General features: G+C 38.5%; 1 protein-coding gene and 1 pseudogene across 1 annotated transcript in view; both read right to left on the bottom strand.

Moving 5' to 3' along the window:
* LOC143410716 (oligoribonuclease, mitochondrial-like) overlaps nucleotides 1–7,450 on the bottom strand; it is an 18,508-nt gene extending 11,058 nt beyond the window's left edge. Inside the window, exons 1-2 of the mRNA XM_076871485.1 lie at nucleotides 7,142–7,450; nucleotides 6,432–6,543 (exon numbers count right to left, since the gene is read on the bottom strand). Coding sequence (XP_076727600.1) covers nucleotides 6,432–6,543; nucleotides 7,142–7,450 — 421 coding nt within the window. The remainder of the gene's footprint in view (nucleotides 1–6,431; nucleotides 6,544–7,141) is intronic.
* Nucleotides 7,451–27,371: 19,921 nt separating this feature from the next.
* LOC143410715 (E3 ubiquitin-protein ligase RNF213-like) lies at nucleotides 27,372–99,671 on the bottom strand (annotated as a pseudogene).
* Between the last annotated feature and the right edge of the window lie 44,508 nt (nucleotides 99,672–144,179).

Here is a 144,179-nt window from a genome sequence, read left to right as displayed (position 1 = left end):
GTCTTCTTCATGAAATCTTTAACCAGAAAATAAAAGCATTTAGAGAGCACACTATATGTAATTATTGATAAAACATTTCCATTTTTAATTAAGAATATTCATATAAGATATATGAAACTATGAACATGGGCAATACTTTTTTTTGTACCAGGATTGAAGCCAAGGGAGGTTAAACACTAGCTGAATCTCCAGCCTTTTTTATTTTCTATTTTAAGACAGGGTCTTGCTGATTTACTCAGGGCCTTAAACTTCTGATCCTCCTGCTTTCCTATGAGCTAAGATTAGAGGCATATTCCACCATACCTTAATAGTGCAATATTTTAAAATTAATTTTTGAATACATCTTTTATTAAATTATATTGTGAATGCTTTAAAAGTTATTTTATCAGGATGGGGCTAATACCAACTTTTATATTCCTATTATGACTTAGAAGCATATGTGGTATAACAAAAAAAATTTGATTATTTGATTGAGTGTATATTAGATATATATATATATATATATATATATATATATATATATATATATATATATAAAGAGTACACATAGGTGTGTGTGTGTGCATATAAATTTGAATTTTCAAAAGACCTCAATAACTTCACACATGTAAATTACTAATTTTTTTGCTCATGTGTAAAGCACATTTTTTTTAACCAGTGGAATTAGTATCAATCTGATTTTCAGATCATAAGCTTCAGAGGAAATGGGAAATTGGGGTAGACATATTAGGATCAAAATTGAAGAGTGGGAAGTTTAGATGTAGGTGATTTATCCAAGGAAGATAGAACTTGATTAAACATTATAATGTGAGACTGAGGAAAACTTGTGGTGTTTCTTGAGGGAAAGGATAAGAATAGCATGTAAGTGTTAAGTTAGAACTAAAATAGGGAATAGTAGGAGGATCAAAAAAGTATTTTATTTTGTCATAGTTTTGCTTAAGGCTTCCTGAATATCACAAATCTGTTAAGAAAATGTTCACTGCACAACAAGAAATAACAGCGTGTATGGGAGTGTTCCAAGAGAATGTACTGTTACTTATTCCTCAAAAGCAACTTTTTGAGGCTGGGCTTTTGTTATTCCCATTTTACACTTGAAAAAATACCTACATTTTTTTTTAAAGATCACGTACATGTTAAGGAATTCAAAAATTGTAAAATCAGAAATGCCCACTGTCCACTTACTTTTTAAAAAAATTCTTTCTTTAGTACCAGAAATTGAACCCAGGACCTTGAAAATACTAGGGAAACTATTGGGAACTGAATTAGAGCAAACTATATTTTATGCTTGTATAACTATGTCAAAATGAGAATCAATAATGTACTAAAAAAAGAATAGATGAAATCTTTAAGGGGTATACTGTTTATAAGGTCTCTGCCCTCATAAATGGACTAATACCATTATTTCAGGAGTGGGTTCACCCCTCTTGTTCTCTCCTTCTGTTATGTGATATCTCCCATGTTATCACCCAGAAAGAAGGCTCTCACAAGACGCTGGTGTCTTGCTATTGAACTTTTTGCCCTCCCAAACTGTGGGCCAATAAATTTCATTCATTATAAGTTACCCAGTCTCAGGTATTCTGTTAGAGCAGTTCTTAAAGTAACTAAGACACAAAGGAAATGGCTTATTGAATCTGAGCAATGGGTGATTGGGTAGATCAATGTTCAAAAACCTGATGTGTAGGAGCCTAAGTCAGGAATGCAAAATATGTGAAGTGGGCTAAGCGGAATAAAATAGAGTCAAGTGATCCATGGTCAGTTGTCCCAGCACCATTCTTTAAAGATTTTTTTTTTGATCCTCACTTAATTACCTTCAAATAAATTCACTAAAAATATGAGAGTTTCTGGACTAACAATTCTGTTCCATCAGTCTATATGTCTATATTTATATCAATACCACAATGTCTTGATTAGTATTATTTCTGAATTTTGTTTGTTTTGATTTCAGGAGATATTACTATGCTGCTCAGGCTGGGCTTAAACCCCTAGCCTCAGGTGATCCCTTAGACTCAGTTTCCCAATTAACTGGGACTATAGACATGCACCACCACATCTAGCTCATAATAGATTCTGAAATCAGTAAAAAAAAGTTATATGAAGTAAAATAATAAAAATCCTCTGATATTTAAGGCAAAGTTATTTTTTATTATAAGTGTTCTTGAGAACCTTTTATTTTCAAATAATTTCTTCTCAAAATTTTCTGCAGTGACTTCTATAAATGTATTTTTTATTCCTGCTTTTTGTTTTGCTTCTAGGAATATATTCAAATATAATGTATTTAATTTCTTAACTTCACTCATGCAATCCTTTGTTATTAGACCCAGAGGCCAATTAATACAGAACAAGGTGTTTTTGAGTAATGAAAAGATGGACCTCCTTCACATATCACTTACTAGAGATGTCCTGTTTGTTCAGACAGCTATAACAGAATACTATGGACTAGGAGGCTTAGAAACAACAATAATTTATTTTTCACAGTTCTGGAACCTGAGTTCTAGATTCAGTCCCATTTCTGTAGTTGAGACCAGTTTAACTGGTAAGTTGAAATCTGTAAAGCAGTTAATGTCTGTGTATGCCAAAAAGTTGAGAATCATGACAATTACTTTATAGAAAAGAAGAGTTCACAGCATTTCGGCAACAAAGAGAGAAAGAACAAAATTAATGAGCATTTTATAGTGATAAATGTAAAGTCCTGTGTCCTAATCCAAAATATCAACCATTCAAAAGAATGGATCACTTAGTTATTAGTAAAATAGATGGCAGATTTGGCTTGCCAGTGAGATCAGTAGGAATCAATCATAAGATGTCACTCCACCAGAGCTAATGGGAACTTGTGTTTTATAAACAAAACTATAGAAACCAACTGAGGAAGTGAGAACCACACTTAGAAATCTTATTGGTTCTGGCTACCATACATTGTTATGCTTAGTCAACTTAAAATAAATTCAGAGAATGACAATTCTATGGTGAAAATAATTCTTGAAGGCCTACTGTGTACCTAAGACTTCACAACTGCTTTATGTAAATTGCTTCCTTTCTCTAAAAACTAATAAAGTTTGATAGGTGATAATAATGAAATGTTTGTGAGTGTCCTCAGAAGGCATCTGATTGTCACCCAAGAGACCACTCTTAAAAAATCATGCTGATGATCAGCTTTTGCTTCCTAACCTCATACTGGGTCAGAGGGTAGATGTGATCAGCACAACAAAACTGTTCATATCTCTCACAGCTGATTTAAGTTCACCAAGTTCATCAAGACAGAATTTGCCCAAATCATCTGTTTAATAATTCTGAGGGGAAAAAAAAACTACAACAAAATCTGCATTTCAGTTTTCTGCTGACATATTTTGCCAAGAATCAACATCATATACAGAAAGACAGTTTTTTTTAAAGATAGAGAGGGGAGAAAGAAAGAGAGAGAGAATTTTAATACTTTATTTTTTAGTTATCGGCGGACACAACATCTTTTGTTTGTATGTGGTGCTGAGGATCGAACCCGGGCCGCACGCATGCAGGCGAGCGCGCTACCACTTGAGCCATATCCCCAGCCCCAGTAAGACAGATTTTAATCAAAAGACAGCTCAATTAATCTTTATCTTAATGGTACTACATTTGTCATAAAAAATTTCAGTTAAAGCCCAGGTTTTCGATATCCTCTCCAGTGATGATGCTCAGCAGGGTAACACCATTGTTAATGCAAGAAAAAATGAAGAAATATCTTCAGCTAACTCTGATTTGAAAATATACCTCAAATTTAGAAATGTTACAAATTTGAACAAAATGATGAGTCTTGGAATTGATGAGACACATTTCATAATCCTGCCAGCCTCAAAATATCTGATCAAGGGAATCTGCATAACTGTGTTTTAAAACACTAAAAATGGGTTGGGCATTCAGGCAGCATTGTTCTTTGGCAGAAGGTGACTGACTCTTGGTCATGCCCCAAATGGTACCTAATAGCATTGCTCTTTTTGTTTTATACCTGCAAAAACTTAAATTTGATTTTTTTTACAGTTATATCCCAATAAAACTTTATTTCCACACAATGAAATCTGAAATTTATAAAATTTTCATGTTTTACAGAATATAAGTATTTTGATATTTTCTCCAACAATTTTAAAAAGGAAAGGTGGTCAGGGAGGATTGGCCTATGGCTATAATTCCAGATAATCAGGAGACTGAGGCAGGATGATTGCAAGTTTGAGGCCAGCCTAAGCAAGTTAGTCTCAAATTAAAATTTAAAAAAATGGGGATATAGTGCAGTGGTAAAGCATTTGCTTAGCATGCTAGAGGCCAGGGTTGGATTTTCAGTACTGAAAAATAAAAAAACAAACAAAAAAATAAAATCATTGTTCACCAGCCATTTAAAAATTGGGGTGGGAGAATCTGGCCCCAAAACTTTATTTACTGATTCCTATTCTAATTAAAGATTCAATGGAAATCAGTAGGCATACTCTTTATCTATTTTTTTTAAATGTGGTGCTGAGGGTCAAACCCAGTGCCTCATGTGTGCTGAGCAAGTGCTCTACCACTGAGCTATAACCCCAGCCACAGGAGGCACACTCTTAAATGTTTTTTGAGAAGTGAGGCTCTTCTCAAAAAACTTAAATTTGAATACAGAATGTTTCCTTTGGGGACAGGACTGCAATCAATTTCTCTTCTGACACTAGAGCTTCTGCTCTTATATTACCCTATCCTACTTTAGACTAGCAGACAAGTATGAGAGCCAAATGGAATTTTAATTTGAAGTTGGGAAGACAAGATTTAAGGAGAGTTGTGATTGCCGTGCAATTGATATAAATACTATCCCCAAAATAAATGTGTGAGGGAATTCACTTTTTTACGTATTTTTTGACAAATTTAGGCCTAGAAACACCATAACATTAGATCAAAGTTAATCTTGGGCATTATGAGGATCCTCTTCTTTATAGGGTCATGAAAGAATCTGGGCCAATTGTGATAGCTAACAAAGATTGGAAGATCCTTTATATTTAGTCTTTCATGGTTACCATAAATATCCTTTCAGTTGAAAGTTATTTGATCTCTAAGGTAAGTAATAATTGCTTTCATACTGAGCAATGCACACTGGGTCTGTGGCTAACTTTTCAATTGGTCCCATAATCCTTGCCTCTGGGTAAAAAGATGTGGTCTCTAACATTTGCTGGCAAAATTTATGTGATCAGAAAATACAACACATATCTATGTTTAGGTAAATTTTCTCTGGTTTTGAAAACTTTCCTACCATAAAAATCTGGGTAATGTTGTGAAATAGGGTGTGTGGGGAATGAGGCCAAAGGTATAGTGCAGAGAAATCATAAATTGCTATCTCTACAACATTTACTCAAGAGAGTTTTCTTCAAATATTTAAACTTTGCAAGCAAAAGAGGGATTCATTTTTATTACACACATCTCCAATATAAAACTAAAGGATAGATTTTCTCTAAAGGCCAATCATAGTTTTTATTTATTTTTTTATTTTTTTTCATGTAAATAAATAAGCCTTTATTTACATTCCAATTTTTATAACAAATCACATCCACATTTATGTTTCCACACAGTAATTTATATTTAAAACACTAAATTTAAATAAGAATTTTAAAATAGGTATCAACTACATTGGCTGAAGAACTTTTACACAATGTAATTCTAAGACTTAATGCCAAAACTTTCCTTGTGAATGATCCAGAAAAGTGTCAGTTACCACATCAATGGACATATGCAAATGCAAATACACCTCCACAGAACATTATCACCCCTCTTACAAAGTTGCTGCTTTAAAAATCCTGGTAGAACTGACCTGGTCTCTTTTAAATCAATGTCACAAGGGAAAAAAAATAGAGACAGGTGGACAGTTCTGGGTTAACAGACTAAAGATACATAATAACCAAAATGAAACGCATGAGCCTTGACTGAATCCTGGTTCAAAAACAATTAGACATTTTAGGGAACTCTGAATGTAGACTAGACATCACGTGATACTATTAAATGGTTCTAATTCTTTTCAATGCAATAATGATACTGTGTTACATAACAAAATATCCTTATTCTTAGGAGATGCTCCATGAAGTTTTTAGAAATGAATTGTCATAACACCTACACTTTATTTTCAAATATAAAAAAAAATAGGTACAACCAACAGGCACACATTTAACAATTACTCAGTCCAACTTTTCTATGTCAAAAATTCTTTCATCATAAAAATATGGAGAAATTTTTACTGAGTTTATTTCTAACTTCTCATGTCTTATTTCAGCGCATTTTCCTAATATTCATGTTGTGAACTATACAAGGAAACTTGAACACAAAAGATAAATAATCCAAATCAGAGTAAATAGAAGATATAGATAGGCTTGGCTGGTATTTCTGGAATTGCAGTCTCTTGAATCACTACAATGGAAGACTATCTACAAGATATTCATAGGATTGGATTTTACCTGCAAGTGGACAGAGCCCCGGAGGAGTCTGCTGTCGTACAAAGGACAGAAATTCATACTCTGCCTGCTGCAATGTAATTGTACTCTCCTTCACTGCCTTGGTAAGACCAGACTGCAAGAGAGAATTCCCAGCCCCCAGCAGAAACACATGAAGTCAGTTTTCAAAGGTATCCAGAAATGAAACTTTACTTCAAAAATGGGCAAGTATCACCACAGATGGACCATTATTAGAACTCAAGTTCAAATTGAAACTGCCATCTTTTCACCAATTTTTTCTTAATCCAAGCCAATAAGTTATGTTCCTGATTGTTAATAGCATTTCCACACAGTCTAAAAAAGATGGTGCTCAAAGTCCAAGGATATAACCTCTGGGAAGAAACAACTATTAAGAGGACAGCAGCATTCCCCCTTCTCTGAGAGTTGATGTCTAACCTCATCCAAAAGACTGACTTGAGTAATACTTGACAATCCACAATGCGTTCGCCACAGACTGAATATAGGAGAGAAAAAAGAGGACATTCAGGAGAAGATGATCTCGAGAGGTCCAAAAGATGAAAAGTAAAAAGCAAGCAGTTTCCCAGGCTTGCCAAGCAATCTTCCTCTAACCCTCTTTTTAAATAACATCCAACAATGGTCTAGGATTCAGATGTGAGCGCAATAAGCTTGTTACTGTTCCCCAAAGCAGCAATCTTGTTATTTGGTAATGTTACCTTCCCATGGTGCTCCTTACACCAATCTGACATGCTGTCCAGCAACTCATCTGGCTGTTTTATAATCAGGTTAGGACCTTCAGCCAAAATGTTAAGATCAGAGTCTGTTATCAGACAGGCCATCTCAATAATCTGGTCCTTTTCAATGTCCAATCCTGTCATCTCCAGGTCCACCCAGACCATTCGCTGTGCCATGCTCTCCCCTGCCACCATGGCTGCGCCACCTCCGCGGACACCTCGCGACCCGAACTGCCGGCGACTCCCACCCACACCCCGCAACAGCCTGGAGCCCACGGAGCCGCCTAGCATCACCCGGCACCAGCCGCCACGGCCCCAGCCTAGCCGCCGGCGCGCGCGCAGGCGCAATGGTCGCTAACGTCGCAAACCCGCGGGGAGGCGCTGAGCGAGAAATCATAGTTTTAATAAGGAGGAAATTTTTTAATTAAAATTCTGGTTATGCGTCGACCTTCCACAGTGAAGAGATCCCTATCTTTTGAAACTGGTTATGATCTATTTTATTAAAAAAAATAACCATAAGAGTCTTCTTTCAACAAATACGCACTGTCACTCAATACATACTGTAGGCACAGTGACTCCTGTATTAAAAGCACTATAGGATGAGAGTTACATGGATCATTTTGCTAGGTTATTATTCCAACTTGTAAGGAATTTTATGAGCAGAAGTCTTTCAATTGATTTGTTCATAAGCTAGCAGACAGAATGCACTTGAAAAGCCATTATTTGTATTGGCTTTTTTCATATTTGTTAAGAAGATGGGATTTATTTTTAACTCATCACTTTCTCTGTTATTTTCTTTGTTACTGATATCACTTGAAGTAGTCACTGAACTAAACAATCACTTTGCAACAGTTTCATCATCATTCACATATAATTTCTTTTAGAAAATGTACCTTTTACAACAAAGCCAGGCTGTTGCCTATGTCTGTTAAGTACTGTTACAAGTTTAGGAGCTGCTCTTGTATCAACTAACACTAATTTTTAAGTTATTTTTGTTTCTGTATGTTAATGAAAAGGATAAGAATTCCTAAATTCTTGATTATCTTACTAAGATTTTATTCCATTACACATAAATCCACTAAGTTAAAAATAAAGACTATTTATCTTATATCTCTTCTTACTAATAAATATAGAACTATTGTAGCTATATTATTATTGGCAAAATGAACTCACTTCGAGGTTCATATTTCATATTGAACCAATCAAACATCCTTGCTAAATTTAAAAAAAGAAATCTCCTTTCAGTTTTAAAATTTCTGCAATTGAGAGTTTATTGTCCAACAAAACTAGCCTGTTGTAAATCAGAGACATAAAATCACAAAGCCTATGAAAAGTTGTGTCAAGCATGAAATTAATAGTTTGGAGACACTTTTATGAGAAATATATTAAATTCAATAAGTTCTTTTGTTTCAGAACCTTGCAGAGTTTAGTGAAATAACTGTAAATTTGTCTCTTTTAACCTAAAAGAAATAATCATATTAACATTTGTATGCTGATAATAAGTTTTATTACACATTACTGCTACATTTTAAAACTCTGAACATGATTAATTTGTGTTTACAAAGTTTGTATTCCTTGGTGTACAATTAAATAATATCTCAAATTAAGATTGTATTATATAACTTTAATTCTACAATTGTAAAAATTTTGTTTTTCTGTGCTGAACTGAGTATAATAAGTGATATGCCACTAGAGTAATAATCTAGCTTGGCCCCTTAAATATAATATCAAATTATAAGTACAATTATCCAAAGTTTAGGGTTTCTCTTTTCTTTCATTCTTTCCTAACTTTCTCCCTTTTTACACATTATTTTTTAATTGTTTTAATATTGTCTTGTCTAAATTTCTATAACTCACATATTGCAAAGAAAGTGTCTAAACTTACAAATTATATTCCTATTTTAGGTCTACTTCCCCAAAATTCAAATTAAACTATAACAATATTATATTTATGTAACCTACATTTATTAATTACCTGACAAGCACATTGTCAATCTCCCAATTGATTATTTTCTTCTAATTAGAAGATTATTCTCTTCTAATTTCTAATTTCTATTTGAATTTTGAAATGGTATATGCTTGAGTTTATATTTGAATCCACATAAGGAGACATTGTCAAGTTAGAAACCTGAACTCTAAGTATACTGTCTGGATTAAAATTCCAGTTCTGATTGAGGGTGCTCATACTCTTCTGTAGTATGGAAATTAAAATTATCTTATTCAAACAATAAGGAAAATAAATATACGCATGATTTACACTATATATTGTATATAATTAAATAATTATGCATAGTTTTATATATATTTATATATGCACAGCTGTGTGTTTACATTAAAAACAGATACTCTATATAACAATATATAATTATTTTATATATTTATATGCATATTTTTATACTTACATTTATGTACATATGACAAATTTTGAATTGTTTATGGCATATAATGAATACTCAGTGCATTTTAGTTAAAATAATGAATTTTTGTTCTCTTTGACTTTACCTTTTTTCTCTTCCCATTTCTTTCCCCATCTCACCCCTCCCGTTCTAAACACCTGGATAACCTTTTAGCAAATAAGATCATATAAACCTGTCTTTCTGCTACAAAATAAAATAATTAGTGTAAAATAACACATACAATAAATTACTGAAACTTTTATGACAAATTATAGTGGCTTAGAAGCTAACAATATCCTTAAGGAATAAACAGTCTTGAAGTCTTTTATATAAATACCAACACAGGTTGACACTTACTTGCAGATAATCTTTTTAAAATGAAAATGGACAGTTATAGAGTAACTAGAATATACAAAGCACATGACCATGTGTTTGGGTAGCATTTTGTAACTGGTGTAGCTTCGTCTTGTTTTCCTTATATCTTTGTGATCCTGGAATGTAGATCATAATAAGTTGGCCCTCAGAGACCTGTATTTGCTGCTGTTGATGCCGTGGGTGACACCCATCCCATGGGTATGACTGAAATTCTTCATCTCTACTAAATGCACTATAGCAAAAGCATTGGTGTGTAATTTCTGCAATTAAGTTACAAAGCATACATTGGCTTATATCTTTTTGCCTTCCTTTTTTTCTGCCTGCTGAGGGAAGCCAGCAATCAAATTATGGGTATAGGTATGATTCCATGGGAAATAATTTCCCCAGACAACAGTCAGTAAATATATGTTAACAACCATTATGAATGCATTTGTGAACTAATAGTTCAGATGAAAATCAAAATGTCTGTAGCCAGATGTAATGCCTTGATCTCAGCCTATCGGGGGTTCCTGAGAGAGAAGCACCCTTAGAAATGATATAATAAGAAATATTTATTGTTATAGTGAATAAATTTTATAATAATTTGTTATGTTGCCCCAGATAACCATTACCAAAAATACCACTACTATATGTGGTATTTTTGGTAATGATTACCACTAAAATCCTTTTAAAGTACTTTCTGTGTGCTTTTCTGCAGATGATAGGAAACTGTATAAGGCAGAGAAGTTAAAGCAACAGTTCAGTAGGTACCTGGAACAGTGTCACATTAATGCAAACTGTATTTGAATTGTGTGAAACAAACATCTTCAAATTTATATGCAATGGAGGATAGTGAATTAAACTGGAATTAGAGTAGAATGTTACAGAACTAAATGAAATAAAATGCAAGAAAATAAAATAATAGATAATATAGTACAAACTATCTACTTGTTTTTGCAATTATTAGCTGTGTGTGTATGTGTGGGAGTGTGTGTGTGTGTTTTGTGAGGGTGTGTCCTAAGAGCATGTACATACTCAGTGATCTGCTTAGTACCTGCCATAGTTGTACTCACAGCTGTAACCTATTAATGCAATAAGCTGAGTTTCAAGGGACCCAGGAAGAAACATCTTATGTTCTGCTCCAACCTTTCCCTAATACTTATACACACATGGGCACACAGTGTCCTCCACCTGCAACCTACACTATGTGTGCAATCGTTGTACCCAGGAAAGCCTACTTGAGACTCAGAGTCCAAGGTTATATTGGGGGTTGGTCATATAAGAGTAACAAGTAGCTACACTTTTGAAATTCCATATTTTAAGAAGTAGAGCAGGTATTCAGCATCCAGGTTAGGAGAAAAGACATGTTCCATGATACCAGCTAAGGGCCAGTTCCAAATGGGTTATTTTGAAAATAGAAACATGAGGCTACTGTGTTAACTCTTCGGTATAGCATGTGTATTATTTGTGTGATGCAAAATGGAAGATTTTCTCTTCAGGTAAAGCCTGAAAGACCTTATAATAAATTTCAATCTTTCAGGAACAATACGTATAACTTCTGAACTTTTTCATAATTTTTTCTTCTAAACTTCTATAGGATAGTACTTGAGCCTTGCAACTAGTGCAATCATGAAGACATTTTGTTGATAAAGATACATTCATCTGCCACAATAACCTAGTCCTCTGGGAGAATAGGCATTATACATTGTCATATCTTCCTAATGACCCTTGAAAATGCACAAGTAATCATACTTTCTTTCCCTGCTGAGTTGTTATTAACAAACTGTGATTTGTGGACTAAATTGAAAATATGGGTTACTTTTGAAATGAAGAATACATAAAACACAAACACAAATATTTGTTTATGTACTACCCAAAACTGTTTTCACAAGACAATCACATGGAGTTGAATAGTTACAGAAGAGATTTCATAGCACACACAGCCAAAAATATTTACCATCTGGTCTTTTATAGAAAAACATGGCTAACATTCTGTATTATTAAAAAAATGGAATTCTTTTCACAAATGTTGAGTAAATTATTCAATACCGTCAGAAAATAAAATACAGTTGACTATATATATATATATATATATATATATATATATATATATATATGTAAATCTCATGCATTTTTCTCAATTAAAATTTTTTATATATGCATAACATATATTAAGCAATTATTTTATTATAAGACTCTTGTTTTGCTCAAAGCTACCTCAGAAATATTAATGACTGTTTTTCATGGTATGGTTTAAACCTTCTCCAAATATAATATCCTGTTATCAACAAAATGTATACTCTTATCAAGAGAAAATAAGTAATAATATATTGAGAATATTTTCTCTGAGATTTTGTTAATCAAAAATGTTAGAAAAATATTTCTTCCTTTGACCAGAAATGGTAGAAAATAGTAGACTTTACAGAGTGAATTTCAATAGTAGTGGTCTAAATGAGAATCAAGAATGTGCATAACCTGTCATCAACATCTCCTATAAATACAAAATTCAAAAGATGAATTGAACTCCTTTGAATTATGACAACCACGGACTGACTCTTGAGAATTAAATGATTTTCCAAAGAGATAGAAAATAAAGTTAAGAAGAATGAGCCATCCTGAAGCAATAATGAGAAACTCCTCCATCAAGTGTTCTTAGAGTGGGTAAACATGAGAAAGATAAAAGGAGCAGAATCAGTGTGCCTGTCTGGGCATACGTGTGTGGAAGGGATGCAGAAGTGAGAAGGGGCATGGAAACCCATTTATTTTATTTGTCAGTGGAAGTGCAGAAAAGACAAATATCAAAATTAATTTCTATTGTACAACAATAGGAAATTTTTCTAATATGTCAGTTTTTCACATAATGTACACTAATCTTTATTTACTTAAACCACTTTAAAATTTACTTTAAGAAAAACCTTTAGAACTAACTTTAGAACAATACTGTGAATATAAACTGAATATGTTTTAACATATAAAAAATGTCGTACTTCCAATAAACACATTGGAATTTTATTTTAAATTTTAAATTGGGTATTGCTGCCTGCCAAGATTCTGAAACTGAAAATGTGCTTTTTGGTATAGCACCAACATACAATAATATAATTTATCTGGGACTAGTTTATATTAGATCTAGTAAGGAGAGTAGATAGAGTGAAATAGGAAAGAATAATACCTTGGTAAGTTTTCCATTGTGGTAAGTGATACTAATCTTCATTACAATAGTCACTAGCATCAGTTGATGAACAATTTAATCGGGGAGGTTTGGTGAGCAGGACAGAAGAGTGGTTGTATAAATGATTCTCCAAGGCAGAGAAAGTTAAGAAGAAAGAGAAAAGGTGTAAACTATATAGTAGTAAAATATAGCAGGAAACCAGGAATTCCAGTTTTGGAGTTAAGAAAGAGGCTTGCCTATCAAGAAAAATACTGAACTTGAAAGAAACACATAGGTTGTAATTAAATAAAATATGTGAATCTACTACTTGTATAACATTATTTGTGCAGGAACATGTTAAAACAAATGTATATAAATCTTTAAATAATGTTTAAAAATTATATGTCATATCTTGTGGAAGAAATAAGTAATACCTCATTATGATTCTGTTTTAAATTTCCCTAATGATTAGTGATACTGGGTACTTTTTGTATACTATTAGTCATTTATTAGTTATTTTATTAGTTCCTGGGGGAAACTTTAGAATATTCCAAGTGTGGAAAGCAGGATGTCTGTTACCAGGAGTTTGCTCACCAGAGAAACACTGTCTGAACATTTCCCCAGCCAGAATTCTTACAGTCATTTGCAAGTCTTCTTTGGATAAATGTCTATTCAGATCTTTGCCCATTTAAAATTGAATTATTTTATCTTCTGCTGCTGAATTCTATGAGTTTCTTACATATTCTGTATATTAATCCCTTGTTTGATGGTTAGTTAACAAATATTTTCTCTTACTCTATACATTATAGTTTCTTCACACTATTGCTTGTTGCCTTTTCTCTTTACTTTGATATAATCCTATTTGTCTGATTTCCCCTTGTTTCCTGTGCATTTACCCAAAACAAAAAGATTTTTGTATATAACAATTTCATGAAGTGTTTCCCCCCATTTTCTTCTAGTGATTTTTAAAGTTGTGGGTTTTATATATCTGTCTTAGATTAAGTCTGATTTGATATTTGTAAATAGTGGGAGATACAGGTCAGTTTGTTATTCTGTATAAAAATATCCAGTCTACCCAGAAATCTCACTAGTACTGTTTATGTGTTCAAAGGAAAGGACATCAACATATTGAAGAAATAGATGTCTGTAGTCTCATGTTTATTGCAGAACTATTCACAATAGCCAAGTGTCCATCAATATATGAACAGAAAAAAAAATGTGACTATGTATGCAACAGAATTTTAAGCAGTCATAAAACAAATAGAATCACATAATTTTTGGAAACATAGATGAGCCTTAAATACATTATATTAAGTGAAAAAGCCAAAAATAAGCACATAAAGATTACTACCAAATGTTCTCATCCATTTGTGAAAGCTAAATAAATTGATCTTCTACAAGTACAAAGCACTCAGTAGAATAGTGATTACCAGAGAGGTGGAAGGGTGTTAGGAAAAGGGAGATAAAAGTTGTTGAATGAATATACAAATACACTTTAATACAGAACAATAGAGTGACTATAGTTATATTGATGAGTGTGACTATATCCACATATGTGTATATAATGTTCCTGTATATGAAGTTTTTTTTTTTTGGGGGGGGGGTGGGTATTAGGATCAAAGCCAGATCATTCTCTCTCTGACCTATACCCCTAACCCATTTATTTTTCCATATAGGGTCTGCCTAAGTTGTCCAGGTGGCCCTCTAATTTATGTTCCTCCTCCCTCAGCTTCCTGAGCAGCTGTGATTACAGGCATGCACCATAATGCCTGGCAAGAATATTTTATCATATATTCTGAAATAAATTGAAAAAATTAATTTTCAATGTTCCCAAACAGATTATTAATGTTTGCCTTAAATTGATCATTAAATATTTTATGTACCTCTATTAAAATGTCATACTGTATTCCAAAAATATGTACATATACTGTCAACCAAAATAATTGTAAATAAAACAAATGGTAAGTTGAATATATTTAGATGAGTGGAACTAAATGAAAATATAACTTTAGTAAATATAAAATATGTTTTTATTCATTTCAAAATATGTCTAATTTTGAACTTAGAATCTTAAAAAACTAGCCCCTAGCCATTTTTTAAATGACATTGAAATTACCAATATTTAATTTAATTTTTGGACTATATTACACATTAGCCAAATGTGTGTGTATGTGTATATATATTTCTGAGGCACAATAAAATGGTATTTATATCTACAGCAATTTGTTTTTCTTTCATTTCTGAAAATTGAAACGATTTACTTACATATCCTTTTTAAGATAAGTTAATATTGGAGATAAACACACAGAATTAGTGACTAGAAGCTAGTACTAAATTTTTTGAACTATTATTCCAAAATTGACTTTTTTACTTCACTGTGAAAACTTAAAATGTGACCTCTAATATTTAATTGACACACAATGCTCCATCAAATCCTATTTATGATTTTCACATTTATGTAATTGAGTATAGGGTACAAGGAGACAAACAAGGACAATTTCTAAATTTTTAATTTCATTGGAGGCTGTCATCCAGTAATATTCAAAATTTATGTCCTCAGTGAATAAGTCAACTAGATCATGTATAAGAATATCAAGTTCCAAAAACCCCAACATTTTTAAAATACAATCTTTTAAAGAAGCCATCCTCATTTCCCCCAATGTCTGCTCTTCAAGACTATTCTTAGAAGCCAGACACTCTTGCCTCACCAGTCTTCCCCAGAAAATGCATTCTGGTCTAAGTGGGAAAATTAATAGGTTCAATTACTCTGACCTAAAGAGTGCAGAGTCTATTAGTGGGCAATTGCAGTCACTTATTTCCAAAGGAAACCTGCCCATTGCTGCTGAGAATAATAGCTAACAAAGCTTTTCAATTATGGGTTGGAGTTTAAAATGAAGGAAAATAGGTCAGTACAAGGGATGAAATGAGAAAGGGAGAGTCCAGTGGTAGTAGGAAACTTGGGGAGTGTCGAGTTGGTAACAGCAGAGCCAAAGAGGGAAAGAGAGACCAGAAAGAGAAAGAAGATGCATTGAAAAACCTCATTATATAAATTACACTAACTCTGTGCCTTACTCATTTTGCAGCCTCAATTCCTGCTGCTGAAACAGAAAATTTGTATTGATTCCAGGCCATGTAAATATAGTTAATCTTTAGAATGATTAATGAGATTGAAACCCACCATGCTTCCGATTACAGTTCTAAGCAACAAAGATTTGCTAAGAAAAATCAAGATTTTCATGTTCTCTTTTTCTTTTCTTTTTTTTTTTTTTGAGAAATACTTTGTATAATATTATTCAGAATTGGAATACATACTTTATATTATAGAGACCCCAAAATAAAATTTTAAAATGTAATAAATCATGGATTTGAAAAATCAGCTGACTGATCCTGATCATGCATAGTTTATACAAATACTCATTCTTTTCATATTTTGTTACATTTATAGTGAAGAAAGACGATTTGGGGGAATAAAGAAATTTACACTGTTTGCTTTTGCCCACAAAGTCCTATTGTGTCAATAGTGATTGTGTTTAAGTTCCCAGTAAGCTATTCCCATTACTGTTCTAATTATGACTTACAAATTATGAAAACAAATATTCCTACCAAAATTAAACAGGATGTCTTTTTATAAAAATTATAAGCATGCATTTCTCCACAGATCACACATTGTAAAAGCTAATAAACAGTATTAGCAATAAGAAGATTGACTCATTTAATAAATTTGAAAAACAGAGAGCAACAACTGTTGATAACATGTCACATAGCAGATGAATTTTCGGTATTTAAGTATAATAATTTATTGAAAATGTATTAATTATTTACTAGAAACAAGGACCCAAATTCTGTATGAATCATGGAAGTTATAAAGATGAAAAGATTGCCATCTTCAATTATAGGATTAATCATTATATTAAGCTTTAATAATGTTTTTTAATGTTTAATTTATTTGTCTTATCAAATGAGTGACTCAGAATTTTTAAAATTATTATTTTGCATATTTTCTCTTAGTTTATGCAACAAGATACACATGAGTTAAATTTCCACTTAAGTACTTGTCAAACATAAGAAATATCCCTTGTGAAAAGTACTTGTTTATAGTGAAAATATTTTCTCCCATATGTCTGAAACATATTTAAATATAAATAGTTAGGAGACAGCCATTTCTGAATTTCTACTTAGTGTTTCTGAAGTATAAGTCTTTGAAAAACATCAAAGTGGTGTTCCAGAAAGAGCAACTACATTTAGATCCCAAGGTAGAGAGAAATTTAGTTGGATAAACTTCCTTCAGGATTGAAGCAAACAGAAATAATTGAAAAACATAAATCCCCACTGGATGTGGTGACACATGCCTATAATCCCAGCAAATAAGGAGACTGATGCATGAGGATTGTAAATTCAAGGCCAGCCACAAAAATTAGCATGACTATTACAAAATGGAAAAAAAAAGCTCTGGGAATGGCTATCAATGGTAAAACTCCTGGGGTTGAATTTCCAGTACAAAAAAAAAAAAAAAGGAAAGGAAAAATCAGAAACAACAAGACAAAACTCAAAATTCCATAACAGGGTTTTAGCATCCACACAATAAGTTTTCTATATTATTTTAATGATGGAAAAGCTGCTATGGCATCCTGACTCAGTTTATAAACACATTCTTGTTTCACAATATATTGTTGGTTCTAATAAAAATTGTATTTTAATGACCACTCTTAACGTTTTAAAGATATATTATTAATTAAGAAAATTTTATAAAAAAATAGAACAGTATAAAGGTATCTTCTGAAGTACTTTATTTTTACACTTTAATTTTCTTGGGAAGATGACATCCAACTAAATTATTTAAATTCAGCAAAATCTGATGAAATGTAAGGTCTCTAGAGAATGATTAAAATCATTTAATCTTTGAAATTGAATTAGTGGTAGAGATTGTTGTTTACATGATGATTAAAAGTAGCCTAACTTCACCAATAAAAATAGAAATAGAGACATTTGAAGGAGATAAATATTGCCTCTTAGAAATATATTTCCCTTGATCGGTGATAAACACATTATGTTTATATAATTTAATTCACTTATTGCTCCCATAATCTGTTAAATTGTTGGAGAAGGTATGCTGGTCAATTATTTCATGGAGCTGAAATAATTCAAAGGTAAAGTAGAATGACTTGAGAAGCGAGAGGACTGAGGAGTGACAGCTCTTTTTTCATTTCCTTTTAGAGATGCATGTACTTATAATGACTGCAAATTCTCTCTTCCTTACTGGAAGGGCAGGTTCCCGTGGGAAAGGCCTCCATAGTATGGAATCTAACTCTATATTACTGTAAAAATGTTGAGGTAACAGCAAGCTTGAAAATGTTGCAAGCCCTAAGCAACATTAATAATCATAGCCAACAAAATCAAAAACAGAAAACTAAATAAAATGCACATTTGTCTTTAAATGTTGGAGTTGTGACTTGTTTTCTAAATATGTAATGAGACTCATAAAAGAACATAGTTAATATATCATTGCAAATCAACATAAACACGGGGAAAACAACTAGTTGAGAAAATATCTGTGAAGCTCATAAAAATAATGGTTTCTTTAAATTCAAGAATTTCTTCAAAATTGAGAAAGAAAAACACCTTTTTTCTTGAATTTCTAGTACTGGGGAAAGGGCAAAAATCAAATAAACAGGCATTTCACAGAAAAAACTCATACATAGGCACTCACAGAGAGACAACAAATAAATGTTCTATCATAGTCATTGGAAAATTAAAATAAGTCATTCAAATAATATAAATAAAGTTAAGATCAACTAACTCTCATATCTAACTCTTCATTACAATTTACTTGTCCCTCAAATCCTGATCCTAAATGAGAAGTACCAAAATAAAATAACATCTCAACAATTCTAATGAAAAAAATGACAATCAAAAAAATCTAAACTGGTGCCACAGAAAATAGGTTAAGTGAACAACACTTTATAAATAAACATATATTATATATTGGTATAACACAAGGGAGGTGTTACATCTTTTCTCCTTCTCTTAAGGAGAAAAATGTCTAGGCAGTAGTTGGTAAGAGAGAGTGGAGGAGAATCATTCTTCAGAAGATTTTTGCTCTTTTGCACTATTTCTTCACCATTCTTTTCTTCTTCTTTTTTTTTTTTTTTTTTTTTTTGGATAATGGGATGTACCAAGTCTAATGAGTTGAGCACTGAGAATTACCCTAAATGAAAACTGCATTAAACTCCTTTGAAACTAGTAAACTTGGAAATGTGGAAATCAAGTATTGACATGGTTGACTAAGTACAGTAGAAGCTGCCACCTCTTCAGTCTCCTCTCTTGGTGAACACACTCACAGTAAAGTATTTAGGATTATTTGAACAGAGTGGTACACAATTCACGTTTTTATGTGACATTTTTAACTAGAAACTCTTAATTTGTAGCTATACCTTTTTCTGAACCCATGGTGTCCAAATATCACTATTTCTTATTTGGTGTATTTTGCGTACAAATATTGGAAATAAGAAAAAAAAAACCATTCTTGCAGAAACATATGAACTCTAAGTTTATTATTTATATTCATAAATATATATATATATATATATATATATATATATATATATACACTTATATATATATTTACATATATATACACACACAGAATGGTCACAAATTACTTACCTAATTTTAAATCTGCTTGTCTTTTTCACAGCTCTAAAATTCTCAAAACTCCCATAGAATTCCTACTTTTTTTTCCTAGAAAAATTCTGTTAATCCAACCAAATTTAGAATGTACTCTCTGAACATCCTTCCTCATCTCTGAAGGAGGTGAGAATTGATTCCCATATTTTCCTAGAATACTCCTGCTCCTCTAAGTAAATTTAGAATAGATTTCTCTCCTAAAATCTTTTCCATCTAAGAATGTGGCTAGATAAATTTCCTTCTGTCCCTACAGAGTCATATATATGAAATTATTTTAGACATTAACGTATTGTAGTCTTATTGTCCAGCCCTAGCCTTCCTCAATCCACACATGTATGCATGCATGCCTGTGCACAAAGTCTCTGAGCTCCTTGAGGGATGGATATGGCACATTTATGTATTACTGTGCTGCTTATAGGTTCTAAAGCAGAAGATGCTAAAGATTGATTAGTCTGAAGCAATTATCAAATGATAAAAAGGTATAATAATGGAAGTGGTAGAGCAGCCAGAGGTTTTTCATCATCATCATCATTATTATTATTACTATATATATTCTTTTGTGGTGTGTGTACTGATTTATTGGTTAGTTTTGTTGTTGTTTTCATATAGTCCAACATCTCAATAAATTTTCCAGCTCTTCTATGTACTTGCTGAATACCCATTAACTTACTAAGCCTATCTAATGATAATAAACACTCAGGTAATTAGAATAATTTAAAAATAAAAGAAAGTATATATATAGAATAAATAAATATTTATACTTATTTGTATGTTTACAAATATATAAAAGAAATATATATGTATACATATGTGTAGATAGATATATAGTATATGTAAAATATTCTACTTACATCTTATTTCACCCTCACTTCCTTTTTCACATTTACCAAACCTCATGAAGTTATCTTACACCATGTGTTTTAATCCACCAAAAAGAAAACATTTCAGTATATACTACAGTATAAATATTCTCTGGTTTCTAATGCACAATTAAATTTTCCTTATTATATAATTACTCCTCTAAATCTTTTGATATTCTGAATCTCCAAAGAAAAGCAAAATTAAAATATTTACTGTAGTAGGTAAAAGACACTTTTCAACTTGAGTCAGTGTACACAACAGATTTCATTCCATGAATAAGAATTTTAAGTATGGCACTGTGAATCACCTTGACCCAAGGTAATGTTATGGACTATGATTTTTGGGTCAATGATATACTGATTTCAGAAATGACACAAGTCTAGTTTTATTACAACATCTTTTAACCTGTACCTTGTATGTAACAATGACACATTTTAAGTTTAAGGTGTACCTCCTGCTGTCAAGGCTGATCTTTCCAACAATAGCAAGTGAGGATTTCTCCTACCTTGGGGGGAAAAATGTGCTTTTTCAATTCACTGTATTGAAGAAAAATTTTTTCCCATGGATTTTCTCTCAATGTAGGTATACACACAGACACACACACACACATACATATATTCATATAATAGAGACATGTATGTTCAGATGTTATATATTTATGGATGGAATACATGATTGAAATAATATAATGAGTCATAATTAGTTTTTAGCATTTTTATTATCTACAGATTTTTAAGACTAAGTTTCTATTTTGATTTCAAAACAACATTTTAAATGTAGTTAGGATTTTTGGAGTACCAGCATTTTCAGTTTCCATTACACATCATTCTTTATACCACATGAGGTATTTTCAGATTTAGCTAGGTAGTATGTCTGAATAAAAAAAAATGTGTAGATAACACTGACTGCAGACTCTGTGCATTAATCAGGCATGGTTTCTTCCCACCTTACACAGTACATTTTGTCACATACTTTTCCCTCTCAGTAAAGCTAAAATTCAGGTTACATGGAAATATTTGCAATTTGTTCAAGACCTAGAACTTTGAGACAGAAGCAGAAATCCCTTTCATTTTTCCTCTTCAGCCATCTTGAATGTTGATTCTTGTACTCTTGAGTTCACCTCTCCACTTCTGTGCTTATCTATTTAACTGGTTGATCGATCATTGAGAAAAGGATAAGTATCAGAGTTTCCAGCTCTTGTTCCTTTCACAGAACTGTGGGACAAGAACTGACATCTAATTTTACCTTCTGCATGGATTATTGCCAACAGCCACATTCTTAAGATGGGGTATGTTATTATAAATCCCTTGGCTGCTTTCCTCTCTGAACCTATTTTCTCAATTTTATGTAGTATCTTCTTGTTAATTCACAGTGGCCCTTTGCCATTCCTCAATATACCTTACAAGGGACTTTCTATTTTTATTTCTCTGACCTGAAAATGCTCTCTCCAAACCTCCTATGAATCTCACCATCAAATACATTCACAAGATGCTAATTAAAAACAAACAAACAAAAATCAACTATAAACATCAGAAAGATAACAAGAGTAGAGGGAAGGAACAGGGGAGGGAGAAGGAAAGGAAAGCAGACTACTGGGGACTAAATTAGAGCAAACCATATTCAATGCTTTTTACAATTATGTCAAAATAAATTCTAACATTATGCATGACTAAAATAAACCAAGTAAAATGAATAAAAAAACTTTCCATGACTAACTCCATTATGTATTTCAGATCTTTACAAAAACAGCACATCTTCAAGTTGACTTTTTCTAATTGTCCTCTTCTTGTAGCACTCCTACCATAACATAGAATACAACCCCTAAACCAGAAGGTGGGATATGTAGGGAAGATTTAATGCTGCAGATTGAATCTAAAGGTCTTTAAAAAAGAGACTAATCTTTGGTAAGTTCATAAATACATTGTGTAAGGGACAATTCTATTCTGAGAAATTAAAAAAAAATATAAGTTAAAATTTTTCATGAAAAATTTATTTTACTATCATTAAATTGAAGTTCTTTCAGTCATAATCACTGATATTATGTTACGTTTGTTGTGACAGCAGAATTTTTATTACAATAAATAGAATTATAATTAAGAGAAAATACTTTATATTCCAATTTTAATATTAATAATATCTGTACAACAATCATGTCATTTATCCCTCTCCTTTATCAGTTGTCGCATCTATTAATTGATTAGGTTAACTAGATTATTTAACATATTTCTTGAAGATCTAACATTAATGAGCTCTTTTATAAGCATAAAATTCTCTCTTAAATTTGCTTTCCTTTTTCTATAAAATGTGAATATGAATTATTGTCAATGTCCATCAACCAAAGACCACCAGAAATACATTTAGCACAGTTAAACTTATTACTTCTTATAAGACTGCAATCTCAGGAAACCTTCAGTTTCTTCAAAAATAGGAACTTTTAGGGTACACTATTTATATGGTCAAAGCAAAGAACTGTATTAACAGAATAAATATGGAGAATTGAAACAGTAATTTATCATTAAATCTAATGAGTTTATTTGGTATTACTTTTAGATTCTTGTCTAAAAGTAAGTGAACTCATGAATTAAATTATGCTATCGGTTTGTGTGTTATGTATAGAGTAAGATACTCTTGGATATAATTCTATCAGTAGGATATGTTCTTTGTGCCTTACAGCTATAATGCAGATCTATTTGAAGTTTCCCTTTATAAAATCTCTACCATAAAAGACGCTTATTAATTTGTTTTTGTAAAACTTTATCTAGATTTGTATGAAATACTTAATGATAAAATAAGAGTTTGGCATATGGTCCAAATACAGCATCTGACCCACGGTGGCTACATCATAAATATCCATAAGAAACATAGGTATTAATAATTATGTAAAACATTGTCATAGAAACAAAATAGGATCACAGAGCTAAACTGGATTGTGATACTAAAATAGAATGGAAGATGTATTCTAAAACATAAAAAACTACTGGTACAGTATTATGAATTACAAAACTCTTATGTATGTTTTAGAGGTCCTTTTTCCATCTTTACATGAAAACATATAATAAATGTGGAGAGACATTCATGAAATTCCAGGGACTTGGAAAGCTGAAGAGGAAGAATCACAAGTTTGAGCCCAGCCTGGAAAAGTTAATGAGATACTCTCTCAAAATAGAAAGAAAAGAAAAGAAAGAAAGAAAAGAAAAAAAAAGAAAGAAAGAAAGAAGGAAATAATGAAAGAAGAAAAGAAAAGAAAAGAAAGAAAGAAAGAAAGAAAGAAAGAAAGAAAGAAAGAAAGAAAGGAGGGAGGGAGGGAGGGAGGGAGGAAGGAAGACTGAGAATGTAGCATTTTATGTATCTACTATAGAACATGAGAGGGTTTAAAACCCAGTACTGGAAAAAGAGAAAAAAATGAATAAATAACAACATGTAATTTGAAGAAACAAACATGATTTTTATTATTTAATTTTGTATAATGATATATTAGAATTAACATCATCAATATTGTATACCAATGTATATATTACTCTGCTTTATTCATTGATTTGAGTATGTATATGATTGCAAAGGACAAAAAATCAGTTTTAACCAGCACTAACCTAAAATCAATATATAGAGCCCAAATATGCAAAATCTGCTAGTTCCTGAGGGAATCAAAGGAAAGTTTAATTAAATGGGGGATCTGAGAGTTCAGGAGTCTTCTTTCTTAATATGCCAACTCTGTTTTTGTTCCTATTTACCCATTATTCTGTTATAGGCCTCAAGGATATAAGCCTATGAGAAAAAGATGTTTTAGGATTGATTTCTCTTGAGGATCGGCCTGTGATAGACATACTGAAACTATTTCTCATTTCCCCATTACAAATATACTTAGCTATCTTTGAATTGGACATCTCTGTCTTCCTTTTACAAGATTATTTGCTAATTATAAACATAATACAAATTTATTGTATTGAAAAATTCATGAAATAATTCACATTTAAATTATTATCCCTAACTTTTAGGGATAATAATTTAAATGTTATTAGAATATTTGCCTATATTATTTATTTTTATGTAAATAAAGATATGTTTATAAAAAAAAACTGTTTTCTCTCTTTCACATTACTGAAATGTTGGTGTTTACATTTCAACCAACTTTCAATTCTCATACAATAAAACTTCTCTTACTCTAGAAATAAGATAATCAATTAATAACTACCTTATGGAAAATATTATAGAATTCATATCCATTTACATTACAAATGCTTTAAGGATGTTTTCATCTTTTCAAAATTGGGTCCCTGTATCTTGGCTCCATTCCTGGAATATAAGAAAAGCTTGATCACTGAATGCTTTTTAATGCATTATTTTAATTCAAAGTTATATTTATTTTAGAATACAGCATAATACATATTCAACTACCATATGATAGAAATATATAACTTCATTTTGTTCAGAATCAAATTCCTTACTTTTTGTGGTCTTGACTAAAGATTATTTTTAAAAAATAAACCTTGTGAATCTTGTAGTTTATGAGAACAACAGGCAAATATTAAGCAGTAATAATGAGTATAAAACAAGTTTATTTATTTTCTAGAAATACTAAGCATAGTTTGATAGTAATTTCAAATACTACAATCAAGTATTCCTTAATTATTTCATTGACTTTATAACTATAATACCTGATAATGATGTTAAATTATATGTGATCATCCTATAAAAATAATTTCCTCTTTTTAATCATAGACCATAGCCAAAATGCTCATTATATATGAAGATGAAAATGTGAGATCACAGATAAATTCTTTCTCAAAAATGACAATGCTCTTTAGCCCCCAAGTAAAACATCATTTTTACATAAAACTTAATATAAGGCAAAATATGATTTTGTTTAACTACAGTAAATTATAACTCTACATCCTTCAAAAATATATTTTTAAAGTGCATGTATAATTTTATTTAATGATACATATTGCAGGTGTTGCATATAATTAGGGTTATTAATTTTGGTTAACAGCTCCTTGCAATAAACAGGATAGTTACATTAAAAATCCATAGATAAATATTCTACAGTGGCTCTAATCCCCATTTATGGAGGTGATTATAACATAATAAGATGTTCCTTCTTTAAAAATACCCAATATTAATTGAATGAATTGGTTTAAATCTATGGTAATGCTCAATAAATTTAACAATCTCTTGACAATTGAATCTTGTTTGAATTAATTTTATTAAATTTACTTGAAATTTTAGTTTAGATCTGCAGTAGAGATTACTTAAGGGTCCAAATTAATAAGGTCTTCATAATCTGTATACACATAACTTCAGTGTTATTGATGGCCTATAGTTTTAATTGTTAAAGATATTATTAATTTCATCTATTATGTAAATGGTTTCCAGGGAAATGCTCTTAGTTCAAAAAATAATATATCTGTATTGAAATATTCAAGAATGATGCATACTTGAAGGCCATAAAATATATTATGTTTAACTAATTTTAAAAGATTTGAAAATTTACTTTTATATAGTAGGTGTTTCTACATTGAAGTTTATATGTTTTCTCTGATAGGTGGAAGCTAACCCACAATTAGGGGGTAGTAAAGGAAGAATAGGAGTGCAGTAGATTAGACAATGGGGAATTTTGTTATGGGAAGGGGAATAAGAGAAGTAAAGACATTGGAATTAATCTGACATAGGTTTCCACGTACATATATGAAAACAACACAGTGAATTTCACCACCAAATACCTAATAATGGAACTCTAATTAGACTATGATATACTCCATGCTTGTATAATTGTATCAAAATGGATTCTGCTGTCATATACAAGTGAAAAGAAACAATAAAAAATAAACCATAAAATTGGGAAGTTCTTTACTTACCATTTTATTAAAGAGGGTAACTTAAAAACATTTTCACTTATACCCCATGCCAACTGTGTCTCCTAGAATGGTGGGATTTAAGTAAGTATGCCTACCATCTAACACAGTTTGATATGTATCTTGGGTCTATGACTTGATATCAGAATTTCACAAGTGTTTTAAACAATCCTGTAATATGATCCCAACCTTTATCAGTCTGACCTTATCTCCCCATACTCCAGTATAAATCCAGACCTAAGTCAGCCCAACTTCCCAGAAGTCAGCTTTTTTCTCCTGTCCAAACTTTGGATTCATTCTCTTTATCTTGCACTTTTTCTCCAGCAATCCACTACCATCAAGGTATAATTAATCCTTTATCTCTTTTGTGAAATATCATTTAAATGCATTGCTCTCTTCTGCCTCTACATTCCTTATCTGGGTATTTTCTAGATCATTCATTGTGCCACTTTTGTGCATGTGTCCATTATTTTCCCTCTTTTAGAATGTCAGAAGTTTAAGAAAAAAAATGCATTACCTATGATTGATTTACATGATGATACTAAGTAGATGTTGAAATTAACTGAATTTTTTCATTGTTATGCACAAGCAGATAAGTGCATGATATTTGAAGTATATCAATTTTCTAATATTACTGTTTTACTCTCCCTTATGTTTTCATACCCTATTCATGATCTTAAAGTCTACTCATAAGTTTAATAAAATATCTAGTAATAGAGTGTTCCATGAAAAATAAATGGAACTGTCTTGAAAATTTTTAAAAATTGAAGTCACTGGTAAGTATTCACATATCAGGAGGCTGAGCAATGACCCTCTCATAGTAATCAGAGTTCCTTACTAGTGGTTACCACACTCTGGCATGCCACACTACATTCCCAGGGCAGGGGCCAAGGGTAATGGGCAGGTATGACACCTCACCAAACTTCCTTGAGGAATGAGTACTCAGTGTCAAACTGCTGCAGTGACAAGATCACAAGTTTCAGGGCCAAGCCCTTCACTTCTACCCATAGGGCCTAGCAGTCATGGCTCATCAGCAGTCTGGAGAAGGCCAGCCCAGGAGGTGTCTTTTAAAGAGAACCAACTATGATCCATGCCCCCACCTGGCTGCGCAGCTTTCACCTATGACACTAAGGGCATCTGAACATGGGCATGAAACATGGGAACACAAGTCATCAGCTGGAATTCAAGTAAGGGCACAGAGCACCAGGTCAGAACCAAGGGCCAGTGGGCACTCAGACAGGAAGAAGCCCAACCCAGAGCAGTTTTTATATACAAGGAGTGGCTGAGGCAAGCAGGACCTCCAGGGCTAATAGATGGCAGAAAGAAGACTTGCCCTGACTAAAAGAAGCCTTTATCTCCTTCTGAGATTCCAATGTCTCTCTTCCAGCTTTGGACCCTACCTGAGAGCCTTTTGACCCTTTAGGGCCCAGAACAATGCCATTACATCTTGTAATCTGACTTCATGCTATCAAATGGAGTTAGCCACTGACAACTCTCTTTCCCCTCAGTAGTTTTCCATTCTCTGCCATGGACCATATCCCATGGTGAAAACCCAGACATTCCCAGGCACATAGGATCTCAGCTATCCAGACCCCATTTTTTTGGTACCAGGGAACAATGCAGGGGTTAAACCACTGAGCAATAACCCAGCCCTTCCTTTTAATTTTTATTTTGAGACAGGGTCTTGCTAAGTTACTTAGGGCCTCCATAAGTTGTGAGGATGGATTTGAACTCTCAATCCTCTTGCATCAACCTCCTAATCCACTGGGATTACAGGTATGTGCCACTCTGCCTGGCTCCAGACCCCTTCTCTGGACCTGGCCTTACTGACAAGCTTGTCATTCCTACATCCAACCACACAGCAGACATCCAAACCTATCCAAAACAGATGTTACCACTGGCTCCCAAACACATTGCCACTTCTTGGGGTCTCCATGATGATTGCACAAAGCTGCAATGAGCTCAGGAAGGCTGTCCTCCACCTCCTGCCACCCCTCCATGGAATTGATGATTAGCCCAGCCACACTGCCTGCTAACCATTTGCAGTTTGCACCATGCCAGAAGCTTCCTGACAGATCCCTCCTCTCAATGTCACTCTCTTACACCACTGTCTTTTCATCACCCAGCCATTAGGGCATGTCTACATACACTTTCCTTTATAGCTCCTCTCTGTGCAGTCAAGATCAAGCTCAAGGCTGTCCACAAGCCCCTCCACATGTCTCTCCACCTGTCCCATCTAAACAACCCGGCACTCACAGCCTGAATTTCAAGCTCTGTCAGCGGTCCCTTCCTAGACTCCTGCACAGATGCAGATTCAGACTCAACACCTGTGCATCAAGGAGGCCTCTGCCTCTGACATCTACCCAGCCAGCCCTCATGGCAAGCCCAGGAGATGTCTTTTAAGGAGAACCAACTATGATTTATTCCCCCACATGGCTGCACAGCTTTCACCTATGAGACTAAGGGCATCTGAATGGGAGGCATCCTCATCCTTTACTCTTAGGCTGTCCAAGGATGAGAAGCAGGCCAATCACTTATATCCCAGGTGGGCCCAGTATTCTGGGAACTGAACGTTGTGCTCTGTACTGCTCTCAGAATAGAGCTCTGCTCACAAACATGTGAGAGAGGCCAAAATGGACTTATCCTTATTGTGCCTAACATGGAGGGACATACGGGTTTCCCAAACTGAATAGTGCCTTAAACAGAGTTGAGACCTTCTGGCACTGGAGATAGAGGGTTCATGGGTGAAAGAGAAAAAGAAAAGGCTGTGGGGGTAGTCACCTCTGTGAAGATGGCATGGTTCTCCAGGTCCACATTGTGAAGATGGGCCTGGAGGAAATCTGCAAAAGAGTGGTGCTCTGCTTGTTCCAGTATTTGTGTTACAGCGCCTGCACCACAAATGAGCCCAGAGTGGAGATGCTAAGCTGCACCACAGCATCTGGTGTGGCACAATACAGTAGAATCAGCTTGGTCTCCTCAGACACCCTGTGGTACATCTCCTCCATCAGGTCCCCAGGGCCCTGCCTCTTCACAGCCTGCAGTACCATGGAGGCATAGGTGTCGGAATGGAAGCTGGTAAAAACATCAGCAGGGCTGTACTTGTGCCCAGCAAGGAATTGATGGGCCTTCACATCAGCAAACTGCTCTGCCTACTGCATGAGCTCCTGCATGATGTTCTTTTGCCACCCCCTGCAGCACTGAGCTGAGGTCCAGGTAGTGCCGGTTCATGAGGGGCATGGGGAACTGATCGTACACCATATTTTTCTCCTCAATGACAAGCAGGTGGAAGTCAGGGTGGACCCGACACTTGACATGATGAGTGGCAAGCCCAAGGTCCACATACTTCTGATCCCCGAGGTAGATGTAGTACTGGTTGAGTGCATTGTACAGGCTCTCATAGAGGTGTTGCAGGTTCAGCAGCACCACCATCTTTCCTGTCTTCATGCAGATCTTCACCTGGTTGATGTTTCTTCAGATCTGGGTGTACTCCTGATCCCAGGAAAAACTGGAACCAAAGATGATCTCAGGCTACTGGTCCTCACTGAAGAATGACTGCTGCAGGATCTGCAGGGTCATGTAGTTTTGGGTCAGTATGAGCAAGTAGCGGGATTCAGCTTCTTCCAGTTCCCCAACTCTGCTTGATGAGTTCCAGGGTGCTGACTGACCTCTCCCACGCACACGGCCGCAGGTAAATTGGCCATGAAGATGTCCAAAGCAGAGATGTCACCTTTGCCCCTGAAGTTCTGAAGGACTGCCTGTGCTATATCCTGTGGAGAAGGCTTCTTGTTAGATGCTCTGGCAGTGGAAAAGACCATCTTGATGAGGCTATAATAGTTGTGAAGCCTAAAAAAATTCCTTGTTATGCCTGCTGCACACTGCTTCATAGGCTTTGGCAAAAGGAGCAAAGTACCCTTGGACCCTGTCCTGCACCAGACTGTCTGAAGAGCAGATCCTTCTGGCACTCTCTATGAGCTCCTTCTCACTGGGGCTGCCGTGGGACACAAATTACCCTGGTTCATCTTGGCAGGGTCAAGGGCCCAGTTGGAAATACCTATGAAGCCAACTTTTTGGTGGGGGTTAGGGTCACCTTCAGTGCACCCACCTTCCAGCAATGGGTGCACAGCCTTCAGGGGCATTTTCGGGGAATCTTCTGCCAAGCCAACCTCATTCAACACCACCACAGACACATACTGCTGCAGGTCCTTCCCCTGCTGAAAGTGAGCACACTGCTTGAAGGTGTTCATGATGCCCTGTGGGGTGCAGTGGAGGGTACACTGGAATGACACCAGGTGGATCTGCTTCAGGCTGTGGAATAGAGTGGAGTGTGAGGCCTGGGCCTGTATGGTATCTGCCATGATGGTCTTGGCAAGAGATTTGGAGGTGCCAGGCTTTCCCACCAGGAAGAGGGGTATCTTTAGCTCAGTGCAGATGATAATCATGAAGAAGTTCTCCTTCAGAGCCAGGTTCCTGGCTATGGTTTTTCTCAGAGGCATCTCACTCAGGAAAAGACCCTGTACATGCCTGATCTCATCCAGGATGACCCTTCTGTCATCATATGGTTGTGGAAAATACCTGCAAATGGCTCTGCAGTAGGATTCCTTCTCCTTTATGGATTCATGGTAACAGACCCCCACATCCAGCACCAGAGAACAGAAGATGGGGTCTCTCCTGAAGTTATTTTTGCTGACACTGATCTCACAGATAAAGGTGTTCAGCTTCACCAATAGCATTTTGCTGCAGCCATGAAACCAAGTGAACACCTTCAAATAGCACTCCACATCCCAGAGGCTGACAAAACTGCACTTACTTTCAGTGTTGCTCATGAACCTCTGAGAGGCAGAGAGCACTTCTGTGATCACATGAGTCTCATCCTCACTGATCCTGATGTAGTCCAACAGTCTCTGCACCATCTGCTGGATGTAGAGCTTTTCAGCAGTGCTATTTAGCTGCCCAAAATTTCACACTAGAGGAATCAGCCTCAGGGGCAGGGTGTGAACATGGTACACCAGCTGTTTGAGGGGAATTGAGCACAGCCTGTCTGCTGTCTTCTCTGAACTGACCCTGTATCCCAAACCACCTGACTCCAAATGGCAGATGGTCTATTGGGAGTGCTTCCTGTAAGAATTGCAGGCAGCTATGATGTATGTGCAAGCCTGAGTCCTCCTCCAGGGACTGGCCATCCACAGTATAGTCACACAAGACTTCCTTAATACAGCTTATGGCTTCTGTTGTGTTGGCTTTGTCAAAAAACAAGATGGTGTCTAACTGCTGTTGGTTCTTATTGGATAAGGAAGTTTTCTCAGCCTCTAAGTCTTTGGAGTGAATCAAAGCTGCAGTTGTTCCTCCATGGACCTTGACCGGTTTTATGGTCTTAGCCCAGGCATCAGCATGCTGCAGATCATTAAGGAGTTTAATGAGCCTGGTTTTCCCACAGCCGGTTTCTCCCATGATGATAACTGGGATCCCACACCAGAACCACATTTAAATGGCCAGAATCTTGAGCATGTTGTCCATTGTAAGATCATATGCTTCATCAGGGATAAGGGTCTGAGGAATTCCTAGTAGCTGGCAGGAGTCTCAAGAGTTTCTCATGTCTGAGTAGGTTATCAAAGTCAACATTGAAGGAAACCCCCTGAAGTAACAACCCCCTGTACAGTTCTTCTGTCATGGCATCTTTCCTGATTATCTCCCCATTGAGATGGTTGATGGCATCAATGTTGCCATTCTCATTTGCCCAGAGATGGTGCCTATGAATGTCATGGTCTCGTGGTCACCATTGAAGAACACCTATGGGTGAGGCTCTGACTCCCACCTCCTCCAGAGAGTGAATGGGGCAAGTTCTTCTTCATCAACCCCATCCATGGTGACTGTGTGCTTCCCTTGGCTTTGGTCAGAAGTATGAAGTGTTGGTGTAGCAAAGTCTCTTGCCATGACAATCATAAAGGTAACCACAAAGTTCTTGAAGCCTTGTAGTATATCTCCAGTAAAGTCTGCATTGCAGAACACAGAGGCCTCACAGTCCTTGAGCTGAGAGTTGAGGAACCAAACAAAGTTCTGGAGCTCAGACCACGAGGGGTTTATGACCCCACAATATATTAGAAGGTGCTGGATGCACTCCACTGAGTCTTCTTGATATTGAAATGTGTCTAGGTTTTGTTTTGATGGAATCTTTTTAAATATTGGAAAGGTCTTTGGGAAGTAGCACTGCAGAACTCTCTCTCATCTATTCCAGGCTCTATGAAGCTCCTCTCAGGGCTCAGCTCCATAGCTGTCACTTCTTTGGAGGTTTGCAGGTGACTCTGGGGAAGATGTCAAAAAAACTGAACTGAGGGACATGTGGATTCTGCAAAGAAGAGACATAAATAGAAGTTAGAATTTGTTTTCCTGAAAGACGCCGATATGTGTTAACCCTCCATGTGGTCTCCTGTGGATAGGCCTTTATGAAAACAGTCACTTGAATACACGTGGCTTTCTGCAGCCTCTTGTTCACAGAGGCTGGCATCTGCATGTTAGAGCATTACAGAACCTCAACTATGGCAGCTGCATTATGAACCAGAAAGCTATTTCCCATCCTGTGGCTTCATCTCTCCACCATGCATGAACACATGTGCAACAAAAGGCACATTTTCACAGTTGAGCTATTTTTTTCAAGTTTTCATGCAGTCTCAGCTAACAGATTTCCATAAATGAAGTCTCAATGCCATCTTCACTAGCAGTAAGGGAGACAGTGGCCATCAACAGAGGAATTTCCCACACTCAGAATGCCTGGGATTCAACCCAGACATAGGACCAATCTGACATATCCAGACAAATCCAAGATGCTATCAATCAACACGAGAGTATCATCATTATAGATATCATTAAGATTTAAGTCCAAGCATGCATTTTCCCTTACATGTACTCATAGCTCCCCTAAAGTGAAAGTGGAAAACAATCAAGATGTGTCAACCCAGGCTACAGGCCACAGAATCAAATGCCTTGTGTAAATACCAGCTTTGTAGACCATTTTGGCAGTACTGAGTTTCCTTCTGGAATTTCAATGATATATAAATGGAATAGGTTCTGAAGCCACATTTTCCCACTTATATCCATTAGGTATTGCAAAATGAGGATTTTGAAAAGAAAGACCCAAGTTCCAGTCTGTTCCTAAAGACATAGAAGCACGGGTTTGAAAATACACAATTGCCAACCATTCTTCCCAAACCCCAGCACCCTCCTGTCTTCTTCTTTGAGAGAAGGGTACTTACTACAGGCAAGTGAAGAAGGAAAGGACTCTTCATACAAAGAGAAGCAGATGGGGCCCTGGGAATGTGAGACTTCTGATGTAGCCATTCAGTTGCAATGTGGACACTTACCAAAGCAGTCACATCAAAGTGGAATATCATGGGTGTTTTCCAATACTGAGCATCCCACAAAGAAAGCAGGGAGCCCAGGACCTGGCCCTCATCCACCTGAGAGTCAGTCACTGAACAATCTTTAAAGGCACCTTTTCACTGATGAATTTCTTTTTCAGTTTTTCATGCAGTCTCTTCACATAGAGAGATTTCCGTGTAATGTTAAAACAAGGAAATTAGATCCTAAGCCTCTGGATCCAAGAAGAAGAGATTCAGATATATTAGAAGTTACTTCTCTGCCAAGAGCAGTGGCACATGCGTATAATCCCAGGAGCTTGGGATGCCAAGATAGGATCATTATAAGTTCAAGGCCAGCCTCAGTAACCTAGTAAGGCCCCAAACAACTTAGTGAGACCATATCTCAAAATATAAAATAAAAAAGGCTGGGGTAGGGCACCTCTGGGGTTAATCCCCAGTTAAAAAATTTTTTAAAAGTTACTTCTCTGTATAAAATTTAAAACTGATACAACAGAACATCATATTAGAGAACAACTCCACCATGAAGCCAGAGTCCCGAGCTGTCACCCACCCAGCATCCTCACATTCTCCATGATGACAGTGATGGAAGTGTAATAAAGTAAAAGCATAGGCATGTTCCTTGGGGGAGGAGAGATCAGGTTGTGTCTGGAAAGGGCTCAGTGATGCTCACAGGTTGAAGTCAACAGAATGGAAGTCACCACCTCTTTCCAAGGAAACATAACAGTGACTAAAGGGAAGGTACAAAGGCACTCTTCTCCTGGAGCCAGAGCAGCTGTGCCTCTTCTGCTCACATCAACACTGTTATGCTCGAATTCAGGACCCCCAAAAAACCACCAGAGACCAAGATCGATATAAACAGCAAAGAGGTGTTTATTGCGAGCTAGCTCGGTCCTCTGCATGTACACAGCAACTGGTGACACTGAAAGGCCCCAAGCCCAGGGTTTGCAGCAGTTTTATACATTCTTTGGAGAAGGCAGGAACCCCCACATACATCATAGCATCTCTTAGCAAATCATCACACACCGCGGGAAAATCAAATAACAACTCTAAAACATGATTAGCACATTCACTGGCGGAAACAAATTGGGTAGGGGTGATTGGTAACTACAAAAGGGGGATTCATTTGAACTGATTGGTTTAAGCCAAGAGGGGTGTTCATGCTGAATTTCATGGTTTCCCAACACCATAAACTACTGGGAGGGTCATCTGGCACCCCAGGTATTTCCCTGTTTCATGCTGATTGGTGGCTGCTAGGAGGTTACTATGGGTCTCCACCTGGAGGTTACTATGGGTCTCAGCCTGACTGACTCAGGGAAACCTGGCACAGAAGATCTCTCCTGTTATTTGTGGATAAACCACTTAGCAGGGTGGGAATGTGCCTAGGAGCGCTCAGTGGGTCTTTCCAAGGACAAAGGTCATGTCCCTTCCTTGGACAGGCTTTGCTCTGAGATAGAGGCTGGTTTTTCAACACAACCTGGAAAAGATCAAAGGAGGTTATGCAGGAAAAAAGTGTAGAGAAGTCCACACAAGGAGAGGAGCAGGGCTCCCAGGAATTGCAACCTGGGTGGAGAAAAAATCTAGGGGATGCACTGATTGCAGGGAGTCAGACCCTCCTGAGACTCACTTTCCCACCTGCAGAGGGGTGTTATCTGAGGTGCCCACTACTACAGAAGCAGGGGTCACTTGGAAGCCCTGAGAAACTGCCTGCCCACCCCAGGGCTCTCATTATTCCTTCTCTCTCCAAGGCCACAATCCCCACACACATCTGGTCTCTGAACACAGCTGCCACTAACAAAGTCTGTACTGGGACCTGGTAGTGATGTGCCAAGTAGGCCTGGATGGCACAGAAGGGTGCTTGGGGGATGAGGTGGACTTTGTGCTGGCTGAAAGCTGAGGGCAGGGAACAGCATTCCTGTGATGTCACATATCATCACCAGCTGGTAGTCCTCTAAGGGACACTGTGTGCACAGGCTATGGAATAGGGCCTTTGCCTGGCAGGCCACCTTGTAGCTCAACTAGTCTGTGAATAACAGGCTGCAGACCTTTTGCCCTCAGGAAACTGGAGCCAGGCCATGGTGCAAGAGCAGGGCCACCTACTCAAACATGGTCCCTGGGGTACAGAGTAGTACCTCATTGAAGGTGGGGCAGGTAATGGACTGAGGCCTGCATGTAGATGGCCAGGGCAGCCAACAGCACCTCAGAGGGGCCACACATGACCAGGTTGGGCTGGCCAGCCTGAAGGCCCTCATGGAGAGACCGCTCCATGGGTCACCCATCCTGGCCAGGTGAGCCAGACAATAGCCCAGGGCCTCCAGGTCCAGATAGCCAGGCAGAAAGACTCTCATGCTTTCCAGGAACTGTTCCATGATAGCCCTCAGCTTGGTCACCAGACTGATCTTAGAGGATTGCAATGGTGGTAATTCTTCCATCACTGTCCTTACACAGTGTCTGGTGGCCACCTTGAACCCCTCAATGGCCCTTATGATGTCAGCTGGGGTGCAGTTGTCTTTGATGAAGGACAGAATCATGAGGGCAGCTTTGCTGGGACTCTGCTTCCTGAGCTCCGTGCTCAGGTGGACCAGGCGCTCAGCCATGTAGAAGTTGAGGTAGAATTGCTCCCTGTAATTCCTACTCACCATCTCCTTCCAGTCATCCAGGAAGTGCTCCATCTGCCTACAGAGGGCTTCCAGCAGCTGGGTGACATCCCCACTCTCTGTCAGCTGGCTTACCAACTCCAAGTGGAAGTCCATGCAGATGGAGATGCCATTCCTGGGGCAACAGTAGACTTCGGCAGTCCAGATTAGGAACAGCAAGTTTCTCACAGAATATAGGTTCAGGAAGGCTTGCACAAGCCACTGCACATGGCAGAATAACTGGGGGAAACAGAGGCATGAGGCAGATGTCACAGTGAGCTACTGCAGGGGGACATACCAATCTAGACACACAGGAGTTCTACTTCAAGCGGCTTGGGTTCACTCCTCCCATAGGGTCACTGGGAAACATGATGAGCCTAGGGAGAGGGCAGCCACCTTCAGGAAGAGATCAGGTAGCAGATAAGAATGTAGACTGTGGGCTGGGCTATGCTCAGTGGTAGAGCACTTGCTTAGTATGTGCTAGGCCCTGGCTTTCTATCCAGCACTGGGGAAAAAAATGTCAATTGTAAAGTGCAAATAAACTGTAAGAAAAGAACCTTTACATGAGATAGAGACTATTATATAAATCAATAACCTGTGTCAACATTTACTTCAGTTTTTTTTTGTACTGGAGATTGAATGGAAACATACCACTGAGCTATGTTTCCAGCCCTTTTTATTTTGAGATAAGATCTCACTAAGTTGCTGAGTCTGGCCTTTAACTTGCAATCCTCATGTGTCAACCTCCTGAGTTGCTGGAGTTACAGGAATGTGCCATCACACCTGGCTTGGTTACTTTAGTTTTGATGAAGAGTGCCCATTAGAATCTTGAGATGTTTGATTTTACAAATTTACAGAGTAAATGAAGCCATTCATACTTCTTCTTAAGGAGTATCTACCTGATCACGTCCTGTTAAATGCAGTGGATTGACCAACAGTAGTGAGATCTTTCTGATGCTGTTAAGGAGTAGCTGATGCCTCCAGGGTCTGTCCCACCTCAGATGTGGCTCCAGGCAAGGTGCACCCTGCAGACCCATGAGCTACACTCTCTGGAGCCACCCTGTCCACCAGAGGCCAACCCCTGCCTGTTTCCTTTTGCAGGCAGTGGGGCAGTGAGCATGCCCAGCCTGAGGAAACAGGGGCACCTGCTTACCTCAGAAAACCTCTTCACTTCCATTCTCTTGTGGTCTTTCTTGCCAGACATCAGCATCAGCTTATTTAAAAAATCCTTCAGGTCTTCCAATGTATAGGAGTGATCTGGCTCCAGGCCACTGTGACCCCCAGGGAGGATCAGGTGCAGGATGGCATCTGGGGAGATCTAGGATGCAGAACATGTTTAGAAGCAATTTTCTGGTGGCTGAAACCCAGACTCTGCAACAGGCCAGTGCACGCCACCAACACCATACTTAGAATCTGGGAGGGCTCACCTTCTGGTTGCCTGTGGATGCCCTGATCTCATTGATGCCTCTTCTGTTGATTGCTGTGGCCAGGGACAGGGAAGAGAGCTTGATGGACCCATGGCTTTCCTTCACTGTCTTCAGCCAATCCAAGTTTCTGGCAGAATCTCACTGTTGGGACAAATGCAGAGAACATGGACCAAAGTTTGAATGACTGTCTTCCTTCCTGTCCTCCTCATGCCTCTGCTCTTGCTGGGCAAACTCCAGCCACCCTCTTCCAGGGCTCTAGGCATAACTTCTTGCCCATTTCCTGAGGTTGCCTCAGGTACCCCTTTCTGGTACCCCAGGACACTGACCACTCATTGTGGCTGCAATGTTGCCAGGTTCCTAGCTGACACTGGAGTGCACATGGCCTGTACTTATGGATGATTGGTTAGATGACTACAGGCTGTGCCCTCTGGTGACAGGCCACCATCCTCCTGGGTTCCCAGAACAAAGACCCTCTGAGGAGAAATGCCTGACTGAACAGGATCCCTAAGTTCTTAATGTCCTGCCATGGTCCCTGAGTATGACCAAAAAAACTTAGAAAAATTTTAAGAGAATATGAGCTTCTAGCAGGCAAACTGCAAACTGCTCTCTCTGTCCATCTCCCTACCCTTCAACCACATGCAGGACCAGCTGTCTCAAGGCCAGTGCAGGTCTCTGGGCATCTTTGCTCATTGGGTGAGTTACGTAGTGAAGGTTAACTCAGACTCTGGTGTAGACAATTTACTTAAATGTTCATATTTTTCTGATAAAAAATTAGTCAATATCAATTGTTAAAAATACCCAAAAGTAATAAAATAAAAGACAATTACTACCATTCAGAGAACCACTGTAACCCTCTTTTAAACTTCCTATTGTGCTGTTTTCACACTTGTATTGTAGGGTGGAGACTGCTCTTGATATGCAGTTCCATAACTCTCTTCCAACCCAAGGCAAAGAAAGCATTTCCATTCATGAAGAAAAGCTGGTTTTCAACATCAGTTTAAATGGCTGCCTGTGTGGCCTCAAAGCACAGAAGTTCCCCAGGGTTGCAAGATCACCATGTCTTGGAACAAGGAACAAGACTCACCAGCTTACTGGGAAGGTGAGGATCATTTTGAAGAGCCTTCCAGAGTTCTTTCAGCAGTTTCATGAACTCACCGAAGCTTGCCTTCTTGTCCAGCTTATACAGCAGGAACGCATAGCCCTGCACAGCATCATGAAAGCAGACCACCCAGTCCACATCAATGTCATTTTCTTCAGCCAAGATGAAGGCAAGGTCCACAAACACCTGGAGCTCAATGATGCCTGGGACAGAAAGGGGACTTGCAGAGGACCACTCCAGGATGTTGCACAACTCATACCTGGGGCATGATCCTTAGTGAGGCAAGGCCATCAATAGACACTAAGTAAACATCTAGGGCCTACTCCCACTTCCTTCCTTCAGTTAGGACTCCAGGATACCTTGTCATTTGCAGGATATGATGACACCACTGATCAACATCTAACCTCTACCAAATAATTCCCAGGCACTGTACTAGGCTTGTGTGCACCTTATTTCCTTTAATTCACAAACATCATCACTTAAACAAAAACAGATTCAGTTGGTAAATAATATGTGTATAATTAGTTATTTTTTAGAAATTGAGATAATTCTTCTGAGTTAATTACCAAAGATTATACATCAAAGCAGACTCAGGAGTACAAGCAGCACAGATCTGGATGAGAGCTGGAGCCAGCAGAGCCTCAGTGCTAGCAGGAGGTATCCTGCCAGGCCTCTGTGGTGCATCAGTGCTGCTCCTGCTCCATCTGTTTGGCCTTTCTTACCTCCCCTCCACCACCCTCTATCTAATCTACACAACCACATAGGCTGTCCAGCCCTGGACTGGGAGAGAAATGCACAGATTCTGCAAGCTTGCTGCAGCAACATTCCCCTGTGTGCAAGAGCTTGCCTTGTCCTCTAGCAGAATGAGTTGGAAGGCAGAAAAGGAGTCAAGATACTGAAGAAAATGATGCCAGCATCCAAAGATGGAGAGAGCAGCAAAGAAAAGAGTTTTAATCAGAACTCTGAAAAGCTGTCCTGAGGCAATCTACTGGAAGCAGACACTGCACTCCAACTAACACACACATGTGATTGAGGGGGGATGTCCTCAAGTTCAGGAGCAAAACTTGGCAAACACCTGAAGATTAGCTACCCCTGTACCTCCCAGAATCTCATGCAGTCAGCTGACCAGCTCCTTCTGCAGGGCCAGCTTCTCCAGACACTGGCAGTGGGGCTCACTGATGTCTTGTAGCAGCTTCTTGGCCTAGATGAGCTGCAAGCTGATCTGATCCAGTCTCTAATGGCAGGTGGCCTCAAAGTCATCAGTCTGCAAGATGAAGCTCTGCTGAGGGCTATTGTAGAGATTACCCATGCCTGCCTTCCCACAAGCCTGGACAAGAAGATGCTACAGCAAGAGTGTGACACACTCTTGCACCAAAAATAGTATGACCTCCATGGCCCTCTTTGATATGCTACGGAAGCTACTGTCCACAGTACCTAAGTGCCATGATGAAGCCTTCAAGGACTTTGAAACCTGTTCTGCACAGCAGCCCTGCCAGATTCGGGTTTCTCTGTTTATGAGAGTTACAGACTTGCTGAAAGTTTCAAGATTAGGTATGGACTATTCCACACTCTGCTAAATTTTAAGCACTATCGTGCCTGTCTCTACTAAACATAGGCCACACACATCTTAAAAATGTGAGGCTAAGAAACAGGAGGGAGAAACTCAGGCCTGACCTATGAAGGGAGCAATGTACCATTTGGTACTTCCGGTTGGAACTAGGAAAGGTACCTGGACAATTGACAAAATATTTCCTTCTGTGCTTTTATGACCTAGTGAAATAAGATTCCTCTGGAAAGAGGATGGTTTCTCTCTCCTGAATTTTTGGTTCTCATATCGACCCAAGAAAACTCACTAGTTAAGGAACAGTCACACTATCTCAAACAAAGGTAAAAATGCAGGCCATGGAATGTTCTAGCCTCAGTGCAGCCCAAACAGAGCCTTTCAAGGGGTTGCCACACTGCCGATCCCAGAATCCCTGGGGCTTCCAAGGAGTCTGAGGTTGGCCCCCACCTCAGAGGAGTCCCCAGCAAATAACTAAAAAAGCTTATTAAAGTGTAAAGAACACTGAAATCACCAGTCAAACTAAAATTCTTTTTGACCTTGCAGATAACCTTGGCGGAGCTGATTGCCTGGTGAATGCTATGGTACTCCTTGATCTGCTCAACATGCTCTGATATCTAGCCCCTCGGGGCCTGAGGGTGTACTTCACACATGATCTGGCGATCCAAAGTCAGGTCGTTGTATTTATTTACAAAGTCTTTGAAGATGACATCAATTTCTGCCAAGGTGACATCTCTTAACTTCAGATCCTGATATAGTTTTATGAACCTTTGATAACAAGGTGAGTATAAGTACTCATAGGCCTCTGTAAGTGCAAGAGGTCACCTTTCACATTCCCTTTTGGGATCATTCAATGACTCTGCAGCTTCTTCCCAGAAGATCTGGAAGATGTGGCTGTCTGTCAGTGAGTCTATCCTTTCAGCCATTTCCTGGACCTCAGGGCCTAGGTTGTAATGTGTCATCTGTTTACAGGATGAGGACTCCAGCTGGCTCACACTCATGGTTTCATTTAGTCTTTTGCAATTCAGGTCTTCTAGGTGTCTTGCTTTAATCTCTGCAAAATCCACTTTGGAAACCACAAGGAAGCATGGAAGTTAAACTGCTAGTCATGATAGCTTCTTATTTTACTTTATAAGTACTTCTAATCACTGCCTTAAGAAAACTAAGTGAACACCATTGCTGGGATTTTTGTCACAGGAAGAATTTATTCCTTCTCCCCTCTACCCTGCTGTGGGCTCATTCATCAGTTTTCATGATAAATAACAGACTGTAAGCTCTTTTGTGAAAAGGACAGTTGGAAACACATATCCATCTCCTTTCCTCCCAAACACAACTCCAGTGACAGATTAGAAATTGCTTTTTAAAAGATCATAACCAGCAGGAATGAGGAGAGTAGAAAAGGAGCCCAATAGGAACACACACTGGGAAGTGGAAAGATGACCACGCCAGTGGCAAGTGATACTCCAGGGGCCTAAAAACACAGACCCTGAGGCCACAGTACACATAAGCTCAGCCAGGCCAAGCACAAGCACCTGGTAATAAAGGACACTAGTTTCTAAGGTCACCCTAGACTGAGGGAGGCAGAAAGTGAACAGGAAGTGTGTTCAAAGTCTGTTAAAGAAGCAGTTGGTGAGAGTTCACTCCACCATGGAGGCTGCCCTCTGCCTTTCAAGGGACAGGAAGGACCACCTGAAGGGCTCTCAGGCCTGGAGGCCACTTCTAGACATATACCTGTCTTGGGTAGTTACAAAGGACAGGGTGTATTCAATTTAAGGATGAAGAGGACCACACAGCCACCAGGGCAGGAAACTGGAGTAGAGGAGCTCACCCTCCTACTCACCCTCTTAGATCCAGAAACCTGGCAGCAGGCAGGGGGCTGCAAAAGTGACCAGCCTTAAAGAGAAGCCCTCGAGAGCCAGATCAATTCAAGGGTAGCCACAGAGCCTCAGGGGCCAGGGACCAGAAGCCCTTAGCCTATCAATCCATTTGTGGTGACTGTCTTTATACACACAAACAAAAATCTCCAACCAGAATAGAAAAAGCTTTAGCATGGGGAACATACCAAAAACCCAAAATAGGGCTTATGTAGCTCAGTGGTAGAATGTTTGCCTACCATGTGTGAGTCATGGGGTTTGATGCTCAGTGCATCATAAAACAGGAAAAGCCTAGATTTCATCCTCAGTGTGCAGTAAAGAAAAGAAAGGAGGAAAAGCCAATGGAAAGAAGCAAATTGGATGAAGTGGAAAACTATGCAAGGAAAAGAAAAATCTTTAAAAATACCAATAATCCTCAAAATATAAGATACTTCAGACATGATCCATGACAACAACATAGTATATAAATGGATCTTTAAAGCAAAATGGGAGGGGATGCAGTTGTGGCTCAGTGGTAGAAAGCTCATCTAGCAAGTGAGGCACTTGATTTGAAGCTCAGAAATACATAAAGATAAATAAATAAAGGTATTGTGTTCATTTACAACTAAAAAAATAGAAAAAAGGTGCTGGTGTGGTGGCATATGCCTGTAATTCCAGTAGCTTGAGAGGCTGAGGCAGGAGAATCACAAGTATAAACTCAGCTTCAACAAAAGCGAGATGCTAAGCAACTCAGTGAGACTCTGTCTCTAAATAAAATACAAGGAGCAGATGACAGTGACTTCAGCCTTCCTGCCACACAGAAGGAGGTGGAGCAGACAATAGCGATTCCAGCCCACTCCACAGTAGGAAGAGAGTGACCATGCTATGGCCCCATCTACTGATGCATGGGGTGGCTTTCCCCTGGCTTCCATTTAGTGACAACAGGCAGGACCAACAAGACCATCTTCCAGGTTCCTACAAGCAAGGTATTGGTAATATGCAGGGTCACTACATGATTATAAGTTGGAAACTATAATACCTCAAATCCACACTGCCAGAGAGGAAGACACATGGATGACATGAAGAAACAAGGGAGGAAAGTGCTTGAAACACACCAAGCTGATACAATAATAGATTCCATTGACATTCCATTCCAAACGTACATAATTAAAATGATCTGCAGAACAAAGAATAAATTAAAAGAGCAAATACAGGCAACAATTGACTGTTCAACCAAAGAGATATGAGAGGAAATACAGGTAACAAAAGGTTACTTCAAGAAAAACATAGAGACTGTGAAAAAAAAAAACAAAACAGAAATCCTTAAAATGAAGGAAACAATAAACCAAATACAAAAATTAATAGAAATCACCAACAGTAGACTAGATACTTGGAAAACAGAACCTTAGGCAATAAAGACAAAATACATAATCTTGAAAATAAAGTTGACCACACAGTGAAGAGGGTGAGAAACTATAAACAGAACCTTCACGAATTATGGGAAAACATGAAAAGACCAAATATAAGAATTACTTGAATAGGGGAACACACTGAGATACAAACCAAATGAATGCACAATCTCTTCAAGGAAGTAATAATAGGAAATCTCCCAAGCATGAAGAATGAATTGGAAAATTAAAAACAAAAGGCTTTTAGAAAAGCAAATATACAAAATTACAACAAATCCACAACAAAGCACATTATAATGAAAATGCCTAGCATATAGAAAAAGGATAGAATTTTTAAAACCACAAGATTAAATTTTCAGATTACATATAGGGATAGACCAATTTGGATCTTAGTAGATGTCTCAGCTGAGACCTTCAAAGCTAAGAGATCCTGGAACAACATATATCAAGCTCTGAAAGAAAATGGATGCCAACCAAGAATCTTGTACCCATCAAAATTAAGCCTCAGATTTGATGACAGAATAAAAATCTTCCATGATAAAAATTAAAAGAATTTACAATGAAAAAAATCTGCACCACAGAATATTCTTGACAAAATGTTACATGAGGAGGAAATAAAAATAACAATGAAAATCAGTAAAAGGAGGAACTACACTAAAGGAAAATCCACTCAAAGGAGAAACCAAGTCAAGTTAAAAACCAAAAATAAACCAAAATGACTGGGAATACAAACAATGTCTCAATAATAATCCTGAGTGTGAATGGTCTAAACTCATTATTCAAAAGATATAGATTTACAGATTGGATTTTTAAAAAATCCCCAAATATGCTGCTTTCAAGAGACTCATCTCATAGCAAGACATTCACATAGTGAAGGTGAAAGTGAAAGGATGGAGGAACAAACATACCACTCACATAGGCCATGTAAACAAGCAGGAGTTTCCATCTACTAATGGATAAAATGGACATCAAACCAAAGTTAGTAAGAAGACGTAAAGAAGGACATTTGATACAACTTAAGGGAACCATACATCAACAAAACATAACAATCATAAAATATGTATGCCCCAAACATTGGAGGTTCTATGTATATCAAAAAAACCCTTCTCAATTTCAAGAAGAAATTGATCACAACACAATCATACTGCATGACTTTAGCACACCTGTCTCACCAACAAAAACTAAACAAAGAAACTACAGAACTCATTAATATAATTAATGATTTATACGTAACAGACATATATCAAGTATTTCACCTATCATCGAGTAAATACATCTTCATTTCAGGAATACATGGATCCTTCTCTAAAATAGACGATATATTAGGCCACAAAGCAACTATCAGCAAATTCAAAAAATAGAGATACTACCCTGTATTCTATCATAGCATAAGGAAATGAAAGTAGAAATCAATGATAAAATAAAAAATAAAAGCTTCTCCAATACCTGGAGACTAAATAATATGATATTAAAAGAGAAATGAGTAGCAGAAGACATCAAGGAGCATTTAAAAGAATTCTTAGAGGTAAATGAGAATATCAACACATCATATCAAAATCTCTGGGACACTATAAAGGCATTGCTAAGAGGAAAGTTGATTGCAGTAAGCTCATTCATTAAAAGAATAAAAAGTCAAATAAATGACCTCATATTACATCACAAGCCATTAAAAAGAAGAACAAATCAACACCAAAAGTAGTAGAAGACATGAAATAATTAAAATCAGATCAGAAAACAATAAAATTAAAACAAAAGAGACAATTCAGAAAGTTGACAAAATAAAATGTTGTTTTTTTGAAAATATAAATAAAATTTATAAACCATTAGCCAGGCTAACAAAAAGAAGGAGTGAGAAAATTCAAATTACTAAAATTCATGATGAAAAAGGAAATATCATGATGGATATTACTAAAATACAGAAGATTATTAGAAACTGTTTTGAAATTTATACTCCAATAAAATAGAAGATCTCGATGACATCAACAAATTTCTAGAAACATATGATCTATTCTATCTGAATTAGGAGGAGTTACACAATTTAAATCAATTTCAATCAAGGAAATAGAAGACATCATCAACAGCCTACCAACAAAGAAAAGCCCAGGACCAGATGAATTTTCAGTTGAGCTCTACAATACTTTCTAAGAAGAACTAATACTAGTACTCTTCAAATTATTCAGAAAGGGAGGAATCCCTTCCAAACTCATTCTAGGAGGCTATCATCACCCTAATACCAAAACCAGACAAAGACACATTAAGGAAAGAAAACTTCAGACCAATATCTCTAATGAACAGACACAAAAATTCTCAATAAAATCCTGGCCAATCACATACAAAAACATATTAAAAAGAGTACACCATGATCAAATGGGGTTCACCCCAGGGATGTAAGGTTGTTTCAACATTATGGAATCAGTAAATGTAATACATCACATCAATAGACTTAAAGACAAGAAACATATGATCATCTCAATAGATGCAGAAAAATCATTTGACAAAATAGAGCACACCTTCATGTTCAAAACACTAGAAAAACTGGGAATATTAGGATCAGACCTCAACATTGTAAAAGCTATGTATGTTAATCTCAAGGCCAGCATCATTTTAAATGAAAAAAAATTCAAAGCATTACCTCTAAAAACTGGAACAGGACAGGGATGCCCTCTTTTACCACATCTATTCAACATAGTCCTCAAAATTCTAGCCAGAACAATCAGAAAAACAGGAAATTAAAGGGATATGCACAAGAAAAGAAGAACGTAAACTATCACTATTTGCTGACAACATGATTCTATATATAGAAGATACAAAAATTCCACCAGAAAACTTCTAGAGCTAATAAATTAATTCAGCAAAGTTTCAGAATATTAAATCAATACCCATAAATCAAATGCATTTCTATACATAAGTGATTAATCCACTTAAAAAGAAATTAGAAAAACTACCCCATTCAAAATAGCCTCAAAAATATAAAATACTTGGGAATTGACCTAACAAAAGAGGTGAAAGACCTGAAAACTACAGAACAATAAAGAAGGAAATTGTAAAAGACCTTAGAAGATGGATAGATCTCCCATGCTCTTGGATAGGTAGAGTTAATATAATCAAAAGGGCATACTACTCAAATTGTTACACAGTTTTAATGAACTTTCTATTAAAATCCCAATAAAATTCTTCATAGAACTAAAAAAATAATCATAAAATTCATTTGAAAAAATAAGAGACCCAGAATAGCCAAAGCAATCCTTAGCAAGAAAAGTGAAACAGGGGGCATCACTATACCAGACCTTAAACTATACTGCAGAACAATAATAACAAAACGGTTTAGTATTGGCACCAAAATAGATATGTACACCAATGGTACAGAATAGAAGATACAGAGACCAACCCACACAAATACAGGTTTTTCATACTAGACAAAGGTGCCAAACACATACACTGGAGAAAGGATAGCCTCTTCAACAAATGGTGCTGGGAATGCTGGAAATCCTCTGTAGCAAATGAAATTAAACTTCTATTTCTTACCATGCACAAAACTCAACTCATAGTGGATAAAGGACCTAGAAATTATACCAGAGACACTGTACCTAACAGAATAAAAATTAGGTCCAAATCTTCATCATGTCAGATTAGGCCCTGAATTTCTTAACAAGACCCTTAAGGTATGAGAAATGAAATCAAGAATCAATAAATGAAATGGATTCAAACTCAAAATCTTGTTCTCAGCAAAAGAAACAATCAGTGAGGTATGGGAGCAAAATTTTCCCACACATGTCAGATAAAGTGCTAATTTTCAGGATATAGAAAGAATTAAAAAAACCTCAATACCAAAAAAAGAAAAAAAAACTAAACAACCCAGTCAATAAATGGGATAAGGAACTGAACAGACACTTCTCAGAAGAAGATATACAATAAATCAACAAATATATATATATATATACTGTTCAACATCTTTAGTAATTAGAAAAATGCAAATCAAATCTACTCTAAGATTTCATCTTACCCCAATCAGAATGACAGTTATCAAGAATACAAGCAATAATGAGTATTGGTGAGGAGGTGGGGAAAAAGGTACACTCATACATTGCTGGTGGGACTGCAAATTGGTGTGTCAACTTTGGAAAGCAGTAAGGAGATTTCTTTGAAAATTTGGAATGTAACCACCATTTGACCCAGCTATTCTATTCCTCAATCTATACCAAAGGACTTAGAATCAGCATAGTATAGTGACGTAGCCACACAGATGTTTACAGCAGCTGAAGTCACAATAGCTAAACTGTGGAACCAACCTAGAGGTCCATCAAAAGATGAGTGAATAAAGAAGCTGTGGTTACATGTATACACAAACACACACATACAAACACACACATACACACACACACAATGAAATATTACTCAGCATTAAAAGAGAGTAAAATTGTAACATTTGTAGGTAAATGGATGGAGTTTAAGAATATAATGCTAAGCAAAGTAAGCCAATCCCAAAAAACTAAAGGTGGAATGTTTTCTCCCTTTAGGGGATTCTGATCTATGATGGGGGGAGGATGGGAAGAATGAAAGATCTTTGGATTGGGCAAGGGGAGGTTGGGTAGGGGTTATGAGGGTAGAAAAGATGGTGGAATGAGATGGACATCATTACCCTAGGTACATACATGATTGCACAAATGATGCGTCTCTACACAATGTACAACCAGAGAATTGAAATGTTGTGTTCCAGTTGTGTATGATAAATTGAAATAAATTCTGCTATCATGTACAACTAAGTACAATAAATAAAAAATAAATATAATAATAAAAAAGAAATTACTCAGTCCACCAAAAAAAGATATAATCCATGCTTATACAATTACATCAAAGTGAATTCTACTGCCATTTGTAACTAAAAAGAACCAACAAAATGCAATCTCAAAAAATTCAGCATACTACAGTGATTCAACCACATCAATGTTTATAGCAGCTCAATTCACAATAGATAAGCAATGGAGCCAACCTCAGTGCCCTTGGACAAAGGAATAAAGAAAATGTGGTAATTGTACAGAATGGACTGTTACAATTACTTTGTTATTATGAAAAATTATTTTATGGTTGTTTTTTTTTGGTTAATGGATGGAAATGGAGATTATCATAAGTTAAATAAGCCACAGCCCAAAAGTTAAAGGTTGAATATTATGTCTGACATGTGGATACTAATTCAAAATAAGGGGGGGGCGGCATTAAAAATAATCAAAGTAAGATCAGAAGAGTAGATGAAAGTGAATGAATATAAGGGGGGGAGGAAAGGGATAGGAAAAGTCAGTGTAATGAATGCAACTTAACTTTCCTATATACCTGTGTGAATATACCATGAATGTACACACTGAATCTCATCATCCTGTATATCCACACAATACTAATTTTAAAAGACTCTTAAGTAAATAGCAAAATGATCAGTAGAGGGAAAGGAACAGGGAGTGGAAGGAAATTAAGGTAAAGAAAAATACTGGGGACTGAATTAGAACAAATTATTTTCCATGCTTTTATAATTATGCCAGCATATTCTATTTCTATGTATAACTAAAAAGAACCAATAAAAAAGAAATATTTTATTACTTTTATTTTTTTATTTCTTTATTTCTAAATAAATAAAATATAAAATAGGCCTGGGGATGTGGCTCGGTGTTTCAGTGCACTTGAGTTCAGAGTTCAGAGGGTTTTGGTATCAATACTTGTTACAAAAAAGGAGAAGGAGAAGGAAAAGAAAAAAAAAAGAAAAAAGGAGTGCCTTCAAATTAACTATATGTGAGAGCTGATATGAAGAGTTCAATACCCAGGCTGCACAAGAAATTTGAGGAGAAGGCTCAGAAAGCATAGCCTAAACAGGAGAAATGTTATGAGAATCAGACAACCATTTCAGGAGGCCCAGCAGATGCTGATGTGAACCCAGCAAGAAGGAAACCACAATAAACCAATTCATGAGAACTCCCTAGAGCTCAAAGACTAGACCTCCATCTGACAGAGATCTGCCATGCCCAGTCCTGGAGATGGAAAACAGATCAACAGTCAAGTACAGTTGAGAAGAATGGACCCATGAGCAGAGACCTTCCAGAGAACCCTGAGCCAGGGTGCCATGCAAACTTCTGGCACCTCTTCCTCAGGGATGTGGCCTGAAGGCCAGCCAGTCCTCTTCCCTTGGCAACTCTGTGCAGACAGCCACGTTCTCTACTCCTCTCCTCCACCACCACACAAACGAACCACCCCCTTTGGGGGCTCAAGGCCTCTGACCCTCCCTCAGCCACTCTTTGTACTCCAGAGGTATCTGCCAGGGACCACATGTAACACCAGTTCAGGCTCCTCTTTAGAGAGGCCTCTCCTGAGCTCCTGAGGGCTGCATAACTTGTGATTTTACAGAACCCACAAAACCTGGGTCTGTCAATTCCTGCCCCCCTTGAGGCTCACAGAACCACCCTGGGGCCTCCATATGGGCAAACTGATGAGGTGACCAAGCAGATGCCATTCCTGCAGTAAGGAACCAACCAGAGTGGAAGACCCATTCAGACAGCAGAAAGAGCATGGTCATCAGCCACAGTAAGCGTCAAGATGAAGAAACACAAGGAGCTGGGGAGACATACCAACAACAAGGCTCCAGGCAGGGTAACTAGAACACAGGGCACAGGGGAGAGCAGGGCAGTAGAGCACTGAGGGGTCTCAAGAGAAACTGAAACAAAGGCCCTTGCACAATTTCATTGAACAGCACAGCACCTTTCAGGACAATCTGGATGCCTCAGCGGGGCATGCATTTCCCTTGTGCTAGGCCTCAGGCATTCCACCAACTCCAAAAGTGGCCCTAGTCCCATACTGACCCATCCTGGTGTCATCCAGGGCTGTACAGAGGTGGTCAATAAATGAACTGCAGGAACAACCCTGAGGCTGAATAAGCAGCAGGGCCCTGAACTGTGCTCTGATTCTCATGGCAGCCGCCCAGATGACCACCTGACCTGACAAGAGGCTCCCACATGCCCTAGCATATTTCTGTTTTGGTCAATTTTAGTACTGCAAATTTTGTTTTTATAGCCCAAGGAGAGAATTTGAGACCACAGATCTGGGACCCAAAACAACAAATGAGGACATTTCCTTCTGCAGAAAAGTAAATCCTAAATAATTGACAAACTTCCAAAGAACCATCTATTGGAAACTGGCACCAACCTGGGATGGATAAAATAGTACCACCTGAAGAAAGCAGACACCTTATCAACAATCATTCTTAGTGCCTATAATCCCAGTCACTCAGAAGTCCAAGGCAGGAGGATCCTAAGTTCAAAGCCAGCCTCAGAAACTTAGTATGGCTCTAAGCAACTCAGTAAGACCTTGTCTCTAAATCAAATAAAAAAATGGCTGGGAATGTGGCCAATGGTTAAGCACCCCAGGGTTCAACCCTGGCATAAAAAAATAGAGTTTATGGGTGGTATTTTAAATAATAAAGGCTGAAAGGAATAAGGTGAAAACATAGACTTAACCATCTCTATTCCTATGTCACAGTTCTGAAGTGGAAAAATTTTAAAAAGAGAGTCACCCCAAGATGTCACTCTGCATCACCCAGAGCAGAAACTCAGTACCCACAGTGGAGAAGCTCCAGAGCAACATGGAGCTCTCCACTCAGCAGCAGGAATGCTGCCCTAGACACAGCTGAGAGAAATGAGTGTGAAGGCCAAGGGGAATGCATCTTCAGAGGCAGAAATCAAGTCAGGTTCCCTCTGGGGCACGAGGGCGAGGATGACTGCAGGCTGAGGGGCACAGGGACCTGAGCAGTGCAGCAGGACTCGGGCTCCGCTGCCATGTTGTGTTGCGACATGAAGAGAAAGGTTCTGGTGGGGAAGATGAGGCATAGATATGTGCTTTTTTAGGGGGAAACAGGCCCTAGTTTTCTGTGAACAATAGAATTAAGGACAAGGAATGGGTCATGCTTTTCATGAGGCTAAGAGTGAAGTGTGTAGTCTGCACAAAACAGAACCCAGCATCTAGGAGGTGCCAAATAAATACATGACAGCTGACTTGACCACTCTGTCTCATCCAGGCTTCCCCAAATACCCCAAGTTCCCTTCCAAATCAGGCTGCGTGGAATCTCAGACCTCTCCTGGGTATAACATTTGGTCCATAAATCCCACTCACCACTGGAGGTCTAAGTCCAACGATTCTGCAAATGAACTCAGAAGATGAGGCAGGGATCTCATAAAACCTCAGGTGTTTTGTGATCCTGCAGACAGCTTCATGGAACTTCAAGCCCACAGTCAAGAGGATTCTCATGAGGTCTTCTGAAGAATATTACCACCACCAGGAGTCCAGAGAGATCATTGAAGTCATTGGGAAATGAGAAAACAATACCAATTATCAATTACCAGTCCCTTCTCCTTTTTGAGATGTACAAGTATACCTGTACTCACAGCTCCTCAGGAGGCTGAGGCAGGAGAATGGCCCAATTCAAGTTTAGCCTCAGCAAATTAGAAAGACCTTATCTCAAAATAGGAAACAAAAAGGGCTGGAGTGTGGCTCAGTGGTGAGAGCCTCTGGTTCAATCCCCAGTACTGCAAATAAATTAATTATTTAAAATAAAGTAAATGAGCACAAGTAAGGCATTTACTTGATCTTCTCCAGGCTACCATTACAATGAGCCTTAAAGCTGTGACTGTGATAATAAGGGAACACAGTCATTTTGACTTAACTTAGCAGTTGAAACTCTATAAAAACCAAGTTAAAATATTTTCAAATACATTCCCTTCTTCGAAAAAATAGCAAAGAGTGACTCTTTCTAATAATTTAAACATAACTTAAGAAAAAAATCAGAGAGATATAGGAGAGAGGGAGGGAGGGTGCTAGAAGAAGAGTGTGCACTGTGTATGGAATTTTTTCCACCTGGTGTGAACGGGTATTACATTTACTAACTGACAGCCTGGTGATACAAGAAATAACCCTGCAAAGTCCCAAAGACTTGTCATGCAGGGAGACCCTGTGCTGTTCCCCACGTCCAGACATCCCAGGGGCTCAGAGGAGGGAAACCAGCAGTGCTGAGGAGACTCCATAAACACCTGGGCCCCTGGTGAACATTCCTGTTCTGTGTTTCCTGTGCTGTTTCTCCAGGTGGCAAAGGTCATGCACAGGTGCGGGAGTAAATGATTCTGCAAGGCAACCTTTGATTTTTGTTTTAAACTCATGCAACTTACAAAAACCATAGAAGCAAACATTTTTAAAAAATGCAGGACACATACATTTTCATTCTGAAAATGATCATTTAAAAATAAAGAAAACACAAAGGCCAAAATGTTGGATGGGAATTAAGCAAAATCTCAGCACCCAAGAGCTATGATTGGCTTTTTTGTTTGTTTGTTTTTAGTCCTGGAGACTGCACCCAGGCCTTTCACATGCTAGGCAAGCGCTCAACCCCTGAGCTGCATCCAAAGCCCAATTCATTTTCTTTAAGAAAAAGAAGAAATTAAAACCTGGATGGCTGGATTCACAACTGCAGAGTACACTAGGGCACTTGCTGGTGTGCCACCTTCCCCCTTTGACAGGAGGTGGCTCACACAACATAGGAGCCTTGCAGCAATTGGCTGATCTACTTACATGACATTATAGATGTTCATGAGGTAAATGAGCATTTTGAAAACCTACCCAACATGCTAAGGCAAGAAAGAGAAAAGGAAATATGAAACTATCAACCAGAAAACTGGTGTTCATGCTTAGAAGAGAGTAGGGCATGGGGACTTGTCTTGTTCTCCCTGCACATTAAACTTCAAGGGCTCAAGAGCCAATCTTCATTTTCCACTGGTAAAATTTGTACCATTTTCATTTTTTTGGTTGGTGTTCTTTTTATTGTCTTTTGTTTGGGGGGGGGGCTGGAGATCAATCCCAGGGCTTTGCCACTGAGCTGCATCCCAGCCCTTATACCATTTTCTTTACCCCAAAAAACATCAAGGGAAAAACAGCAACTATGACACATGTGATGTTCACAGAGCCTTCTAAGACTCATAATTAACAGGTGGCTATGTTCTTTTGTGCTCTGTATACTAGACCAGAATCAACTCTGGGAAGTCAATCTTTAACCCTAAGAAATAATGACTTCTTATTTCAGCAATTCTTAGCACTTCCCCCAATCTGCACTTCAGGACAGAAGACCCACAAGCATTCAATGTTCAGTGTGTTACCTGCTTTTGCTAAGCAAAGACCTGACAATCTACTTCCAACCACAAACCTCCAAGACATCTTCTGAATCTTAGAGATCTTCTGAAGCCATTGCAGCCTGTTGTGAGGCCCTAGAAAACAGTCCAGGACCCAAGCAGGCATAAGACTCAAGTATTATGTCTAGTTTTCCATATATGGAACGAGGCTTCCCAGAGATAGCAGACTTAACCAGGATCGAAAGACATACTCATCCACACACAGCAACTGCTTCCTGCTCTCTGTGAAGTCAAGAAACTGGTTCTTGAAGGAAGAAACTGGGACAGAGACCAGGGCAGCAGTGAGAGCACTGAACAGACTCAAGACAAGGAAAAGCAAGGCTGGGAAGGTCCAGAATTCTAAGATTTTAAAGTAGATATCAATGCATCATGGAAACAAACATATGGAGTGAATCAAATGAAAACTGAACAAAATAGCCAAATGCATGGCACACCTGTGATCCCAGCAACTCAGAAGGCTGAGACAGGGGGATCAAAAGTTCAAGGCCGCCCTCAGCAATTTAGTGAGGCCCTGTCTCAAAAAAAAAAAAAAAGACATTAAAAATGGACTAAGGATGTGGCTCCATGTTTGAGCACCCCTGGTTTCAATCCCTGACACTAAAAAAATGAATTTAAAAAAAAAACATTTCCATTTTGAAACCTTCATTTCAAAAGGTTCCAAAACTAGATGAGAGATGGGAACAATTGAGCTCACTACCTTTATCCCTAATGATGGCACTGAATCCCAGTGGATGGAGTGGGCAAGGGGACAGGTTATTCCACACATGAAAATTATCTGTGTGTGAATACAGTGATGTTTTCATGTTTAATTCAGGGTTATTTTAAGTTTTATACTTAAATTGAATTTTAAAAAGTTTTTTTATGGTGTTGGGGAGACAACCCAGGGCCTTGCCCATGCTAGGCAGACCTTTGTCACTGAGCACAGCCCAGCTCCCTTTGATTTTGTTTTTATGTAGTTGTCCTTTCCAAGTCTTCTCTGAAGAATCTTTCCTCACTCTAAGATGACCTTATTTAGAAGCATGCTGTTAACACATCAAGGCATGTAAGGATTTTTCAGAGAGCCTTCTGCTCAGCTGTGGTTAGGGACATGCACTCTTGAACAGCAGCACCTTCAGGGTACTGAGAGTGGTTCAGCTCAGAATGCAGCCTGTCTTGTTGCATGTGCTCACGGGAATACCTGAGAAGGGTATGTGTCCTGGCATGCAGGGTGCCAGAGCCCCTGGGTGCCATCTTGGCCTCCAGCTTTCTCCCCAACATCTGTACCATATTCATTCTCCTGCCAATTGTTTTACAGTCACTGAAGAGGAGGCACAGAGCTCCACAGAGCTATAGATCTGGATCTGCTGGCTCCTTCTCTCAGGCTCCTGTGTGGGATTGGATTGAATTCTCTACCCTGAGGTTTAGTCCTACTTGGTCCCTTTGTTCTCTAGTCCTCTGTGACTCTTGCTCTGACTTTTATCTTTTTGGTGGTGCTGGGGATGGAACCCATTGCCTCGGCCAAGCTAGATAAGTGCTCTGTCACTAAGCCCCAGCCCCAGCCCTGGCCTTATTCTGGCTTTTTAAATTGGTGGAATGCATATTGCTTAGTATTTAGTTTGGAGTTTTGCATCTGGGAGTCCCATTTCTCCTGCTGAAGCACAGTTCTCAGTGGGGGCAGTGGTGTTCAAGCCCACCTTCCATCCCACCCAGGGGTGCCTAGCAATACCTGGATACACTTGTGCCTTTAAGACCTGAGGTGGGGGCAAGACATTGTCTCTGTACCCTTGCCCACCCAAGACATCCATTCCAGGAGGCCTGAGCTTCCCACCCATGGGCCACTGCAATGCCTTCACAATCAGAGAGTAGAGAGTGTTGAAGTCCTCTGCTTTTTTCTGGCCAGTTCTATGGCCTGAGCTTTATGGCTAGCAGAAGGAGAAGCTTGCTCCAGTCCTACCAAATGCACTCATCACCCACCACTTCAGCTAAAAGGCAATGTCAGAGATCAGAAACTGTGATTTGTGATACTCAGGGCTTAGTCTTGGGATATACAGAGTTGCTAAGTGTCTGTCACACAAATGAGTAAACACACATTAATATAGTCATAAGAGGAAGACTGCATAGCACTTTGGCCATGCCAGTGATCCCAGTTGTTTCAGAGACAGGAAGATCATGAGTTAAGCCCAGACCAGGCAACTTAGCAAGACCCATCTCAAAAATTAAATATTTTTTTCTTGGTGGGGAGTGGTTCTGGGGATTGAACTCAGGGACACTCATCTACTGAGCCACATTCCCAGCCCTATTTTTTATTATATTATAGACAGGGTCTCACTGAGTTGCCTAGTGCCTTGTTTTTGCTGAGGCTGGCTTTGAACTCTGGCCTCAACCTCTGAGTACCTGGGATTACAGGCATGTGCAAACATGCCCAGCTTCAAAAATTTAAAATTTAAAGAACTGGTGATGTAGCTTCATGACAAAGTGCTGACATATCATTCCAATATGCATTTACATTAATGCAGCTTTACAACTTACTCATTTAGCAATTCTTCCTGAAACTGAGAGAAGGAGGTTCCCTTGAGGACAGCTTAGACGTTCTCAGACTGGCTCACAGAGTCTTTTCTTGGAGGGACCAGCTGCATATAGTAATTCAGGGAGGATGCCAAGCCAGCCAAATACCCTTGCAACAATCCATCTGGAAGGGAACCAAGACCTACTGTGAGCTGTGGATTTCTATGTCCAAACTGCCTTGTGGTCTGATGTCCCAGGAGGGAAGGGACAGCCACTTGCACCCAGCAGAGGGAGCATAATACACACCTGGACTGAGTACCAGACCAGGAGGCACAATGTGGCAATGGGGACAAGTTCCTGGCCCCCAACCCAGTGCACCAGGATACCACAAATGCCAACAGACACCCACTAGAGTCATTTCTACCCACACCATACAGCTGAGGTATTGAGGTGCTTGGTTTCTGACTAAGGAATTCACATAGGGCCTAGGGTTTGAGCCAGGCAGTCTGACAATGGTGGACCTAAACACAAAACAAATGTTTTTGTTTTTAAACTGGAATTAAACCCAGAAACCTTCTACCACTAAGCTATATCTCCAACCTTTTTTTATTTTGAGATAGGGCCTCCCTAAGTTGCTGAAGCTCAAACTTATAATCTTTCTGCCTCAGTCTCCTGAGTCGCTGGAATTACAGGCATGTGTCACCATGCCCAGCTACAAAGTCACTTTTTAAAAGGAATGGCACATGATGTGTGTTCCATGGACACAGAAATTGATGCTTCTTCCTTCTCTCACACCCATACACAGCTGTTGGTAGATATCCTTACCACTGTCTCTCTTTCATACAGGGCACAGCAACTGCCTGGGTCTTTAAAGCTTAGGAAACCCACAGGTGCTAAGAGTTCAGGAGAGACCACCTGATGTTACCCAAGCTCAAACCAAACAGAAGCAGATCCTCCAAGCACAGCAGCTCAGAAGAGGATTCCCCTACCACATAAAAGGCCATGGCTGACACAGCAGGGGCAGTGTGCTTCCACCAGCACAGGTGGGCCAGCAAGAACAGCATCCATGTGGGTTCTGCAGCTGACCTAGGTGACACCTGCAGGCAGGCCTGGGCCCCAGTGCTAAGGCATGCTGAGTGTGAAGAGGAAGTTCCTCCCAGGAGCACTTTTATCATGTACTTTATATTATTCATTTATTTTTTCCAGATGGGGTTCCACTAAGTTGCCCAGGCTGGCCTTAAGCTCTTGGGCTCAAGCAACTCTCCTGCCTCAGCCTCCCAAGTAGCTGGGATGACAGTGCTGCCATGGTGCCTGGTCCTGTGAAGCTTTTTGAAGTCAGGGTATTCAGGAGAACACAGAATTTAACAACACTAGCAATGACATACATGCCAGCAAAGTGACAGGAGCAAGTGGTGACATGACTGTGGTTTTATTTTTCCCCAGTGTGGACTCAGCCTTTCTCTATCACTTATCTCTATAATCAGATAGAAATCATGATAAATGTCTACAAAATCTCTGACAAAAAAAAAAAAAAAACATGGGATACCTCTCAGATGTTACCAGGATGTGGTGGAGGTCACCGTGCAGGGCATCTGGTGAGCAGGGACTGTGGCAGAGAATGGAGCACTGTGAGGTCAGGTCACACTCCGGTAAGCAGAGTTTGGTATCTTCCCCAAGGAAGAGACTGATCAGTCCCATTCTCAGTCTGCTTCACACAGGGCAGGCTTCATGCAGGACATCCCCACTTTTTTCTTCTAGAAATGATCTTATCTGCTTTTTAAAATACTCCCACAAGTGTTTCTTCATCTGACGCAGGGAGAAAAGAAGAGGCATGACCATGGAGTGCATGCCCTGGAGGCTGGAAGGCCCCTTGGGCAGGGGATCAATGTCCTGAGGACAGAGAGCTCTAGGGAAGGCCCCATCTGCCCTACCTCCCCACCTTCTCAGCATATTAGCTTTTGAAGCAGCAGGAGCACGTCGATGCTCAGTCCCAAACCGTGTAGTGAGGGGGTCTGGGAGGCCCCAAGATGCTCATGATAGCTCAATGTCAAACTGAGAGAGAGTGCCAGCTCTGTCTCCAAGTCACAGTGTGGCTGAAGGGGAAAGGATGGGCTCCACCTTTTCTTTCAACTCTGCTTAAGCCCAGAAAGAATGCAAGATTGGTGCTGGGAATGAGGCTCATGGGTGCAATCAGGGAGAGATAAGGAGAGAATTTCCAAGATGTGGTGCAGAAATGAAGGGATGGAAAGGCCCTCCTGATCCCTCTACACCTTCCCTACTTAGCCACAGGGTCTCTATATGCCTCTAATAGGTCAGGGGACCCTGACCACCCACACCAGAGCTACTGATGATTGGGGGAAAACTGATACCTCTTTCTCTCTGAGGCCCAGGCTATGCCAGGGCTGAGATTTCCCTTCATAAATCATAGGCACCTGAAACTGGGCAAAGAAGTTCCTCAGGTTGATGAAGTTCCAGGTCTGGGGATGTTGAAGATGTGGCTCAGCATGATGTTGGCTGCCATCTTCTTCCCCTTCACCACCTCCTTCTTTATCTTATTAGTGAAGAGGTTGTGGAATTTTTCCAGTGTTCCAGGTGGCCTCATGCAAATTATGTCATCATATTGATGCCAGTCTATGGGTGATAGCAAGAAAAATGTCACACTTAAGATTAGGCCTCTGAAGAAGGCTGATTCAGATACTAAAATAAAATACTGTTCCAAGTGTGGCAGCTTAGTGTGCATTTGCAAACACTCCCTAAAATGTCATTATGTTGTAGTAGGATTTAAAATATTGAACCATGCAGTGATCTTTCCTTAGAAGGAAGAGGTTTAACCCTGAAGCAAAATTATTGAGAGTTGCCTATATCAATTTAGAGCTTTTTGTACTCCAGCAAATGTAGAATTATTTTTTTTTCAGATTATGTGGCTCCTAAATTAATGACATCAGGGTAATTTAAAATTGCACATTCTTTCTCCATATTATATTGGTTCAGTCTGGATTTCTGCTTCTGTGTCTTCCTTTCGCACAGAGCCATTCAAGGCTCAGTACCCCCAATACAATTCTGTGGCAAGGCTTTGAGCTCAGTGAAGCTAGGTACAGAGTACTCAGAACAAATGGACAAGCAAATTAATATTTAAAAGACAGTAAGCTCATCTAACTGCAGGCTCCCTGTTGACTTACAAGTTGATCAGCAAGTCCCAGAAATTAGAGGCTAACTGAGCTCATGCAGAAAGGCTGTGATTCTTTGCTTTTCCAAGCCTGTGCACAGAGCTGAGATTCAGATGTGGCTGGAGTGAAAACAAATTCAAATTTCCAAAAGGAGAAAGAGAATTAAAAACAGCAACAACAGAAGCTCCTCAAACAATGACCTTGGTGGTGACAGCAACTCTGCCTTAGCAGCCTGGAGTGCTTAATATATTTAAATGGTTCATCTTCCTGCAGTGGATTTTTAATAACTCTGCCAAGTGAGAAGCTGTGCTTCATATTTATTCATGTTCTTGTTCCACATCAATGTATCTACACATCCTGATGTGCTTGTCTGGTAAACTTTATGGCCTCGGTGCATGCAGCATCAAGAGCCTTGTTATTATCTTCATCAATAACCTGGTGCTCCTGCTCCCGCTAATCCCTCATGCCTTCCTGTGCCCTGCAACAGCTAATAAGTGCTTTTCCATGATCACTGATTCATACACATGGGCACCTGTTCCATTCAATCAATTTGCCCTGCTAAAGTAACATGACAAAGAGACAAATATGATTTTGACTGGATCTTGTCAAGTAACAAGGAAACCAATCTGGAAAATTCCCCTTAGGGGCCACTTTATACAGACAACCAATTTTTACAACTGGGATTAATCTCTTTTTTCTTCCTTCCTTAGCCATAATACTTGGAAATAAATACAAATCATATTGAGTATTATGTTAACACATTATTGCTTTAAAATGGTCTAATATTCATGCAAATACCTATAATTCGAGTGAGTTGTGAGAAACTGCCAGTATTATATATTTCCAAAAGTTTAAAAATACACATTTATCCCCAATACTAACTTTTATTGCCTAAGTTTGATTATGCAACATTAACCTTTTATATTAGGATAATATATATTTTAATTCTGCAATTATTTTAATACTTAGATTTCAAATGTAATTATGTCATTGGTGTCATTGGGTGCACCAACATATGTACAAGTAGCCTGCCTGTCCCAGTACTTAGACCTGAAGGACTGAAGGACTCTGTTCTCCTAGGTACAGGCATTGCGTGAGCCCATTAGAAACCCTTCAGTCCAAATCTTAACACTGAAAGCATGCTATTTTTAAAGGAAATGCCGTAGTGTAATATATTAGCATTTCTTCATAAAATCATTACATGAAACATACACAAAGTGGGATGTCAGAATCAAACTTAATAACTTAATGACTGTAGCAGTTTTAGGTTGGGAGTGTATTTCAAAATTCATGAAAAACCTCAAGCAATGCTACTTCAGTACCATGGTCCCATTCTCCTGTGTTTGGGGCTGTGTGTGCCCATGCAATACAGAGATACCTAGGTACCACCCTGCCACTGGCATTGTGAAAGTTTGCCCACATTCCAATGTTGAAATAATATTTGTAACTGTTGCAATACAAAATAAATTAATCAAAATGCAGGATATATAATCTAGATATGACAACATTCCTGGTTATAACTTTTAAAATTATGTACTAAATATTTATTATTCCTCCCAACAAATTACAGCCATCTTTGCAGAATGCATAGAAAGTAATACTTTTCTAAACTAAGTATTTGTTCTATTAGTTTCCTTTTTTTGATGGAGTTTTTAGTAGCACATGGCATTTCCGGCTTTAATGAGGATTCAGCATATTTAAAATAAAATTTTATTTTTAACTATTTTACAAAACTCTCTTTCCAGATCACATAGTGTTTGAAGTTTCAAGCATATCCAAATATCTATCATATATAATTTAGGCTGGTAGCTGTGCTTATTATACATGAACTCTGTCTCCAGACTTTGCATTAACTGTACTCCCTGCCTCAAATACTTTTTTGGTTTCTGAGACTTTCTTATCTCCTCTCCTCAAGAAACTGGGTTAAATATCCTTTATGAGAATTACACTGCTCTGTGACTATATTTCAGGCTTGCTTTTTCACTATATCTAGTCTCTTTGAGGACAAGACATTAGTATGTTCATGATTATTATCTTTGCTACTTAGCGTGAAGCTTGGCACATCATAGGTATTAAATAAGTATTTGTGGAAGAAATGGATAAAATTACCAGAAAAAAAATGTTACTTAGTTTCATATTTCTTCCAAATTTAAAAGCCATTATAAATCCAATATGTACAAATATCCACTTGTTATCTTGATGAATGCTATACTTCTCTATATAAGTGAAAAGTTTCTATTATTTGGTTATATTTTGAATTTGTGACTAGCAAAATTGGTTCTTTAGTGAGAGATCTCTAGTTTCCCTTGAAGAAAATAATGGTAGATCATCTATTCAAACAACATGTAATTAGTATCCCATGTTACTCATTAATATAAATTCCTGAAATAGCTGAACTTAGTTTTTTAATGATTTAGAGTTTTGTGTACACTAGTTGTAGAGCTTTGAACATGAGTGGGAAGTATGGTCCTGTGCTCCCTGCCCATGTAAGTAAACATACAATGTAAAGATTACATTAGTTAAATGTTTCTTCTGTTGTACTGCAATTTACCACCTACCACAAACTCTGGTTATTTTGGAACCCAATAATTATATGTTCAATAAATTCCTGGGAGAAGCAATACTAGAGTGCAGATCCTTAATCAGCATGTGCCCTGTGAGTGAGTGGTTAAACACATTCACAAACAATTTAATAGATGGAAGTTACTGTCTACATGTCATATGCTTTCTGAAAATTAGTAAAAATGTCCTAATGGGGGTTAGTTTTACATAATGTGTCAATCTTTTAGTTAAAGATATGTCTAAGATTAATCCATATACATTCATTAAATTTTTCAAATTTAATCTAGCAAAAGGAATTGAGAAAGATAGTGTTTGTGTGGCCTCTAAGAAGATCTTGATTCTAGAAGACATAAGGTAAAACCTCTAAAGGTCAATAATCATGAGGCTTAGTTCAGAGAATTATATTTTAGAATTTTACAGAAGTTCCTCTCCTGCCAGACTCCAGCCCAAAACTGGGAGAATAACCTCTTTTGTTCTCTCCACAGTTCCTTCTTTTAATGCCTCTAGTCAAAACATTTCCTACTAACACAAAAATATTTTCCTCCTTTAGCAAGGAGCTAAACCAAGGAACCATGTCATCCACTACTGCCACTAAATTGACTGAGCATTAGATGGTGAGTGCAGTATTCACCTGGCACCTGAGCTCCAGGTGGCCTTTGCGCACTGGTCCTCCGTGCTTCTCCAATATCCTGAGATCATGTGGTCCATCATCTCTTGGTTGTGTTCAGGTAGCCACTGTCCTTAGGTTCTCCAGTCCCTCTGTTCATGGCCCATCTTTAAAAGCCATTATAAATCCCATATGTGAAAATATCCAATTGTTATCTTGATGAATGCTATACTTCTTTATATAAGTGAAAAGTTTCTATTATTTGGTTATATTTTGAATTTGGGACTAGCAAAATTGGTTCTTTAGTGAGAGATCTCTAGTTTCCCAAGCCACACCTCTGTTTATGGTCCATCTTCCCAGGAACGCTGCTACCACCTTTGCAAACCAATGAAGAACTCAGGATCCAGGTTGGTACCAACTTGCCCCTAGGTGCACACTCCCACCTCCCAGAGTTCTCTGACAACAGGCTCCTGTGGCCCCATGTCATATGCTGCCTCTGGGCAGTGGCTGCAGAACCTGCCCAAATGGAAGCACTCAGGGCTGGGAAGAGCCACTTCCTATGCCCCTGATTTCCCTGCATGCTCTGGTCATTTCTGCTCACACCTTTACCCCACACTCTGCCCTCTGCCTTTTTTTCCATTTCTCTATTCTGTGTCCTTTATTTTGTATTCCCATTTTCTTGGGCTGCCAAATCCCAAGATGCAAACATAGCTGCAACAAGGTGCCAGGCTGAGTGGCGGGGTGCAACAAGGGAAGGGTAATACACACACATACCTCACACCACACAGGCACACAATCAGCCTTACTCTTTCCCACAAACTTATGAATCACACAAATACAGACTCACAAAAACAGTTCATGCACACAGATACGAATACACACAATACCTAGGTATACAGTTGGACATCTCCAAAGAGATGCAAATTCATTCTCTTATATGCATACTCCAGACACATGTCCTCATGCACACACAGCCATATTTGTTTACCCACACTCACAGTCCAGACATGCAAATTCTATCCTTAGTCTCCACAACTGTAAACATTCCCAACCTCTACAGGGACTTGGCTAGCTATGAATCCAGAGGCAGGCTAAGCTCCAGTCTGGCCCAAGGGAGAGTGAAAAGGCAGTGGGACAACAGAAACCTGTTATCTTCCTGTCATAGGAAGCAAGGTGTGAGGAGAACCTACATGCCAAAGAAGCAGTCCACACACTCTGACCTGGAACCCTCAGTGAGGGGCCTCCTGGCTCTTAGAGTTGTCCCCCAGGAGTAAGAATTTTGGGGTATGGAAGGAAGTCTTTATGGTCCCAAACTTAACCTCTCCCCTTTGTTGAAGTCAAGTCTCCCAGTCAGCTTAAGACCTTGTCTGCCTTCGATGTTCACTCACTATTTTTACTGAGCACCTACAGTGTGGGTTCTGCTCCAGGTGCTGGGGCTACTGTGAGATGCTACAAGCCAATCTTCATCCTGGCCCTGCACCCAGCCCCACCCATCTCTTCCAGAGCCCGACACCTAACAATCCCAGGATTTGGAGTGTTTCCTACTCATAAAGGCACTGAGCTAGGAACACCACCTCTGGTCAACAGCTGTGGTTTATAGATGAGGCCTCCAGTTACCAGGGAAGGCCGGTGCTACCCAAGGTCACACAGCCAGCCAATAATTCACAAGCTGATCCTAAGGCTTCCCAATCTTTGGGGAGGGGGGAACTTCTGGAAGGTCCCTGAGCCAGCCCCATCTGGGCTCTGGCAGGAGGGCAAATAAAAGCAACATATTAACAAGGTTACAATGGCTGGGGCAAATTGAGGACACAGTGCTGGGGATCTAAACAAGCAAGGAGCAATCTGAGAGTGCTCCCAGGAGGTGGTGAGGTGCCTGAAGTCTCATGCTGGCTTAAATCCCTTTGTCCTTCAGCCTCCTCAACCCCACCCTCTTTCTGGATGGGCCCCTCACCCAGCTTCAGCCTTGGCCTGACATTTCCCATGACGTTTGCTGCAGAGAAATGGAGTCATAAATCCAAAGATTAAATTTGTACATTGCCTTTCACTGCTAGGCAACATCATGGTCCCTCCACCCATCAGGAACCCCACGGGTATAGATTTGTGTGGGATTTCCCACTTATCTCAGGGCCTCTGCTTGCTGAGGGCCTGAGGGTTTTCCCCTCCACTTCTCTAAAGCACCCAGTCACCAGGTTCCCAAATGGGTTCCTGGGCACACCAGGCCCTGAAGTTTGGCACATAGGGATTCTATGAGAGAGAATATTACCTACCCCACTCTAAAACCAAGGCCCTGAGATGACCTGCAGTCAAGAAGAAAAGAAAGAATTTCAGTACCATTTAACCCAAATGACCCCAAATTTGACCTTAAACCCTTGTTTGACATCTACCAACTGTGGAGATTCAATTCTATGGACTGTGATTCATGAGGGCCAGTTAAGAGTGCTGAGGTATTGACTGGAGGGCCAGAGAGCACCCCTGGGAATGAGATAGGCTATATGAATGAGAATAAATCAGCTCTTAACACCCCTATGTCCCAGATCAGCCCAGGTCCATGTATCAGAGTGCTGAATGGGGCTCACTGTGTTCCAGGCCCAACTAGGCTGACCTGGGAACTCTGGTTTCTGTCCACTCAGCAGCTCCCCAAGGCTACTTAGGAAGGTCTACCAATAGACCTGACTCCGGTCCCCACTACTTGGGTCTGGCTACCATAAGGAGGGTCATCAGGGGCCATGGGCAGCCTCCATCAGAACAAGGCACCAGACTGCCATCAAACAAGGCAGGTCAGTGCCACCATAATTTCAGTCTCTATCCTCCCACACCAGGGCAAGGATATGGACTCTACCCAGAGATAGGGAAGACTATTAGACTTAGCCTGTAAGGCTGGAAGCTATGTGAAGAGGGTAGGCAAGGAGAGGCGCTGAAACAACCTCTGCAGAGATGGCCATCCTTAGATCTGAGAACTTGCTGGGGTATGTGTATGAGAGGAGAGCTGCATCTCTAGAGTCCAGCTACCTGGCTATGGCCAGTATAAGAGGCCAATGCAGGTTTGAATAAATAAATTACAGTATATTTTCTGGAAGGGATTCCATGCACACTAGTAAAGAATGATGAACAAGAATAGTTTCAGATGTGCAAAATGTTTAAAATATAGTGACAAAAGAAGAAACTTCAGCACAAAACACACAGTGTGGTGAGATCCAGCCAGAGCCACATACTCCAGAGATGGTGTAGAGAGACACAGATCTTGAAATATGGCTAGGCCAATACCTTGAAGTTTTTGAGAATCCCATGACCAGAATTCCCTGGAGAACCTTTAGATCTCCTGTTGCTCATCATGACTGAACCAGCGAGTGCCGTTTTAGACTGAATGGAATTCAGGACCATGGTGAAGAACAGAGATGCCAGTGAGTAGGATCCAGCAGGGAACTGGGCCTGGAGCAATGCAGTACAGGTGTGTGATCCAACATCTGTGGTGGGCCCCTGTAGTTCTGTCATTGGCTTCCAAATGATATGTGACTGACAAAGTGCAGCCAGCAGACCATAAAATGTAAAGGCATGTTGTTGTGGGGAGAGAATTAGGTGTGATGCTCAGTATCAAGTTGCTATGCTCCAGTGGGAAAGATATATGGGATAGCAGCCCAGTTTGTGTTTTTTCCTTCAGACCCTGACTCACCCCACATGACAGAGATCCCTCCAGCACTGTGTCTCTGTTGACTTTTTGTATTTCAAAAACAAACACCAATTTTCCAGGGAAGCTGCAAGAAATGCCATTAAAACTTGAGGGTGACCCAAAGGCTTCACAATTCCACCAGGGAGACATTCACACCCCAATGGCCACAGTTACCTACAAAGAGAAGATTTAGATCTGCAGCCTCCTGTTCATATTGGAAAATATGAACCCATGTTCTACTGTTCACATAGATTCAGACCATGCTTTGATGTTCTCACTACAAAGGAAGCTAAAGCACAAAGCTATATGTCTAGTGCACAAATGTTAGAGGCAGATAGTCAAGAAGTCATAAGGCCAGCAAAGCTCCCATGTTTGTGGAATGTTTACCCTGTCCCCTACTTTTGGGATCTCTTGTGCCACACCCAGGTTTGTGAGCTGCTCAGAATTTCCAATTCCAGATATGTATTCACAGATTTTTTTCCTCTTCTCCTCTTATTGTGTCTTATTTGGGGTGATAGTAATGTCAAGGCATTGTGGTGGATGACAGTGGAAGATTTTTGTGTGCCACATGCTCGCATGTATATTAGACTCATTTTCCATTTTGCCATTTGAAATATTGAATCTCTGACACTAACCCATTACCTCCTAGACTCTACTACTTATCCTAACATCAATAAAAATAATCCTAAAAGAATAGAAGTAGAGGCTTTGATAAGAGGCATGGTGTGTACTTGGACTTGCCTTTTGCTTCATCAGAGATACATATTATAAAAACTGTCACACATTTTTCTCGTTTTACTTCTCCATGAATTATCAAAATTAACAAATATGTAACTTCCTGACACCCTGTCTCTGTCACCTGGGTCACAATGTACAATTTTATGTACATATATATAATCCTACCGCCATCACAGGTATATTCTTGAGAGTACTCTCACTTTGGAAAATACGAATTTCATGAAGAAATCACTGCCCCCCAATACACTGAGGTAACTGAATATTCAAGCTGTGGTGAGCTTTATACTTCAACAAGTTTATACATGAAAAAATGTATAGGAAAACAAATATTTTGGGTATATGTGTGAAGGATATATATCCCTTTATGAATTTCAATTGGCATACGTACTATTACACTTTAATGTATTAAATATGTGTGTATATATATATATATATAGATAGATTGGATTTGCAAACATGAATATGTGTGTCATATACTTATACTACCTTGATTCTTCCATGTCTTTCTGCGTGGATTTATAATCAACTTTTCACAAGGTATTTCTCAGAAATATTCATTTTCTTGACATACATATTCATTTCTGAACACTCAAAATGAACTTCAGGGAATATTGAGTACTAAGCCTAATATTTCTACAGTAAGTGACCCAGTTTAACATCAATGAAAGTATATTTATATGGAACATAATGTGTATTTTGAAGTAAATTTTCAATCAAAATTGTTATATTCCTATTTATTCTGTATATATACATCATAGGATGTATCATTTCATCCACAATGTACAAATTGATATGCATGTGATTCACTTTCATTCACTCCCTGTATCAGAACCCATATATTTCTCCATGTTGCTTTACTTGCTTTTTCAAGAGATTTCTTTTACAACACATTACTTTTGAATTCCATCATCATTTTTGAAGCAAAACTCAAACCCAGTTTGTTATAATTAGTAACCCTAATATTACCACTACATGTATAACTACTTGGATTGAGTGTTTGTATGTGAAGAACAGATTTTATGTATTTTTTAAAATATCAATTCAATCCATTATTTAAAATAGTAACCTTTTATATTTTTTATTCACCGTATGGTCTACTCATGCATCATCTCTATATAGGTAGACCCAGGGTACACCTATTTTTATCCCCAAACTCTAAATGATACTGTTTCAAAACATGCTCCCAAAAATGGTGGAAGAAATACGCATGTCACCTACTCCATGTATTCCATTCCTCATATTATCTTCTGGACACAAAATGCAAAACTCACACTTATCTTATTCTTCTACCAAAGACTAATTTTAATGAGAGCATGGATTACTAAAATCATCTACATCTGCGTTGCCTATTGTTTTCAAATTTCAATCCTATGGTGATTATACACATTTTTCTTCCTAGGATAGTGTATTCAACCACCCCCCTGTTGAAAATATCCCTGATCTTATCACTCATTTTGTACTTTGCCAGATCAACTAACATCCGTATTGATATTTCCCCAAGTGCCTTGTTGTGACTGACTCTTCATGTGTGGTGACATTCCCATTTACACTCTAATAGAAATTCATTCGATGTCAAAAAGGGTCTATGATCCAAACCCTAACCTCACTCTTCTTCTTTACCCGACACTGAAATCCTGCCTACTATCTCTATTTCACTGGAAGTTCTCTTCTACATTCAGTAGTCCCAGGTACATGATCTTATGCCATTGTCTATGGATTTAGAGGATTCATCTCTGCAGAACATAATTCAAAACTATATATCCAAACCAAGGGCCCAACACTTTTGTGTGCTTGAGATCTTACCTAGTTTTCTATTTTCCTACTTACATTTCACCTTACATTCTTATAAATATCCCAGTTGCCCAATTCCTGTATTCATTCAGCAGAATGACTCTTAATCCAAATCGAACATGATATGACCCTTAACCATACTCTGTTCCCTCAATCTATTTTCAAATAACAGCAGGTCCTGAGTTGATCTTGCCATACAGGTATGTAGGGAATCCTACAGCTGCTGAGAAGCTCAAAGGTAGATGCAGAAATAATCCCTGGAGCAAATGTAGGCAGCTAGGTAGGACATGTGAGGTCTAAAGTAATCTTCCATGGCCAACAACCCAGTCAGGATGAAGGGATGTGGCAGAATCAGCCTCTCTCTTCTCACTGCAGGGAAGATTGACTCAATTAGGCCTGTGTGGATTGAGATCCCGGGCTCCTAGGGTATATAGACATTTCTGTCTTGTGAAAATGTCCCAGGAAGGTGGGGCAGCCTCCATCTCATGGGACCCTTGGAAACAACTGTTAGGACAAAATGGTTGCCAAGGCAGTGACCTCATTCACTTCCCTGAAGGAAGTGACCTCACCTCAATTCCTTGGTGATGGAACTCTCTGAACTTGGGATCCAGGAGGCGAGGCACCCAGAGGCAGTTGCAGTCCCAGTGGGCTCACTTGTTTGTCTGTACCAAGGCCAGAGTCATTCTTTAATGGCACCTAGTGATGTGTGGATAGCCAAATGCCTTGAATAGTCTGAACAGGGGCCTTTCCTGAGATAGAAGTGTTGGCTCATTGCAGGTTCCTGACAGCTACAAAGAGATGGCCAAGGAGACCAGTGCTGAGACAGGACAGGCCACTGCTGGGGAACATATTTTCACCCACCAGTCAGAGGACAGAGTGGATAGATGCAGACCAAATACAGGGGTGGTTTGTGTGCCTTAGTGGGTGTGTGTTTCAATTTGTCATTTTTGTCTCCTGTTCTGAGAACATGAAGGCAAATCATTGTTTTTTGTTGTTGTTGTTGGTGGTGGTGGTGGTTTGAAATGGACTGTTAACTAGTGAGTCTTTTTATGTCAGTGGACCCCACTGGGTTTGTGCTTAAAAGAGTAGAGAGAAGAATGCAGCCATGAATGTGTCCTGTCTGATGGAAATCTTTGCTGGAATCCTCATGGCCAATTTTGAATGAACTTCTGCTTGCCTTGCAGATGGGCAACACCTGCCAAGATCCTTGGTTCCTGCATTCTTCCTGAATTTTGTCCACTCTCTGAAGGGGTTCCTGGCTTTGTGTCCAAGATGTGTACCACCTTCAAGCTCTGTGACATGGTCATGGACTGCATTGCTGAAGGGAATGCCAAGCATCTCAAAAAACTCAAAAATTAGCATGACTGGTAAGGATCTCTCTGGAGAATCCCTGCTTGGATAGATAGCAACCCAAGTTGCATGATTAGGAGCCATCAGTGCCACAGTGTTCAATTAAAAGAAAAGCTTTTCTCCAGGCTTCTTTCTTACCTATTGTTCTTTTCCACTGAATGTCAGGAAGGTGTTTGCCTTGGGGCACTCCTTTGGGAATCCTCAAGAAAACAGTTTCAAATGGAAATGATGAGGCCTAATCTGTGCCTTTTTAGGTAAAGTGCTTTGTAAAAGCTGTGTCTGAATCAGACTCTTGGCCCTGGGTGTGGCTGTGAATTACATTCTCAGCACCCCAAGAAACACAAGAAAAATCCTATGTGTCCATTCAAATCTAAAAGGATGAAAAAGAAGTGTAATATTGGATGAAGTCTCTTGCCTTCCTCTGGTCAGGCTCCTGACCCCTATGAAGTAAGAACAGGTATCCTCTGGGTCAAATGAGTTGTTGCAAGCCCTCCGGTAACTAGCACACAGGTATTTGGGTTTTTTCATGAGTCCAGTGCACATAAAGAATCTACCCCTGGCAGGCAGGAGGCCTCTAATAGGAGAAGCAGAGTAGTATTAACTACAGAACTATTTTATCTATCCTGTTTCTCAGGAAGGGTGTCCAGGCCACCATGACATTTGGCATATGATGGGCATGAGAGCTTACTTTACACACCATCTTAGACTGCTCCCCCTATGGAAATCCCCAGCCAGAATGTTATGATGAGTGTCTGTATCGAAGAAGATGAGGGCCATGTGGGAGTGTTTTTGTTAGAATAGTGGTCTTTTGTGTGGTGGTTGGAAAAGATGACTGGGTCCAGCTCAGCTTGAACTCTGGTGTGATGCCATTAGAGACTGAGTTCTGGAACTGATCTCAGAGAACTATTGCCATGAATTGTGTTGGGATTTTACAAGGCCAGGCATTTGAGGAGCCTTTGGAAACTGAGATCTAGGCCAAGGGGGGCTTTCTCCAGAGCACTGGGAATCTCAGCCAGGAGTTTACATGATTTTGCTGTTAAAGCCTTTTGAGGTATAGTTGAGAGCCAAAACTCACATGAACCTCACATTTTAGACCCCAATGGGCCTGGATTCCTGGGACCTTTTGCCACTCCTTGAAAAGCCTTGCCTGCATGGGATCTTAAGAGTTTTTACTGAAAGGAGATTCCTCAACACTTAATGGCTCCTGAATGAATCAAAACCCACAGTGCCAACTTCTTCATTCTTGAAATATTGCTAGGCCAATACCTTGAAGTTTTTGAGAATCCCATTACCAGAATTTCCTGGAGAACCTTTAGATCTCCTGTTGCTCATCATGACTGAACCAGCGAGTGCCGTTTCTGACTGAGTGGAATTCATGACCATGGTGAAGAACAGAGATGTCAGTGAGTAGGATCCAGCAGGGAACTGGGCCTGGAGCAATGGAGTGCAGGTGTGTGATCCAACATCTGTGGTGGGCCCCTGTGGTTCTGTCATTGGCTTCCAAATGACATGTGACTGACAAGGTGCAGCCAGCACACCCTAAAATGTAAAGGCATGTTGTTGTGGGGAGAGGATTAGGCGTGATGCTCAGTATCAAGTTGCTATGCTCCAGTGGGAAAGATATATGGGATAGCAGCCCAGTTTGTGTTTTTTCCTTCAGACCCTGACTCACCCCACGTGACAGAGATGCCTCCAGAACTGTGTCTCTGTTGACTTTTTGTATTTCAAAAACAAACACCAATTTTCCAGGGAAGCTGCAAGAAATGCCATTTAAAATTGAGAGTGACCCAAAGGCTTCACAATGCAGCCAAGAGACATTCATACCCCAATGGCCACAGTTACCAACAAAGAGAAGATTCAGGTCTGCTGCCTCCTGTTCGTATTGAAAAATATGAACCCATGTTCTCCTGTTCACATAGATTCAGACCAATCTTTGATGGTCTCACTACAAAGGAAGCTAAAGCACAAAGCTATATGTATAGTGCACAAATGTCAGAGGCAGATAGTCAAGAAGTCATAAGGCCAGCAAAGCTCCCATGTTTGTGGAATGTTTACCCTGTCCCCTACTTTTGGGATCTCTTGTGCCACACCCAAGTTTGTGAGCTGCTCAGAATTTCCAATTCCAGATATGTATTCACAGATTTTTTCCTCTTCTCCTCTTATTGTGTCTTATTTGGGGTGATAGTAATGTCAAGGCATTGTGGTGGATGACAGTGGAAGATTTTTGTGTGCCACATGCTCGCATGTATATTAGACTCATTTTCCATTTTGCCATTTGAAATATTGAATCTCTGACACTAACCCATTACCTCCTAGACTCTACTACTTATCCTAACAGATAAAAATAATCCTAAAGGGATAGATGTAGAGGCATTTGAAAGGAGGCATGGTGTGTACTTGGACTTGCCTTTTGCTTCATCAGAGATACATATTATAAAACCTTTCACATATTTTTCTCATTTTCCTTCTCCATGAATTATCAAAATTAACAAATATATAACTTCCTGACACCCAGTCTCTGCCGCCTGGGTCACAATGTACAATTTTATGTACATATATATAATCCTACTGCTATCACAGGTATATTCTTGAGAGTACTCTCACTTTGGAAAATACGAATTTCATGAAGAAATCACTGCCCCCCAATACACTGAGGTAACTGAATATTCAAGCTGTGGTGAGCTTTATACTTAAACAAGTTTATACATGACAAAATGTATAGGAAAACGAATGTTTTGGGTATATGTGTGAAGGATATATATCCCTTTATGAATTTCAATTGGCATACGTACTATTACACTTTAATGTATTAAATATGTATATATATTTTGGATTTACAAACATGAATATATGTGTCATATACTTATACTACCTTGATTCTTCCATGTCTTTCTGTGTGGATTTATAATCAACTTTTCACAAGGTATTTCTCAGAAATATTCATTTTCTTGACATACATATTCATTTCTGAACACTCAAAATGAACTTCAGGGAGTATTGAGTACTAAGCCTAATATTTCAGCAGTGACTCAGTTTAACATCAATGAAAGTACATTCATATGGAACATGATGTGTATTTTGAAGTAAATTTTCAATCAAAATTATTATATTCTTATTTATTCTGTATATATACATCTTAGGATGTATCATTTCATCCACAATTCACCAATTGATATGCATATGATTTACCTTCATTTACTCCCTGTATCAGAACCCATGTATTTTTCCATGTTGATTTACTTGCTTTTTCAAGAGATTTCTTTTATAACACATTACTCTTGATTTCCATCATCATTTTTGAAGCAAAACTCAAACACAGTTTGTTATAATTAGTAACCCTAATATTACCACTACATGTATAACTACTTGGATTGAGTGTTTGTATGTGAAAAACAGATTTCATGTATTTTTTAAAATATCAATTCAATCCATTATTTAAAATAGTAACCTTTTATATTTTTTATTCACCGTATGGTCTACTCATGCATCATCTCTATATACGTAGACCCAGGGTACACCTATTTTTATCCCCAAACTCTAAATGATACTGTTTCAAAACATGCTCCCAGAAATGGTGGAAGAAATACGCATGTCACCTGCTCCATGTATTCCTTTCATCACATTATCTTCTGGACACAAAATGCAAAACTCACACTTATCTTATTCTTCTACCAAAGACTAATTTTAATGAGAGCATGGATTACTAAAATCATCTACATCTGCGTTGCCTATTGTTTTCAAATTTCAATCCTATGGTGATTATACACATTTTTCTTCCTAGGATAGTGTATTCAACCACCCCCCTGTTGAAAATATCCCTGATCTTATCACTCATTTTGTACTTTGCCAGATCAACTAACATCCGTATTGATATTTCCCCAAGTGCCTTGTTGTGACTGACTCTTCATGTGTGCTGACATTCCCATTTACACTCTGATGGAAATTTATTCGAAGGCAAAGAGGGCCTCTGGTCCAAATCCTAAACTCACCCTTCTTCTTTACCCTACACTGGAATCCTGCCTACTATCTCTATTTCACTGGAAGTTCTCTTCTACATTCAGTAGTCCCAGGTACATGATCTTATGCCATTGTCTATGGATTTAGAGGATTCATCTCTCCAGAACATAATTCAAAACTATGTATCCAAACCAAGGGCCCAACACTTTTGTGTGCTTGAGATCTTACCTAGTTTTCTATTTTCCTACTTACATTTCACCTTACATTCTTATAAATATCCCAGTTGCCCAATTCCTGTATTCATTCAGCAGAATGACTCCTAATCCAAATCGAACATGATATGACCCTTAACCATACTCTGTTCCCACTATCTATTTTCACATAACAGCATGTCCTGAGTTGATCTTGCCATACAGGTATGTAGGGAATCCTACAGCTGCTGAGAAGCTCAAAGGTAGATGCAGAAATGATCCCTGGAGCAAATGTAGGCAGCTAGGTAGGACCTGTGAGTTCTAAAGTCAACTTCCATGGCCAACAACCCAGTCAGGATGAAGGGATGTGGCAGAATCAGCCTCTCTCTTCTCAATGCAGGGAATATGGACACAATGAGGCCTCTGTGGATTGCTGATCCTTGGCTCCTAGGGTATATAGACCTTTCTGTCTTGTGAAAATGTCCTAGGAAGTTGGGGCAGCCTCCCTCTCATGGGACCCTTGGAAACAACTGTTAGGACAAAATGGTTGCCAAGGCAGTGACCTCATTCACTTCCCTGAAGGAAGTGACCTCACCTCACTTTCTTGGTGATGGAAATCTCTGAACTTGGGATCCAGGAGGCGAGGCACCCAGAGGCAGTTGCAGTCCCAGTGGGCTCACTTGTTTGTCTGTACCAAGGCCAGAGTCATTCTTTAATGGCACCTAGTGATGTGTGGATAGCCAAATGCCTTGAATAGTCTGAACAGGGGCCTTTCCTGAGATAGAAGTGTTGGCTCATTGCAGGCTCCTGACAACTACACAGAGATGGCCAAGGAGACCAGAGCTGAGACAGGACAGGCCACTGCTGGGGAACATATTTTCACCCACCAGTCAGAGGACAGAGTGGATAGATGCAGACCAAATACAGGGGTGGTTTGTGTGCCTTAGTGGGTGTGTGTTTCAATTTGTCATTTTGTCTCATGTTCTGAGAACATGAAGGCAAATCGTTTTTTTGTTTTGTTTTGGTTTTTTTTGTTTTGTTGTTGTTGTTGGTTTGTAATGGACTGTTAACTAGTGAGTCTTTCTATGTCTGTGGATCCCACTAGGTTTTTGGTTAAAGAGAGTAGAGAAAAGAATGCAGCCGTGAATGTGTCCTGTTTAGCGGAAATCTTTGCAGGTCTCCTCATGGCCAATTTTGAATGGACTTCTGCTTGCCTTGCAGATGGGCAATACCTGCCAACATCCTTGGTTCCTGCATTCTTCCTGAATTTTGTCCACTCTGTGAAGGTTTCCTGGCTTTGTGTCCAAGATGTGTACCACCTTCAAGCTCTGTGACATGGCCATGGACTGCATTGCTGAAGGGAATGCCAAGCATCTCAAAAAACTCAAAAATTAGCATGACTGGTAAGGATCTCTCCGGAGAATCCCTGCTTGGATAGATAGCAACCCAAGTTGCATGATTAGGAGTTGTCAGTGCCACAGTGTTCAATTAAAGAAAAGTTTTTCTCCAGGCTTTTTTCTTACCTATTGTTCTGTTCCACTGAATGTCAGGAAGGTGTTTGCCTTGGGGAACTCCTTTGGGAATCCTCAAGAAAACAGTTTCAAATGGAAATAATGAGGCCTAATTTGTGCCTTTTTAGGTAAAGTGCTTTGTAAAAGCTGTGTCTGAATCAGACTCTTGGCCCTGGGTGTGGCTGTGAATTACATTCACAGCACTCCAGAAATCACAAGAAAAATCCCATGTGTCCATCCAACTCTAAAAGGATGAAAAAGAAGTGTAATATTGGATGAAGTCTCTTGCCTTCCTCTGGTCAGGCTCCTGACCCCTATGAAGTAAGAACAGGTATCCTCTGGGTCAAATGAGTTGTTGCAAGCCCTCCGGTAACTAGCACACAGGTATTTGGGTTTTTTCATGAGTCCAGTGCACATAAAGAATCTACCCCTGGCAGGCAGGAGGCCTCTAATAGGAGAAGCAGAGTAGTATTAACTACAGAACTATTTTATCTATCCTGTTTCTCAGGAAGGGTGTCCAGGCCACCATGACATTTGGCATATGATGGGCATGAGAGCTTACTTTACACACCATCTTAGACTGCTCCCCCTATGGAAATCCCCAGCCAGAATGTTATGATGAGTGTCTGTATCGAAGAAGATGAGGGCCATGTGGGAGTGTTTTTGTTAGAATAGTGGTCTTTTGTGTGGTGGTTGGAAAAGATGACTGGGTCCAGCTCAGCTTGAACTCTGGTGTGATGCCATTAGAGACTGAGTTCTGGAACTGATCTCAGAGAACTATTGCCATGAATTGTGTTGGGATTTTACAAGGCCAGGCATTTGAGGAGCCTTTGGAAACTGAGATCTAGGCCAAGGGAGGATTTCTCCAGAGCACTGGGAATCTCAGCCAGGAGTTTACATGATTTTGCTGTTAAAGCCTTTTGAGGTATAGTTGAGAGCCAAAACTCACATGAACCTCACATTTTAGACCCCAATGGGCCTGGATTCCTGGGACCTTTTGCCACTCCTTGAAAAGCCTTGCCTGCATGGGATCTTCAGAGCTTTTACTGAAAGGAGATTCCTCAACACTTAATGGCTCCTGAATGAATCAAAACCCACAGTGCCAACTTCTTCATTCTTGAAATATTGCTAGGCCAATACCTTGAAGTTTTTGAGAATCCCATGACCAGAATTTCCTGGAGAACCTTTAGATCTCCTGTTGCTCATCATGACTGAACCAGCAAGTGCCATTTTTGACTGAGTGGAATTCATGACCATGGTGAAGAACAGAGATGTCAGTGAGTGGGATCCAGCAGGGAACTGGGCCTGGAGCAATGGAGTGCAGGTGTGTGATCCAACATCTGTGGTGGGCCCCTGTGGTTCTGACATTGTCTTCCAAATGACATGTGATTGACAAGGAGCAGCCAGCAGACGCTAGAATGAAATAAATTCAGCTCCAGACATTAGAATTTATAAGTTTCCACTGAGATTTATAGAGAATTGTTATTTGGTCAGAAGGAGCCAGAATTTATGAGGCACATGTACGGTTTTTAGAGAGGATTGTTATCTGGTAAGGAATAGCCAGGCATAGGTGAATTCAAAACACAGGTAGAGATTGCAAGCAAGTTCAAAACATCAAAATATTGTCAGCCAAAGAGAAATTTTAGTTTTATTACACAAAACAGAAATAAACTTTTTACCTCTAAAAGCTCTAAGAGAAGATTTTATTTATTTTTATTTTCTCTTATCTAATGGCTTCTGGCATTCCTTTGTTTGTGACCATAAATGCTTCTCTTCTGTGTTTATGGGGTTTCCAAAACAATATATATATATATATATATATATATATATATATATATATATATATATATATATATATAGATAGATAGATAAGCCCTTTTTATAGGGAAGATTTTTCAAACATAGCAAGTAACTACCCTTTAACCTACAGGTTCTGACAACCATATTATAGGATAGGAAAGACGCTCCAATATAGTTGTTCTTCGAACCATTGTTTGCAATGATTGACAAAAGTCAATTCATTGCACAGAATGAGTGAGGTGAGACTCTGCTCTGCAGTACAGAACAGGAGGTAAAAGAGCCCCCAAAGTGAGTTTAAGACAGGGCTTTACATGACATAGCTGACAAAATCCTAAAAACAAAAGAAAACATTAATTCAGAGAGAACCATACCCACATAATCTCATTTGACAGAATCTTATTCATAAGAGGAACAGAGGACAGATGTAAATCTAAGGGATTTAACTATATTTTCTTTTTCTAAATTGCTATTAATGTCTCCCAGGATTACAGAGTTCTGGATATCCTCAGTTACTACTTTATCATTACCTTCAACCTACAATGCATAAGGCACACTGAATTTACCCTCATACTCATATACTTATTACTTATTTTTTTCTATAGAAATGCATATGTATATGAATATATTTTTCCACATTTCCAAGATTCTACCCTGAAAATTTCTGTGATATCACTTCCCTGAAATGCATTTTCATTATTTCATGTCAGTTCTTCTAAGTATTTCATATCATGTGTTGGAAAAGTTGAGACAACACTAAGGCCATTCTTATTTGACTATTTATAAACTATAATTAAAGGTCAACCTCAATACTTCCACAGAACTTAAGTCTCATTAACCTTTCTCATTCATAGTGCTTTATTTTTTAAGTAGGTAGCAGAAATTTTATTTTGAAGAAGAGTAAGTGATTTAAAGCCATTCAGTGTACTTTAGAGGATCCCAAAAACCTATGGTTGTGGTTCTTAAACAACCTTACCACTGAAAGATCTGGATTACACTCCAGGTTGGACACTGATAATATGCTTCCATGGGGAATGGTTTCTTGCTTGTGAATATTGTCTTTCCCTTTCCACTATAGTCTTGGAAATGTGTGGATTGTGTGGAGTTTTAGAATCACTATTTTCAACACAGTTAGCATGGACCCATTTGATAATAGAAGAAATCTATATTCTGGAAAAAAAAGACCCTTCACCAAGGCCTAAAGAAGTGATAAAATAGTCTCTGGAAAAATAACAGTCATCCATTAGATTATTTTTTTAAAAATACTAAGAATAAGTTTAGTTAGTAATACATTACTGTACTAGGAAAAGTGATATAAATGCAATTTTAATTTTTAAAGTTGTTTCTGATTACTACAAAGAGACTATAAAAAGCTGGGTTCATGGGCTGGAGTTGTGTCTCAGTTGTAGACTACTTTGCTAGAAAATGTAAAGCACTGAGTTTGATTCTCAGCAATACATATAAAGATTTTTTGTTGTTTTATTTTTTAAATACATGACAGTGGAATGCATCACAACTCTTATTACACATATAAAAAAACTTTTCATACCACTGTTTGTATATAAAGTATGTTCACATCAATTCCTGTCTTCATCTATGTACTTTATTTTTTAAGAGAGAGAGAGAGAGAGAGAGAGAGAGAGAGAGAGAGAGAGAGAATTTTATTATTTTTTATTTTTTAGTGTTTGGCAGACACAACATCTTTGTTTTTATGTGGTGCTGAGGATAGAACCCCAGCCGCACGCATGCCAGGCAAGTGCACTACCACTTGAGCCACATCCCCAGCCCCATATATGTACTTTAGATAATAATGTCTTTCACATTCCACAATCCTTGCTAATCTTTACACAACTCTCCTACACTGGCTACTTGACATAAACTTGCCTCAGGGATTTAACGCATTAATCAAATAGATTTTATTCAGCCTATGCAGTGCTGTTGGAATGGCTATTATAAAAATCTAAAATTGTCATGTGTGGTGGCATATGCCTGAAATTCTAGAAGCTATGGAAAATGCCACAGGAGAATTGTTAGTACAAAGATAGCCTCAGTAACATCACAAGGCTGCAATCAACTTAATGAGAGCCTGTCTCAAATATAACATAAAAAAGAATGTGGATGTATCTCAGTGGTATGCACCTCTGGGTTCAATGCCCAGCACCAAACCATACAAAACCAAGCAAATTTCTAATAATTTATAGGGATTCAAGGGTACACAGATATGTAAAAATGTTGGTGACAATATAAATTTAATAAATATATTTTTATAAAAGTGTTAAGGTTCTTTAAAAGACCAAAATAAAAATACCACATAACCACTAGTAATAATTTGGGGTAGAAGTGCAAAATCGTACGTGCCTGTACTCTCAGTGGCTTAGGAAAATAAGAGGTAGAAAACTAGGGATTTATTAAGTTAAAGACCAGACTCAAGAACTTGGCAAGGTCCTAACAAACTCAGTAAAAACCCTCCCTCAAAAATAAATAAATAAATAAAAGTGTTGGAGACTGGGTATGTAGCACACTGGTAAAGTCCCCTGGGGTTAATCTCCAGTATTTAAATAAATTAAAAAATTTATAAATAATATTTCTTGGTAAAAAAATGCCATACAATCCAGTAATAATAACTTTGTGTATATATGTAAAAAATTTGGAATCCTTTTGCTAAATATATTGCCACATATCTATTTTTTATTTTACCATTATTCACAGTATCTAATAAAAGGAAACAAATAAAGTACCTTTTAGATAGAAAGTATATCAGAAAATTCCTTCCAGGAGCAAAAAATCCAATTAATCCATCCCTTCAGAAGCTACACACTTAAAATTCAAACTGGTCCCTAGAAGACAAGACTCAGAGAGTGGTGTTTTCTAAATACTCCAAAAAATTTGGAATCTCTGGGAACCTTGTTTCAGATATTCTAAAACTCAGAACTAGGTCATATGGGAGGTCAGAATGAGAACACAAGACATAGTAAATTCTTTAATGGGAAATCTTAACTCAGACACTGACATAACCAAAAGCAGAGTTGCAGATAAAAAATAGATTCTGTTTCACTGTTTTCTGGGTTATGGATTCAAATCAAATATATATTAGAAAAAAAGTTAAGGCTACTGGTTAAAATCTACATAAAACAGGTATTAAAAATGTACCAGGGTCTGGGTGTTATAGTGCAAGCCTGTAATCCAAGTTGCTGAAAATTCTGAGGAAGAATTATCAAAATTTCAAAGCCAGCATTAGCAGAAGCGAGGTGCTAAGAAACAGAGTGAGATCCTGTCTCTAAATAAAGTAAAAAGAAATCCTGGTGATTTGTCTTAGTAGTCAAGTGTTCGTGAGTTCAATCTCCAATATCCCCCATAAAAAATTCTAGGTGCTGGGGCTCAGTGGAGCTCACTTATGTCTGGCACATATGAGGCACTGGAATATAAGGTCTATCAACAACTTTATATATATAGTACCAAGATATTGACATGGACTTTGATCTAATTTGCGAGTACTTTAGCCCTTAAGATTGAAGTTGGTTGGGGCTGGGGATGTCACTCAAGCGCTGGCAGGCTCACCTGGCATGCAGGCTCACCTGGCATGCGTGCAGCCCCGGTTCAATCCTCAGCACCACATACAAACAAAAATGTTGTGTCTGCCCAAAACTGAAAAATAAATATTAAAAGAAAATTCTCTCTCTCTCCCTATCTCTCTCTCTCTCTCTCACATACTGTCTTTAAAAAGAAAAGATTGAAGTTGTCCAGGCATGGTGGTGCATGCCTGTAATATCAGCTGTTTATAAGACTGATACATAAGGATCATGAATTCAAAACCAGTCTCATCAATGGTGAGGCACTAAGCAACTTAGTGAAATCCTGTCTCTAAGTAAAATACAAAATAGGGGTAGGGATGTGGCTCAGTGGTAGAGTGCCCCTGACTTCAATCCCTGGTCTCCCACCCACAAAAATGGGGCTGAGTAAATAGCTCAGCTTGTAGAGTGCTTGCCTTCTGAGCATGAGGCCCTGGGGTCAATCCCCAGTACAGAGAGAGAGAGAGAGAGAGAGAGAGAGAGAGAGAGAGAGAGAGATTGAAATTGCATGTAATTAAAATTCAAGTTAGTTCCACTTTTTTTTTTCTGCCACACCAGAATAAAACAGTTTTCTGAAATATTTGGAATGTTTCTGTGGGTTATTTATTTATTTATTTTTATTTACTTATTTTTATGTGGTGCTGAGGATCGAACCCAGGACCTTGCATGTGCTAGGTGAGTGCTCTATCACTGAGCCACAACCCCAGATTGTCTGATCATAAATAAATAAACAAACAAACAAATTAATAAATAAATAAACCCTCAATTGATGACTCATTAAAGTTTTTAAATATCCTTAATTGGTACACATAAAACCTCATTTAGGAGAGATTCGTTCTTTTTAATGTCATCTAATTTTATTCTGCTTTCTTTTCATGTGAAAATCTCAAAATGATAAATTAAAATCTCTTAAAAATGCCCTCCAGTTCTTGAAGAAAAACATTATAAATGATGCATACATTTGAAATAAAACATGGGAGAATGATTAATAATTTTGAAAGTGGAGTTTTGAGATGAACCAAAATTTCTCAGTATGCAAACTGAATCTGGGTGCTTGTCACATAAATTTTGAAGGAAAAAAAAAATCTATTTAAGCAAGAAGAAATAGAACGCCCACCATGTGGTATGAGGAATGATACCAGAAAAAAAACAAACTCATTTTTGTGTGCCAACTTAGAAGTTTAATGATGGTTTTGGGCAGAACACAAAGCATAATGCATTTAGAATAGGCTTTGGAAAAGCATCCTGACTACCATAAGGGTTCACTTTCATTCTTTCTATGACCCATCCTTTTCTCTTCAAATTCAATCAGGAATCACCCCTGGGGCAAAGGACTTTGTTGAAGGTGTTGCCACAAGTGGGCTTCAAGGTCTTTTACATTTGAAATAAGCCTTAATGTTGCTCATTAACATCTTTCAGTTAGCCACCAGTTGTGTTTGAGTGAGGCCCATTATCCCCATTACATGGTCATTATACTATCTATTCTATTTTATATGTATTCTCTGTGAACAGAGAACCCTAGTTTTGCATATGTGAACAGAGAGCTAGAAAACTAGGGGTTTATTCTAAGACCTTTGGAGAGCTAAACTGAAGTTCTGGATTTCAGATTTTTGTTTTGGATTTGAGATACTGCTTCTGCTACATTTAAAAATCTCAGGACTCATGAAGAGAATGAGTTAAAAGCCAGCATCATCAAACTTGTGAGGCCCTAAGAAATTCAAAGGGACCCTGTCTCTAAATAAAAATATTAAAAAAGGTGTGGGAATGTGAATCTGTGGATGAACACCTCTGGGTTGAATTTCTGGTACCAAAAAGAAAACAACATACAAACAAAAATAATAATAATAATAATCAACAAACAAACAAACAAACAAGAAACCCTCATGAGTATCAAGCCTGAAAATTAACAGCCTCTCTCATACATGAATACAATAAATGGATTTGTAGTTCTCGCCTGTTAATTATCTCAGTCTTCACTATGAAATCTGGAGCTAAGCTGGACTCATGGCACATGGAAGCCCAAAAAGGGCTTTAGAAAGAGGCTGAAAACACCAAACAATTATGGAAAAAAATGCCCAGGTTTTCAACTGCTGATCTAAGCTACAGAGAGACCCTCTGGCCACAAGACTCTGGAGAGGACCACGAGGAGTCCCTAGCCAGGACTGCCAGTTTCCAAAATTACCACTCCTGTCAGCTTTAAGCCACCTTCCTACACAGTCTCAATATAACAAGGCACACTTACCATTTCCTGGCTCTTAGGGTTCTCAGCGTTCTCCATGTGGTTTGTTTTCAGATTCTGCATAGGACAGAGAGTTGGGCTCCAGATCCAGGACAGAAGCCTACAAAAAGATTGAAAAAATGGCGGGTTCCAGACACCAAGGGAACAGAAGATTATGGAAGCCCTCCCCCTCATCACTGGCTGCATGAGCATTGGACAGTTCTCACTTAAGAGAGTGATTGGTCAAGGCTTCAGGCACTGCCTCCAACCTGAGCCAAGTGGGCACAGAATCAAAGTCTGAATGACAGGCTGCTCCATTGTCATTGTTAACCGACTACAGATCAGGGCTGAGAATATAGCTTAATCAGTAGAGTGCTTGTTTTGCTGATATAAGGCCATGGATTCAATCCCTGCACTACATGCACACGTTCTCCCTCCCCTAAAAAAAGGATTAAGTAAAGGACTTTGGGGACTAGGGTTATGTATCAGTGTTAGAGAACTTCCCTAGCATGCATGAGGTACTGGGTTGAACACCCAGCACCGCATTAAACAGCCACCCAAGAGGGGATGTGGCTCAAGCGGTAGCACACTCACCTGGCATGCGGGTGGCCCAGGTTCAATCCTCAGGACCACATACAAACAAAGATTTGTGTCCGCCAAAAACTAAAAATAAATATTAAAAAAATCCAACAAACAAACTACTAATGATACTGTGTCCATCTACAACAAAAAAAAATATTCAAGAAAAAAAGACTTTGTATTGGACTTATGCACCCTCACTACAGAATTCATAAACACTTTTTATAAATAATATATACATATATGTCTTCAGACAATGTATTAAATTCTCCTGTGATGTCTTTTCAAGTAACTTATATTACAGGTATGCTTCACAACCTGAAATCCTCCCCACCACAATTATTATTATTATTATTATTATTATTATTATTATTATTATTATAGGCCTGTTAATTGCATTAAATGCCTCTGTATGGGGTTATTTTAAGGTAAAGTTTTCTTCCAATAATAGGACCTAGCCCAGAGAGAAATGTATTGACACTTATAACTGTTTATAAGGTTAAAGCAATTTGTGAATAAATATGTATATATATTTTTATGAAAATAATATCAATTAATTTAATATATTTTTAAATTTTTCTATTCTTTGTCTCATAAAAAAAAGTTTGAACTTTAAACTCATTAGCAATGTCCTTATATACCTCCCCCTAAAAAAGTGACCCATAAGAATAATTCAAATTATTGAGACTCATAAATTTTTGATCCTTTATTTTAACTAGTGAAGTCTAAAGATTTTCTTTTTATTTTCACCTTTAAATGAAGCCCACTTTTTATAGCTTTCTTGTTGTGTAACTGACCTTTAATATTCTACAATTTTTACCCCCATTCTGATCACTTTGGACTATTGATGTTTTCATGGAGGGGATCTCAAAGTGGTCATGCACAAGGTACGAAATGGATATAGTAAGATATAAGACTGGTGATTGCTGAGTATGTAGATTTTGCTATACAAAATAAGTCTTGGTGGATGATATGGGGGTAAGGTGAAAAAGAACAATGAAAAAAAGAAGAAAAACTTGAACAGTAGAGGGGTTCACATGCTACAAGTCTACAATGATAGTGTGAATATAGAGGGAAGTGTTCTTGGAAGCAGCAATAAAATTTGAGGGTAAGAAAAAGGTAATTTTTTGCACAGTTCCCAAGTGAGAGATCCAGGTGAATGAGTTCTGTGTTCAACTCTTCCAACCTAGAAGCGGAATTTGTAGTTCATATGGTATATCTCAGTAAGTAGTAAAACACCATTTCTATGTATCTTTACACTTTTTCATGGCTACAAGCTGACTTTGACAATTCCAGTCACATTACATCTCTGCACTTGTTAGCTATCCGTTAATTCATTCATTCATTACATTATTTATTTATTTTTTATTAATTCACTTTTACTTTCATTGTCATTGTTTTTACATTACTGGTGATTACATAATTGCATAAATATTCTGAATGTTGACTTTTGGTTAAATATTGTTTTATGTGTTTATTCATACATTTACTTTTCTTTGAAATGTTTTTCGTTTGCCAAGCCTGATATATATTAGACCTCAATCTTCATTTATGAAGACTAGATAAAATCACATTATTCCAAATAACTCAAGGATTTATCATCTTTGCAGAACCCTAATCCCCCGCCAAATTTGACCCAGTCTGGGTCAACTAAATGCTGTGTCAAAAGTCCTTTTTTTCTTATATACACTTTAATAAAGAATTTCTCTCTCACTTTTATATTTTGGAGAGTAGACTAACTTCCCAAGCAGTAGTTAATAACCTAGATGAGTTTTCCAACAGTGTCACTGATTACTTTTTTTTTATTTTTGCAAGATCTCTCTCTCTCTCTCTCATATGACAAATTGAAATCAGACATGGTTTTCTACTAAGAAACACTCTCAGCCTTTAATAAAATATTCTACAAAGATAAAAGAGTTTTGCTGATTTTCTTAGAGCCTCACTAAGTTGCTGAGGCTGGCTGAAATTCATCTAATGTTACAGAAGTTTGCAATATATATATATATATGAGAGAGATAGAGAGGGAGAGAGAGGGAGAGAGAGAGAGGGTACTGTTCATTTGACTCTTTCTCTTGGGTACTGTGCCAGAGTTACCTTCTTCTTTCATTTCTACCTTATTTCTGCCTCCACAGAAACTACCCTTTACCCTCATACTACCATTGATCCACCATTAGACTTTTTAAATCTGAACCCTTGAGCTGGTCACTCTTTCCCTTTTTTCTTCACAGCACATTTTTCTCTACCCGTACCTATTCCACCAATACTTTTTCATGAATACTCACTACTACATACTCAGTATCCACCTATCTCACATCCTGACCCATCCCTGTTCTGCCTTTTCTGTGGATCACTTTGAGACACTCTCCACCCAGATATCAATAGTTCAGAGTAAGTTCAGGTAAGAGTGTTATATATGCAGGTTTTTAAAAGTCATTTACATAACAATAAGCCTATTAAAATTGGGATGTGTTTTGTCTTAGGTTAAAAAAGAAAATCTACAGACAGCACTGATATACTGAATTGTTTAAAATTTATTAATCTTAATAATTTGGAAAAAGAAATTCTATAAAAATGAGAATAAAGAAAAGAACATAATACATAAAATGGACAAATTTGAAGACACACCAAGTGTACATATCAAAGAGTGTCATATATCAGTGCTTTCAAAACACAAATTAATTTGAAATAAATGTAGTTAATGTGAGATGTAGTAATCATTTATTAATTATATACAATGGTAGTATACATGTATATGTACAAAATGCATCTCATATAATTATGAGTATATATTGCAAAAAATGACTCTACATAATGTTTTTTTTTTTAATTTTGCTGACAACACTATAAATACCTACATCTAGGTTTATGTATTATCAAATGTTCAGGATACATTTTGTACTTTATAAAGTTTACAACTGACCAACAGACCTTTTTTTTTTCCATTTTTAAAAGGAGTAGTATTTATTTTCAGTTAGAACATAATGCCAGCATTTATCTTTAATTTTTAAATATTTTTTAATTATATATGACAACAGAATGCATTACAATTCTTATTACACATATAGAGCACAATTTTTTTTATTTCTCTGGATTTATACAAATTATATTTACATGAATTCACTTCTTTATACATATACTTTATATAACAATATACATCATATTACACCATCATTTTTAACCCCATGATCCCTCCCCCCACCTCACAACCCCCCAAAGTTCATTTTGATACACACTGATGTATGTAAAGTTATAGAAAAGATGATATACCTTTTAATAATATGAACAGATGAAGTTTTGTAACTAATAGATAGCATCATCATCATCATCATCATCATCATCATCATCATCATCATCATAATAAACTTGCCATTTAGACATTAATAAATTATACATCTAGCACTATTGACATCTTTTCCAAAAAAATGGCATCTTTTCCAAAAAAAAGAGGGGGTTATTTGTGGGGGGAAATGGTATTCTATGCTTTCTTAATGTCAAGAATAAATTATTTACAGAAGTAATATATATTTCAATATAAAAATAAAATAGAACCAGGTTCCATTGCACACACCTCTAATCCCAATGGATTGTGAGGCTAAGGCAATATAATCCTGAGTTTAAAGCCAGCCTCAGAAACATAGCAAGGCCCTAAGCAACTATGTGTGACCCAGTCTCTATGTGCCCCTGATTTAAATTTCCAGTAAGAAACAACAACAACAAAAAGAATATAATGTATTGATGAGGACACAGAACAAATTATCATGAACTTAAGATGAAGTAGAAATTGCTGTTATTTCATCATGAAAACTGTACATATATATATGAAATACTCCTTACCAAGCAGCTTATACCTGTAGAAATTATAGTATGTGTGTACAATGACAGTGTACAAGTATGTGATAGCATAAGACTAGAGCTATACTTATCAATACATTAGAAATCTGCAGCCTAGGAGGAAAGAGGAGGTGATTCAGAAAAATAAAAATAATAAAGTTTGAGAAAAAATAGTTTGTGGAACCCAGAAAGATTTTTGGTTTAATTAGAGTACAAAATACAACATGAGTATTATATTGTTAAATACAACACATGTATAATGGATTTCAAGGAAAATATGTGGAACTTATCACAAACTAAATAAAAATTTACAAAGGCAGATAAAATAGCATGTGTGTAAATAAAACTAATCATTACAAAGACAACTATTTTAATATTTAATAAATTCAATTTAATATATAATATTTTTCTATCAAAATTTTAGCATGTTTTTCTTTAAATAAAAGAAGAGAGCTGGACCTGTTGGTGCATAACTGTAATCCAAGTACCTTGGGAGGCAGAGTCAGGTGTATTGTGAGCTCAAAGCCAGCATCAGCAAAAGTGAGGCCCTAAGCAACTCAGTGAGACACCGTCTCTAAAGTCATATAAAATAGGTTTGGGGATGTGGCTCAATTCCCCTGAGTTTAATTCCAAGTACCAAATAAAATAAAAGAAAAGAAGGGACCAAAAAAATTATCTTAGAAATAAAATATATGTAAAATACCCCAAAACATTTAATAAAAAAACAAATAATATAGTTATTGTTATGAGACACATTTAATATATATTATGAAACTATATTGCAATAATACAGACCAATATATCATAATATAAACCAAATCTGAAACCATATGTAGATCAATAGTATTGTTAAAAGCAATAGAAAGGCATATATAAAACCAACTATATGAAAAATAACATTAGACATGAATGAATGAATCTATCCAAACTAAAGTTAGAATTGGGACATAGAGGCAAAGTTCACTGTTAGAGTGTGTGTGCAGAATGTGCAAGATAGTCAGTTACAAACTTAGCAACACTATGAAAAGCAAATATTAAGAGGGAATGGGGATGTTGAAAATAAAGCACAATATTAAATGAGATAATCTCCCTCCATCTATCAATGAATTTAATAAAAAAAAAAAAAAACTACTGTGAGTATTTTGGTACCTCTGGACAAATTCTGTAAGACTTTTCCAAAACTAAGGAATAGATAAATTTTGGAGCTTGGAATGTGGACAACATACAGTAAATTCCTCAAGGGGGAATCTTAATTCAGACACTGTGACAAGGTGTCAGAGTCTGCAGAAGAAAGAGGAATTAAAATCAGAGTTTGAGATAAAATTAGGTTCTCAGCTTCACTGACTTTGCTTCACTGATTTCTAGGTTATTGATTTACTCCAAACAGACATTGGAAAAGGGTTAAAGCTACTAATTAAAATTTATGTAAAACAGGTATTTAAAAAGTACCAGGAAAGAGCTGAAGGTGTGGCTCAGTGGTACAGTGCTTGCCTAGCATATATGAGGCCCTGAGCTTAATTCTCAGCACCACATATAAATAAATAAAATATAAATAAATATTAAAAAAATACCAGTAAGGATTTGGGTTGTTGCTCAGTAGTAGAGTGCTTGGCTAGTATGCATGAGACAGTCTGTTTTATACTGGACCCACACTAATAATAATAATAATAATAATAATAATAATAATAATAATAATATTTTGTTCATCTACAACTAAGAAGAAAAAGTTATTTTAAACAAGTACAACAGTGCTTTATGGCCTGTAACCTTCTTATTATCTGTGTTCTAATTAAGCCCTTGCAATTGAATTTTCTTGTTATTTAAATTAAAGTCCAGTTTCACTTTTATTTCCTGCCACACCAGGACAAAGGAGTTTGCTTGAATATTATGAATGTTTCTAAATGTCACTTTAATAAAGTTGTTTTACATATTTAAAAACTCAGTTGAAACAAACTTGGTGGCACAGGCCATAACCCCTGTGGCACAGAAGAATTATACATGGATATCATGAGTTCAAAGCTACCATCAGCAAAAGAAAGGCACTAAGCAACTAAGTGAGACCTTCTCTCTAAATAAATACAAAACAGGACTGGGGAAGTATTTGAGTGCCCCTGAGTTAAATACCTGGTACAAAAAAAAAGAAAAAAAATTCAATTAAGGACAAATACATTAAAGAAACAAACAAACAAAAAAAACACCTTAATTTTGGACAAATTAACAACACTATTGTGAGGATGGTCTTAGGCCTGGCCTCAAAAAACTCCATTTTAAAAACTTCAATTTGAAACATGCAGCCTCACCAGGCTTGCCTAAAGAAGCCCTGCAGTATTGCCCTCAGACATAAACAAATCACTTCACCTCACCTTGATGAATAGAGTGAGGCCTCTGTCAAATTGTCCTCACCTAGTAAGAAGGAAGTGTGAGAATACCAAGGTGCAGACCACCAGAGCAGATGTTTCTGGCCCTAGAGTAAATGATGTCATGGAAAAATCTGGTGGTAACTAACAAGGATTTAAAAAAGGGTAAAAAGCTGCAAAATTTAGTATAAAGAGTAGAGCAAATGAACAGATGTTCAGCCAGCTCAATAAAAAATGCACTTGAGCTGGGGAGGCGGATGAGGACTTCGAATGACATCTCATCACTTCTCATCATTTGTATTATCCTCACCACTCTTAAACTCTACAGCCACAATTTAGTGAGAGGGGAAAAAGTAAAAGATTATGTGATGTTCTTCTCATGTGATGAAAACTTCATTTCAGTGGGGAGAAACCCAATGGGGAAAATAAAACCAAGAGGCAAGATCTCCCACACACCTAAAATATATACTTTTATGAATAAAAATTTTATCAAAATTACTTTAAAATTTCATTTAACTTTTGTTCTGTCTGGTCTTATGAGAAAGCAAATTTTGTTTTAAACTTCTAAGCAATATCCTAAGGCATTAATATTTTCCCAGTGGGAATAACAACATAATGCATTAGAATAATTTAAAAATTTCTAGTATTCAAAATAAAAATTAAGAAGGACAGCTTAAATCAATTTAATAACTTAAACCACTATATTCAAAATATTGTTATTTTTGAAAATATAAATTTAAAAATAAATAAATGTATTTTTCAAGTTTCATCCTAAAATTCACTCTAGACCTCTCAGGGATATCTATGTTCACCACAGCTATATTCCATGTTTGAGATCTATAAATACCCTGACTTCAGCAAGGTGAAAAAAAAAATGGACAACTCAGTTCTGTGTCATAGGTTATGGAATAAACATACCAAACAACATTCTCTCAGGGCCAAATAACAGGAGAGATTCTGCACTTTGAGAAAGCAGCCATCTACAACTCAGAAGTGTACAAAAGTGGACACTGTTTCTCACAGGATTCTGGGCACAGATCCATATTCATTTTAGATATCATACTTTAACCAAAAGAGATTGGTATCACTGCAGAGGAAACTCTAGGTCATCAGATCATCAGTAACCCAGAAACTAGTGTCTAAACATATAAAAAATTATTGTCTCAAGTGTGGGCTTATCATCAATTAAGCCTGGGTTTATATGGGATCTTTTTACTGCATTAGGTGATAGTTGGTAAGGTTACTGAACTTCAGAGGGAGATATGGTTTCCAAAAAAAGCACCCTTCTTCTCAGAATAAAATAAATTAAGGTGGGCTCATTCTCATGGAGACGACAGTGTTATGAAAGCAAAAACAAAGTATTCAAAATGTTTCCTGACTAATACACTTTCATAGTCACAGATTTACATAAGTCACACACAAAAAATAAGAGCTCAGATCCAAAGTTTGGGAAACATACTCTGAACTTTGGCTACAAGAGGAGTAAAAACACATTGTCAACCTTATGTGTACAGATAGGGCTAAAAAATTGCTAATATGTTGACACTTGTATCATTCTGCTTTTTGTAATGAATAAGGTTTACATAGCTGTTCGGTGTGAAAGAATATTTGAAAGGTCTCATGAATATTAAGCTACTTTACTGAAATTCAGAATCAATTCTATGTGACCCCAAAGCCACAACTCACATCCTCTAGACTACATGAATTATCAATCTTTCATTATTGTCTTAGAAGTTAGATAGTGGCACAAAAAAGCAGATTTTTTTTGTACTAAGGACTGGACTCAGAACACTTTATCACAAATCACATCTCCAGCCCATTTGTTTTTAAAGACAAGCCAAGTTCTCACTAAGATGCTTAAGGCCCCACTGAGTTTCTGAGACTAGCCTTGAACTTAAAATCCTTCTTCCTCAGCCTCTTGAGTCACTGAAATTACAGACATGCTTTACAATATTGGCTCTTGTTTCCTGGTTTATGAACAGGCAAAATTGAAATGGTAAGCATAGAAACAGCTGTTAAAATCACCCCTTTGTTAATTCTATCTTATTTCCTAAGGTTTAGGAAATAAGTTAGCCAATCCTAATAAGTCAAACCAATATTTCAATGTATATTGAAGGTAACATTATCTATTATAGTCAACAGTCTGTTGATCTCCATTCCATCCAGACATTTTTTACTGCCTAAACTTTTATTTAATTTTAAAAGATTACTCAATATATTTGAACTTCTGGTTTTTCTGCTGGCATTATTAGGATACTAGGTTCAAACCATACAGCCTATGGAAAATTAAGGTGTGGTTATATCTAAAGAGAAGACTATATGATAAATAAAATTTTTAACTAACGAGGATGTTATTTTTTTATGTATCCTTGGTGAATAAGATAGAGTACACAGCCAAATCTTAAATCATACAAAGCAGGCTCTATCTCTAGTTAATAAAGAAAAATATCAAATACAAAAAGTTGTGTTGCGAAATCACATGGCACTTGGTTTGTTAACAGCAGCACAGAAATGGATTTCTGCCATATTCTGTTGTATGCATATTCTATATCACCAAATAATATCAGTATTACTTCAATATATATTGCATCTTTAATTGCAGCCACACAGCAGTTGAACAATGATAAGTTGAAAGAATGATGAGCTTGTCAGGATACTATCTGGAGAATGCTTTTAGTAATCCTAGGCAGGGGGATTGTGTTCTAGTCATATCACAATTCAGTGTATTTTTTGTGTCCTGTGGATGCAGAGCTCTTACTTCCTTGCTAATAGATCATTGCAGAAGACTTCAGGTGTGTAGATTTTTTGATGATGAATCCTAAAAGGGTGGATCATTGGAAAGGCCAAATATGGCTATAGCTACTCTGTTGTTGATGCTTCCAACAGGTTATTGTTGTTGTTGTTCTTGTTGTTGTTATTATTATTATTATTATTTGTTGAAGTAATAAATACCCTGATTTAGTGTATTCATTCATTGTCATAAACATTTTCTTTTGAGCATGTGTTCATTATGTAAAATATTGACCATCCACCTTTGTTTTCTGTCCTATATATGAAAAGACCTATGGAATGATGCAGGAATCTAAGGGCTGAAGGTTCTCGGATGTCTGGGAGCTACTGTGTTTTTTTTTTTTTTTTTTTTTTTGCATAAGCATAACTACACTGCCAACTCTGCCTCACATCTCTCAATTGCTAGAGACCCAAATTTTACATCCTGGGTCTCAACATCCACACAGCAACTGGCAAAGTATTTAGGATATTTGTAGGTGAGATATATCTCAGTCCTGATAGATTAATAGAGGTTGTTAGGGGAGTGGTGGCACCTATGGACACCTAAAAGCATACAACACCTAGTTGCCTCAGTCCAATTACAGTGGACTCCTATGGAGAGTTGTGATATAATGGGATTAGTTCCTTGTAAGCCGAAATAAGGATTCTGACTGCTCTGTGGGAAAACATGAACCCTGCAAGTTGAAGTGTCAATAAAGTGTTGAAGCCTAAGCCCCAGCCCCTGGCCAAAGAAAAAAAGTGGCAGCAGTGGCATAGATGATTTGGGTAAGTAGTCAAATGAGTCATGTGCAGCTACTCTGGCCATGGGATGAATGGTTTATATAGATTTGAGAGCAAAACCTGATGCAAGTGTATGAGAGACTATCAGAATGAGGAATTGCTAGATAGTCAAGAGGTCTAGGAATCCAAAATACATCCAGTAGAGTAAGATCTCTGTATTTTGAAAATACCTATCACCTGCCCCATTGTGATGTTGAGTCTCTAGAGAAGAAGAAGGATAAAGGCCTTCAAGTCCAGTCATTGGATGATGCATAAAGAGAAACAACAGTAGCCAATGGCTCCAGTGAACAACTGGAATGGCCAGCCTGGGTATTCAAGTTTAACCTACTTTACCTGTTAACCAGAACTGATGGACTTAAAAAAATTTACCCAGGTGTCAAGAGAGCAAGATTATTATTTTTTGTATGTTAGAATTAGAGATAAACAGCATTTTGTGTTGCACACTAAAAATGGTGAGGTTAGCATTGCTCCTTACAGTAGAAGTTGTAAAATTCTCAATTCCATGAGGCATTTAGAGCCAAAAAAAGACCAAAAAGACCAACTGTGTTAGTACAGCTTCCAGAGGGCTATGTTTTTAGCAAGTAGCCAAGGTCATACACACTCAGATTCAATGTATGTACTCAAGGTCAAAAACATTTGTTTGTGAGCATGCTCTTAAATTAGTCAAATGTAGTTGATGTGCCTTCTTTGTCTGACCTGCATAAAAAAAATATTTAATAACTTTGGGGGTGAGGGATAGAAGCTAGAGGCTGGTTATGGGCTATTGCTGCCTTCAGAAGCAGCAAGCCTACCATCTGAAAAGTTTCTCACATCTGGGGAATAGGGAGCCTACACCCTGGGAACAATTTTTTACCCCTCAAACATCAGATAAAGCTCTAATCTCTAGAGTATACAAAGAACTTAAAAAGTTAAAAAACAAAAAAGCAAATAACGCAATCAACAAATGGGCCAAGGATTTGAACAGAAACTTCTCAGAAGAGGATATAGAATCAATCAACAAATACATGAAAAAATGCTCGCCATCTCTAGCAATCAGAGAAATGCAAATTAAAACTACTCTAAGATACCATCTCACTCCAATAAGAATGGCAGACATTATGAAGTCAAACAACAATAATTGCTGGTGAGGATGGGGAGAGGAGGTACACTCATATGTTGCTGGTGGGACTGCAAATTGGTGAAGCCAATTTGGAAATCAGTATGAAGATTCCTTGGAAGGCTGGAAATGGACCCACCATTTGACCCAGCTATTCCCCTTCTCGTACTGTACCCAAAAGACCTAAAAAGAGCATACTACAGGGACACAGCCACATCAATGTTTATAGCAGCACAATTCACAATAGCTAGAATGTGTAACCAACCTAGATGCCCTTCAATGGATGAATGGATTAAAAAATGTGGCATTTGTACACAATGGAATATTACAAAGCACTAAAAAATAACAAGATCATGGATTTTGCAGGCAAATGGATGGAATTAGAACAGATTATGCTAAGTGAAGTTAGCCAATCCTAAAAAATAAATGCCGAATATCTTCTCTGATCTAAGAGGGGTGACTCAAAATGGAATAAGAAAGAAGAGCATGAGAAGACTACCACTAAATAGGAAGAGAGGTGGGAGGAAAAAAGAAGGAGAAGGGGAGTTGCATGGAAGATGGAAGGAGGACCTCATTGTTGTACAGAATACATATATGATGTTGTGATGAGAAAAAAAATGTGTGTTGTTGAGAGCCACAGTTTAGTTGGAATTACACCTGGCATTTTGCTAGAGGGAATGGTTGAAAGGTGACCCTGCTCCGGGAATAGGGCAGCTCCAGGATTAGGGCAGATCCAGCTGCCTTGGGCACCCGCTACTTTGGAGTTCCAGTTGAGTTCTCGCGGGGGTGGGGGGGGGGGTGTTCAGGAAGAATTGGCACATGGAGCCTGGTGGAGGGAGTGTGTTGTGTGTTTCCGAGAAGTGTTCCCAGAAGTGTGTGTAGAGAGCCGGTGAGAGTTTGGGAATAAAGAATTGCTGTTTGAACCTAACTAACCTAATGGCTTAGTTATTTGTGCCCAGACAGACTGTGGCAGTGTGTCACATTAGATTGAATGAAGAGAAAGTATGGAACAGGATGGCAGGAGTAGGGGGGATAGGAAGGGCAGCAGAATAGAATAGACAACATGATTGATGTATATGTCAAAATATACATTCCATGTATGTATATTCCATGTATGTATATGTCAAAATACATTCTGCTGTCATGTATGACTAAAAAAAAAATATAAAAATCACATGGTAAAAAAGAAAAAAAAAGTTTCTCACATCTTCTTTCAACTGCTTGAGCCCCAAACATTGCTTTTATGATATGAGCCCCTACACAGCAGCCACAGATGTGAAACTATTTTTAATTTGAGACTATCACAAATCCTCTGCTTTATGCAAGGAGTACTGTTTTGTTTTGTAGACATGCTCCCAGATAATATTTATATAGTGGATATTTAGTGAATTATTTATTTTAGATTACATATATTGCCTTAATGTTGTCTCCCCCTCACTTTTTTATGTAGTGTTTTTTGTTTCATATTCTCCATTTACAAAATTTTCTGATACAAATAGAGTGGTTTTGTTGCATTTTCCATACCATGCTGCATTTTTATCATGACTGTAATGAAATATATCTGTTTTTAAGTTTCTCCTGATAAGAAATTTAAAAAATGTTTCTTGTCCTTGATTTTTTAATTCAGTTCTCAGCCATTTCCCAAGTTTATTTTAAATCCTTGTTATAAGCTTCAGAAGTTTTTCTCAAACATATTATTTCCATTTAATAGAAAGTTCACCAGATGTATTTATTTTTTTATTTTTTTATTTTCTTTTTCTTTTAAGGGGAGAGGAATGAGTACTTAACCCAGGATAGTTCTCCTAAACCCCTGTATCACAATCCCTTTTTAATTGTATTTTATATTATTTTCAGTTTTCAGACAAAGTGTTGCTTAGATGCTTAGGGCCCTCTCATAACATTTAGGCTGAATTAGAAATTGTGATTCTCCTGATTAAGTCTCCCAAATTATTAAGATTGCTGACATGAGCCACCATATGTGTGTAACCTCCCTTTTTGAAAAAAAAAGTGACTATTTAACTTTTAAGAGAATTTAAAAATAACGATGAATCATGGCTCCTAAAGGAGATAAGATTTGCCTTTGGTTCAGGCATATTTGTTCTTGATATGTACTTAAAAATTGTGGGCACACAAGAAATCATATTTGTAAGATTCTGTCTCAAAACTAAAAAAAAAAAGAAAAAATTGAATATACAGCTCAATAATATTCCCTCAGTTTATCCACCAGTACTACACTCATATAAACACACACACACACACACACACACACACACACACACACACACACACACAGTACTTGTGGTACTTTGAAAATATTTTTTGATACCAAACAGCTGTATAAACCTCATCTTTTACAAAAGGCAAAATTATTGCCATAATATCAGTAGTCCTTTAGCCTTATCTGTGTACAGAAATTTGGTATTGTGATTTTACTCCTACTCTAACCAAATGCAGAATGTATTCTCCAAACTTTGAGTCAGGGCTCTTCTTATTTTTTATGGCTTATATAAATGGTGGCTATGAAAAAGTACTTTTCAGGTACCTAGTCAGGAAATACTTTTTAATGATTCTTCTTTTGCTTTTAGAATACTGTCTCCTTGATGAGAACAAGTCCATCTTAATTTATGTAATTCTGAGATATCATGTGAAGAAGATTCACAGTAATCAGGTCCATAATCAAGGCAGATTTTTCCTGGCATGGAGTGGATGACCTGTTGAGGAGAGGGTCATAGAAAGAAGTTGAGGCTCTCACCATCCAGATGAGGTTATAGAGTTTGAGAGGATCTCATCAGGAGAATGATGATAAGTAATGAGATGTCAGTCCAATTCCTCACCAGGCTCTCAAGCCCAAGTGCATCCTTGTTTCAGTTGGATGAATATCTGTTCATTAGCTCTATTTTTACACTAAATTTTGGGGCTTTATGACTCCCCTTTCAATCCTTATCAGCTGCCACCAGATTTCTCCAGGACATCATTTACCCTGGGGTCAGAAGCATCTGGTCTGGTGGTCTCCACCCTTATCTTCTCACTTTATCTTCTTATCAGGAGAGGACAGCCTGCCAGAGTCTTCACTGTGTTTTTCAGAGTAAGGGGAAGTAATTGTCTGAGGTCATACTTGAGGGATCTGTGGGTGTGCCTGGTGAGACTGCAGGTTTCAAACTGGAGTTGTTAAAATGGAGTTGCTTAGGCTCAGGCATAAGGCCATTCTCACCATTCTCCCACTTGATTCACATTGTACATACTGGGGAAGGGGTGCCTAAGCTTGGCACTGTGAATCATCCATTCCATTGGCCAAAGGCCGGACTTCACCTATGTCCAAAAGTCAATTCTCATTGTGGTTTGTTGCATTGTTCCATAACCACCAATAGTGACCATAGTTGAATTACATCTGGTTAAGACCAAAGCATTTGCAAGGTACCCAGGGATTGAAATGATAATATAATCAAGTGGTATGATAGGGTTGAGACATTTTTAAATTTGTCTTGCATGTAAGTCCCAATGAACTAATTCTGTTACATTGTCTCAGTTGATTCTAATAGTCACTGTAAGGCTCAAAAATGCTCTGAGATATATTGAATCTAAATATTGACTAAAATACAAGAATGAGGGTGGTTCCTCTAATTATATATATGTAGGCATGGCAATTCCAACTTCCATCATTCTGTGTTTATTAAAAGCGGGACTCTGTCCTCAAATCACCTCCTGGGAAAGATGTGGGTAGAAAAACAAAAGATGGAGTTCTCACTGTTCCATTATAAGCTCAGGATTTAGATCTCCAATGGCTATTTTTGCTTAAAAAATAATGTCACTTTCCAGTATTTTGTAGCCTGTGAGTGACTCTTTCAGGCTTTCAGAAACTGTGAGAACCTGGGTCTGTTTTCCAGTCCAGCCATATACACACCCCACAGCCTTGACTAATTGCTCCAGCAATCCCCCTGCTCATTCCACATATGCAAAATGGGCCTTATACAGTTCTGGATCCTATGGTGGTATTGGGGTTCAAAGAACAGGCTGTGGGGATGAGTGGGAGACTCCACATAACTGGAATCCTTGTAAAACCAAGGTATGCCCAGGAGACATGGGGCTGCATTTTGGGCCTGAGAGACATTAGTTTGTAATGCATTACCCGATTGTCTTCTGAGGGAATTTAATCAGGAAACCTACTCTGCATTTAGCATGCTTGTTTTGGTGCCAATAAACTCATAGAGAGACAAAGGGGCAAGAAAAATGATAAGGCCATGGTACACACCCAGACCATATGTGCTTAGCAAGGTTAATTTCTTTACGCTGATTCATTATTAATAAATGGGAAGAATAGGACCCACCTCATGGAATTTTCAGGAAGACTGAGAGATACGGGTGGACAAAGCATCGAGCCCTGTGTCTGGCATACAGTAAGCTCTGTAAATTTTATCTGTGTTTTAGAAGACAATTTAAAGTTTTTCTTCCTCCATATACAGTAACATCCTGATATTTTCTCTTTCTACTTTTAGAAGAGTGGACTCACCCTGACCATCCCTAATCCAGCTGTAACTGGATCCACGGAGGTTCCTGAATAAGCGTGACTGCAAGATGAACCTGGGAAAGAAAGACAAGGAGAGGAGGCCATGGCTAGGAGGCTCAGGATAGACAGTATTTTAATCACCCCCAAGGGCAGGCTTGTAAAGGGCCATGAGAGATCACAGTGATGGAGTGCAGGCTCAAGCAAGGCCAGAAGGACCAGGACCAAGAACACAGGACTTTTGTTATATATCCACTGCCCAATCTGCTTGGTGCTTTACCCTTGACCAAGGAGGGCAACATGACCAAATTATTGCAGTCTTTTCCACTGAGTGAGCACTGTAAGGGTCACTGACTTTCACTGACACTTGGCACCACCCATGTGCTCTCTCTAGAGGAGATAGGTTCCAGAAGGGAAGACCATGGCTTTTCCAGGAGTGGGAGATAAAAAAGAGAAATAGAGGGAATGGAGTGAGAAATCTCAGGATGGAAAGACCAGATACTCTCAATGCTCTGTTCAGAAGAGAAACCTGGCCTCTGACCTAAGCACACAGGGTAGAATGAAGCAATATTTAATCACAAGACACATTTGAGTGAGGAAATTAGGCAAATAAGTAAAGATTTCCTGACTTCGCTCCCAGAGCCCCCTCCCACCTCCCACCCCCTCTTTTATTCAGCAAGACAATGAGGTGACATGAAAAGGTTCCCAGAGGCAGGACACATGTCAAGGTAAATGTGGGGATGAAGGGAGTGGAGATTCCAAAATTCAAACAGCCCCTTAGGGCCAACCCACCCTATTTTTTGCATTTCTCATTGTCTGGGAAATGGAAGGGAGGGTTGCTGTGGTCCTAACAGGCTCCTGTTTGCTCCTGGACCTGCAGCTGGCATGCTGGGAGAGGGACCCCCCCTGTAGTGGTGGTGATGTTCATTCCAGGGCACAGTCAGGCTGGAGTCAGGTCCCTGAACCCCAGGACTAGGACTCAGAGTGGGGGAGGGGCTCTCCAGCTGGGATGTCTGGGGACTCACCTTCCCACAGTCTGTCATGTGGCAGGGCAGCAGGGAACCTGAGCAGGCTAGAATGAATGGCCCCCCAAGGAGAAGCCCCCATCTCAAGTCCTCAGAGGGCCCTGACCTAATCCCTGAAGAGTTAATAGCGTCAGTGCCAGGATAAATTAGAGAGTGGCAGAATGAAGACAAGTCACCCATCAGGCTACCCAGGACCCCATGTATGAGTGACCTCAAAAGTTTGTTCCTTCCCCTTCCTGTGCCTCAGTTGCCTCACATTCAAAATTGGAAAGTGTGCTCATGGCATTCCCTTGGGACCATGAGGTCATCAATGTACAGACGAGTCCCTGGAACACAGTGAGGCTTGGTAAATGTCAGTGATCTGCTCCATTCCCTAAATGCATAGATGAGGTCCAGAGAGGGCTGGTGGATCTCCCCAAGTCACACAGATTAACAGCAGACACAGGACTTGACTGGAGCTTTGGGCTGTCCAGCATAGACTTAGGGGAAGGATGGGTGGGGGCCAGGACCTGGCCCTGGCCCCCTCCCCTCTGGGAATGGTGCATGGCAAGAAGTTAGGAGGAACCTCTGAAGCCACTGCTCCCTAGGGCTGGGGGGAACCAGAGCTGGGTCCTGGCAGGGCCTCCCCAGGGCCTGGGCAGGGGCAGCTGTTCAGAACTGTCTGTCCATGGAGGGGGCAGGGAGGCTGTCACTACAGCACACAGTGTGCCAGTCCCTGGGGCCAGCCCGGCTCAGCCTGATGGCTCCATCCAGAGCCCGCCCCAAGGGATGCTGGGAGAGACAGCCAGGATCAGATCCCCCAGTTGTGCACTCCTCTCCCCTAGCAACAGGGGACTAAAGTGGGTCAAGGAGGAAGGAGGGGGCCCAGGAGGCCTGGTGGAGGGGCCCAAGGAGCTCAAGAAAGCACCCAGGGGTAGGGGACCAGGGGAGGATGCCTGGAGAGGCAAACCCATGTGTGGGGTGGGCCTGGGGGGTGGGGAGAGCAGCGAGGTGCTGTGGCTTTGGAAGTCCTCAAAACTGCCTCAGAATCAAGTCCAGAGAGGCATCAGTCCTGACTCCTGCCCCAGAAGGCCAGTGCTTGCCTCTCCTCATCCCCAACCCTTCAGCTTCTTCCAGAACCCACAGGCATGACTGGCCCCAGCCCAGGGGTCTCTGAGGAGCATCTCAGACCATGGCTCTCTGGCTCAGACATGGAGGGGAGCCCAGCTGGGACCCCGCTGCCGAGCCAGAAGGTGGGTGTGGAGAAATGTAGGGAGACAAGGTCAAGCCAAACCCCAGGCTCAGTGGGACTACAGCCATGTCAGGTCCTGTCACCAGGGAGAAATGTTAGAGTTGGCTCTTCCCCCCAGAGGAACCCCTGGGGAGTCTGGGTGCAAAATGAAAGGGAGGCAGACAGGAAATGCCAAAGAGGGTGGGGAAGCCAGGCCCGGGACCACCAGAGGAAGGGACTGGGGATCACAGTTTGATCCAGGGAGACACAGGCTGGTGTCTGCCTCCACCCCTGGCTGGCCATGACCCAGTCATCAGCCTGTCTCCCAGCTCCCAGCTCCTCCACCCAGCATGCCCCCTCCATGAAAATAAAAAACAACACCCAGGCAACTCCATAGGGTCCAGAAACCTCCAGGTTCCCTGGGTTCCAGGAAGCCAGCAATGGAGAGGGCGGAGGGCAGAGAATGCAGAGGGTCGACCCAGTGGCTGATTAGCTAGACTTCAGGAGGGAAAAGGGCTGGAGCTCAGAGCCCCTCAGCCAGCACGGGTGCCCCACGAAGGGCAGCCTGAGAAAGCAAGCTTGGGAGGGGGCACACACCCACCCGTTCTGCAGAGATGTCACAGTGAAGATGATGCAGACTTACAGGCCAGGCCCGGGACTAGAGGGTAGTTTGGTTGGTGGCAGACAGAGGTCCAGAGGGCAGGGCCCCAATTTGAGTCTCTCAGCAAGGCCACACACTCTCACCAAGCACATCCAAGTTTCCAAATTGAGCCAGTGGAGCTCCTGAGGCCTGGGGGATAGGATAGGAGGAGACAGAATAAAAGAGAGGACTGTCCACCCCAAGTCCCTAAAAGAGGTAAGCACCTCCCACATGGCAGGACAGAGTTGCTTGTCCAGCTGGGCCCAGCGATGGACACTGCTATTTTGGATTAGCCAAGAAACCAAGAAGCAGGTAAAGCCCAGCCCAGCACCCACTCAAATGTCCCAGGAGCTGGCCTCATCCTCCCACCCCTGACCAGTCCAAGCTGCTTCTCCCCCACTTAAACCTCAGCAGCTTGCCAGGCCCAGAGTAGGGGGTAGGGTGGGGCTGGCCATAGCTAGCTCCTCAGGGGGGAACACAGTGTCTCCAGCCTCAGAGTTCATAACTGTTTGCCCATCTGTCCCCACGATGTCAGAGGTTCACCAGGTATGTAGGAAGCTGTCCTGGGAGTGACTCAGGCAGGCATGGTGGGTGGCATCAGGCCACCTATATGACCTTGGATCCCTGGCTGTCCCTCAAAGCTGCCTCAACTGCAGACAGGTGAGAATAATGGAACCAACTTCACAGAGCTGTTGATAGGGCTCATGAGAATGGCTCATCAAGCACTCAGCATGCAGCTGGCCCAGAGTACACCTTAGTAAGCACTCTAAATAAATGTCCTGTCCCCTTTGTCTCAAGTCAAACCTCCCTCCCTGGAAGCAGACTTGGGACTCTCCTAAGAAAAATAAAGCAAGACAAGAGGCACAGAGAAGTTCTGGGACAGGCTCAGACTCGCCCAGCTAGTCCAAGTGGGAAAAAAAAAAAAACTCAGTCCTGGGAATCCACAGCCCTCTCAATTCCCCTAGAAGAGCCTGAGCAATGGGTATTTGGAGCTGGACAGGAAATTCAGAATAAAACCCGTTTGGAGACCCAAAAAAAAGTGGACTTGGGGATACAATGGGCACATATGGGCAGCTGGTTTTTTACTGACCTAGCGATTTCCTGGTTGGACGGGGTTGGCTCAGTCTAGAACCAGGCTAAGAAGCTCAGGTGCATGTAATGGGGCACCCACCAGCATCTCTTTTCCACCTCCAACCCTAACATTGGGATGAGGGGGAGGCAGGCCTTGGTAAACTCCTCTCCATGGGATCTAGAGACCCAGGAAATGAACATCCCAACTGACAGATGGTCACAAGCCCTGCTGCAGGTGCAGCAGGACAAGGCTGCTGGCCTCTGTGGCCCTCCTTTCCTCATTAGAAAAACAAGAAAGATTCCTACAACCTACTCCCTGGTACTCGCAGGTACCAATGAAAATCTCTGGGAACCTTGAGGGTCAAAGCTTGAGGTCCAGGTGGCCTGCCCTGGGGACTCTTCAGACAGAACCTATGTGCATGCACCGAGGGCCACCCCACAATGCAACCCATGCCAGGCAGTCTCTACCACTGTCCTGCCCTGGCTCTTCTTCACCTGGGCTTCAATCCTCTTGGGAGAGTCAGTCAGCACTCGTCCCTGCCCTTCCAGACATATGTGCCCAAGATTCCCAAGATTTCGTCCTTTCAGGTCCTTGCAGGCTGGGGCCACAGCCTCCTCTTCTCCTTCTCCTTTGCAACCCTGGGGAAGCCACTCAGAGCCAGAGGGAACTAAACACCTTCCTCAGCAGTCACCTCTCTTCATCCTGCACTAATGTCCTCTGCAATGTCCTCCCTGAGCACCCTGTCTAAGTCAGATAAGCAGAGCAGTCTCTCAGCAAGAAATTGCCTCTTGGTGGAACTGTTTACTCTTTACTGGGGTCTCACTGCCACATACCCCACCCCACCGATTGTCTGCTCCCGAAAGGTAGAGAGACCCCACAAAAGCAAAAGGCCTGGCCTGGGCTCAGAATATCCCTCGGAGGAAGGAGCCTGTGCATGAATTTGAAATGGCAAACCCAGAATGACTACGATCTGCTTGCTAACCTATCTTTAATTTCTTGGACATGTGCAAATGCACTCAGAATGGCCCCCATGCCCAGATGCCCAGGCCATCCATGCATGCCTGGACACCCTACAGGGACGACACGGTTCTGGAGTCAGAGAGGCCTATATTCAGATCCTATCTGGTCCTAGCTGTGCCTCAGTTTCCTCATCTGTAAAACGGGGATAATCATGGCCTTACTCATAGATACTGTGAAGCGCATGTTAAGGAATGAATGAAGTGAGTGCACAGAACAGTCCCTAGGACCTGGAAAGTGTATTTATTTTTATTGCCATACATTCAGATGGTAGAGGCTGCACTCCCTGCCTCCTTTAACTCCTCCCCAAGTCTGAGGGCCAATCATTGCTCAGCGACCCCAGGGCTCCCCCAAGGCGAACATCTGGCCAGTGGGGGTGTCAGCCCAACAACCAGCGCCCAGCTGAGGGTGAGATGCCCTTTGGTAGGTGCTCCTCAGTGTGGGGCCTGGGACTCTGCAATCCTGGGGGCGCCAGACTCTGAGAAGCAGGCGGCCCCGCGGCACGGAACAAGCCCGCCCCAGCAGGGCAGTGCGAGTGAGCGAGCCAGTGGCGCAGCCTGAGCCTTCCCAGCCAGAACCCTGCCACTGCCGCTTTGTGCCCAAACCTGGCCCTGAGTTATTGCAGCCTTGGAGTCCTCCCCAGCAAGGGGCAGCCCGATGCGTTCCCAGGACAGCAGCCTCAAAGAGGTCCTGGGCTGCCCCCGAGAGCCGGGCAGACAAGGGCCCAGGAGGGGCAGCGTTCCCAAGCACCAGCTGGGCTTGCCCAGGGCGAGGGGCGGGAAGAGCCCCCAGGCCCCCTCCCCTGCCTTACCCAACTCTGTCTCATCGCCACCGCCCTCCCCCACAACTTCTACCGAACTGCCTACCCCACTCCACCCCAGCTCCACGCTCTCTCCCACCCTCGCCCGCTTCCCTTCTCCCGCGGCTTCTCCATCCCCCTCCTCCTACCCCACCTCCCACCCGCTCACTCTTCCTGCTCCTCTCTCAGGACCCAAACCCTACAGGACCACTCTGCAGACAGGCGCCAGGAGGCTTTAAGGGGCCTCAGCTGTCCCGTCCTGGAAATCTCTGTTGTCCCCAACACTGAGGCGCAGCCCCACACACACCACCAGCCTCAGGTCACAGCCTGGCTTGGATTCTGGGCTGGCCTCTCGGGGAATGGTCTGGACTCATTCCCCCATCTGTCAGATGGGGGGTGGGGGGAATGTGAGTCCAGTGCCAGATGCTGGGGACATGGCATGGGCACACAAGTAAGGTGCTTGGCTGGGTGGTGTGCGCAGCAGGCAGGCCCAGGGAGGAGTCATCCTTCTCCTTTCATGGCAGAGAAATGGGCCAAGCCACTGAGGTTCCTAGGACAAGATTGGAACCCTGAAGCACCCATGTCTGCAACAATCCCATTTAACTGACTCAACACAAGGGGAAGCCTCTCTCTGGATTCTGGACTGCAGCAGGGAAACCAAAAGGGTACTGAGTTGGTAGCAGGTGCTCCCAGAATGTGAGGGCAACATTCAGAGAGCCCTCTCTCCAGACTTTCCTAAAATCCCCCAGCCCCTCACAGCCCCTCCGAATCATCAACTGCAAAGACTTTTGGGTCCATAAATTCCCTCATGAACACCCCTGTCATTTGAGCTCAAGTGTCACCTCCAGGATGGCCTTAACCAGAAAGCCTTCCACACCATTCCCTGCCTATTCCAGGATTGGCTTTTCAGGATGAATGGACCCATATACTTGTAGATGGGCCAATCAATTTTACTAGAATACACTTCTGTCTTCTCACCTGTGGAGCTTCAGCACCTTGAGCATACATGGCATATAATAGGTGCTCAGTAAACACTTGGGCTGAATGAATGAACAAATGAAGAGCCAGTAAATAATGTCAACTCTAAAAGCCTTGAAACTCAAACTGTGTCCAAGATAAAGGACTCCACAAAGAGTAATCTAATAAGTTTGGAAATCACAAACTACTAAAAATATCTGAGTCCTACATTAGCATTTTAAAGACTCAGAGAAGACCTAAAGGTTTAAAAAACTTTTTAATTGTTTATTCCAGTGTTTGCCAAATGCATTTGGCCATAGAAAATACTTTTTAACCACCCTCACGACCACAGCTTTATAAATGGTCAACTGATTCTTAGAAGAAAGAACTTGCTTCTTAGTTTTTATAGGACTGAGTCTAGCACAGTGCTTCACACACGGAAGATGCTCCAATTATTTGAATGAATGCATATAAAGTAAATTCACCCATGTGCATTCTCCCCGGGTGAAAACCTATGAGCCTAGGAGTTCAAACTTTTGGTACCAACTGTATCCAAAGTAACACAGCCCCTGTACTGAGATTCTGAACCAGGCAAGTGATGACAAAAGTCCTTTCCCTCAGCTGCAGACACACAAGGCCATTTATATACATTCATTCACATTGACTCATGCACACATGTACAGATGCATGTGTGAGCACACATAAGCACAGCAGCACAAATACACTCATATACAAGTACACATACCCACAAGCACATGGACTCATGCACACACAGACACATGGGCAACCCATTCTGGGGCATATGCCTTCCCTCCCACACAACCAGCTTCACTGTGCCTGGCCCAGGAGGCTCCTGAGATGGGCAGCTGTCCTCTGGTGGGGTGAGAAGAATGACATGAGGAGGGATGCACAATCTGGCATCACCAAGAGGGCTAGGTGTCACACAGCAGGTAACAGATTAAAAGTTTGTTGTTTCCTGCCTATTATCTCCAGTGCTGCATTTTGAGTATAGATATAGATAAGAGGGAATGGGAGAGTCTGCAGTGGGATCCCACCAGAAGAAATAACTAACCCTCCTCTGTATGGCTACTCAACTTACAGCTCTCTCTCCCTTAAGATTTCTTTCTATTTTCTGAACTGTGGGTTGAGCCCAGGGATGTTTAACCACTGAGACATATTCCTAGCACTTTTATTTTTTTATTCTGACACAGGGTCTTGTTGAGTTGCTTAGGACCTCAATAAGTTGCAGAGGCTGGCTTTGATCTTGCAATCCTCCTGCTTCAGCCTCCTGAATCACTGAGATTACAGGCCTGCACCACTGCACTCAGCTCCATGGAGTTGTCCTCACACTTCCCCCGGGAGGTAGGAAAATAAACTAAGACTCAGCAGTGACACAGCAAGTGTGTGTGGGAGCAAGGTTGGGAGCCCAGACCCATCTGCTCAGAATTCCCCCACACTCCAGAAGTTCAGGGGTCTCCAGGCTGTCTCCAAAGTGGGTCCTAGCCTGGGTCAGTGGCCGCAGCAAACTCCCACAGCACATCTTCCCCCTCTCTTAGGCACAGTTTTCCTCAAAATCACTGTATAACCTTGGACACCTGACTTGCATCTCTCTGGGCAAGTCTGACCATCCATATGAGAAGAATTCTCAGCTGAGAATTCTCCAAGGAGGTTCCATTGTTGCTCATGAAAAAGAAAGCCTGAGGCCCCACCTAAGTGTCAATTAGTGCCAATATTAAATGAGACCCTGCCTGTAAAGAACACAGGCTGGCACCTGTACCAAGAGGGCTCTTCTGATGTTAGCTGCTCCTTGTGGTCTGATTTAACCCTTCAGGGTCCAAACAAAATGCCATTCCATATGCTTTGCCTGATTTCCCCTATCAAAAATAATCTCCCCCAACTGCCCCAACCCCCCAGCCCTAAGCCTGGACCTCAATGCTGGACTGCCCTGTCTGGTCTGGGGATTGAGGCCTCATACCCTTCCAGTCTATGGGCTCCCTGAACATATGGCTTCCTCTTGGTTCTCAAGCATCTTCCTGGGAGTCCAGGCAAAGCTCAGCTGGTAAGGTGCTCTGGATTTAGATGGAAGAATGGATGTATGCAAGGGAGGTGGGGGGAAGACTGGAGGACTCACTGAAGGAAAGAGATGCCTACTGGGTGCAGCCTGCCCTGCACCCAGTGCAGCCAAGCTGCCCAGAGAAGAAATGAAACCAAAGTGGTCAACTTTGCTAATAATAAAAGAAGTAGAAACAAAAACAATGTGCAATGTCCTGCTTGCCTGATGGGCAAAAAGCAAAAAGGGCAGGGGGCTTGACAGAAACAAAGAGAAGAAAACCTCCTAGGTGGGCAAGGGTTCAGAGGAATGTGCCATGCACCTGGGCCCTGTTGTTGAAGAGTTCCCCGGCACAGCCTTTGCACAAGGTGACTCAGAAAGATCTACCAAATTGCTGGGCACGGTGGCACAAGCCTGTAATCTCGGCAGCTCAGAAGACTAAGAAAGGAGGATCACAAGTTCAAAGCCAGTCTCAGCACCTCAAGGCACTAAGCAACTCAATGAGACCCTGTCTCCAAACACAATATCAAATAGGGCTGGGGATATGGCACAGTGGCCAGGTACCCCCTGAGTTCAATCCATAGTACAAAAAAAGTATCAAATTTTTGCAGTGATACACTTAGACCCAAAAATTCCACTTCTAGGAGTCCAGCCTAAGAAATACTCAAACAATAACACAAAAATGGATACCTGAGGATGCTCACTGCAGCACTGTCACTAATAGCAAAACAGTAGAAAGCAACTGTATGTCCACCGCTAGATGACTGTAAATTCTAGAGGGCTGAGAATGTAGCTCAGTGGTCCAGTTCTTGCCTAGGGTACTGAAGGTCCTGGGTCTGATCCCCAACTCCATTTAAACAATCAATAATTCTGGTGCATCCTCTCCATAGAGCCCCCTCTTGCTGTAATGTGGAAATGTGTGACAGAGATGTGGTGCTAACTCCTTCACCAACAATTCTTAAGCATGGCTGCACATTCAAGTTTCCCAGGAAGTTTTCAAAGAAACACTGACCTGGAACCCCTCCTCAAAGACTCCAGATGCTGGGCCCAGGTCAAGTTATCTTTTTTTTTGAGTGCCTACAATGATCTTAATTGTGCAACCAAAACTGAAATCTCTGCTACGTGAAAATATGAAATGAGAGTCAGTGTATCCAGGGAGTAGGAGGTACCATCTGTGTTTAAACTGACACACACAGGTGTACACACCCAGGTCTAGTGTAAAGGTACCACTGTAAAGGCTCTGGGTAAGGGGGCACCCAGGATGCTAGTGCTCTGGAAAAAGAATGGGACTGTTCTTTAAGATGTCAATCCCCCCTCCCAGATTGGAAAATGGACAGCCCTAAAGGCAGAACTCCACGGATGGACAGATAGGTGGGAAGGAGGGCTCCCCCTGGGTGTCTTTATTCATGGCTGTCTCACCCAAACCAGAGGTGGGCCTCTGCTGTCCTTCACAGCCACAGAGTAGTTATAAATAAAGGTGGTGGTGACTGCTCAGGCTCTGGACCTAGATAAGGCCTGCCCCCAAATCCCAGCTCTGCTACTTCCAGAAGTACGACCTTGGGCAAGGGACTTCTGTGCCTCAGTCTGCACACCTGTGAAACTGAGATAAGTAAATCAGAAAGCTGCTGTGAGAATATCATGGAGGAATGGGGGACAAGAGGAAGACAGAGCCCCATGGTTCCCAAAGAGCCAGGTCCTGATTGTCCCTCCATGTGTCCTCCATAGGGATCAGGGCTGGTGACTCTAAATGGATATGTGTCTGGCCTGGTCACCACTGGATTACAGCAGCATCCAGATGACCAGCAATGCTTTGCAGAACACCTGGAGCCAAAGAGCCTGGGACACCCCCAGCTGGAATCAACAATGCCCATCACCACCAACTCTCCCTCTCAGACACCTGGAAACAACACCGTCAAGCCTCAAGCCTCTCCCAATCTGTTGCTCACCCTAAACCTTTTAAAAGGCTAGGAAGAACCCAGCTGCCCTGCAGCAGATGCCCTAGAGCAGTCAACTCAGATGTATCCACTGTGGCCCCAGCACTTGGAAAAGAATCTTTTTTTTGGGGGGGGGGATACTGGGGATTAAACTCAGGGGCACTCAACCTCTGAGTCACATCCCCATCCCCATTTTATATTTTATTTAGATACAGGGCCTCACTGAGTTGTTTAGTGCCACGCCATTGCTGAGGCTGGCTTTGAATTTGCAATCCTCCCACCTCAGCCTCCCGAGTCGCTGAGATTACAGGCCTGCACTACCGCACCCAGCTTAGCCTGCATTATTTTAAAACCCAAGTTTTGTGTGTTTGCCACTTCTTGTGTTCCAGGAATTAAAATCCTATAGCACCTAAGGCATGCAGTTGATCCAACTGGTTCCATCCCATTGGATAGATAGGAAAACTAAGACTGAAAGAGGACACTCTCTTTCCCCAGATCATGGAACACATTGCCTCCAACCCACACCCATCCCCCACAAGAAAAATAAAGCATTTTGAGCCTCACCTTGGAGATAGGGTTGTTCGTTTTTTTTTTTTTTTACAGAACTGGGGATTATTGAAAGCAGAGGTGCTTTTCTACCTAGCTATATCCCCAGTCCTTTTTATTTTTTTATTTTTAGATAGGATCTGGCTGAATTGTTAAGGGCATCACTAAAAAGCCAAGGCTTGACTCAAATTTGCAATCCTCCTGCCTCAGATTGCTGAGACCCCTTGCTGGAATCACAAGCATGCACCACTCTGCCAGCTCAGAGTGAGCCTTGGATTTTTACTCTGGGCAGCAGGTTTCCCTGCGAGCACTGTCCATTTCCTCCCTCCTGCTTCCTTCTCCCGACCCTACCCCTCACTCTTAGTGCTAATCCTGGGGCAAACCCTCCCTGAAACATGAAGAGGGTCAAATGGTAGCTGAACTACCCAGCACTGGCCAGCACCAAGCCAGTTAAGGATGTCCCATCTGGCCCCTGAATCTCTGTGGCAGGATGAACATAAGCAGCAGGATGGGAATTTATTGAGTCAAACATTCTGTTTTATTTCAAATTAATATAAAAATCTCATATTGCTTTTATCATTTTCAAAAGACTATTTTTCAAGCCTAGGACCATAGAGGGCAAAGGCCCCCCATGAGAAGCAACTACTGTTTCATCTCATGGAGCACCTGAGAAGGAAGAGGATGGCACAAGCCACCCCCAGCTCCAGAGCATGAGGGCTGGCAGCCTCACCTCCTGAGCAGGAAAAAAGGCGGAGGGAGACCAGGAGGGTAAAAGAGACGAGAGAGAGTAACACCCACGGGAGCCCAAGTCCTGCCTGGGAGCTCACCTCTTGCTATTTCTCTTAGAAATTCATTAGTCACAACCTGATCATTCATTCACTTACTCGCTTGCTCACCGGTTCATTCCCTCAACAGTTTACACCTTCACTCATTCAGTTCAGAAGTCCTTTTATTTTTATTTTTAAACACAGTAGTCCAGAAGCCCAGCTTGGGTCCTCATCTGTGATGGAGCATGAGGTCCTGGAGGCCCCCCCAGGCTGCCCTGTGCCAGGAAAGGTGCTCTTCCATGGGGAAGGCAGGACCAGTCCGAGCAGCTATCAACAGGGTTGCTCTGGGGACTGGGAACCTGAGTGGTTCTCTGTGGCCCCAACAAGTGGAACGAGTACTCATGCACCTAAATTGTGGGAGCCAGATTGCAGATGGATGTGTAAAATTAAAGATGCATGGATGTGGCACAGAGAGAAAGAGAGAGCTCCCTGAGAAGAGCAGTGTTCAGGTCCAGTCACACACACACACACACACACACACACACACACACACACACATACGCGTCTGAATGTAGAAACTCCAGGGTCCCTTTTCCATGGTTTTCAGGATTCTGAGAGATTCAAAGGCAAAAACAGTAAATGACTGAATCTTCCCAATATACATGCCCAGGGCCCTTGCTGACCACTGTCCCTCTGGGGGGAACAGGGCATCTGCAGACACTCTTTTGGGACACCAAGAACAGGTGTACAGCTCACGAATCCCCAGAGAACCCAGCGCTCTCTGCAGCCTTCACCTCAGGTGATGGGAAACTGTCCCTTTTATCCATCTTCCAGCCACCAGCCTGCCAGCCTGCTCTCCTTCCTTGTCCTCGCCCTGCGGAGTCCCTGGAGGTGGTGATTGTCTCCCATCTCCCCAAATTCAAACCTACAGCCCCAAGGGGGCTAAGGACAAAACCAAACCTCTTCTTCAGGAAGCAGAAACACACTGTATACTGCTGGTGCTCCATAGTCCCACCACACCCAGTCTAAGGGGCACAGCTCTTCGCCTGCCACCCCCCACCCCACCCCCACCCCCACTATCTCCAGGAACGCCCTGCTCCCTGACCAGCACCAGATGGCCATCACTCTGCTTTCAGGCAGGTAAAATTTGGTGCAACAGGAGTTAGGTGAACAGTATGTTTTATTTAATTAGGATCAACAGAATAGACAAAACTCACAGCAGGACAGGGAATGACAACGCTGCACAAAATAATTCATGCCCAGGTGGCGAATCTCAATTACAGGGAAATCAGGGAAGGAAAAAGTTCCCCAGCACTTTGGAGGAGGCAGAGAGGAGACAACATGCTGAGGCAAAGCCCAGAACTACAGGCCCAACATGGGGCTTCAAGGACACCACAAATCAAGGCAGCCAGGTGGCCATCCTTTAACAGCTGCTCCTCCCTTCTCCCCATCACAGAAAAACCTGCCCCAAGTGCACTGGGCTGGGTGAGCCGATGCTGCCTGGGCGCTGGCAGGTAAGTGCTGGAGCCACTTGAGATCTGGCCTGTGGGGTCCACTAGGTGAGCTCGCACCTAGCCAGGCTTAGTCTCCAGAAGAATGGCACCCCCCCAAAGAGAGGGCAAGTGTTCTAATCCTGGGAATAGTCACCAGATCACTAGAAAGTTCCTGTACTTGTCCCTGGCACCCCAGCCCCACTGGCCCTGATGGGGCTAGGCTCCTGCTCTCTCGTAGCGGCAGGCAGACTTGACTCACCTCTCACTCTGGGCTAAGAAAAAGAACTGTGAGCTTTTGAGACACCACATCATCTTCTGAGCAAGTTTTTTCAAATCTGCTCTGGAAGACTGAAGTTTGAACTGATGGCCTTCCCCCAACCATCACTAAATACTACTTAAAAATGGTTAAGATGTAAATTTTATATTATGCATATTTTACCCCCATTTTTAAAAAAGGAGAGACACAGAGTTTTTAGAAAAGGAGAGACACAGAGTTCTGAGCCCCTCCTTGGGTCAGCCAGGTGAGCAGAGGTCTCTGGGATCCAGGCCCAGGAATGCGTGACTTTAAGCAGCTTCACCAGGCAACAGCGAAAGGACATGACAGTTTGGGACCCACACATCTTTAGGAAGCCACTCTCCCCCTGCCAGAGCTCCCCTTACCTATCCCAGCACAATGTTTTGAATTATCTCAGCAAATATGTCCCTAGTGACTGAACATCCTCAACAATGAACTCTCCAAGTTTCAGAGCTCAAACAAAAAGATTTTTATTGGTGCAGTCTCCCTCCGAAACAAACCCCCAAGTAGCACAAGGAGTGCCACCCTGGCCCCCTTCTCTCAGCTCCCAATCTCTCGCCTTTGGTGACATAGGCCAAGTAACCCCCATTATGGAGGAGAGGGAAATTGCTGTTTGATTAGTGAGCACATCCACAGAGCCCCATTTTATATCCCAAATCAGAAGATGACATGAACATCTGCTTTCACTTCAAGACATTAATTTTCAATTATTGGAGAAAAACAAAATTAGTTCTGACAAATTGTTGGCGAACACAGGCTCTTGTCTGATGGTTCATAATAATAACTTCGGGGGCCCACCATTAGTGTCCTTGGACGGACAGAGTTTCTGATGGAGTCTGCAGTCTGAGGTGGTGGCGGGCAGCACAGGCATATCTCCTACACCCTGTTCTGTGGGGCGAGAGAGACGGTTCTGCGAGCCCCTCCTCCAAGTGACCGCCTCTTCTGTGACCAGGTGAGGGAACTCAGAACTTTCAAATGTTCTGGAGAAGGGAGGGATGGTGAAGATGGCAGGTAAATAAAAACACCCTCTGGAACCATTTTCAGCTTTAGACATGTTGAGACTTCCTTCCATTCAGTAGCAAGATTTCACACAGGGATGTAATTCCTTCCCAAGTCCAAGTTTGCCCAAAAAGGCAGATTGGAATCCCCTAGAACAACATCTTATAACCCGATTTGTCATCTGCAGTGGGAGAATGGACTGCATGCTTCTCCTATGAGACCACTTCCACCCGTGACAAAAGGCCATTCAGGATCCTAAACCCCAAACTCAATGGCTCTAGCTTAATGCTACATCTGTAATAATAATAATAATAATAATAATAATAATAATAATAATAATAATAAAATAATAATAATAAACTGTTTGCCAGGGTCCCATCTACCAGGGAACCTGGTTCAGCTCAAATTGCAGACTCTAGGAAGTGGGAGGAGGAAAAATATTTAAAACGCAAGCTCTGAATTTGCCAACCTTAGTGACCCCCAATCCAGAGAACAACCCACTTGATAATAGATTATCAACACTACAATCTTGTTGGATGGTTTTTTTATGTATCTTGACTGCTGTAGTCACTATATCAATAAAAAGCTACTGAGATGGGGGCTGGGGATGTGGCTCAAGCGGTAGCGCACTCGCCTGGCATGCGTGCGGCCCGGGTTCGATCCTCAGCACCACATGCAAACAAAGATGTTGTGTCGGCCGATAACTAAAAAAAAAAAAATATTAAAATTCACTCTCTCTCTCTCTCTCTCTCTCTCCCCGCTCTCTCACTCTCTCTTAAAAAAAAAAGCTACTGAGATGTGAATGAGCAGAAGAATTCAGAGATAATGATATAGCAGTCTTTGAATTTGGATGGTCACAATTAAAACCAGAGTGTTTGACTTGCACACATGTTCAGACTTTGGGGGGGGGGCGTGGGGGGTGCGGTTAGCACATGGAAGGGGAGGTAACCAGGGAGGGAGGCAGGTTCAAAAGGAAAAGGAGAAAAAAAAAGCAACAATAACAATACAAAATTATATCTTTAAGAAGACAGTGAAAGACACTGCTACATCCAAAATCAACTGGGTAACTGAGCTGCAACATTGTGTAATTGACTTTGCAAGTAGAACAACAGCAATGTAACAAAGAAAATGTCAGTGTTTTCACAGCACTAATCTATAATGCTGGGAGGCCCTCCCCCTGTCAGGCAGGGCTGACAATACAATAGCTTTCAAAGGGATATTACCATCATGCTTTTATTCCTGACATCAATCGAGACAAAGAGAACCCTTTTCACAAGACATTAAAAATCAAACCTTTGTACAAGAAAGCCATGCAGAGCAATCAGATAATTGGTGATCCTTGAAATCAGTAAAATATTTTTATGTACTGGGTGTACAACCCCAGTCTCTGGCTCCCACCCCATCCTGGCAGGTACGCTATGAATCCAAAGTTTCCATCTTTATCTCCCCCACTCACTTCACCCTGCCTGGCACCCACAGCATGCTAAGGGAACTGACAGCCAGCACTGAAATATTCAAGTGGGATATATAACCAATGGAGGCTTCACTAGTCCACTTTGAGTTCAAAACTACTCTGATTACAGACTAATATAACTACACACAAAACGCCCTTGCAAGCCAATGGGAATTTGCAGAAATTGACAAATTGTCCCAACCACACCTATTGAGGTTACCTATTATAACCAGGCACTAAGAGTTTCCAAGGTACTCTTCTGTTTTAATTACCCAACACTCACTCAGATAGGAAGAAACCCTGATATCTATACAAATATTTTCAAGACATAAAGATAATACTCTTTGCAAACATCAGTGTACCATGCATAGACAAGTTTGGACTTTACTTCAGCCAGGGATCAGAAAAAGCAAGCACCTAAAGCCACCCACCCAACTTGCAACATGGATGGGACCATCAGGAAACCTAGCCATCCACCACTAGGTTACCTTGAAACAGTTAAGATGCCTGCATGCCATAACTTAGTGACACTTCAGGAAAACTGCAGGTCCCAGAGCAGGAAGAAAGGGGGAACTAATGTTCAAAAGAGTTTATAATCTACACACCTTCTGAATCATTGATGTATCCACCCAGCAGCCTTCCAAAAGGTCCAAGATGATGGCCTTAACACCCAAAGGAGGTCACCCCCACTCAGGGCTTGACAGAGCTCCTGGTAAAGGTAACTCCAAGTCCTAGAATGTTGTGAAGGAGGAGAAGAAGAGAGAAAGACACTTTGCTGAAGAGCCCAGACAAAGTGTTTTGTCCCTCTGATATCCAATAGACCACATGCCAAAAGTATGCAACCAAGTTGAGTCACCCTGAGACAAAGATGTTACTCTCGAAGCACCAGAGGCAGCAATGGTTGCTTTTACTTTTTCAGACAGAAGTAGACACTGTTATGTCTTTTTAAACAGTGTTTGAACAGGCTCCCTTCATTTTATTGATAAAATGAGGAGAAATGTTAAAAGAAGAGGGAACTGGTCCTAAGGCTGCCTTGAAAACACACTCTTCCACCACTGCCACCTAAATGAGTCTTTTCCAGAGTCAGGCAGCAAGTCTGCATGCTGGACTCAGTAGTGAGTTCCTTTCATTTACTCATCCAAATGAACAGTTAAGAGAAATCAATACATCGAATTGGCAGACTATTAATTCCTACATCAGGAGAAGAATTCCACAGCCACCAGCTGAAGAGTTGGCTACTGACATAGCAATTATTACAACTTTGTATTAGATTGAACCATATCCCCAGCCTTCCGACTCCAGCCAGGAGAGCTGTACTCCAAGATGCCTAGCTCCAGTTTCCTCCTTGCATGGTTCCCCCTCCTCCTCCTCTGTGAACACGCTGTAGCAGGCCACAACATTTGCCAGGGCTGGCGGGTTCTGTGGAATTACTTTATGACTGTTAAGTCACCAGCATTTTGCACCTTTCATTATTAATGCGCACTCGGCACCTTATGGTTAAATGTTAGCAGGATTCTCCTGCCAGAGGCACATAGTTATCTTATTTTATTGCTTATTAAGTTTTTGCAAGGAATCAGGTGTAAGAATCTAAAAAGCAATTATTAGACATAAAGAATGTTTTCTAGAATAAAACAGGCCCTTCCAAAGCTAAAAATAGGTAACTTAATTGGGGGGAATTAATATTAGGATTAAATATCAGTCACCCCAATCCACATAGAAAGCTATGGAATGTACAAAGGATTTATTTTGCCCTTCCCACAAGATCATGTACATTTAGCCAAACAAATGTCAACAATTTACACTTGTATGTGGTCTCAGATGAATCAAGAAACCTGTAACCTCAGAATGCCTCTATTTATTACATCTCAATTATTTCCATGGAAACACTAGCAATGTCAAGCTACACTGTTCCCAGATCCCTAGACTACCAAATTTATAAAATGGACTTTGGAGGAGCTCGGGGCAGGCAGAAGAAGACAAAGAAGGGGAGGGAAAGAGAGAAAAGTCACTGGGGGTAGTTTTGCATGTTGGGGTGGGGGTATGTGGACACAACCTGAGTGCTAATTAATATTAAGAACTATAATTAACAGGCAGTTGCTAGATGGAGAAAAACTGACAGCAGTACAAATTATTCAAAAGTTTTAAAAAGGATGGGAAAAAAGACGTATTCCTTTTCCATAGAAATGAGAGAAGTTGTTGCGTGGATCTGAGGAAGCAAGCAGCAGCCAGCCATAGGGTAAAGGGAGACAGGGCTCCTTAACATTGAGGGACAGAGGGAACTGCGAGGTAATCGTTACCAAACCATCTGGTATTATCAGCCGAAATAACATCATTGTGCAAGATGGGAACAGCCTGGAGAATGAGGCCAAAATTATCAACGATAACAAATCATTGCAACTATCATGCCGCACCACCAGGACTCACAAAAGGGAAAAAGGGGTGTAGGAAAATAAGTCAGAAAATACGACTTTTGTAACATTCATGGATTTGTTAGTTTTTTTTTTCTTTTTCTTTTTTTTTCCTTTTCTTTTTTTAACAAAATCACAAGGCTTTGGAAAACCAATGAGGCTGCTCACTCCCTGCCCTACCACCCCAGCCCCCTTTTCTATTTGTTGGGTATCCTCCCTCTGGTAAATCTGGGTTTTCCAAAGAAGGACAAACATCCTGGGGGGGACAAATGACTCCCCACTCCAGAGGGAGGCTGTGTCTCCAAAGTGGGAAGTGAGCCCCCCTGAGGCCTGATTGATTTTCAAAGCAGCAATGCCTATGCTTTCAAGTTACACTCTCTGAGCATCCATTCAAAATTGTTACATTTTTGTCTTTCCTTCCTGCTATGGGCTTTCATATTTCCAAGACCAATTATGAATTACGGTCAAGCGACTTTCACTGCAGAATGTTCAGAGCTGGGGAAGTCCACAATAAATTTCCATTGTCCAGAATACAACAGTTACTAATATGGCATTATGTAAAAATGTGGATGTGTAACCGATGTGATTCTGCAATCTGTATTTGGGGTAAAAATGGGAATTCATAACCCACTTGAATCAAATGTATGAAATATGATATGTCAAGAGCTTGTAATGTTTTGAACAACCAATAAAAAATAAAAAAGGAGGAAATGTTAAAAAAAAAAAAATTTCCATTGTCCCTTCTCAGGTGTACATCAACTCTCCAGGAAAATATCATCATTTAATTTTCAGAAATTTTGATCATTTTTCCTTCTTAAGATATCCAGCTAATTCCAATGATTCAGGAGGGTGAGGCCAGAGAATCACAAGTTTGAAGCTAGGCAGAAATTTAGCAAGACCATGTCTTAAAATCAAAAAAGAATTGGAAAAAAAAAAAAGAATTGGGGATGTAGCTCAGTGGTACTGTGCCCCTGCATTCAATCCCAATCCAAATAATCATCAATGTAATGTACCATTATATTGATGACATTTTTCCCACTGGACCTGCCTTAGAATTGAATAATGTAAATCAATATTGAACTTTCAGGTTTAGTTTTATTCAAAAAATGACTTTTGCATTTTCTTTGGTGAATGTTTTACATTTTCTTTTGTATTAATTGTCTAGAACATTTTACATATAAATAATAATTGTCAGCAAATTAACACGTACTATTGACTATGCAAATGTTATTTTGACTTAATTAAGGAAGGAGTATAGATTCCTTTGACTCTGAGGAACAGAGATATATATGGGCCAATACAAGGAGAGTAAGTGAATTTTGCAGATACCCCCCTGGATTTGAACTTAGATTAGAATTGGAGCTCTGCCCGGATCACTGGAAAAATTATTAGTTGCTTTCTACTGATCTGCTTGGTTCTTACTAGGTCATGACTCACCAACCCTTTTTATGTTCTGAAGTCCACAGTTAAGAAAGAAATTAATTTTTTTTTCAGTAGGATGGATTGAATCCAGGGGTGCTTTGCCACAGAGCTACATCCCCTTCCCTTTTTATTTTATTTTATTTTTTGAGATGGTGTTTCACTAAATTGAGGAGGCAGACCTGAAAATTACAGTCTTCCAATATCAGTCTCCCAAGTAGCTAGGATTATACCTCAGGCCTGAAAATAATTGATTGTGATAATGACTCCTGATTTATGGTTTTAATACTGAATTTCAATTGTTTCTCTTCAGCAGATACCTTGAAATATCTTCTCCTTTCTAACTAAAATGCACAAGAATAAGCCAAAGGGCTTTCATACTATTGTTATAAAGAGAAAAAAAATGTTTATATATAATACATACATGTCACACGTTTGTATATTGTATTGTAAATAAAGCATATTTTTGGTACATGATCATTTTGAAATACAGTAGGTAATGTCAGAGAATGGAATAGATAATTGCTATAAAAGATGCACAAACTGATATTTCTAAAGGAAAATAATTATACACAGTTAAGGAATTGAATAAAACTAGTCACAGAAGGGCTAACATTTTAGAAGTCTAGAAGTGTACATAATATTTCAAATGTTAGAAACTGTAAAAGAAGCAGAGAACATTTCAGATAATGGAAATGGAGTGAACACATTTTATAGTGGGTCAGTATGGTTCACCTCAGCTGGAGACTGAGTCTGATGCAATCTGATTCACATAGAGTACATACAGAGACTTGGAAATAAAATTGAATATACAATCCAGGGCCATATGCTAGATTACCATAGACTTCAGGATGAGAAGAGATCAGTTAACTGAATGGGCTTAGAAGAAGGCATTAACAATGTTTGAAGGAAAGAGTTATACAATAAGATCTACTCCTGAAAAAAATGTTATTTTGGCTTAAATTTAAAAAGTATGACATAAGAATGGATGTTAACAAAATCAGTAGTAAAAGGGAAGGCACGAGGCCTGACCAGCAAAAACAATAGGAAATGATAGGACAATGGCTTGAATATAAGTGACAGTGTACAGATATAGACTATAGGATTTGAAGTATTAGAAGTGAGAAGAAAAACAGGAGAAAGGAAGAGATGAAAGGGAAAAGAGGCACTGAGCAGTAGATGACTACAAAAATTGTTTTTCTTTGTTTGTGCGCATAGAATGTTTGTTTTAGGCCATCTTAAATTTTACTGGCTAGCAGTACATTTAAAGCCAGACATCAGAATGTGTGAAAAGCAGAAAAAAGAGAATGTGGAATTATAGGGGCCATATAAATACAGAATCTCACAGATTAATTGTTGCCTGTATGAAAATAAGCAAGATTCCTATGAAAACAATATTGAAAAATAGCAAATATGATATGAAGTTAGCACTGGCTGGTGTTTAAGAAAAGCAGAAATCCAAAGGAGGCAGTCAGTGAAGGAGTCCAGGGAATGGACCAAAAAAAAAAAAAAAAAAGGAAAGCCAAGAGTTTTCACAATGAATACATGCATTGCCTCTGTGAATTGCTACCAAGAGATCCAAATACCTAGTGCTAAGGTCAATCAAAAGGGATTTTTTTTCCCAGAACTGCAGGCCACTTGAGAGATCAATTTTAGCAAATGATGGCAGAAGCAAGAGTCCAGGGTGTTTGAATGGGTGGCAGAGTTTTTTTACAGGCACAAACTACATTTTCCAGTGAATTTGGAGTAAAAGAAATGGGGAAAAATTAAAAAATAGTTTTAGGTAATTAAGAATTAATATCAGGCTGGAAGAGGTTTGATGTATTTATAGGTTGAGGATTAGAAATCAGCAGAGAAATACAAACAAAATCTTATTCTAACCATGATCTCTGAAGCACTGGGAAAAGATAGAGTAAAGAAGGTTGTGTCAGCCATTTTAGTGAAGCAAAAGATATAATATTTTGGAGAATACAACAAAAGAAAGTAAGAAATAAATAATTTAAAGCTATTTAGAGTAAGAAATACTGAAGGTATAGTAATACATGTAAGAAGCAACCTCACTGCTTCTAAGGCAGGCATAGATAACAAAGGCAATGAAATATGGAGAAATATGTCCAGCTTTTGAGAGCTCAGTGGAATTTACAGTGGCTGCAAGTAATTTTCCCAAGCAGAGCTTAAATACATGAGAGCAATAACACATAAGGTATACATGTGAAATATGATAAAAATTAAATAAATAACTTGAGTATTGAAGTGAGACAGGTTCAAATTTGATATTTGATGCTCCAAATTAATTTACTATAAGTGAGAACTTGATCACTTTAGATGCACTTGCTGAGATTTGGGTTCCTAATCTGTAATCTGGGGAAGATATCTCTGTCCTTGTATGGTTGCTTTATTACCCCAAAGTAATTTGCATAAAGGGAAAAGTAACACCTAGAGTACCTCAAAGTATATAAGGCAATTAATATCAGGAACAATGTAACATTCTTTTCTGATGCTTTTAAATAAACACTATTTTAATTGTTGATAATTCTAACAAATAGGAAATATTGGTCTATAAATATAAATTTCTTCTCAATGATTTCTTGCCAATGTGGTTGGGTATCATCAGATTAGATACTGATCATAGAAATGACTTTTAGATACTGATCATACAAATGCCTCAAGAAAACCCATTCTGGAGGCATATTATTTTACTTAACTTAGGAGTTCAAAATTTTAATTTTCCTCCCCTTTAATTTGGCTTTCCATTTTGAAAGAACATAATGTAAACATTTTATATCAAACTTCATAATTCCCATGAAACTAACAAAATGATATATTTTAAAGTGTAACCATTGTATTGTTACTAAGATAATAACAATATAATAAAACATTAATTTCCATCCATGATTATACTTACCTTATTTAATTGCACATAAATTGGCAAATAGATAAATTTCAAAATTGAAATTGATAAAAGTGTATAAAATACACTTTCAATAGGGGTTTTTATTTTAATGAGCTCTATATTGTCAGAAGCATATTATTATGTTAACATACCATTTTTTCTATCATTTCCTACCAAGATAAAGGACTCTCAGTAAAAAATATCATATGGTGAGAAAAAGAAGAAATAATGAAAGCAAACTTGGTTGCTTATCCCTCAAATGATCCAATGGAGCCAAGGCATCTAAGAGACAGACATCAGAACTGCATAATAAATAATTAACCTAAACCAATTGCAATATACTTGTGGGTACCTATAATGAAAGTATGGTTTTTAAGTATAGTTTATGTGTAGTTACTATATATATATTGCTGCAGTCTGGCTGCAGCAAAATAACCACCGGGGGGTGACGAACAACTTGTGTAGATTGATACAGCAGGAGTGGAGGCCATTAATTGTAAGACAACAGAGGTATTTATACATTCCACACAACTTATCTTAATTAGCATAAACTAGATACAGCAGTCAACCAATAAGAAATCTCCACACTTACTGGCTCGCTGGCATTACTTCACAAACCACTCCCTCTGGCATTTTGCCAGATGCCATCCAGACTTGTTTACAGACCTTAAAATTAACCACTCCCCCTGGCAAAATACCAAGCGCCATCCTGACTTGTTTACAGACTCTAACATATATATATATATATACACACACACACACACACACACACACACACACATAAAATAATTACATTGTATTTCTGCAACATCAACTACGCCCTTTTATTTTTTTAATTTTAATTTTTTTTAAACAGGGATTGAACCCAAGGTGCTTAACCACTGAACCAATAATTTAGTGAGTGAAAATTAAATAAATAGTGGAAATAGGAAATGAAAAAGACAACAAAAATATGGATCTACTCTGTGGTCTTGTTTTTGTTTTTGTCAGATACAATGAAAAAACTAGTGTGCTAAAACTATATCTTCCAGTTCAATATCTATTTAAATATTATTCTAAATATAGGATCCTTTAATGCCTATATCACTTCCATAAACACAGTTGAATAAATCAGAACTTAAAAACTTGAAATAGAAATGTAGATTACCCATTTGAATATATACATTTATAATGACATTAGAAAGCTTAATATTTTGAGAGCCACAAGTAATCAAAATAGAAGTCACAGAGCTTTTACCTTTTTAAATGAAATGTCAGATGCCTATATCCTAGATTTTTAAACTTTAATTTTCTGTTAAAACACCAAATACTTAATACAAGCTTCAAGTTTCTTCATACACAAGGTTTAAGGGATAGATAGGTTAGCAGTAATAGAGTTACAATCCTGTGATTAATTTTCTAACTTAAAAGTGGGACTTTAATTTTATTAGTGATGTTTTCTTCCTTATGTGTTAGCTCCAAATCATTTGCTTTGCTCAAGCATTCTACATCTTCCTGATTTATGATATTAGCTTTCCTTTAAAATTACTTTTAAATTTTGCTATTAACATAAAGATTTTCTAGTAAACATAATTTGATTTTGTTAAAAAAAAAGGATAATTGTAAAATTTGGTTCTATAGATTTTCAAGACAACATTTTAAAGTGTCCTAAAGCAAAGTTTTAAACATAATACGCAAAAGAAATATTGATTATAAGAGCATATTTAAGTATTATTTAGAATTATAAATATCATGTCATATGTTTAAGCATTTAAACAAATATCTGCCAAAATTTTTGTATTTTTTCAAATTTTCAAATGTCTTCAAATTATTTTGTATTTTGTGGTTGTATCTTTTATTCATATAACTTTTTAGATCTAAAGATCTGGTTATAAGATGCACAATATATTCTTAAACTCATAAATCATTTCTCTATATTAGAAATAAAAGTTACTCATAATTCAATAATGAAAACAGCAAAAATTAATATTTTATAATCCCATTGATACACAGCATTGGTCTTTTGCTTTCTTCTGAGATTTGTCAATTTGTCTTTATAAAAAATTGTACTAGGGATTCACCCCTCACCCCCAATGCCTTGTACATACTAGGCAAGCACTCTATTGTTGAATCCATCAACAGCTATTTTTGAACATTATTTTGAGACAAGATTTTACTAATTTGCTGAGTTTGGCTTAAAAGGTGTTGTCCTACCTCAGCCTCCCATGTAGCTGGGATTATAGGTAATGTACTACCATGCCTGGTTTCCATTTACCTTTTAACATGTTTCTGAGATTTTGCTTTTATTTCAGTACCCATATCCTATTTCCCTTTTCAATTTTTTTTCTGTAATTGATGTCATGACTAGGCCACTATTTCAATTTAATTAACAATATATTATGTGAATATCATAATAAAGGTAGAATATTCTAATCACCAATATCAAGAATTAGAATGTAACAATTAACTTCTTATTAAAAGGGAGAAAAAATATACTTTTTTATATTATTATTTATATCTTCCTAAATTTTTTGATAGACTAGCCATTTTTCTCTTTTTTTTCAGAAACAATATTTAGATTATTTTAAAATTTGTAATTAAAATTATTTTTCCTTAGTTTTTTTTTCTAAATATTTTCTTTTTTTATGCTCAATTGACTTCTATTTGCTTTTTAACTTGTTTGCCTGTTTAATACCAATTGTCTATTCTTATGAATCAGGCTGTATTATTGTCTGTATCTATGAATAATAGTGATAAATTATTTGTAGGAGAGGTCATAACACTTTATATTTTTGCCAGTATTATATGAATATTCAAAATTTTTCTCACATTCTTAATGCTGGTAATTTTGATATGTTATTTGGCCAAATTAGTTGGTGTACATTTTATCTCACTCTTTTTAATGTGCTTTAACTATTTAGTAATAGTTTGGGCATGACTACATAGATTTTATGAGGCACATAAACTTTTGTTCTTAAGACACTGCAATTTACAACTTTGTATTTTAGCTTGTTCGTCTTTTCTAAATTATATTGGAGAATCATTTCACAAAGTCTGGTTAATTATCATTTATCTAACTGCGTTATAGGAATTTATCATTTTCTCTTTGTATGGAAAAGTTTTTTTATTTTTTGTAATTTTATAGTTATAGTATTTTCCACCCCAGGTAAATATATTTGATTGTATTTTATATGAAACATTTTTATAGTTTGAACTTTCACATTTAATTGCTTAATCTACCTAGAATTGACCTCAGCATATGAAGTAAGGTAGGGATATTATAATTTTTAAATAAAGTTAGCGAGGTTTCTTGGTAATGCTTACTAAATAGTATATGGTTTCCAGGTCGATTTTTACATCAGCCCTATTATCTGGTTTTTTTTTTTTTTTTCTTGAATTTGTGTATGGGTGTTTCAAGGTTCTCTCTTATCTTTCATCTATCATTATTTCTTTTCTTTTAATTAATATAATGTTTAACTCATAATATTGAGTAAGTCAAGACTGACCCCATTTAACTTATTTATTAAAGTCTTAGTTATTCTAATATTTCTTTCATATAATTTTCATTCAACTTTACATGTCTCATGGAAAAAGTCTATTATTTCTGCATGGAATTCTTTGAATTGATGAATTCTTAAGTCAGAATCAGTGAACAAAATATCTCTCTCCACTTATTCGATAGTTACTAATCAAGTTTTACACTTGCCTCAGTAAAAATGTTACACCTTTTTTTGTTAATTTTTAGATATATTTAATGAATATTAATGAAGCAAATAATTATAAAATGGCACTTTTAACTGTTGTTTTAGGTCTATTGAAATGCAATTAGCTCAATACAGTTCAGAACCTTTCTAAAATATCTTACTACTTATAAATCTCTTTTGGATGATACTGTGGAGTTTTCAAAAAAATATACAATTATAAATTCAAGCAATCTTCCTTCTTATTATCTTCATTTTTTTATTCTTATCATCATATCATACTGAAATATAATGAGGATTCATTGTACCTTATGAATTTATATCAGATATCATTCTATTTATTGGAACTCTAAATTGAAAGTATTTTTGTTGTATATGTTTTAACTTCTTTTATACATGGAACATTATTTTCATATAAAAGGTTTCACACACCCCAATATACCTTAAATATAATTCTTTTTTAATATTTATTTCTTTTTTAGTTGTACACAATACCATTATTTTTATTTATTTATTTTTATATAGTGCTGAGGATCAAACCCAGCGACTCATTGCACCAGGTGAGCACTCTACTGCTGAACCATAACCCCAACCCTAAATTTAATTCTTGATATAAGAATTAATTCTGAATGAAAAGAAAAATGTAATATCCCTCCCACTCAAATGAGAGCAAGTGACTATATATCCTTTGAACAATTTTTTATTGTATTTTTAAAAATCTCTATAAGCAAAAATAAATTTCTTGATTTCTAATTTAGGAAAGCTGCCCCCCCCCCGCCCCCTCAGGGTATAGCCTTCCTGACACCCAGTTATTTCTTCAGTTTCATCCAGTCATGTTTGAATAGTGTCAGCTTAATAAATGGTCAAGAAACACATGTACACGCTACTCGCCACCTGCACTTGTTTTCTAGTCCTCTTCTTTATAGGGACTTTCTAATATTATGTTAATTACAGTATATTACCAATTGACCTGATATAGACAGACATTTTTTTATCATTCCCTTGTTTAACAACTTCCCTTTTATATTTGAGGCAAAATCTCTTCAATTTTATTATGGAAAAAACTCATGCCACTGTAAAGTGAATCTTTATTTCATTAACACATTTCTTTATTCTTGATGTCTTATTCATTTAAAGTACTATGTGATATCCTTACAAATGACAGCTTCTTTCCCCAGTCACTCATTATATTTCCAATACAGAGATGTCAAATCATGGTACATGGGTGATACTCATATGTTGTTGGTTGTGAAATAAGAAATCTGGTCATTATGGTTTTCAACATATTTTTAATTATCCAATGAAAGTGGAGTTTAAATGTCAGGAGAATTCTTGTTGGGAAAAATGGGGGGAAACCATCAGTAGTTAGTGACCAGTTTTTCATACTGTCTTCTGTCTGGTTGGCCTGCTTCCCCAGTAGTAATACTTGACTACCTGTATACACCATTTGATTTTCTTATGGTTGTTGGTGTACCTCTCAGTGTTTGTCTGTCTTTCAATCTCTCTCTCTCTCTCTCTCTCTCTCTCTCTTTCTTTTTTTCCTTTAAAGGGATTCTAGTGCATTCCTAAATAGATGTACATTAGTTTCTCTATCCTTTATTTGAGGAAGTATCAATGGAGTTTTACAGAAAGCTTCCTATCTATTTTATTTTTGTAATAGTTAATTCTTGCAATTATTGAAATCAACAACATATTTGTCAGAAATTTGTCTCTGGTCTCATTTCTTTACATTTCTGTACTTTTCATTACTAGGTCAGGCTTAACCTCTTTTGCAAATCCTTTCATTATGGTAGGGGCACTGGAAACAAAATATGTGTCTATCCCAACTTGCAAATTTTTGCAAGGATTTCTCTAACCATTCTTTTCATAACTACTTATACTCAGACAAAATTAGTCCTGGATTTTCTAACATAAGCTAAAATGGTTCTTTGAATGAGTATTCTGAGCCTTGTTGAAGCACAACTACTACCTGTGCTCATGACACGTCCCTAAGCTTATATTTTTCAGGTGCCATTTGTTTTCATCGCTGTTCTTCTTTGTCAATTTTATAGTTTAGATATAAGATGACCCCAAAAGCTCATGTGTGAAACAACGCAAGTAGATTCAGAGGAGAAATGATTAGATGATTAGAGGTGTGGCCCAACCAGTGGATTAATCTCCTGATAGGGATTAACTGGGTGATAACTGAAGACATGTAGGGTGTGGCTGGAGGAGATAGGTCTCTGGGAACTGATTTTGGGATTTATACTTTGCCTCTGATTCTGGTGAGTGGAACTCTCTCTCTCTCTGCTTCCTGGTGCAATGTTCTGAACTACCTTCCTCTACCATACCCTTCTATCTCACCTCCAGCACAGAGCAATGGAGTTGGCCATCAGTGGACTGAGACATCTGGAATCATGGGTGCCAAATAAACTTTTCGTCCTCTAAAATAGTTTTTGTCAGATTTTTTTTTATTTCAGAGGTTAAAAAAAATGACTAAATAAAAAATAGCCATTCAAACAGTGAAGCAGGTTAGCTAATTACAAAGAGATTATTGTTACACCAGAATCAGAGAGAAGAACACAAAACAGTTGTATAGAATTCTTTAATATGTCCTTTTTTCTGAACAAATAAAATAAAATAAGAGTCTGCACTTATCACTTTGTAAACTAAGAGCCTTAACTTCATTTTTTTTCTGATCTATTTTGTCTTGAATTTGGACATTCCCCCCAAAGGTTCATATATTGAAAGCATAGTTTCCAATGCAGAAAGGTTCAGAGGTGGGATTTCTTGGCAATGATTGAATCATGAGGGTTTTATCCTCCTAAGTGGATTAATCCATTTGATGGATTCATACCTGACTGGGATCTTGTTAGAGGAAGTTGGTCACTGCAAGTATGCCTTAGGATTTGTCTTTTCTCCAGGTTCCTTCATATTCATATTCTCTCTCTCTCTCTTTCTCTCTCTCTCTCTCTCTCTCTCTCTCTCACACACACACACACACACACACACACACACACACACACACACACACCTATCTGAATTTCATGAGTTGAGTAGCTTTCCTATGTCATGCCCTCAACCATGTTGGTTTGCCTCACTTCAGACCAAGAGCAATGGAATCAGCCCAACATTGACTGAATTTTCTGAAACCATGAGCCAAAAATAAACTTCTAAATCATTTTTGTCACATATTTTGGTCAGAGCAATGAAAGGCTGACTGACACGTGATCCTAGTGTTGTCTTCCTTTACTAAATTTCAAAGTGGTGACCCACTGTACTTTGAATATTTAGGTATGTGTAACTCATCTTGGTAATATTGATCGGGTTTTGTGATTATTCATAAGTCTGGTATGGTATTCTTACTTGTGATTACCAAGTAGGTAGCCAAACCCTGACTGACTTCTTCAGCTTCATACACACTAACCATGTGTAAATCCTACGCATATACCTGAATATACACAAGCACATGCATTAAGAATATTTAAAATATTTTATAACAATTTACGAGTAAAACTCTTTTTATAAATTTAATGGTTGAAATAAGTAGCATTAATTGCATTTCATTTGCCATATAAAATACTTTTCAAAAATATCATTTGTATAGGATTTTGAGCAAAACTGCACTAACTATCCTTATGCATACCTCCTGTGCATATGTACAAGATTTTGTCTAGATGTACTCATAGAGGTGGAACTGCTGGGGCATAACTTGCCTGCATCTTCACATTTACTAGATACAGCCAAATGATTCTTGACATCTGTAGTATTCAAGTTCACTTTTAATAATATATGTCAGTTTCAATTATTCCATTTTCAATTATTGATAATATCTGATATATCATTCAACATTTATTTTGTCTAATTAACTGCCTGAAAATGATGTTGTGGTTTTTGTTTTGAATCTCCTGAATGAATATGTTATGAAGTTTTTATTATGGGCTTCCTTCTAAAGGGTATGGCATGAAAAGGGAGAACACAATCCTAATCATGAGAAATGCTTTAGGCAAATTCCATTGAGGGACATTCTATTAATGTGTGACCATTACTTTTCAAAACTGTTATGGTGATCAAAACAAAAGAAGTCTTAATAAACTATGCAAAGGAGCTTAAGAGACTAAGAAACATAATTACTAAAGGCAATAAGGAACTCTTGAACAGAAGAAGGACATTAGGAGAGAAATTAGAGAAATAATGCATCAATATTTGCTCATTTAGATCTATCTACTGCAATGTTTTTAAAGTAGTAAGAAATGTACCCTTGTTGTACAAGATATTAATAATAATGTAAGTTGAGTGTGGGATACACAAGAACTCTCTTTATTGTCTTGGCAAATTTTAAATGTATATAAAATGTACTCAAAAATAAATATCACAAATAGTTAAAATTCAAATTTTTGTATATGGCTTTTTTTTCTAGTTCTGTTACTTGACTGACTGGCTCTATTGGGGAACATAGTCAAATTGGTATAGAGTAGCAGTTTGGACTTTTAAAGGATACAATCTGTTTTAAAGGTAGGTGGCAATTAAATCTTATCAAAATGTGTGATTTTAAGCTCTTAATAAATACTTCAAATTTTACATTATATTAAAGATTTCTTTAAACATATTTTAGTATAAATTGAAAGAGTAAAATATTGATTGTACTATAGATGGTTGAAAAAAACACTACAAAATTATAAAACTTTAGTAATCTTTCTTTATCAAGGAGTCTATGTTTTAATCCCATATTGTATTTTTATCATGCTCTTTATTTGTATGCAGATATGAGAAGACCTAATAGTTATTTGCCTCTTAAAAACCATAAACTAATTTTCCTCTTTTATATTCTGTTTCCATGGTACTTTGACTACTCTTTCATAATTAGCAGATATTACATTTGTTAAATTGGATGTGTCTCATTTCAAAGGCAAACATCGTATGAAGCTCTCATTCAGAAAACAGATTCAAAGTCACAAATTTTCTTGCCTTTATAAATATTAATATTGCTCATACTATGCAATTGTTTCTTTTGATGACAATCGTAAGCTGCTTTTCCTTTGCTGAAGGCAAGGATCTAAACTCTGATATTTAACTCTTACAGTTAATCCACATGGACACAATAAAGAGCCATGCTAACACAACCCATCTGGATATACTAGAGTCTATTCTTAGGATGTCGTTCAAAATAACCTTGATATTCATAGCTCCCAATCAGTAATTGATTAGAATCAGTCATTAATTTAACAACTCAAAAAAGAAAAGGTTAAGAAGATAAGGCCAGCATGCATAAACTAATATGTCTTCTAAATCTTACTGTGATATTTGTTTAAACTCAGTTCTTGTCCCTATTCATTAAATACAAAATACATATTTATTTTATATCAACAAATCTCAAGTGCCTAAACAAACACAAAATTTAGATAAGTTTTCAAGATTAAATGTAATCAACCTTTTTGTATCTCAAATATTACAGTATCTATCACCTGTGCTCATCTTTTTTGACCATCAATTTGTTTTCATTAATATTTAATATTTTCAATCTTGATGTTGCCAAATCCTTGAATTACAGAAAAATTGAATCATTTTTAACATATTTGCACTTTAATAGCTTTAGAGTGAGGGTTTTATTACAGATTATACACACACACACACACACACACACAGCGAATAAGAGAGATTAATAATTCTAATTTAATTCCTATAATGGGCAACTTGTTCTTCTCACACAGCCCATGATTATAGCAACCTAAATATTATGTGTGGTACAACCATGAATAATAAATTAATTTCGTGCTGGGATTGTGGCTCAGTGGTCGAGCGCTCGCCTAGCATAGGCAGAACCTGGGGTTTGATTCTCAGCGCCACATAAAAATAAAAGGTATTGTGTTGTGTCCATCTACAAAAAAAAAAAAAAAAAGATTCTCACTGTCTCATTCTCTCTGTCTCTCTCTCTCCTTTATAAAATAAATAAATTAATTTCAAAGGGTTCTAATTTATTATTATTTATCTATTTTTATTTATTTGGTTGTGCTAGTATTGAATTTAGGGTCTCTCATTTAGTAAGCAAGAAGTTTACCACTGAACAATGCCTCTGCCTCATTCTAATGATGAATGCAACTCTTCTTCTGAAGCTTTATGAAGCATTAAATCATCTAAAGGTCCAAATATAAGAGCAGGAGAACACTTTTCTCAACTCTCCTTTGATTCTTCCTGTGCTAAAACTAATGTTAAAAATAAATAAAAGACATGAATAAATATTTGATGTAGAATGATTTAAACATAATAAATGTAGAGAAATTAGTATGTTCATACCTTTTCACCTATAATACAATTCATATTAAAACAGAAGACATTATGAGACAATAATTTACTGTTTCTTTTTTTCCTTTTAATATAAGGAGCAAACTTCATACATGAAAATAGATCTGAAAAATAATGTCACTGGATTGTCATAATAAAATAGAGTGACATTGGATAACAGTGAAGATTCATATGTATAATCAAATAGCTTTAAAGTTTTTTTTAAAAAAAACAAAATTCATTGTCTTTTCTCTAATTTAATTTTGAAAAGAAAAACTCCCTGCGGCCCATTTACAATCCCACCACCAACTTTACAAATTATTTCTTGAACAATGATAGAAAGGAATGTTCTTCTATTAACATTTTACAAAATTTGCTGCTTGTTTTACCCAACTTCTCACGTATATTCATGATTCTCTGGTAGGTATTAATTGATTGTGTATCATACAATAAAGGAAATGAAACCATAACCTTTTTGTGATCAAATAGCAGTCTTTGATAAATTATAGAATATGTCTTTTTTCGCAATAATACAAAAAAAATAAATATAAGGTCAGCATTTTTTTCTGCCTGTAATGGTTGAAATGGGTAGGAAAACAGAGACAGGAGGATTTTGGCTGAATTGTAAAGAGAAATTGAGAAAAATGCGTATAAAAGATGATATAGACATATAAGTCATGAAGATTTTTACTATTATTTTATGATTGGTGAATTTTAAAGGCTTTGAAGAGGTAGGAAGTGAAATGTGAGTCAAATATGAGACTATTTGGCAGATAAATCTACAAGAGTAGGCCTAGGTAATGAAGAAACTTGAATGAAGTTTTAAAGTGTCTGACCTGTGGGTTTTATGTGGTTTGTGCTGTAGAATCATGTTTTGTTGCTCTTGTTTCCTTTTGAATGTAGAAAACCAATCTGAACCGGTGTGTGTACCTGTCTGATCCTGCATGTGTGTATTTAAGAGGATAATTGTTTTCAAAGTATTGGGAGATCACCTGTTTCTGATATTTTGAGAGCACAAATTAATTTTATTAATTAATAATGTAGTTTCATTATTCTATTCAGTAAAATATTTGAGAAAAGTATGTGTATGCAATTTGTACTTAAGACATTTATTTGTCTAGAGATACATTTAAAGAGTATAGTGTTTTAAGTGAATAGAATTCTTCAGGATTCATGGATATTGCATGTTGAAGATGAGATGAAGGGTATCAGCCTAAGGAAAGTTTTGGAAATGAGCTGTTGGCTGACACAAGCACACAGATAAAGGATATATCTTTTAAAACTCAAGTCTTCAGGGCATTGGTGTGAACACCAGGTCTTGACCCTCAGTGAACACCAAATCTCAACAGTGATGAGGTGAAACAGAAACTGATGAAAACACAGAGGGAATGGCTGAGCTGCTCAGCCAGGGGTGGATTTGAGCATTTATGGTTTTAGTGCTCATAGCACCCTGCTGAGTTGACAATAGGGTTCAAAAAATAATTTTCAGAGCCATCTGTCTTTTGAAAAAATGTACTTTGTAAACCACAAGTAGAAATCATCTTGTACATTGTGTTAGTGTCGTTTCTCCCTGAGGAGATATCGTTTGGCTTGTAATTAGCACATCTGAAGAAAATAAATGTGGGGATACTTCTAATTTTGGCAATTTTCAAAGGTTAATAACTTGAGACATGCCTATTAGAATTTCACAATGGACTTGTCATTTGGAACTATGATTCATCATCCACTTAGAATAACAAGGATGGGAAAGAAAGGAAAATACAGGAGCAGTTGACTACTTCCACTTAGACTCTGTCAGATTTTTTATTAAAAAATAGATGTTCCAGTTCCTCACAGTGGCTGCAAATCTTCAGTGTTTTAAACAAGTTTACTACAGGCAATATAAGCAGGAAAAAAAATCTAAAAATGCTATCCAATCTTTCATGAATTTGCCTTTATTTAATTTGGTATTTCTTTGTTTATTTTATTTTATTTTTAATTTTAAAGAATCATAGGTCACAAGATGCTATTAAATCTTCCACAGAAAATAAGGTTGTTTAATTCCATGAAACATATATTCAATTAAGTTTAAAAGTCATTCTGTTTCTGTGGCTCTTATAAAGGAGAAATTTGTTGTTAGTTTCATAAATCTTTGACATTATCCTGCTTTTATGTCATGCTGTTTTGATACTATGTGACATGTCATGACCTGGGACAGTGTGCTATCATTCAGGTTAACTTAGAATTTCCTCAGCACATAAGCAAGTAACTGCATACAAGCTCTTTGTCTTATTAAAAGAAAAAATACTGCAAGAGAGATGAAGAGAATGCTTGGTTATGGTCTACGGGACAACAATCCATAATTTACTTTGCAGATGTCTGTGTAATTTAAGCAGCAGGCAGAACAGCCACACAGTTGTAGCTGCTCTAGGGAAAGGATACCAAGAGGCTCATAAATCATGATGAGGATTAAAAGCAATGAGCATTCATCTTCCTAACCTCCTAAGACAATATGGGAAAGCCAAGTATCAGACCATACAGAACATAGAATCTCAGTACAGGGATAAAGGTGTCAAGGTTTTAAGGGATTGTCTCAATTAGTCCTGAACTCCCATTTGCAAGTCAGTAGAACATAATTTTAAAGTTTATTAAAAAGAGGCCTCTTCCACAACAAACTAAATTCTTTGAGTGATAAGAAATATTTGAGGGCAATATATAAATTGAGTCAAATCATACCCAGGTATTAATAATTTTCTTAGATTGAGCTTATTTCCTCTTGGACAGTTCATAGAAAATAACCTTACTAATAACTAGTCTATGAAGATTGTCATGTTTAGCTGAACATTTTTAAATGGTGGCATATTAGAAAATTCTAGCTTAAGAGTAGTCAAGTTAAGGAGATGCTGACAGCTGGCTCTCTGCTATGAAATTCAGTAAATAAATGGTCTGTTACTAACTGTTTATATTTGAAAAATTATTCTAATCAAAGGTCTTTGGATGGAAATGAGTAAATAATACACAGTGAGAGGTTTTATTTTCTGCAGAAAATTGGAACTATAATCAAATTTTAAAGGTTTAAAAAAATACTGATTTATTAGTTATTCCAGTCTTCTTTTAAATCAAATTCAGGATAAAACTGAATTTACTAATTCTACAAAAATAGAAGGCTAGTGAAAAATATAATGTAATCACTTATTGAAGGACAATTTTGACCCTGTTTTGTAGGACACTAATAGATTTCAGTCTCTGATTCCATAGTTTAGTATCAAATATCCCTTGGCAAATATTCTTTTTTTAATTTGTTTATTTTGGTACTGGGGATTGAACCACAGAGCACTTTATTTCTGATCTACATCTTCAGCCCCATATGTTTGTTTTGAGACAGGGTCTTGCAAAGTTTCCCAGGCTAGCCTGAAACTTGAGATCTTTCTGCCACAGCCTCCTGAGTTCTGGGATTCTAGACATGCTCCACCATGCCAAGCTACAATTTTTTTTAAATGTAGTCTTTAATTAATTATTTTAGTTAAGGAGAGCTGTAGTATATAATTAATACAGAGTAGCATATAATTATTTCTTTTTCTTTAGAGAGATGGCTACACTGCTCAATCTTTGAAAACAGGTTGTAAAACATAGCAGATACTAAAATATTGAAATTTTAGCAGTTTCTGTGCTGAATATACATACCCTATACTCAATGTGGGGGGAAAATAACCATCCTTTCAATTTGCTAGGCAATATTACAATACTATAGTACTGTATTTAAATGACTTTTTCACTACTACTTTTCCTTCCTTAGGAAAGATAATTTAAATATTTTATGCTTTCATTGAAGATATTATGATGATTTGAGAGTATACTGACTTTGTTATATTGTGCATTATATCAATCACCTTTTCTTGACAGTTTGATCAATATACCTGACAAAAACAACTTACAGGAGGAAAGTTTATTTGAGAATCTCAGTTTCAGAGTTTCAGTCCATGGTTGGCCAACAACATTGCTCTGGGCCCAGAGTGACTTGGAACATCATGAAACAAGGGCATGGCAGAGGAAAGCTACTCAGCTCATGGTAGCCAGGAAGCAGACCGAGAGCAGGGGTAGCCAGGGAAAACATACCCGTGACCCAATTCCCTCAGCGACACCCCAACTGCCTAACTTACCACCTGGTAATCCATCAGATAAGTATTTCATCAAGTGGATTAATCCTCTGATCAGGGTACCATTTTGATCTTGTGATCTAATCATTTTGCCTCATGCATTAACATAAGAACTTTTGAGAACTTCACACATTCAAACCATAACATATATCATTACTGTTAGTTGTTACTTTGTTTTCTTACAAGAGTGTGCTGTATTTACCAGTTACCTTTCTAGAGAAGGAGACACAGAACATGGGGACTCATATGTGTTTTCTGCCATATAAAATAAGACTGAGTACTAAGATAAACAAATGATGAAATTTACTGTGTATATGTGGACAAAAAATAGACTAAATCACTTTTAAATTCATTGTAACAAGTATTATTTAGCCACAAAATTCTGGGCCCCAGAATCTACTAATCAATGATGCACTACCATTGAAAAATAACAAATTATTTGTCTCACTATATAAATTTTAAAATAGGGGTAATTAACTTTACTTATCTCAGTATGTATGTATGTATGTATCAAAAATCAAATTGTGCCCTATGTTCAACTATTATTTGTGAATTGAAAAATTTTTTAAAAGTATGAACCTTAAGTTTTAGGTGGACACAATATCTTTATTTTATATTTTATGTGCATGCTAGGCGAACACTCTACCACTGAGCCACAACCCCAGCCTTGTGAATTGAAAATTTAAATTTTGAAGATGAAAAGAATATATTAGACAGAAATAATTTATATGTAAAATGTAGGTAATCTTATATGTCTATCTTTCAAATGGCTTTATGAAGTCAGTGACATTAAAGCTAATGATAATTATATTTCCACTTTATTTTATTCACAATAATTTTACTTCATCTATAAAAAAAAACCAAATGCTTTGGTTTTAGGAATGGATTATAGATTCTATTCATAAATAGTTCTTGAAAGCAGTCTACATATTACTTATTCCAAGAACCTTCTCTGGGTGTCAATAAATGCATCAAAAATATTATTAAAAGTTACTGACAATTTTAATGCTTGCATTATTGTGATGAGAACAAAAAACAATCAACTAAACTACCTAATGTTTAGATAAAAGAAAAATAATTTTACAGAAAACTACACACACACACATACACACAAACAAGAGAAAATTCAAAATGGTACTAGGCAATTGCTTTATTGCAAAAGGAAGGGAAACGGTGTGGTAGTTTGTAAATTTTGAAAGCACCTTTAGAGAACATCTTCCCAATAAAATAACATTTGAAAAGACTTGAAAGGAATGTATAAGCCAGATGCAAAAATATCGGAAGAAGAGACTGCCAAAATAACCATACATGTCAAGTCACCAACGTGGGACATATTTAATATGTACAATTAAAAAACAACAAGAGGACCAGTGTAACTAAAACTGGGAGAGAGGGTAGAAAATCTGTAGGACATAAGATGGTACAGACTGTGGGCTTTGCAGAACAGTGTAAGGATTTTTTCCTGGGCATGGAAAGCAGTGGAACTGAGCATAGCCGCACCATGCATGATGCATTTTTTCTCAGAGGACTTACCTGGTGATAGAGGTGATGATATGCTGTTTGGGAACAGGTTAGAATGATGGTACCATATTTAAATAAATTACAACTATCCATGTGAACAATGAGATTAGCTGGGAATAGGAATATATCAAGACTAATGGAAAGAACTAAAAGGATTGAGACAAAATAATTTGGTGATAAAAATAGGAGGTATCCAGTATTACATCATATATGGCCTGAGCAACAGAAGGATGATTTTGTCATTTGCCTAGGATATAAAATCTGTGTTGCCTTAGGAATCTAAGAAGAAATGTTGACTAGGCAGTTAGATATATTTATATGAAATTTTGTGGTGAGTTCATCCTGACAGATAAATGATATGATGTTGACCCAGACTCATTTATTCAGAAACATGTAATGTTCTCTTTCTATTAGGTGCTGTAAGCTTTTGGTATGTATTATTTGCTCTTTCAATGGTCTCAAAAGAGCTGTTATGAGACAGGAAAAATTAATTTTCTCCTCATTTCGCAGATGAGGAACATGAGACTACGGGGGAAAGTTACATTTTCTAAATCACACAACTGGTGAATGACAGAGATAGGATCAAAACCCAGGCACCACAAAATGATATAATTAACTTGATGTGGAATTAGGTCACAAATGGAAGATAATTAGATAAGGATTGAGATGCAAGAAGTTGGCTCTGAAGCATTTCAATAAAAAGGTCAAGGGCATGAAGAAAAGACCAAAAAAATGGTTAAATGCAGGAGAATAAATAAGTAAAGTGGTAGCTTGAAATCAAGAAAAAACAAATTAGTGCTGAAAAATGACCATTGGAATCACAGTGTGGATTCCATTTTTTTATGTTGACTGGAGCAGTGTTGATGGAATGAATAGTGAGCAAAATTTTGATAAGAGTGTAATGAATATAAGATAAAGTTCATTTTCAACATCAAGGCAGTAGATTTTAAGAAATCTCTGAAAAAGATTTATTTTGCATTTTTGTGTTATTTTGAAGCAATTAGAAACATGGTTCAAGGCTCAAAATTCACAAAAAACAAATTGTCATATACATTTCAAATGACCAAGGAGTGATTGTAACAGAGTGACACAGATCAAAACACTTTCACATTATGTTTTATAACTTTTCCCAGATGATGTAAACTCAGTTTTAAAAACCTCACATTTCTATGTCATTAAAATCAAAATGAAAAACCTAATTTACCACACTATTAACAGACTTGTGTCTTCTCCATTGGGCCTTTACTGTTGCCTGGATAGTTTCAGTTGCAGTGGCTAGATGTAGCACCTGCTTACAGAGATTGTGTTAGAGACTTTCTGTGGGATTGTCTAGGATCCAATCCACATTAGCTATTTATCGAATTGTGCATGGGGGCCTGTTCTATGCCTCCCTCCCTTCACCTGTATATCTCCCTTATCCCCAAATTCTTTGTTAAATGTCTTTTATTTTAACCATCTTATCACATGGCTTTATTAGATGTTTGCTTATCTGTATTTGATATTAAATTTCAGGTTTGTTTCAAAGTCTACTGGTTTCATCTTGATCCCTGCCCCATTCTTTTCATGTGCAGTATTGCATGTCTAAGAATACATGCTTCTGCTATAGTTGTTATAAGGATCATGTAAGTTAAAATTTGCACACATGATTTATAAATACTTAGAAGAGTGTCTGGCCAGTAATAAAGCAGTTTATTTTTTTTAACTAAATAAGTTATATTTTTTGTTTTCCTCTGGGATTTGGAGAGGATGAAATGTTTCCTTTTTCTATATTTCCCTGATGTCAGGAGACCATGACTAACTTTTATTGTAGACATTTAAGACTCTCATAATCAGGTAATATTTCTTTTCAAAGATTCCACTACATTATTGGTGTGGTTTTTTTTCAAAAAGTGGCTTTTTTATTTTTTAAAAGTGCATTTCTCATAACGCAATTTTTGAAATGTCTTGAATAGATGCTTCTGATACTATGTATATGTATACATATGTGTCTATGCTGCATGCATATATATCTCACAACTTTTCAAACACATTTCATAGACATTTTTTATCATAAGACACCATTATCTTATGAAAGTTGCTATTTAAACTAGATAGATGTGATGTCCTTGAGCACAATAAATCATTTCCTAAGAACATAGTTACTTCTATCTTCTTGAATTGAATTGACATCATCAGGAATATCCTATTGTTTTCTCACTTTTAATAATTCTTTTCCACACATGAATAGCCGATTATCATAATCAATGTTCAAAACAGTTTCACTGAACAATTTCAAGGAATGATCCTGTGAAGCGCTGAATGCTCCTTTAAAGTTTTTGCTGCATATGATGAGACAGATGGATAAAGTCATTTTTAAACACTATATTTATTCTGTTTTTTCCTCGTTGTTTGAAATCTATTCTTCCTCTTGCCCCAAGGAATGCCTGCCTTCTAAGTACATATTTGAAGTCAGACAGAAAGCATATGTCCTGTACATCCCTGGAGTCTGACAAAAGGGGTGAAATACAGGATAATGCTTCTTCAATGGTTCAAAAGGGAGTTTCATCTGTGCAACTGGTATTTCTTTCATGGTATAAGGTACTGCATTGTGGCCTTCTGATAGTTTAATTATTATCACATTTTCTTTCAAAACAATATGGGTATTCCCAAAGATAGGGAATAGTGAGACTTGGCATGAACACAAGGGGTACAATATTCCTTAAATCAAGTTCTCGAGTCTTATCCCTCAGTACTCCTTGAGTTCGCAGAGCACAAGTGGGCAAATTCTAGTGATATATTTATCCTGACCTTTTATGTCTTCAAAGGCTCATCATGGTATAGTCTTTCTTCTTACCTTTTCTCACTGAGCAAAGCCCCTCTTTGTTTAGGGTTAATCTTGGGATATAGGACAGTAGGTGCTGGGTACTTGGTTTACTACTTTATGGGCCATCATGTGTTTTCCTCTGCGGTATCACTGTCACATTCCCAGTGCACTCCAGAGTCCTGCCTAAGATGCTACAGTGAAATATCTGTTGTCTTTTCTTTGTTTAGTCCCTTTGTGGTGGAGTGAAATTGGCCTGGCCCATCTATTTAGCCATCTTGATGATATCACTCATTAATTCTTATATATACATATATATTATATATATATATATATATATATATATATATATATATATATATATAATATATATATTAGTACCAGAGGATTGAACCCAGAGGCACTTAACCATTGAGCTACATTCCAAGCCCCTTTTTATATTTTTATTTATTTTGAGACAGAATCTTGCTAACTTGCTTCAGGCCTTGGTAAATTGCTGAGATTGTCTTTGAACATGTGATCCTCTTGCCTCAGCCTTCCCAGCTGCTGGGGTCACATAGGCATGCACCACCAATCCCAGCTCACTCATCCATTTCATGTTGACTTTTCTTCACAACACAAATATATAAATTATGTGATGAGTGTATTATAATTAAATAAACAATAGTTGGTCTTTTAACTAAGTTATGATACATTCAAATAGGCATATTCTTTTTTCTTTCTTTAGAGACAGATTATATCATACTTAGAAAAGTTATGAGCCATGGGTTTGATTGACCTCAAACAAAGCTATGCTCTATCCCTAACCCCTGGTACCTCTGAATTTACTCTTATTTGGAAATTAGATCTTGGCAGATGGTACCAAGTTAAAATGAGTGCATTAGGGTGAGCCCTATTCCAATATATCTAGTGTCAGTAAAAGAAGAGAAGACAGACACATACAGGAGGAGGAAGGCTATGTGACAACAGAGAATATTAGAGTGAGGACTCTGCCAGTGAAGGAAGAGGAATTACCAACCCACAACCAGCAGGCAAGGGAAGGCAAAGGGAGATTTTCTTCTTGGAATTCCAGAGGGAGCATGCCTTACTGACACCTTGATTTTACACTTCTGACATTTGAAACTATGAGACAATAAATTTTCATTGCTTTAAGCCTCCCAGTTTGTGTTGTTTTGAAACAGCAGCCCTAATAAACTGAAACAGGCAGGACACATTGGCAATGTTTCCCCTGGCAATTACAGGAGGTCTTGTTTAGCAAAGAAAAATAGCTTAGCTTTGTATGAATTTCACTCGAGCTCAAAGTTTCAGAATGAAGATCAATGTCTAGAGCCTAATTACTTTCATGTCAGGGGAGGAACTGTGTATTTCCAGGAGATAAATTAACCTTGATTTTCTTTCTCTTTAGGAAAAAGTACTTCTACTGCCCTAAACTACAGTTTATGCATAATTCCATACAAAGTCAGTCGGAAATGAAGCCCCAACCTTGCTCAAAATTGTTGTGCATCCTCTCAATCTATCTGCTATTAGATCAACAATTGTCTTTGTACCCTGAAATTACAGCAGAGGTCAACCATTCAGAGATATTATACTATCAGGTGACATATTTCTGAAGCAAAAGGAAATATGTCAGCCTTTTGTATAAATTATGTCAGATTTCAAACTTGCTTGAGCTAATTGTTTTATATCATGAATATTATTCTAACACAATTTATCCTTCATAGTTTTCAAAGTCTCCTACAGAAATTCTCTTTACATTCAGAGGCTAACAGTTAATTATTTTATAGTGAACAAATATTTCCTAAATTCTGGGCTATATAGGATATTTATCACTATGTAGTCTACTCTCTAAGATTTTAAATTTAAAAGTAGAAGATATAAAGCCATCTAAAAATAAAGCCCCTAAAAATAAAGCTAATAAATAAAAAAGTATTTAATATAAAGGAGTATCAGAATAAGATGTTCAGAGGACCTGGTGAAATCTCATTTTAGATGTATAAATAATTATGTACAAAAGTCAAATCTTGATGCTTCATTTGAGCTTATTGCTTAGTTCTTGGGAAATCTGCAAGATTATAACATGGTCCTTTGTAAGAGTTAATTATATTTTTATAACTATGTATTCATTAGATAACAATGTTGGCAAATGAATACCAAATCATTTGCTTCTAATTACTTTATTATATTCTGCTACTTTGCTTTTGTATGTGTTGCATATTTTTTGTAACCTTATGAAAGAAATACTCTGAGGTGGAGCATTATTGTGAATCACTTGCCAATTCTGCATACTATTAAATTATCAGGTTGGTAGCTTAAAATCCACCATGCCAAGAGTATTTACAAAACAGAAATTGATAAACATTACAAAACAGGTTTCTCTCTCTTTTTTCAACCAGAGAGGAGTGCTGACTATTAACCAACATATGACTGTTTAAAATGTGCTAAATTTATTAACTTCAGTAAGTTTATCATTTACTCTTTTTAAAATGTCTTTCTTCACTTGGCTTCCATGGTATCTCTTAGATCTATTGCTGCTTTTACATGTCTCTCTAGCTGTTCTATGTTTTATGTTCTACAATTTTTATTGTTTATTAAGCTATATATGGCAATAGGATTTATTTTGACATGATTAGAGAATCATTAAACATAATCTGCTGTAATCAGTCCCCAGGACTTTCCCTTTCCCTTCCCATGTTCTCTCCCCTCTACTGATTTACTTATTTCATTTTTTTATGGAATTACCAAAAATTCAAAATGTTAACCTCAGTCCTTTGCTACTTTCTCATCCCAAACCACATTGTCGATAATTTCACCTATTGTCAGAGTTTCAAATGCTATTTTACAAGTGTGCTGATCACTTGTAAATTTATATCTCTGTCTCAATCTTCTGTTCTGAAAACCATAAATCCATATGTATCAATTTCAGTAAATGACATTTTTGCAAGTATTGTCTGTCAAAAATGCCTAAAATATTTGTTAACTATGAAATTGCTGAACTTCAGCCCCAGAACTTCTGCTTCTGTAGTCCTGAGGCTGGGTCTGAGGACTTTTATTTCTAAGAATTGCCAGGTAGTTCTGATGATCAGAGACTGCATTTTGAAGGCCACTTGTTTACCACTGTCTAAACCTCATATTCTAAATTTTGTCTGCTGATCTCTTCAAATGGTTGGATACTTTGTTTTTCAATATCAGTATAATTTTTTTTCATCACTTTGGTACTATACTCATGGAAGTTTCTATCAGT

This window comes from Callospermophilus lateralis, chromosome 11 (genome assembly GCF_048772815.1).
Source record: "Callospermophilus lateralis isolate mCalLat2 chromosome 11, mCalLat2.hap1, whole genome shotgun sequence".
In the NCBI taxonomy this organism is placed as follows: Eukaryota; Metazoa; Chordata; class Mammalia; order Rodentia; family Sciuridae; genus Callospermophilus; species Callospermophilus lateralis.
The sequence above is the reverse complement of the archived record's forward strand: the minus strand, read 5'-3'. Positions and strand labels throughout refer to the sequence as shown.